Source organism: Bombina bombina, chromosome 3 (assembly GCF_027579735.1).
Source record: "Bombina bombina isolate aBomBom1 chromosome 3, aBomBom1.pri, whole genome shotgun sequence".
Lineage (NCBI taxonomy): Eukaryota > Metazoa > Chordata > Amphibia > Anura > Bombinatoridae > Bombina > Bombina bombina.
Genome location: NC_069501.1, coordinates 1,238,900,699 through 1,239,039,583, shown reverse-complemented (window position 1 = coordinate 1,239,039,583; position 138,885 = coordinate 1,238,900,699). Strand labels below are relative to the sequence as shown.

The 138,885-nt window shown below is 40.3% G+C and overlaps 2 protein-coding genes across 5 annotated transcripts in view; one reads left to right on the top strand and one right to left on the bottom strand.

Moving 5' to 3' along the window:
- Positions 1-6,842, top strand: part of LOC128654691 (sialidase-3) — a 50,285-nt gene extending 43,443 nt beyond the window's left edge. For all 3 annotated transcript variants that reach the window (XM_053708747.1, XM_053708746.1, XM_053708745.1), the window contains exons 2-3: positions 4,201-4,415; positions 5,101-6,842. In XM_053708747.1, the coding sequence (XP_053564722.1) occupies positions 4,218-4,415; positions 5,101-6,057 (1,155 nt within the window). In that variant the 5' untranslated portion in view covers positions 4,201-4,217 and the 3' untranslated portion in view covers positions 6,058-6,842. The remainder of the gene's footprint in view (positions 1-4,200; positions 4,416-5,100) is intronic.
- Positions 6,843-17,362: 10,520 nt separating this feature from the next.
- On the bottom strand, positions 17,363-131,485 carry WDR73 (WD repeat domain 73). 2 transcript variants are annotated; one of them, XM_053708743.1, is made up of 8 exons: positions 131,356-131,485; positions 97,208-97,275; positions 97,045-97,133; positions 93,281-93,369; positions 87,318-87,385; positions 86,038-86,199; positions 44,097-44,462; positions 17,363-17,709 (listed from the first exon to the last, which is right to left on the bottom strand). In XM_053708743.1, the coding sequence occupies exons 1-8, from the start codon at positions 131,400-131,402 to the stop codon at positions 17,459-17,461; spliced, it is 1,140 nt and encodes a 379-aa protein (XP_053564718.1). In that variant the 5' UTR covers positions 131,403-131,485; the 3' UTR covers positions 17,363-17,458. The 2 variants fall into 2 exon arrangements, with proteins under 2 accessions (XP_053564718.1, XP_053564719.1); XM_053708744.1 differs by having other exon boundaries at positions 131,333-131,442.
- Positions 131,486-138,885: the final 7,400 nt, after the last annotated feature.

The following is a 138,885-nucleotide window of genomic DNA, read 5'->3' as shown; positions in this document are numbered from 1 at the left end:
ACATATATATGTATTAATATGCTTATATACAGTACATATATATGTATTAATATGCTTATATACAGTACATATATATGTATGTGTTAATATGCTTATATACAGTACATATATATGTATTAATATGCTTATATACAGTACATATATATGTATTAATATGCTTATATACAGTACATATATATGTATTAATATGCTTATATACAGTACATATATATGTATGTGTTAATATGCTTATATACAGTACATATATATGTATGTGTTAATATGCTTATATACAGTACATATATATGTATTAATATGCTTATATACAGTACATATATATGTATGTGTTAATATGCTTATATACAGTACATATATATGTATGTGTTAAAATGCTTATATACAGTACATATATATGTATGTGTTAATATGCTTATATACAGTACATATATATGTATTAATATGCTTATATACAGTACATATATATGTATTAATATGCTTATATACAGTACATATATATGTATGTGTTAATATGCTTATATACAGTACATATATATGTATGTGTTAATATGCTTATATACAGTACATATATGTATTAATATGCTTATATACAGTACATATATATGTATGTGTTAATATGCTTATATACAGTACATATATATGTGTTAATATGCTTATATACAGTACATATATATATATGTATGTGTTAATATACCTATATACAGTACATATATATGTATGTGTTAATATGCTTATATACAGTACATATATATGTATGTATTAATATGCTTATATACAGTACATATATATGTATGTGTTAATATGCTTATATACAGTACATATATATGTATGTGTTAATATGCTTATATACAGTACATATATATATGTGTTAATATGCTTATATACAGTACATATATATGTATGTGTTAATATGCTTTTATACAGTACATATATATGTATGTGTTAATATGCTTATATACAGTACATATATAGGTATGTGTTAATATGCTTATATACAGTACATATATATATATATATATATATATATATATATATATATATGTGTGTGTGTGTTAATATGCTTATATACAGTACATATATATGTATGTGTTAATATGCTTATATACAGTACATATATATGTATTAATATGCTTATATACAGTACATATATATGTATTAATATGCTTATATACAGTACATATATATGTATTAATATGCTTATATACAGTACATATATATGTATGTGTTAATATGCTTATATACAGTACATATATATGTATTAATATGCTTATATACAGTACATATATATGTATTAATATGCTTATATACAGTACATATATATATTAATATGCTTATATACAGTACATATATATGTATGTGTTAATATGCTTATATACAGTACATATATATGTATGTGTTAATATGCTTATATACAGTACATATATATGTATTAATATGCTTATATACAGTACATATATATGTATGTGTTAATATGCTTATATACAGTACATATATATGTATGTGTTAAAATGCTTATATACAGTACATATATATGTATGTGTTAATATGCTTATATACAGTACATATATATGTATTAATATGCTTATATACAGTACATATATATGTATTAATATGCTTATATACAGTACATATATATGTATGTGTTAATATGCTTATATACAGTACATATATATGTATGTGTTAATATGCTTATATACAGTACATATATATGTATGTGTTAATATGCTTATATACAGTACATATATATGTGTTAATATGCTTATATACAGTACATATATATGTATTAATATGCTTATATACAGTACATATATATGTATGTGTTAATATGCTTATATACAGTACATATATATGTGTTAATATGCTTATATACAGTACATATATATATATATGTATGTGTTAATATACCTATATACAGTACATATATATGTATGTGTTAATATGCTTATATACAGTACATATATATGTATGTATTAATATGCTTATATACAGTACATATATATGTATTAATATGCTTATATACAGTACATATATATGTATTAATATGCTTATATACAGTACATATATATGTATGTGTTAATATGCTTATATACAGTACATATATATGTATGTGTTAATATGCTTTTATACAGTACATATATATGTATGTGTTAATATGCTTATATACAGTACATATATAGGTATGTGTTAATATGCTTATATACAGTACATATATATGTATGTGTTAATATGCTTATATACAGTACATATATATGTATTAATATGCTTATATACAGTACATATATATGTATTAATATGCTTATATACAGTACATATATATGTATGTGTTAATATGCTTATATACAGTACATATATATGTATGTGTTAATATGCTTATATACAGTACATATATATGTATTAATATGCTTATATACAGTACATATATATGTATGTGTTAATATGCTTATATACAGTACATATATATGTATGTGTTAAAATGCTTATATACAGTACATATATATGTATGTGTTAATATGCTTATATACAGTACATATATATGTATTAATATGCTTATATACAGTACATATATATGTATTAATATGCTTATATACAGTACATATATATGTATGTGTTAATATGCTTATATACAGTACATATATATGTATTAATATGCTTATATACAGTACATATATATGTATGTGTTAATATGCTTATATACAGTACATATATATGTATGTGTTAATATGCTTATATACAGTACATATATATGTGTTAATATGCTTATATACAGTACATATATATATGTATGTGTTAATATACCTATATACAGTACATATATATGTATGTGTTAATATGCTTATATACAGTACATATATATGTATGTATTAATATGCTTATATACAGTACATATATATGTATGTGTTAATATGCTTATATACAGTACATATATGTATGTGTTAATATGCTTATATACAGTACATATATATATGTGTTAATATGCTTATATACAGTACATATATATGTATGTGTTAATATGCTTTTATACAGTACATATATATGTATGTGTTAATATGCTTTTATACAGTACATATATATGTATGTGTTAATATGCTTTTATACAGTACATATATATGTATGTGTTAATATGCTTATATACAGTACATATATAGGTATGTGTTAATATGCTTATATACAGTACATATATATATATATATATATATATATATATGTGTGTGTTAATATGCTTATATACAGTACATATATATGTATGTGTTAATATGCTTATATACAGTACATATATATGTGTTAATATGCTTATATACAGTACATATGTGTTAATATACTTATATACAGTACATATATATATGTGTTAATATGCTTATATACAGTACATATGTATGTGTTAATATGCTTATATACGGCATGAGAACGAGGCTCGCTATTGAGCCTATGGAAGCGTGCTCTTGTGAGAACAATGCTTCCCTGCAATGCAAGCATGAGGACGTTCACATTGTGCTCAACTGGTAATACCAGCGCACATTTGTGTGCTCCACTAAGTTCCTAATCATATATTTCCCAATTCTACTGCTTTTAAATTTGACATTTACAGGCAGTGATTGTATTGCTCACGTACAGTCCATGTCCAAACCCCCAACTGCAGGCAGAATGTTGGCATTACCTAAATACAGGCAAGAGCAATCCAAACCCCTAACTGCAGGCAGAATGTTGGCATTACCTAAATACATGCAAGAGCAATCCAAACCCCTAACTGCAGGCAGAATGTTGGCATACCTAAATACACGCAAGAGCAATCCAAACCCCTAACTGCAGGCAGAATGTTGGCATTACCTAAATACACGCAAGAGCAATCCAAACCCCTAACTGCAGGCAGAATGTTGGCATTACCTAAATACACGCAAGAGCAATCCAAACCCCTAACTGCAGGCAGAATGTTGGCATTACCTAAATACACGCAAGAGCAACATTTAAACAAAAGCACTAACAGGAAGTTCCTATCAGCCATTGAGAATTAGACAAAGAATCTGTTTGCTAATGAGCATTTTACAACTGAAATGTAACCAACTTTTTATAAAGCAACAATAAATTTCATTTTGTTTAAATAAAACATAAGAAAACAACAAAATGATATGGACAATGTACTCCAAGTAATGTTTGTAGTCCACTTTCTGTTTGGTTTATTTCATTTGGATCTTGTTCACTTTATAGCGGCCACAGACTCAGCCATGAAGTCTACATTACCTGAGAGAACGACGCTATTCAAGAAGGAATCCAATGGAACCGTGTACAGGGCCCCCTCTCTAATCTATGTCAAAGACGAGAACACGTTCCTGGCCTTTACTGAGAAGCGGCGGAATGAGAATGAAGCAAACGCAGAATTACTTGTTATAAGGAGAGGTATCTACAAAACGGGATATGTTACGGTATGTTTATAATGCTAGAAAATGGTGGGGATTTTTGCGGCAGTATAGGGGCTTCTCTAATTAATTTACCCCTTTAAATGTGTTTTCATTTAAAGGGGCATGGAAGTCAATATTAAACTTTCATTATATAGACAAGTAAAAAAAAATTGCTTAGTATTTATTGTCGTTTTAATAAAATGTACCTCATTTCCATGTAATCATACTGAGGTAAGCTCAGGAATCTGCACGTATCAAGCTCATTATATGGCAGCAGTGTTTGCAACAATGCTTGTAACAATGTTACAAATATAGGGGCCCATTTATCAAGCTCCGGATGGAGCCTGAGGGCCCGTGTTTCTGGCGAGCCTGCAGTCTAAAGACCGCTGCTCCATAACCTGTCTGCCTGCTCTGACAGACATTGCAGCAATTCAACCCGATCGGGTTGATTGACACCCCCTGCTTGACACCCTACGCATTCAGTGAGGTCTGTCGGACCTGATCCGCACTGTCGGATCAGGTCCGACAGACCTTTGTTAAATAGGCCCCATAGTGCTCAAGTCCTATGCACACTATGCTCGTATGGAAAGATGCTAAGTTTAAAAAACGATACTATGAGAAAGCAGCATTGCATATAGTACTTTAATTAACTTCCTGTGCACAGAAGTATGATGTGTAATATAAACATTACTTTCTTTTTTATGCTTAGTGGGAAGGAATGCAGATTTTACCTGAAACCAGCATGAAATTCCATCACACAAAGAATCCTTGCTCCATGTATGACAAAAGTAGTAAAGTTGTTTTCTTGTTTTTTAACTGCATACCTGATGGGGTTACTGAGGAGTACATGCAAAAGTGGGGGAACTCTAGCAAACTCTGCTATATCACCAGCACTGACTGTGGAAAAACCTGGAGTTCAATCACAGATATTACAGACATCACTAACAGCATCAGTAATATGGTTTCCTTCTTTGTGGCTTCAGGACACGGTATCCAAACCCAATGTGGGAAGCTTGTGATTCCAGCCTATAATTACATTGCTAAATTCTGGTTTGTTCGCTGGTGGTGTGCTAAATCCCATTCATTATACCTCTACAGTAATGATCGTGGACGTAGGTGGCAGTTATCAGATAGTATTAGCAAACATGAGACTGGCGAGTGTGAGGTTGCAGAAATAATCTGTGAGGATGGCAAGAAAATGCTGTACTGCAACGCACAATCTATAGGTGGCAAACGAGTGGAAGCCCTGAGTTTGAACGTTGGTGGGGAATTCAAGTTTGTGGAAAAGAGCAAACTTCTGACTGATAGAAAAGGGGGATGTTCTGGGAGTATTGTGAGCTTCCTTGGTGAGGAACAACCAGGAAAGGAACGTAGTGATTGGCTCTTGTTCACACACCCATCCAAGAATGACCGAAGGGAACTTGGGGTGTATATAAATAAGTCTCCACTGATATCCAAATCCTGGTCCAAACCTTGGGTTATTTCAGAAGCACCCAGCGGTTACTCAGATCTTGCTGACTGCCATGATAATGATATGTTTGCAGTCTTGTTTGAAAGTGGACATGAAATCCAGTATGAAGAAATTAATTTCTGCCTGTTTACCGTACAAGATGTTCTTAAGAACATTAAGAAGAAAAAAGGTTTGCTAGCAAGGTTTAGGAAATAATTCACCAATCACAAGAGGAAATTCATCCTTTGCAAGGCTGGAAACTATGCTTTAAATTTAACAGTGATTTAATTTTGTATCTGAATTCTTAATGTTATGTTTTGTGGGCTCACTAACAAATATGATGTAATAAAAATAACCTTTAGGGCCAATGAGGAACTGCTTGACCATCCATCTTATACTTTAACATGGATGTGATCTTGACAAATGTTGCTTTTAGTGGCCCATCAAGACTGTGAATTGAAAAAGAAAAAAAGAAAATTCACGTTAGGGTGCACTAAAATGGTATTCGTTATTGGAGGTTGTTTCAAAAATCACCAACGCCACTAGAGCAGCATAGACATTACACAGAAGCTACAGCTTATGACTAAACAAAATGACTATGGAGCATGGATAGGGTTGTAAGTAATGTAATGGTTTCTACTTCCACCATTACAGAGCAGACCCTACACTTTCTAGGCAAAAAAAGTTTTAAAGAAAAAAAAAAAGTTTTTGCAGAATATATATATATATACATAATTTAGTCCATGCATCCTCAGGACAAGACCAAGCATTTGCCAGGTAATCTTTGTATTTGTTGTTCCTGTATCTTCAGTTAAATCTATTTTACATTATTATTACAATTTCAGTAAAGTAATACTCTTGCAAATTATTACCCCATCAGATAGTGTTCCAGGAATACATTTTGTTTCTGAAATGAATAAATATATTTGAACACCAAAAACAATTATAAAGCAGCGCAATTTCGGGCCGGACTGGCAATAAAAAGCAGCCCTGGAAAAATATGATGACCAGCCATTTTTTCTGTTGAGTCAGTAGAATGCACATGCCCAATTTTTCTCAAAGGGTATTACAGGGTTACTACTTCCCCAATATTTTTTCAAAATTAAATTATATTACTTTGTATTAAATAAAAATGTCAGATTGATGTTATATAGGCACCCTACAACCCTATTGCATCCATTAATACCCCCTTTAAATTGTAGCTTTCCAGCCCAAGCTGCTGCAGCCCACCGGGAAATCTCCTGGTATCCTGGTAGGCCAATCCGGCTGCGCAAATGGGAAGTGCAATGTTAAATATCTAATCAATATTTAAAGGGACACTGAACCCAAATTTTTTCTTTCGTGATTCAGATAGGGCATGAAATTTTAAGCAACTTTCTAATTTACTCCTATTATCAAATTTTATTCATTATCTTGGTATCTTTATTTGAAATGCACGAATGTAAGTTTAGATGCCGGCCCAATTTTAGTGAACAACCTGGGTTGTTCTTGTTGATTGGTGGATAAATTCATCCACCAATAAAAAGTGCTCTCCAGAGTTCTCAACAAAACAAAAAGCTTAGATGCCTTCTTTTTCAAATAAAGATAGCAAGAGAACGAAGAAAAAATGAGAATCGGAGTAAATTAGAAAGTTGCTTAAAATTGCATGCTCTATCTGAATCAGGAAAGAAAAAATTTGGGTTCAGTGTCCCTTTAAATCTTAATTGGATAGACTACTGCTTATCCACATCACAACATCAGTAACACAATTTACATTAAATTATAATTGATATCTTGAGTTTATAATACAGACCGGAACAGTCCCACTGAAATCGAGATCCTCCTGTTAGTCCGGTTAACAAAATCTTGCTGTGAATACTCACTTTTTCCAAACCACCACTGTGCCTCAAGGAGTATAAGTAATTCACTTCAGTACGAAGTCTTAGCTTCCTGAGCTGGATAGCACTCCCTTTACAGGACTCTTGGTGCAGCTTACACACTTTCTGAGTTCTAAGGAGTACTCGGGCAGAAAAAACACTGGAATGCAAGCACAGAGAAGCGCAACCATGATTCAAGGTAGAAATGTAACCAATTGATTGAATTTTAGTAAGTGCATATGATTGTGTGCTCAATAAATGGTTTAAAATTTCTACCTTGAATCGTGGTTGTGCTTCTCTGTGCTTGCATTCCAGTGTAATAAATATATTTGACTGTCATTTCCATTAAATGATGTGTATTTTAGGATTTTTATATTCAAATGAATTCTTTATTCTAGAACAAGACAGTATTTGACTTGAGGTCCATAATTATTGTCAATAAACCACATTGCAAGGATCACAGAGCATAGACTGTAACATGGACCCTTCGTGTGCTCCTCCAGTAACCTAGGCATCCTTTAAGGGGTCTACTTTATGACAGGTATCCTAGAATCATTGCTATACATAATCAGCTATCCTGGAGAACAGCCAGACACAATTCATATCAGGCTTTAGATAGATCAGTGCTTCTCAACTCTGGTCCTCAAGTAAATATCCCTAACAGGCCAGATTTCAAGGATATCTTAACTAGAGCACAGGTGACATATTCAGCTTATTAGTAACCATGGTTACTAACCTGCTGTAACCCATCAGCTGATTATTTCACCTGTGCTCTAGTTCAGCTATAATGAAAATCTGGCCTGTTAGGGGAACTTGAGGACTGGAATTAAGAATCACTGCTTTAGATTATTGCAGATTACAAGATAACATAATTTATTAAATCTAAGCAAGATGCATCTACTGATCAAACCATAGCTTGCACCTTTGTTACATACATAAAATCAGCTACTGGTAGATAATGCACGGTTTGCATTTTTTTACTCTCTGGTCAGATTCAGAAAAACATTTTAGAAATTAAATTTGTAACTATAATCTCATCATTCACCACGATAAATGTTTTGTAGAGTTTTAGTTAAAATTATCTGCAGGAAGCAAAACGGAAAGGGTGTCCTGTATTCATCTGCGGACTGTCTGTGCAACTGCTCTGTAAGCAGATATGTTACTGGCCACAGGAAGGAAACAGAGATAGGAACTTAGTTAGAGATAATTGTGTTCCAAGTTAATCTTTCTTAACATTCATTTTTATAAATGTCCAGCAATATATATAGTGTTTGGCTAAGCTGAAAGAGAAATAGTCAGTTTATTGTATATATCAGTAACTAAAATGATTTAATGCATGTGTTTTACCTATGGTTGCCAGGTGTGCAGTATTTAACCAGACAGTCTAGTATTCTAGCAGGATGTCCAGTAAAATATTCACAAAAATATCATAAAAGTCCAGTTTTTAAAGTTCCTGAGTGTTACCTAAATGTAAAAGGCTTCAATGCAGGGGTCAAGTCCTACAAAGAAAAGTGTGGGAACTCACCAAGACGTCCACCCCCTCACAATTAGTATTGTTTAATATACACATACTGTATTTATATGTATATAATCTATACACCTTGGTTAATGAAAGCAAATGAAAACCTATGAAGGGTTGAATGGTTGGCTCCTCGTCACAGAGTCTCACCCACTTAAGGTACAATAGTCCTATTTCTGCTGAGAGGCGCTAAATAACCCCGGAGCAAGCCACACAGAAATGTAAGCACCATGTGTTACACACAGTGCCGGGTGATCACACAGCAGGACCGCTGACAGGCTTGCATTTAGTGTATTGTAGGAAGTCTTACTGCTCATTGCTAGGGGATCTCACTAGCCCTCTAACCAGACTGTGCTCCAGCTCCTCCCACCAGCAGCAGCAGTGTTTACTGAAGCATTTCTGTTCAGGGGGAACTTTAGTTCCATCTGCAAATATAGTGCAGGAACTCTGTTCCCATGTGTTCCCTCTGGACTTGACCACTGTTTCAATGCATTACAAATATGGAGCAGAAAGAATTCAGAGGCAGTCAAGGGGGTCAAGTCACTACTGTTTATATGAAGGGGTAAAATGAGGTAAAAAAGATACAGCTTTTATAGGGGGGGGGGGCATTGAATGATGCCACTTACCATCATATCAAGTCACCTTCAGATTGTCCAGTATTTTTGTGGAAGATAGCTGGCAACCCTACCCCTGTAAATTCAGATCGTGAGAAGCAACTCAATATGGTCTGGAGCTGAAAAAAACAACTGAACCAATCAGAGGCAGCAAATGTGTGTACAAACAAGAAAATAGAGAGCCACACTCAACTGAGACAGAACAAAAGCTAGAAAAACTTCCGTGCTTGTCCACAAGGCCAGTGCCACTCAGGGTGCAGTCTCTTTTAGCACATTATGCCTTTTCCTGTAGCATATCAGTCTGACCCTGCCCAATGACAGTCCAGCGCCGAAATACCAGGCAATTCCTCTCTGTACAAGAGAAAACAACAAACGTTTCGGCCTCGTCAGTGAGGTGCAGTTGCATCTCTCTAGGGCATGTGTGCAAGGAGTCCACATCTGGTTTCCCCTTTTTACTCTTAGGGAGAGCCAAGAGTAATTTGCATACAAACAAGAAAATAGAGAGACGCACTCAACTGAGACAGAGCAAATGTGTGTAGCCACCAATTACTGGATATGTTCAACTCAGGGTCAAAAGTCAAAATTAAACTTGCATGATTCAGATATAACATGTCATTTTAAATTCACTTCTGTTTTCAAATGTAATTTTTTCTCTTGGTATCCGTTGTTGAAAAAGAATATGTATGTATTCTATACTAGTGGGAGCTAGCTGCTGATTGGTGCCTATGCCTCTTGTGATTGGCTGACTAGATGTGTTCAGCTAGCTCTCAGTATTGTATTGCTTCTTTTCTAGCAAAGGATATCAAGGGAATGAAGCAGATTTGATCATAGAAGTAAAATGGAAATAAAAAATTGTGTTTCATGTCCCTTTAATTATCGATCAGGAGATGACGTTAACCCCTTTGAGGGAGTTATAGGCAAGTAATGGTGCAATAATAAAATACTGCAATGCATTACAACATTTCTGATTGCATCCTTATGTCCCTTTAAGCACTGCATAGGAAGGGATCTGCATACGTAAGTATTTACAAAACATTTAAGCAAAATTAATAGTTACAATTTATTTTGTACAAAAAATATCTTTCCAATACACGTATTTATTCCGCTTGCAGTTCACTGTAACATACATTGTTTTGTATAAAAAATGAGCTTGTCTCACACTCCCTAGCGGGGGCAAATTATATTACTATTAGGTCTCCTAAATGCTGCTAATTAACTAAACCTCCCCTGTACAATTCCTGCATAGTTTGGCCCATGCTAAACCGTTACACTTATGTGTTGGCCCTCACTGATGTAGATTGTAAACATTATGAAGCAGAGTATGTTGCTGTAATTTGTTTTTTTCAGTCTGTTTTTCCTCAATACCATGAATCAATGTCATTGTGTCCCATCTCGTGCACCTCTACAGAGCTTGAGAGCACATTACAAATAAATAACCTTTATCATTGTCAGGTGAGTACAAGTCATCTCCCCTTCTCAGTGTATACAAAGAACCCAGACATTGCTTTATCTTGGCTCATCTCAGAAGCACTCACCAATGAAAGCAAACCAAGCAGTGGCTACTTTCAGTAATGCGAATGCAGCAGAACACAGGGCTACAACCCCCAAACTGCTTGACCCCCTTATTGTGCAGCAATCATTGCATTCCCTGAACAGAAGTTTATCATTTAAATAACTGCACTGAAAATATGCCTAGTTTATAAAACAAGCTGTCCCAAATATGTGAGGAAATGTTTGTCTGATAGGCAAGAACTGTGCAACAGCAGCATATGTAGGGTAAATGCCCCCTTATAAGAATAAACAAGGCAGGAAAAGGAAAGGTCTTATACCTACCCAAAAACTTCTGTTTTCAGGCTTAGGGACACATTTATCAAGCGCTGAATGGAGCTTGAGGCCCCTTGTTTCAAGACCACTGCTCCATAACTTGTCCGCCTGCTCTGAGGCAGACAGAAATCAACCCAATCGGGTTGATTGAAACCGACTGCTAGCGGCCACAAATCTGCAGGGGGCAGCATTGCATCACAAGAACTGATGGTGCAATGATAAATGACGACAGCGTATGCTGTTAGCATTTATCGATGTGCAGCAGACATGATACGCTACATCGTATCATGTCCACTCGCACTTACATAAATATACCCCATAGCCATATATATATATATAAGTGCATTGGAGCCTGTTGCAGTTATCATGTCCGCTCACACATTGATAAATATACCCCTTGGTGTTTCTATTCAGACCCCTTAAAAAGGAGCCGATTTTCACCGGCCAGTGCTACTGGGCTGAGCCATAATTGTAGCATAATCTTTAAAGGGACATTAAACACTTTGAGATAGTAATATAAAATGATAAATTGTATATAATAAAACAAACTTTGCAATATACTTTCATTATTTCTTTTGTCCCCTTTTCCTGTAATTCCATGCTGATATTGTGAGCTTTTCAGTTGCTGTTAGAAATGGAAGTGCAGAACACTTTATATTCCACATAGCCGTTGGCTGCACACTCTAGTGACCTATTTATAACTGTCCCTAATTGGCCACAGAAGAGAAATTAACCTAAGTTACAACATGTAATTCAACAAGATCTATAAAAATGGCTCTATAGGGGGCGCTTAATGATAGAATACATAAAACATACAAGGTGAAACAAAGTATATACAGATAATGATACACAACAATAACCCTAGTCACAGGATATACTGAACTCCCATATACTGTCAGTTCATCAGGGGTTACATTTCCTGTAGCAGTTTCAGGATCACAGTGGCTGCACTCCTCTTCACACAAATGTAGTGGAATAAAACAGCATCTAGCAAATAAAAGAGAGGCGCCTCATGTGTGTATCAGTTACCAAATAGACAAATCAGATAGAAAATGTCAAACACAGGGTACTGACATTTCCATAGAGCACCCTTATGTGCTAGTAGGCACAGGCTGGCAATATAAAGGTGTCAGCTCACCTCCTCCCGACAGCTGCACTTAGTCCAGAGACGGCTCAAACACACTCACAGTGATGAACCAAACAGTAGGCCCAATACATACAGTATGTGCACCTGGCAATTAGGGCTTGTAAACACTGTTGTAGTTTAAAAAACGATTTATTAAAACAATATTGAATTAAAACAATACAGTGTTAAAAGCTGGTGGGTATGGACAGTCTGTACCCCCAGATATGCAACGCGTTTCTCAGCAGTTACACTGTTTCCTCAGGCATAACAAACCCTATACTGATGCACTTATTTAAATGCTATCCTATCCAATCAGATTCTGAGAGCACAGGTGTAATGAACATGTCATCTAATCACTCACAGTCTTTAGCTGTTGTGTCAAACAGTTAGTTTCAAAACAGTGTTAGATCTAAAATATGTCTACATTATATAATACAATCAATCCCAGGTGATTAATCCTTGTATACAAAGCTATTTCACTGATAAAATCATATGTACATATATCCTATTGGAATAGCGATGAAAAACGCTTATGATGAAACAGAATAAAATAAATAACTGACATTACATATGATAGATCAAAAGTAGACGACCCATTCATGCTGACATTAAGCAAGTTAATTTATATAGTGTATAGAAAAAAAAATACAATGTAACAGCTTTGTTGAATAATACAATGTAAAAATTCAGTTGAAGCTGTCAGAAATAACCCACAACCTAAAAAATAACTAATAATAAAAATGAATAATGTACAAAAATGCCTATATGTGTGTGCACAAACTGTTAAATGTGTGCGCACAAACTGCTGTTCACAATTTAAAGTCTAATTCCATAAGTGTCTTTACCCAAATTCTCTATTAGAAACTCTATGAGGGTGGATCTTTAATCGTGTGTGAGCTTATTCCTCACTTTAAATTAATTACGTGCGTAAGTGCCTAAAGGTGTGTGCACAAACTACTATATGTGTGTGCACAAAATGCTATTCAAAATTCTTATTTTAATCTTAATTCCTTATGTGTACACAATTAGAGATTCACCCTCTTGGAGTTTTCATCTTCAATAGATAATTTGGGTATAGACACATAAGGAATTCAAATTCGAAATTTGAATAACATTTTGTGCACACACATGTAGTAGTTTGTGCACAAACTTATAGGCACTTACACACGTAATTCATTTAAAGCTCACACACGATTAAAGATCCACCCTCATGGAGTTTCTAATAGAGAATTTTAGTAAAGACACTTATGGAATTAGAATTTAAATTGTGAACATCAATTTGTGCACACACTTATAGGCACTTACTCATATCAAGTCAGCAATAAGCTCACACGAGTTTAGAGATCCACTGTCAATAGATATTTCAAGTAAGACAAATATGGTATTAATAGAATTGTGAATAGCAGTTTGTGCACACACATATAGCAGTTTGTGCACACACTTATAGGCATTTTCGTACATTATTCATTTGAAGTCCACACATTATTCATTTTTATGATTAGTTATACATTTTTAGGTTGTGGGTTATTTCTGACAGCTTCAACGGATTTTATACATTGTATTATTCAACAAAGCTGTTACATTGTATTATTTTGTCTATACACTGTAAAAATTAACTTTCTTAATGTCAGCATGAATGTGTCATCTACTTTGGATCTATCATATGTGATGTCAGTTATTTATTTTATTCTGTTTCATCGTAAGCGTTTTTCATCGCTATTCCAATAGGATATATGTACATATGATTTTATCAGTGAAATAGCTTTGTATACAAGGATTAATCACCTGGGATTGATTGTATTATATAATGTAGACATATTTTAGATCTAACACTGTTTTGAAACTAACTGTTTGACATAACAGCTAAAGACTGTGAGTGATTAGATGACATGTTCATTACACCTGTGCTCTCAGAATCTGATTGGATAGGTTAGCATTTAAATAAGTGCATCAGTATAGGGTTGGTTATGCATGAGGAAACAGTGTAACTGCTGAGAAACGCGTTGCATATATAGGGGTACAGACTGTGTGTACCTACCAGCTTTTAACACTGTATTGTTTGAATTTTATATGGTTTTAATAAATCAGTTTTTAAACAACAACAGTGTTTACAAGCCCTAATTGCCAGGCGCACATATGTGTTGGGCTTACTGTTTGGTTCATCACTGTGAGTGTGTTTGAGCTGTCCCTGGACTACATGCAGCTATCGGGAGGAGGTAAGCTGACACCTTTATACTGCCAGCCTGTGCCTACTAGCACATAAGGGTGCTCTATGGAAATGTCAGTACCCTGTGTTTGACATTTTCTATCTGATTTGTCTATTTGGTGACTGATACTCACACGAGGCGCCTCTCTTATATTTGCTAGATGCTGTTAAAGTTACAACATGGCAGCTCCCATTGTTTTATAGACACTAAAACTTTACCCTTATTTTGTCACTATTTAAACCGCTAATGAAACTTTAAAAAATACATCTACATGTTATTCTCAGACTAATCTTTTATTTAAATGCATCATTCTATCTGGCATTTAATTAGTGTTTAATGTCCCTTTAAACTGATAAAAAAACATAAATTATGCTTACCTGATAATTTAATTTCCTTATGTATGAGGAGAGGCCACGGCATCATTCCTTACTGTTGGGAAATACTGAACCTGGCCACTAGGAGGAGGCAAAGATACCCCAGCCAAAGGCTTAAATACTCCCCCTACTTCCCTCATATCCCAGTCATTCTGCCAAGGGAACAAGGCACAATAGGAGAAATATCAGGGCATAAATGGTGTCAGGAGAGAAAACAAATTTTGGTCCGCCCATCGGAGTATGCGGGGGCCGTGGAAGTAAATTAAATTATCAGGTAAGCATAATTTAGGTTTTCCTTCTTAATATGAGGAGAGTCCACGGCATCATTCCTTACTATTTGGAAAACTATACACAAGCTCTAGAGGACACTGAATGATAATGGGAGGGGTAAAAGAAAGGCGGACCCTAATCTGAGGGCACCACCGCCTGCAAAACCTTTATCCCAAAAGCTGCTTCAGTCGAAGCATAAACGCCAAATTTGTAGAATTTGGAAAAAGTATGTAAGGAGGACCAGGTAGCCGCCCTACAAATCTAATTCATAGAGGCCTCGTTCTTAAAGGCCCAAGAGGAAGCCACCACTCTAGTGGATTGAGCCATAATCCTTTGAGGAGATCTAAGTCCCGCTGACTCGTAAGCTAAGCGTATAACACTCCTCAACCAAAAAGATAAGGAAGTCGAAGAAGCCTTCAGACCCTTACGCTTTCCAGAGTAGATAACAAACAAGGAAGAAGTTTGTCTAAAATCCTTAGTAGCTAGCAGATAAAACGTCAAAGCTTGAACCACATCCAGATTATGAAGTAAACGTTCCTTCGAAAAAGAAGGATTAGGACATAAGGAAGGAACCACAATCTCCTGATTGCTGTTACGATCAGACACCACCTTAGGAAGAAAACCCTAAGGAGTACGTAGGCCAGCCTTATTAGTGTGGAACATCAGATAAGGAGGCTCACATTGCAAGGCAGCCATTTCAGAAACTCTGCATGCCGACGCAATAGCCAATAGAAAAAAAAAACCTTCCAGGACAATAATTTAATGTCAACTGAATGCATAGGCTCACACGGAGCCAGTTGCAAAAACTTAAGAACAAGATTCAAACTCCAAGGTGGAGCGATAGATCTAAACACAGGTCTGATCCTGATCAGAGCCTTAATGAAGGATTGCACGTCAGGGAGCTCAGTGAGCCTCTTGTGTAGTAAAACAGAAAAGGCTGAAATCTGTCCCCTCAAGGAACTGACAGAAAAGCCCTTCTCCAGACCCTCCTGAAGAAAGGAAAGAATCCTGGCAGGGAGATTTTTCTTAGAGAAATTAACTTCATGAGAATTGACCTAAGAGTAGCTTACTACTGAGTTTATGGTGTACAGAAAAGAAATGTATTAATTTATTCTATTTAACATACCTGTATTTCCTTTTACCATTATTGTGCACCCAGTGCTACTTAAATTTGGCAGTGGTTAAGAAATAAATGATAATAATATAAACATTTTGTTAAAGGGATGGAAAACTTTACATGTTTTAAAGTCAGGTTCGAAATCTAAGCGATATTTCACAGGGATGTTAATTGATCACTTCTAATTAGGTTCGCTGTAACTTACCTACTTTAATATTTTTTAAAACTCTTTTTTTTTTTGTTGAGCTAACGGTTTGAACTGTTCTCCAATCATCGCTCTAGCCGTACAGCACTTTTTTTGTAGCTAGAGCGCTGATTGGACAACAGTTCAAGCCATTAGCTCAACAAATAAAAAAAGGCGTTTTAAAAAATATTGCTTTAAAGTACTAAAACATGATCATGGGAATAATTTCCAGCAGAAGATGGTGTGAACAAAAAAGACAAATAGTTATATCTGACACTTTTACGATTAAAACTGTTACAATACGATTAAAATAATGTATACTAGATATTCAATATCTTAACAGATTTAAGATTTTCTACTTAAATATCAAATACCCCATCCATAATTTGTAACCTCTGGTGATAAGGAACTGATCCAAAATAACCAATAATTGTCTGTTTGTGCAATATAAAAACTATATTTTTTTGCAAATAATATTCCAAAATGACATAAAAAACATTAGATGAACAAACAAAAAGCAACAAGACTATGAATTGTGCTGTCTCTTTGTTTGAGAGTCTGTCCAGTCCCAGACATGAAAGGATCCATCAGTGGCCGCAGATAACACAATTCTTTCTTTCCATGGATGCCAGGCATGAGCTGTAATTCTTGGAAGGCTTCCAGCACCATTACAAGTACCCAGGACAGAATGACCTTTGTGAATGAACACCGCATCTTGTGCTTGCAGAGTTGCATCCCAGCTTTGAGTATCATAGATCTGGACAGTGCCATCCAGTCCTACGTTGAATTAAGAACATAAAATGAGTGCAATGGACAGGAAATAAACACTGAATGGTGCATAACAGAAGTTATATTAATAATCTCTTACTAGTATAATTTCACTAAGAGCTTAGACTTAAAAGAAAAGCAGGAAAAATACAACAACCCAAAGATTTGGCAGCCAAGAATATTAAATGAAAGATATTAAATTAAGACGCCACAAACCAAAAATGATATAGCGAAGAATGAGATAACAATAAACCAGAACAGCAACACAATTTGGGAGCTATAGAAAGATTTATGTAGAATAATTAAAAAGTTAGAAGCCAAATGTAAATTTTTAGAAAGCTCCATTGCCCTAGGACTTATGAAGCCTGGATTTTGAATGTCTAAGAAATGAAAAAATAAACGCCTAGATTACGAGTCTTGCGTTAGCCTTAAAAAGCAGCGTTGAGAGGTCCCAACGCTGCTTTTTAACGCCCGCTGGTATTACGAGTCAGGCAGGTACAGGTGCACCGCTCACTATTTTTCCGCGACTTGAGCTTACCACAAATCGCCTTACGTCAATTTCGTATCCTATCTTTTCTATGGGACTTGCATAACGCCGGTATAACGAGTCTTGGAAGAAGTGAGCAGTACACCCTCTCCTGTCAAGACTCCTACCGCATTTAAAAGTCAGTAGTTAAGAGTTTTATGGGCTAATGCCGTAACATAAACCTCTTAACTAAAGTGCTAAAAAGTACACTAACACCCATAAACTACCTATTAACCCCTAAACCGAGCCCCCACCCCCACCTCGGAACCACTTTAATAAAAAGTTTAACCTCTAATCTGCCGACCGGACAACGCCGCCACTTTAATAAATATATTAACCCCTAAACCGCCGCACTCCCGTCTCGCAAACACTAGTTACATTTTATTAACCCCTAATCTGCCGTCCCTAACATCGCCGACAACTACCTACATTTATTAACCCCTAATCTGCCATCCCCAACGTCGCCGCTACTATATTAAAGGTATTAACCCCTAAAACTAAGTCTAACCCTAACACCAATATAATTTAAATAAAATAACTACAATTAAATACATTATTCCTATTGAAAACTAAAAACCTATAAAATAAACCCTAAGATAGCTACACAATAACTAATAGTTACATTGTAGCTAGCTTAGGGTTTATTTTTATTTTACAGGCAAGTTAGTATTTATTTTAACTAGATAGTTAATAACTATTTAATAACTACCTAGCTAAAATAAAAACATAATTTATGCTTACCTGATAAATTTATTTCTCTTGTAGTGTATTCAGTCCACGGGTCATCCATTACTTATGGGATATATTCCCTTCCCAACAGGAAGTTGCAAGAGGATCACCCAAGCAGAGCTGCTATATAGCTCCTCCCCTCAAATGTCATATCCAGTCATTCGACCGAAACAAGACAAGAAAGGAGAAACCATAGGGTGCAGTGGTGACTGGAGTTTTAATTACAATTTAGATCTGCTTCAAAAAAGGACAGGGCGGGCCGTGGACTGAATACACTACAAGAGAAATAAATTTATCAGGTAAGCATAAATTATGTTTTCTCTTGTTAAGTGTATTCAGTCCACGGGTCATCCATTACTTATGGGATACCAATACCAAAGCTAAAGTACACGGATGATGGGAGGGACAAGGCAGGAACTTTAAACGGAAGGAACCACTGCCTGTAGAACCTTTCTCCCAAAAACAGCCTCCGAAGAAGCAAAAGTGTCAAATTTGTAAAATTTTGAAAAGGTATGAAGTGAAGACCAAGTCGCAGCCTTGCAAATCTGTTCAACAGAGGCCTCATTCTTAAAGGCCCAGGTGGAAGCCACAGCTCTAGTGGAATGAGCTGTAATTCTTTCAGGAGGCTGCTGTCCAGCAGTCTCATAGGCTAAACGTATTATGCTACGAAGCCAAAAAGAGAGAGAGGTAGCCGAAGCTTTTTGACCTCTCCTCTGACCAGAATAAACGACAAACAGGGAAGAAGTTTGACGAAAATCTTTAGTTTGCAAATAGAACTTCAGGGCACGGACTACGTCCAGATTATGCAAAAGTCGTTCCTTCTTTGAAGAAGGGTTAGGACATAATGATGTAACAACAATCTCTTGATTGATATTCCTGTTAGAAACTACCTTAGGTAAGAACCCAGGTTTAGTATGCAGAACTACCTTGTCTGAATGGAAAATCAGATAAGGAGAATCACAATGTAAGGCAGATAACTCAGAGACTCTTCGAGCCGAGGAAATAGCCATCAAAAACAGAACTTTCCAAGAAAACAGCTTAATATCAATGGAATGAAGGGGTTCAAATGGAACACCTTGAAGAACTTTAAGAACTAAGTTTTAACTCCACGGCGGAGCAACAGTCTTAAACACAGGCTTAATCCTAGCCAAAGCCTGACAAAAAGCCTGAACATCTGGAACTTCTGCCAGACGTTTGTGTAAAAGAATAGACAGAGCAGAAATCTGTCCCTTTAACGAACTAGCAGATAACAGAATTTATGCTTACCTGATAAATTACTTTCTGCAACGGTGTGTCCAGTCCACGGCGTCATCCTTACTTGTGGGATATTCTCTTCCCCAACAGGAAATGGCAAAGAGTCCCAGCAAAGCTGGTCACATGATCCCTCCTAGGCTCCGCCCACCCCAGTCATTCGACCGACGGACAGGAGGAAATATATATAGGAGAAACCATATGATACCGTGGTGACTGTAGTTAGAGAAAATAATTCATCAGACCTGATTAAATAACCAGGGCGGGCCGTGGACCGGACACACCGTTGGAGAAAGTAATTTATCAGGTAAGCATAAATTCTGTTTTCTCCAACATTGGTGTGTCCGGTCCACGGCGTCATCCTTACTTGTGGGAACCAATACCAAAGCTTTAGGACACGGATGAAGGGAGGGAGCAAATCAGGTCACCTAAATGGAAGGCACCACGGCTTGCAAAACCTTTCTCCCAAAAATAGCCTCCGAAGAAGCAAAAGTATCAAATTTGTAAAATTTGGCAAAAGTGTGCAGTGAAGACCAAGTCGCTGCCTTACATATCTGGTCAACAGAAGCCTCGTTCTTGAAGGCCCATGTGGAAGCCACAGCCCTAGTGGAGTGAGCTGTGATTCTTTCAGGAGGCTGCCGTCCGGCAGTCTCATAAGCCAATCGGATAATGCTTTTAAGCCAAAAGGAAAGAGAGGTAGAAGTCGCTTTTTGACCTCTCCTTTTACCAGAATAAACAACAAACAAGGAAGATGTTTGTCTGAAATCTTTAGTAGCCTCTAAATAGAATTTTAGAGCACGGACTACGTCCAAATTGTGTAACAAACGTTCCTTCTTTGAAACTGGATTCGGACACAAAGAAGGTACAACTATCTCCTGGTTAATATTTTTGTTGGAAACAACTTTCGGAAGAAAACCAGGCTTAGTACGCAAAACCACCTTATCTGCATGGAACATCAGATAGGGCGGAGAACACTGCAGAGCAGATAACTCTGAAACTCTTCTAGCAGAAGAAATTGCAACCAAAAACAAAACTTTCCAAGATAGTAACTTAATATCTACGGAATGTAAGGGTTCAAACGGAACCCCTTGAAGAACTGAAAGAACTAGATTTAGACTCCAGGGAGGAGTCAAAGGTCTGTAAACAGGCTTGATCCTAACCAGAGCCTGAACAAATGCTTGAACATCTGGCACGGCTGCCAGTCTTTTGTGAAGTAAAACAGATAAAGCAGATAATCCTTTCTCCAAACCTTCTTGTAGAAAGGATAGAATCTTAGGAATTCTTATCTTGTTCCATGGGAATCCTTTAGATTCACACCAACAGATATATTTTTTCCATATTTTATGGTAAATTTTTCTAGTTACAGGCTTTCTAGCCTGAATCAGAGTATCTATTACAGAATCTGAAAACCCACGCTTTGATAAAATCAAGCGTTCAATCTCCAAGCCGTCAGTTGGAGGGAAACCAGATTCGGATGTTCGAATGGACCCTGAACAAGAAGGTCCTGTCTCAAAGGTAGCTTCCATGGTGGAGCCGATGACATATTCACCAGGTCTGCATACCAAGTCCTGCGTGGCCACGCAGGAGCTATCAAGATCACCGAGGCCCTCTCCTGATTGATCCTGGCTACCAGCCTGGGGATGAGAGGAAACAGTGGGAATACATAAGCTAGGTTGAAGGTCCAAGGTGCTACTAGTGCATCTACTAGAGTCGCCTTGGGATCCCTGGATCTGGACCCGTAGCAAGGAACCTTGAAGTTCTGACGAGACGCCATCAGATCCATGTCTGGAATGCCCCATAATTGAGTTATTTGGGCAAAGATTTCCGGATGGAGTTCCCACTCCCCCGGATGGAATGTCTGACGACTCAGAAAATCCGCTTCCCAATTTTCCACTCCTGGGATGTGGATCGCAGACAAGTGGCAGGAGTGATCCTCCGCCCATTGAATTATCTTGGTGACTTCTTTCATCGCCAGGGAACTCCTTGTTCCCCCCTGATGATTGATATATGCAACGGTCTTCATGTTGTCTGACTGAAACCTTATGAATTTGGCCTTTGCTAGTTGAGGCCAAGCTCTGAGAGCATTGAATATCGCTCTCAGTTCCAGAATGTTTATCTGGAGAAGAGACTCTTCCCGAGACCATAGACCCTGAGCTTTCAGGGATTCCCAGACCGCACCCCAGCCCACTAGGCTGGCGTCGGTCATGACAATGACCCACTCTGGTCTGCGGAAGCTCATTCCCTGTGACAGATTGTCCAGGGTCAGCCACCAACGGAGTGAATCTCTGGTCTTTTGATCTACTTGAATCGTCGGAGACAAGTCTGTATAATCCCCATTCCACTGTCTGAGCATGCACAGTTGTAATGGTCTTAGATGAATTTGTGCAAAAGGAACTATGTCCATTGTTGCAACCATCAATCCTATTACTTCCATGCACTGCGCTATGGAAGGACGTGGAACAGAATGAAGTACTTGACAAGAGCTTAGAAGTTTTGATTTTCTGACCTCTGTCAGAAAAATCCTCATTTCTAAGGAATCTATTATTGTTCCCAAGAAGGGAACTCTTGTTGACGGGGACAGAGAACTTTTTTCTTTGTTCACCTTCCATCCGTGAGATCTGAGAAAGGCTAGGACGATGTCCGTATGAGCCTTTGCTTTTGACAGGGACGACGCTTGAATCAGGATGTCGTCCAAGTAAGGTACTACTGCAATGCCCCTTGGTCTTAGAACCGCTAGAAGGGACCCTAGTACCTTTGTGAAAATCCTTGGAGCAGTGGCTAATCCGAATGGAAGTGCCACAAACTGGTAATGCTTGTCCAGAAAAGCGAACCTTAGGAACTGATGATGTTCCTTGTGGATAGGAATATGTAGGTACGCATCCTTTAAATCCACGGTAGTCATAAATTGATTTTCCTGGATAGTAGGTAGGATCGTTCGAATAGTTTCCATTTTGAACGATGGTACCCTGAGAAATTTGTTTAGGATCTTTAGATCCAAAATTGGTCTGAATGTTCCCTCTTTTTTGGGAACTATGAACAGATTGGAATAAAATCCCATTCCTTGTTCTCTTATTGGAACTGGATGTATCACTCCCATCTTTAACAGGTCTTCTACACAATGTAAGAATGCCTGTCTCTTTATTTGGTTTGAAGATAATTGAGACCTGTGGAACCTTCCCCTTGGGGGTAGTTCCTTGAATTCCAGGAGATAACCTTGAGAAACTATTTCTAGCGCCCAAGGATCCTGAACATCTCTTGCCCAAGCCTGAGCAAAGAGAGAAAGTCTGCCCCCCACTAGATCCGGTCCCGGATCGGGGGCTATCCCTTCATGCTGTTTTGGTAGCAGTGGTAGGCTTCTTGGCCTGCTTACCCTTGTTCCAGCCTTGCATTGGTTTCCAGGCTGGTTTGGGTTGTGAAGTATTACCCTCTTGCTTAGAGGATACAGAATTAGAGGCTGGTCCGTTTCTGCGAAAGGGACGAAAATTAGGCTTATTTTTAGCCTTAAAAGACCTATCCTGTGGGAGGGCGTGGCCCTTTCCCCCAGTGATGTCTGAAATAATCTCTTTCAAATCAGGTCCAAATAATGTTTTACCTTTGAAAGGAATGTTAAGCAATTTTGTCTTGGAAGACACATCCGCTGACCAAGACTTTAGCCAAAGCGCTCTGCGCGCCACGATAGCAAACCCTGAATTTTTCGCCGCTAATCTAGCTAATTGCAAAGCGGCATCTAAAACAAAAGAGTTAGCCAATTTAAGTGCTTGAACTCTGTCCATAACCTCCTCATACGAAGATTCTTTACTGAGCGACTTTTCTAGTTCCTCGAACCAGAAACACGCTGCCGTAGTGACAGGAACAATGCATGAAATTGGTTGTAGAAGGTAACCTTGCTGTACAAAAATCTTTTTAAGCAAACCCTCTAATTTCTTATCCATAGGATCTTTGAAAGCACAACTATCTTCGATAGGAATAGTAGTGCGTTTGTTTAGAGTAGAAACCGCCCCCTCGACCTTGGGGACTGTCTGCCATAAGTCCTTTCTGGGGTCGACTATAGGAAATAATTTCTTAAATATAGGGGGGGGAACAAAAGGTATGCCGGGCCTTTCCCACTCTTTATTTACTATGTCCGCCACCCGCTTGGGTATAGGAAAAGCGTCGGGGGGCACCGGAACCTCTAGGAACTTGTCCATCTTACATAATTTCTCTGGAATGACCAAATTGTCACAATCATCCAGAGTAGATAACACCTCCTTAAGCAGTGCGCGGAGATGTTCTAATTTAAATTTAAATGTCACAACATCAGGTTCAGCTTGATGAGAAATTTTTCCTGAATCTGAGATTTCTCCATCAGACAAAACCTCCCTCATGGCCCCTTGAGATTGGTGTGAGGGTATGTCAGAACAGTTATCATCAGCGTCCTCTTGCTCTTCAGTGTTTAAAACAGAGCAATCGCGCTTTCTCTGATAAGTAGGCATTTTGGATAAAAGATTTGCTATGGAGTTATCCATTACAGCCGTTAATTGTTGCATGGTAATAAGTATTGGCGCACTAGATGTACTAGGGGCCTCCTGTGTGGGCATAACTGGTGTAGACACAGTAGGGGATGATGTAGTATCATGTTTACTCCCCTCATTTGAGGAATCATCTTGGGCAATATCATTATCTGTGGCATTACTATCCTTACTTTGTTTGGACACTATGGCACAATTATCACATAAATTTAAATGGGGAGACACATTGGCTTTCATACATATAGAACATAGCTTATCTGATGGTACAGACATGTTAAACAGGCTTAAACTTGTCAACAAAGCACAAAAAACGTTTTAAAATAAAACTGTTACTGTCACTTTAAATTTCAAACTGAAAACACTTTATTACTGAATATGTGAAAAAGTATGAAGGAATTGTTCAAAATTCACCAAAATTTCACCACAGTGTCTTAAAGCATTAAAAGTATTGCACACCAAATTTCAGAGCTTTAACCCTTAAATTAACGGAACCGGAGCCGTTTTCAAATTTAACCCCTATACAGTCCCAGCTATATGCTTTGCTGAAACCCAACCAAGCCCAGAGGGGAATACGATACCAAATGACGCCTTCTAGAAGCTTTTTTAGTGATTCTTAGATCCTCACACATGCATCTGCATGCCTTGCTCTCCAAAAACAACTGCGCAGTAATGGCGCGAAAATGAGGCTGAGTCTATAACTAGAAAGGCCCCCAGACTAAAAAAGGTGTCCAACACAGTGCCTGCCGTTTTTTTAAACGTTCCCCAAGATTATAATGCCAATTATTAGCTAGAATCTGCATAATATGCACCAATAAAGCAATCGTTTTAGCCCATAAAAATGTCTACCAGTTTTTAAGCCCTTTTTTAAGCCCTTTATTCTTTTATATTTGACTAAGAAAATGGCTTACCGGTCCCCATGAGGGCAAATGACAGCCTTCCAGCATTACATGGTCTTGTTAGAAATATGGCTAGTCATACCTTAAGCAGAAAGGTCTGCTAACTGTTTCCCCCAACTGAAGTTACTTCATCTCAACAGTCCTGTGTGGAAACAGCAATCGATTTTAGTTACTGTCTGCTAAAATCATCTTCCTCTTACAAACAGAAATCTTCATCCTTTTCTGTTTCAGAGTAAATAGTACATACCAGCACTATTTTAAAATAACAAACACTTGATAGAAGAATAAAAACTACATTTAAACACCAAAAAACTCTTAACCATCTCCGTGGAGATGTTGCCTGTGCAACGGCAAAGAGAATGACTGGGGTGGGCGGAGCCTAGGAGGGATCATGTGACCAGCTTTGCTGGGACTCTTTGCCATTTCCTGTTGGGGAAGAGAATATCCCACAAGTAAGGATGACGCCGTGGACCGGACACACCAATGTTGGAGAAAAGCCCTTTTCTAAACCCTCTTGTAGAAAAGACAATATCCTAGTAATCCTAACCTTACTCCATGAGTAACTCTTGGATTCGCACCAATATAAATATTTACACCATATTTTATGGTAAATTTTTCTGGTAACAGGTTTCCGAGCCTGTATTAAGGTATCAATAACCGACTCAGAGAAGCCACGCTTTGATAGGATCAAGCGTTCAATCTCCATGCAGTCAGCCTCAGAGAAATTAGATTTGGATGATTGAAAAGACCCTGAATTAGAAGGTCCTGTCTCAGAGGCAGAGACCATGGTGGACAGGACGACATGTCCACTAGGTCTGCATACCAGGCCCTGCGTGGCCACGCAGGTGCTATCAGAATCACTGATGCTCTCTCTTGTTTGATCTTGGCAATCAGTCGAGGTAGCAGCGGAAATGGTGGAAACACATAAGCCATGTTGAAAACCCAAGGGGCTGCTAGAGCATCTATCAGAGCCGCTCCCGGGTCCCTGGACCTGGATCCGTAACAAGGAAGCTTGGCGTTCTGGCGAGACGCCATGAGATCCAGTTCTGGTTTGCCCCAACGATGAATCAGTTGAGCGAAGACCTCCGGATGAAGTTCCCACTCCCCCGGATGAAAAGTCTGGCGACTTAGAAAATCCGCCTCCCAGTTCTCCACGCCTGGGATGTAGATCGCTGACAGGTGGCAAGAGTGAGACTCTGCCCAGCGAATTATCTTTGAGACTTCTAACATCGCTAGGGAACTCCTGGTTCCCCCTTGATGGTTGATGTAAGCCACAGTCGTGATGTTGTCCGACTGAAATCTGATGAACCTCAGTGTTGCTAACTGAGGCCAAGCTAGAAGAGAATTGAATATTGCTCTTAACTCCAGAATATTTATTGGGAGGAGTTTCTCCTCCTGAGTACACGATCCCTGAGCCTTCAGGGAGTTCCAGACTGCGCCCCAACCTAGAAGGCTGGCATCTGTTGTTACAATCGTCCAATCTGGCCTGCGAAAGGTCATCCCCTTGGACAGATGGACCCAAGAAAGCCACCAGAGAAGAGAATCTCTGGTCTCTTGATCCAGATTTAGTAGAGGGGACAAATCTGAGTAATCCCCATTCCACTAACTTAGCATGCATAATTGCAGCGGTCTTAGATGCAGTGGCGCAAATGGTACTATGTCCATTGCCGCTACCATTAAGCCGATTACTACCATGCACTGAGCTACTGACGGGTGTGGAATGGAATGAAGGACACGGCAAGCATTTAGAAGCTTTGATAACCTGGACTCCGTCAGGTAAATTTTCATCTCTACAGAATCTATAAGAGTCCCTAGGAAGGGAACCCTTGTGAGTGGTAATAGAGAACTCTTTTCCACGTTCACCTTCCACCCATGCGACCTCAGAAATGCCAGAACTATCTCTGTATGAGACTTGGCAATTTGAAAACTTGACGCTTGTATCAGAATGTCGTCTAGGTACGGAGCCACCGCTATGCCTTGCGGTCTTAACACCGCCAGAAGTGAGCCCAGAACCTTTGTAAAAATTATCGGGGCCGTAGCTAACCCGAAGGGAAGAGCTACAAACTGGTAATGCCTGTCTAGAAAGGCAAACCTTAGGTACCGATAATGATCTTTGTGAATCGGTATGTGAAGGTAGGCATCCTTTAAGTCCACTGTGGTCATATACTGACCCTCTTGGATCATGGGTAGGATGGTTCGAATAGTTTCCATTTTGAATGATGGAACTCTTAGGAATTTGTTTAAGATTTTTAGGTCCAAGATTGGTCTGAAGGTTCCCTCTTTCTTGGGAACCACAAACAGATTTGAGTAAAATCCTTGCCCTTGTTCCATCCGCGGAACTGGGTGGATCACCCCCATTACTATGAGGTCTTGTACACAGCGTAGAAATGCCTTTTTCTTTATTTGGTTTGCTGATAACCTTGAAAGATGAAATCTCCCTTGTGGAGGAGAAGCTTTGAAGTCCAGAAGATATCATCTCCAACGCCCAGGGATCCTGGACATCTCTTGCCCACGCCTGGGCGAAGAGAGAAAGTCTGCCCCCCACTAGATCCGTTTCCGGATAGGGGGCCCTCTCTTCATGCTGTCTTAGGGGCAGTAGTAGGTTTTCTGGCCTGCTTGCTCTTGTTCCAGGACTGGTTAGTTTTCCAGGCCTGTCTGTAACGAGCAACAGTTCCTTCCTGTTTTGGAGCAGAGGAAGTTGATGCTGCTCCTGCCTTGAAGTTTCGAAAGGCACGAAAATTAGACTGTTTGGCCTTTGATTTGGCCCTGTCCTGAGGAAGAGTATGACCCTTACCTCCAGTAATGTCAGCGATAATTTCTTTCAATCCGGGCCCGAATAAGGTCTGCCCTTTGAAAGGAATATTAAGCAATTTAGATTTAGAAGTCACGTCAGCTGACCAGGATTTAAGCCATAGCGCTCTGCACGCCTGGATGGCGAATCCGGAGTTCTTAGCCGTTAGTTTAGTTAAATGTACAATGGCATCAGAAACAAATGCATTAGCTAGCTTAAGTGCTTTAAGCTTGTCCATAATTTCATCCAATGGAGCTGTGCGAATGGCCTCTTCTAGAGACTCAAACCAGAATGCCGCAGCAGCAGTGACAGGCGCAATGCACGCAAGGGGCTGTAAGATAAAACCTTGTTGAACAAACATTTTCTTAAGGTAACCTTCTAATTTTTTATCCATTGGATCCGAAAAAGCACAACTATCCTCCACCGGGATAGTGGTGCGCTTAGCTAAAGTAGAAACTGCTCCCTCCACCTTAGGGACCGTCTGCCATAAGTCCCGTGTAGTGGCGTCTATTGGAAACATTTTCCTAAATATAGGAGGTGGGGAAAAGGGCACACCGGGTCTATCCCACTCCTTGCTAATAATTTCTGTAAGCCTTTTAGGTATAGGAAAAACGTCAGTACACACCGGCACCGCATAGTATCTATCCAGCCTACACATTTTCTCTGGAATTGCGACTGTGTTACAGTCATTCAGAGCCGCTAAAACCTCTCCAAGCAATACACGGAGGTTCTCAAGCTTAAATTTAAAATTAGAGATCTCTGAATCCGGCTTCCCCGGATCAGATCCGTCACCCACAGAATGAATCTCTCCGTCCTCATGTTCTGCAAACTGTGACGCAGTATCAGACATGGCTCTCATATCACCAGCGCGCTCTGTCCTTATCCCAGAGCTATCGCGCTTGCCTCTTAATTCTGGCAATTTAGATAACACTTCTGTCAGGGTATTATTCATAATAGTAGCCATGTCTTCTAACGTGATTTGTATGGGCGTCACTGATGTACTTGGCACCACAATCTCACGCGCCTCCTGAGCGGGAGGCGAAGGTAATGACACGTGAGGAGAGTTAGTGAGGAGAGTTAGTCGGCATAACTTCCCCCTCGTTGTCTGGTGATAATTCCTTTACAGATAAAAACTGACTTTTATTATTTAAAGTGACATCAATACATTTAGTACACATATTTCTATGGGGCTCCACATTGGCCTTTAAACATAGTGAACAAACAGATTCATCTGTGTCAGACATGTTTAAACAGACTAGCAATGAGACTAGCAAGCTTGGAAAATGCTTTAAAATAAATTTACAAGCAATATAAAAAACGCTACTGCGCCTTTAAGAAACACAAAAAAAAACTGTCACAGTTGAAATAACAATGAATCAAATCTGTTATAGCAACCAAATTTTCACAGTTAATATATTAGTTTTGCAGAGCATTGCACCCACTAGCAAATGGATGATTAACCCCTTAATACCCAAAAACAGATAATCAATATGCAAATAAACGTTTTTAACACAGTCAAACACACTGTCACAGGTCTGCTGTGACTGATTACCTCCCTCAAAATGACTTTTGAAAACCTCTGAGCTCTCTAGAGACGTCCTGGGTCATGCAGGAAGAAGCAGGAAGACTGTGACTGAATTTTTACTGCGCAAAAAAAGCGCTAAAATAGGCCCCTCCCACTCATTATTACAGCAGTGGGAAACCTCAGTTAACTGTTTCTATGCAGAAATATAAGTCAGCCATGTGGAAAAAATCATGCCCCTATATGTACCTCACAAAAACGATTAAACATGCCAGTAAACGTTTTCAAGATCCCTTATTAAAGAGTATGTATTATTATTTATAAGCCTGCTACCAGTCGCTTCTACTGCAGTTAAGGCTCATCACATTACTTTCAGTATTAGCAGCATTTTCTTAGTCAGATTCCATTCCTTAGAAAATTACATTACTGCACATACATTTAATCAGCCTGATACCAGTCGCTACTACTGCATTTAAGGCTGTACTTACATTACTTCGGTATCAGCAGTATTTTCTTAGTCAATTCCATTCCTTAGAAAAATATTTTACTGCACATACCTCATTTGCAGGAGACCCCGCACGCTATTCCCTTTCTGAAGTTACCTCACTCCTCAGAATGTGCGAGAACAGCCAGTGGATCTTAGTTACTGCTAAGATCATAGAAAACGCAGGCAGATTTCTTCTTCTAAATACTGCCTGAGAAAAAAACACCACACTCTGGTGCCATTTAAAAATAACAAACTTTTGATTGAAGAAATAATTAAGTATAAAACACCACACTCCTCTCACGACCTCCTTCTATGTTGAGGGTTGCAAGAGAATGACTGGATATGACATGTGAGGGGAGGAGCTATATAGCAGCTCTGCTTGGGTGATCCTCTTGCAACTTCCTGTTGGGAAGGGAATATATCCCATAAGTAATGGATGACCTGTGGACTGGATACACTTAACAAGAGAAAACAAATTTACCTGTAAAATAAATCCTAACCTAAGTTCCAATTACACCTAACACTACACGATCATTAAATAAATTACCTAAACTACATACAATTAATTTAAATAAATTAAAGTACGAAAAACAACAAACACTAAATTACAGAAAATAAAAAAATTACAATTTTTTTAAACTAATTACACCTACTCTAATCCCCCTAATAAAATAAAAAAGCCCCCCAAAATAATAAAAAACCCTACTCTATACTAAATTACAAATAGCCCTTAAAAGGGCATTTTGCAGGGCATTGCCCCAAAGTAATCAGCTCTTTTACCTGTAAAAAAAAATACAATACCCCCCAACATTAAAACCCACCACCCACACACCCAACCCTACTCTAAAACCCACCCAATACCCCCTTAATAAAACCTAACACTACCCCCTTGAAGAACACCCTACCTTGAGCCGTCTTCACCCAGCCGGGCACAAGTGGACCTCCAGACCGGCAGAAGTCTTCATACGATCCGGGCAGAAGAGGACCTTCAGACCGGCAGAAGTCTTCATCCAGGCGGCATCTTCTATCGTCATCCATCCGGAGCGGAGCAGGTCCATCTTCAATCCAGCCGACGTGGAGCATCCTCTTCAAACTAAGTCCAACTGAAGAATGAAGGTTCCTTTAAATGACGTCATCCAAGATGGCGTCCCTTGAATTCCAATTGGCTGATAGGATTCTATCAGCCAATCGGAATTAAGGTAGGAAAAATCCTATTGGCTGATGCGATCAGCCAATAGGATTGAAGTTCAATCCTATTGGCTGATCCAATCAGCCAATAGGATTGAGCTCGCATTCTATTGGCTGATTGCGACCTCAATCCTATTGGCTGATTGCATCAGCCAATAGGATTTTTCCTACCTTAATTCCGATTGGCTGATAGAATCCTATCAGCCAATCGGAATTCAAGGGACGCCATCTTGGATCACGTCATTTAAAGGAACCTTCATTCTTCGCTTGGACTTCGTTTGAAGAGGATGCTTCGCGTCGGCTGGATTGAAGATGGACCCGCTCCGCTCCGGATGGATGAAGATAGAAGATGCCGCCTGGATGAAGACTTCTGCCGGTCTGGAGGTCCTCTTCTGCCCGGATTGGATGAAGACTTCTGCCGGTCTGGAGGTCCACTTGTGCCCGGCTGGGTGAAGACGGCTCAAGGTAGGGTGATCTTCAAGGGGGTAGTGTTAGGTTTTATTAAGGGGGTATTGGGTGGGTTTTAGAGTAGAGTAGGGTTGGGTGTGTGGGTGGTGGTTTTTAATGTTGGGGGGGTATTGTATTTTTTTTTTTTTTTTACAGGTAAAAGAGCTAAATACTTTGGGGCAATGCCCCGCAAAAGGCCCTTTTAAGGGCTATTTGTAATTTAGTATAGGGTAGGGATTTTTATTGTTTTGGGGGGCTTTTTTATTTTATTAGGGGGATTAGAGTAGGTGTAATTCGTTTAAAAAAAATTTAATTATTTTTTTATTTTCTGTAATTTAGTGTTTGTTGTTTTTCGTACTTTAGTTTATTTAATTTAATTGTAATTAATTGTAGGTAGTTTAGGTAATTTATTTAATGATAGTGCAGTGTTAGGTGTAATTGTAACTTAGGTTAGGATTTATTTTACAGGTAAATTTGTTTTTATTTTAGCTAGGTAGTTATTAAATAGTTAATAGCTATTTAATAACTATTGTACCTAGTTAAAATATATACAAAGTTGCCTGTAAAATAAAAATAAATCCTAAAATAGCTACAATGTAACTATCTTATGGTTTATTTTATAGCTAAGTATTTAGTTTTCAATAGGAATAATTTATTTAATTGTATTTTTTTTTTTAAATTATATTTAAATTAGGGGGTGTTAGGGTTAGACTTAGGTTTAGGGGTTAATAACTTTATTATAGTGGCAGCGACGTTAGCGGCGGCAGATTAGGGGTTAATACATTTAATATAGTTGCGGCGACGTTGGGGGGGCAGATTATGGGCTAATAAATAAAATTTAGGTGTCGGCGATGTTGGGGGCATCAGATTAGTGGTTCATAAGTATAATGTAGGTGGCGGCCGTGTCTGGAGCGGCAGATTAGGGGTTAATAAGTGTAGGTAGGTGAAGGTGACATTGGGGGCGGCAGATTAGGGGTTCATTAGTATAATGTAGGTGGCAGCGGTGTCCGGAGCGGCAGATTAGGGGTTAATAATATAAAGCAGGTGTCGGCGATGTCGGGGCAGCAGATTAGGGGTTCATAAGTGTAAGATTAGGGGTGTTTAGACTCGGGGTTCATGTTAGGGTGTTAGGTGTAGACATAAATGTATTTTCCCCATAGGAATCAATGGGGCTGCGTTAGGAGCTGAACGCTGCTTTTTTGCAGGTGTTAGTTTTTTTTTTAGCCGATTCTGCCCCATTGATTCCTATGGGGAAATCGTGCATGAGCACGTTTAGCCACCTTACCGCTACCGTAAGCAACGCTGGTATTGAGGTGAGATGTGGAGCTAAATTTTGCTCTACGTTCACCTTTTTTTTTAAAAACCTGTAATACCAGCGTTGTCTTAAGGGACCGTTAAAAAAAACAAAATTTATGCTTACCTGATAAATTCCTTTCTCCTGTAGTGTGGTCAGTCCACGGGTCATCATTACTTCTGGGATATTAACTCCTCCCCAACAGGAAGTGCAAGAGGATTCACCCAGCAGAGCTGCTACATAGCTCCTCCCCTCTACGTCACCTCCAGTCATTCGACCAAGGACCAACGAGAAAGGAGAAGCCAAAGGGTGTAGTGGTGACTAGAGTATAATTCAATTTTTTTTTTACCTGCCATAAAAAACAGGGCGGGCCGTGGACTGACCACACTACAGGAGAAAGGAATTTATCAGGTAAGCATAAATTTTGTTTTCTCCTGTTAAGTGTGGTCAGTCCACGGGTCATCATTACTTCTGGGATACCAATACCAAAGCTAAAGTACACGGATGACGGGAGGGACAGGCAGGCTCTTTATACGGAAGGAACCACTGCCTGAAGAACCTTTCTCCCAAAAACAGCCTCCGAAGAAGCAAAAGTGTCAAATTTGTAAAATTTGGAAAAAGTATGAAGAGAAGACCAAGTTGCAGCCTTGCAAATCTGTTCAACAGAAGCCTCATTCTTAAAGGCCCAAGTGGAAGCCACAGCTCTAGTAGAATGTGCTGTAATTCTTTCAGGAGGCTGCTGTCCAGCAGTCTCATAGGCTAACCGTATTATGCTACGAAGCCAAAAAGAGAGAGAGGTAGCCGAAGCTTTTTGACCTCTCCTCTGACCAGAATAAACGACAAACAGGGAAGACGTTTGTCGAAAATCCTTAGTTGCCTGTAGATAAAATTTCAGGGCACGGACTACATCTAGATTGTGTAGCAGACGTTCCTTCTTCGAAGAAGGATTAGGACACAAAGATGGAACCACAATCTCTTGATTGATATTCCTGTTAGTGACCACCTTAGGTAGGAACCCAGGTTTAGTACGCAGAACTACCTTGTCTGAATGAAAAATCAGATAAGGAGAATCACAATGTAAGGCAGATAACTCAGAGACTCTTCGAGCCGAGGAAATCGCCATTAAAAACAGAACTTTCCAAGATAACAGCTTGATATCAATGGAATGAAGGGGTTCAAACGGAACACCCTGTAAAACATTAAGAACTAAGTTCAAACTCCATGGTGGAGCAACAGTTTTAAACACAGGCTTGATCCTAGCTAAAGCCTGACAAAAAGCTTGAACGTCCGGAACTTCTGACAGACGTTTGTGTAAAAGAATGGACAGAGCTGAAATCTGTCCCTTTAAGGAACTAGCGGATAAACCCTTTTCTAAACCTTCTTGTAGAAAAGACAATATTCTCGGAATCCTAACCTTACTCCATGAGTAACTCTTGGATTCGCACCAATATAAGTATTTGCGCCATATCTTATGGTAAATCTTTCTGGTAACAGGCTTCCTAGCCTGTATTAAGGTATCAATAACTGACTCAGAAAAACCACGTTTTGATAAAATCAAGCGTTCAATTTCCAAGCAGTCAGCTTCAGAGAAATTAGATTTTGATGTTTGAAGGGACCCTGGATCAGAAGGTCCTGTTTCAGAGGTAGAGACCAAGGTGGACAGGATGACATGTCCACTAGATCTGCATACCAAGTCCTGCGTGGCCATGCAGGCGCTATTAGAATCACTGATGCTCTCTCCTGTTTGATTCTGGCAATCAATCGAGGAAGCATCGGGAAGGGTGGAAACACATAAGCCATCCCGAAGGTCCAAGGTGCTGTCAAAGCATCAGAACCGCTCCCGGATCCCTGGATCTGGACCCGTAACGAGGAAGCTTGGCGTTCTGTCGAGACGCCATGAGATCTATCTCTGGTTTGCCCCAACGTCGAAGTATTTGGGCAAAGACCTCCGGATGAAGTTCCCACTCCCCCGGATGAAAAGTCTGACGACTTAAGAAATCCGCCTCCCAGTTCTCCACTCCCGGGATGTGGATTGCTGACAGGTGGCAAGAGTGAGACTCTGCCCAGCGAATTATCTTTGATACTTCCATCATTGCTAGGGAGCTTCTTGTCCCTCCCTGATGGTTGATGTAAGCTACAGTCGTGATGTTGTCCGACTGAAACCTGATGAACCCCCGAGTTGTTAACTGGGGCCAAGCCAGAAGGGCATTGAGAACTGCTCTCAATTCCAGAATGTTTATTGGTAGGAGACTCTCCTCCTGATTCCATTGTCCCTGAGCCTTCAGAGAATTCCAGACAGCGCCCCAACCTAGTAGGCTGGCGTCTGTTGTTACAATTGTCCAGTCCGGCCTGCTGAATGGCATCCCCCTGGACAGATGTGGCCGAGAAAGCCACCATAGAAGAGAATTTCTGGTCTCTTGATCCAGATTCAGAGTAGGGGACAAGTCTGAGTAATCCCCATTCCACTGACTTAGCATGCACAATTGCAGCGGTCTGAGATGTAGGCGTGCAAAGGGAACTATGTCCATTGCCGCTACCATTAAGCCGATCACTTCCATGCATTGAGCTACTGACGGGTGTTGAATGGAATGAAGGACACGGCATGCATTTTGAAGCTTTGTTAACCTGTCTTCTGTCAGGTAAATCTTAATTTCTACAGAATCTATAAGAGTCCCCAAGAAGGGAACTCTTGTGAGTGGAAAGAGAGAACTCTTCTTTTCGTTCACCTTCCATCCATGCGACCTTAGAAATGCCAGTACTAACTCTGTATGAGACTTGGCAGTTTGAAAGCTTGAAGCTTGTATCAGAATGTCGTCTAGGTACGGAGCTACCGAAATTCCTCGCGGTCTTAGTACCGCCAGAAGAGCACCGAATGGAAGAGCTACAAACTGGTAATGCCTGTCTAGAAAGGCAAACCTTAGATACCGGTAATGATCTTTGTGAATCGGTATGTGAAGGTAAGCATCCTTTAAATCCACTGTGGTCATGTACTGACCCTTTTGGATCATGGGTAAAATTGTCCGAATAGTTTCCATTTTGAACGATGGAACTCTTAGGAATTTGTTTAGGATCTTTAAATCCAAGATTGGCCTGAAAGTTCCCTCTTTTTTGGGAACCACAAACAGATTTGAGTAAAACCCTTGTCCTTGTTCCGACCGCGGAACCGGATGGATCACTCCCATTAATAAAAGATCTTGTACGCAGCGTAGAAACGCCTCTTTCTTTATTTGGTTTGTTGACAACCTTGACAGAAGAAATCTCCCTCTTGGGGGAGAGGATTTGAAGTCCAGAAGGTATCCCTGAGATATGATCTCTAACGCCCAGGGATCCTGGACATCTCTTGCCCAAGCCTGGGCGAAGAGAGAAAGTCTGCCCCCCACTAGATCCATTCCCGGATCGGGGGCCCTCAATTCATGCTGTCTTAGGGGCAGCAGCAGGTTTCCTGGCCTGCTTGCCCTTGTTCCAGGACTGGTTAGGTCTCCAGCCTTGTCTGTAGCGAGCAACAGCTCCTTCCTGTTTTGGTGCAGAGGAAGTTGATGCTGCTCCTGCTTTGAAATTACGAAAGGAACGAAAATTAGACTGTCTAGCCTTAGGTTTGGCTCTGTCTTGAAGCAGGGCATGGCCTTTACCTCCTGTAATGTCAGCGATAATTTCTTTCAACCAGGGCCCGAATAAGGTCTGCCCTTTGAAAGGTATATTAAGCAATTTAGATTTAGAAGTAACGTCAGCTGACCAGGATTTTAGCCACAGTGCTCTGCGCGCCTGAATGGCGAATCCGGAATTCTTAGCCGTAAGTTTAGTTAAATGTACTACGGCATCCGAAATAAATGAGTTAGCTAACTTAAGGGCTTTAAGCTTGTGTGTAATCTCATCTAATGGAGCTGATTCAAGTGTCTCTTCCAGAGACTCAAACCAAAATGCTGCTGCAGCCGTGACAGGCGCAATGCATGCAAGAGGTTGCAATATAAAACCTTGTTGAACAAACATTTTCTTAAGGTAACCCTCTAACTTTTTATCCATTGGATCTGAAAAGGCACAGCTATCCTCCACCGGGATAGTGGTACGCTTAGCTAAAGTAGAAACTGCTCCCTCCACCTTAGGGACCGTTTGCCATAAGTCCCGTGTGGTGGCGTCTATTGGAAACATCTTTCTAAATATCGGAGGGGGTGAGAACGGCACACAGGGTCTATCCCACTCCTTAGTAACAATTTCAGTAAGTCTCTTAGGTATAGGGAAAACGTCAGTACTCGACGGTACCGCAAAATATTTATCCAACCTACACATTTTCTCTGGTATTGCAACTGTGTTACAATCATTCAGAGCCGCTAACACCTCCCCTAGTAATACACAGAGGTTTTCCAGCTTAAATTTAAAATTTGAAATATCTGAATCCAGTTTGTTTGGATCAGAACCGTCACCCACAGAATGAAGCTCTCCGTCCTCATGTTCTGCAAATTGTGACGCAGTGTCTGACATGGCCCTAATATTATCAGCGCACTCTGTTCTCACCCCAGAGTGATCACGCTTACCTCTTAGTTCTGGTAATTTAGCCAAAACTTCAGTCATAACAGTAGCCATATCCTGTAATGTGATTTGTAATGGCCGCCCAGATGTACTCGGCGCTACAATATCACGCACCTCCCGAGCGGGAGATGCAGGTACTGACACGTGAGGCGAGTTAGTCGGCATAACTCTCCCCTCGTTGTTTGGTGAAATATGTTCAATTTGTACAGATTGACTTTTATTTAAAGTAGCATCAATGCAGTTAGTACATAAATTTCTATTGGGCTCCACTTTGGCTTTAGCACATATAGCACAGATATCTTCCTCTGAATCAGACATGTTTAACACACTAGCAAATAAACTAGCAACTTGGAAATACTTTTCAAGTAATTTACTATAATATGAAAACGTACTGTGCCTATAAGAAGCACAGAAAAAGTTATGACAGTTGAAAATTAATAAACTGAAAAGTTTTAGCATTAAATCTTTGTAAAAAACACAATTTTAGCAAAGGATTGCTCCCATTAGCAAAGGATAACTAACCCTGATAGCAGAAAAAAAATACAGAAATAAACGTTTTTTATCACAGTCAACTACAATCTCACAGCTCTGCTGTGAGTGATTACCTCCCTCAAAACAAGTTTTGAAGACCCCTGAGTTCTGTAGAGATAAACCGGATCATGCAGGGAAGACAATAAACTTCTGACTGAATTTTTTGATGCGTAGCAAAAGCGCCAAAAAAGGCCCCTCCCCCTCACACACAACAGTGAGAGAGATCAGTAAACTGTCATAAATTAAATAAAACGACTGCCAAGTGGAAAAAAATAGTGCCCAAAACATTTTTTCACCCAGTACCTCAGAAAATTAAACGATTTTACATGCCAGCAAAAAACGTTTAACATTAAATAAAGTGTTATTAAAAAGCCTGTTGCTAGTCCCTGCAAATTAGGCTAAAGTCTTATGCATACAGTATAATTCCAGTGAAGTGCCATTCCCCAGAATACTGAAGTGTAAAATATACATACATGACAGCCTGATACCAGTTGCTGCTACTGCATTTAAGGCTGAGTTTACATTATATCGGTATGGCAGAATTTTCTCATCAATTCCATTGTCAGAAAATAATAAGCTGCTACATACCTCTTTGCAGATTAATCTGCCCGCTGTCCCCTGATCTGAAGTTTACCTCTCCTCAGATGGCCGAGAAACAGCAATATGATCTTAACTACGCCGGCTAAAATCATAGAAAAAACTCAGGTAGATTCTTCTTCAAATTCTACCAGAGAAGGAATAACACACTCCGGTGCTATTATAAAATAACAAACTTTTGATTGAAGGTATGAAACTAAGTATAATCACCACAGTCCTCTCACACATCCTATCTATTCGTTGGGTGCAAGAGAATGACTGGGGGTGACGTAGAGGGGAGGAGCTATGTAGCAGCTCTGCTGGGTGAATCCTCTTGCACTTCCTGTTGGGGAGGAGTTAATATCCCAGAAGTAATGATGACCCGTGGACTGACCACACTTAACAGGAGAAAAAAAAGGCTCGTTATCAATGCAAGCCTTACCGACAAAAACTCGTAATCTACCCGAAAGTTATACGTTCCATATGTTTCATTTAGCTTAACCCCACTAGCTATCCTAAATATGTCTGACATTTAGTGATGTTGTGTCTCTAATACTAAAGCTTAGAGGGACGATAGTCATTTTCAATTGTTTGTTAAAAAAAAGTTATTTAACCCCTTCGCTACTGGGAATTTCAAAGAAGAATTTTTAGCATTTTTGCTATCGCTATCTTTAAACAGAAATAGAGCCTTGTTTTTGTTTTTTTATTTACATGTCAAAACTATACACACACACACATATATATATATATATATATATATATCCATCCAAGAAGAGAGAAAGCACTCACTAGTCTTTTTTCAATAAGTAGTAACTTTTATTCAGCATTTAAGATCCATAACGTTTCGGGCACCGTCTAGTCCCTTTGTTAAATGGCAGTCAAAAAACACCCAGTATACCTTAACACCAAACCCACATCCCTTATATACCCCACTACTCATTAAAACTAATGATACTTAGCCATAAACCCTGCTGCCCCTTGCTAAGGTTGCACCGCCGTGATGTCATCAAGATGCATCGCGCCCTGATTCGTCCGGTTACACAGACGTGGGGGGAGTTGAGTCCAACAGCTGGCTGTCAAAACAAAGCAACTACCGATCATGTTATTGTATATTGTTAAGATCGTACACATACTTATTACAAGGTGTTAAGATGAATAATATCTGGTATACTAACATCATTCTTACAAGTCATGGGGCATAGTTAAGGTCTAAGTTGTTTCAGTTAGTGGACGGTGATTAAAAGCAACACTAACACTGATCACAAAGAATTACTATTTACAGACTCTATATAATGCAATTCTTATTACAACATTGGGCATTATCTTGCTTCAAGTGTCAAAAGGAGTATGGTAGTTTTTTGATAGAGAGGGTCATGATGGTTGATGTTACTTCGCTATAGTATATAGCAACCGATCTTGTGCTTGGATTTGTACTAGGGGAATATCTCCTACTCTGTGTAAGGGCACATATCCTTTCTGACATATCAGTAGGTATTCCCTAGTTTCATATCTGGATATATATGGGTAGCAAATGATTTTATTCTTGCTCAGTCATTTTTTAGAGAGGCTAGTGATAAAAAGGGCTAAAATCCATCTGTGTATTCAGGCCTCTTGGTGTCATGGGATCAAGCATGAAGATCCACTTTGTTTCTCTTCTTAGTAGAGCCTTGGATCTATCACCTCCCCTGAGCATGGGTGGAATTTGATCAATAAGCATGGTCCTGATGCTGGATACACCATGTTTCTTCTGGCAGAAATGGCGTGCCACTGGCTGTTCAGAGTCGCCTTTTTCAATAGCCTTTCTGATCGCTGCTCTATGATTGGCCATGCGATCTCTGAATGATGTCACCGTCTTGCCCACATAGAGCAAGGAACATGGACATATAAGAATATATATCACATGATCACTTGTACAAGACAATCGATGATTGATTTTAAATCTCTTGTTAGAATAGGGATGCTGAGCATACTGTTGCATGTGACGCAATCGCCACTGTGAAAGCAACCTTTCTTGCCCGTTTTCAGCCATTTTGTTTTCTGGTAGCACTTCACCGGATCAGATTTAACCAGTATGTCATGAAGGTTACGTGCACGTCTATATTCCATCCTCGGGGGGTTTGAGTGCTGGAATGGTAAGAATTTATCCATTTTAATTCCCAGCTTTGCCTCATTGAGGTATCCAGTGCCCCATGTGATGTGTCAAATGTGGTTACAACATTTATCCTTTCCGATTGTGGTGTTGTTACCATTTTCTTGATCAGTTAATCTTGGGTCTTTCCCAAGACCAGCTCTTTGGTATTTTGCACCAATTTATCATCATAGTCTCTCAGTTGTAATTTGTCATCCATGATGTCCAGTTGTTCCCGCATCACAGACTCCTCTGTATTATTTCTTACGACTCTGGTGAGCTGAGAGGTGACTATCCCCCGTTTCTGATGTGTAGGATGGCAACTCTGTGCCTCTAACGAGGAATTCCTGTCTGTAGGCTTTGTATTCAGGTCTAAAAGGTGAATGCTATCATTTGAGAATTCTAGTTTGAATTTTATAGGAGACCATTAAGGTTTGAGACCCATGTTTCCAGACCATCCACATTACCCCGCCAAACTAAAAACACATTGTCGATGTAACGAATGTAAAAGATAACCTCCTTACATTCAGATAAAGACATGATAGTATTTTCGTACCATGCCATGTATATGTTCGCGTAGGTGGGCGCCATATTTGAGCCCATGTCAGTACCTGAGATCTGCAAATAGAAAGCTGATTCAAATTTAAAGTAATTCTTCTCCAAATAAAATTACATTAACTCTATTAAGAATTCGATGAGTGGACCTACATAATGTTCAGAGTTGGCAATCATAGACCGGACAGCTTGCATCATGAGGTATCGAGGTGTACAGGCTGTCCACGTCCATGGTGACCAATATATCACCCTCACTCAACCAGTCAGCTGACTTCAACGTGGCAATAAAACTTGGGGCATCCCTAAGATACAAAACCATACTCTTTACAACTGGTTGAAGAAAATAGTCTACGAATGTAGCTATATTTGAGAAGAGGGAGTCCCTAGCAGAGAAGATAGGTCTCCCTGGGGGATTAACCAATGTTTTATGTACTTTTGGTAGTAGGTACAACACTGGTATCTTTGGAAAATCAGTAGTCAAATATGTCAGCTTCGTATGCAGATCTCAAGTACTGATTGATACTTTTATTGAATGTCTGGGTTGGATTACCTCTTAGTTTAATATATGTTGAAGTATCTGATAATTGGTGCTGGGCTTCATCTCAATATTGCAAATCCATGACAACAATGCCACCGCCTTTGTCAGCAGGGCATATGATGATGTTGTCATTATTTAAGCTTAGAATGGCTTTCTGTTCTCCATCATTCGGTGACATCATTCAGAGATCGCATGGTCAATCATAGATCAGCAATCAGAAAGGCGATTGAAAAAAGCGACTCTGGACAGCCAGTGGCACGCCATTTCTGCCAGAAGAAACATGGTGTATCCAGCATCCGGACCATGCTTATTGATCACATTCCACCCATGTTCAGGGGAGGTGATAGAGCCAAGGCTCTACTAAGAAGAGAAACAAAGTGGATCTTCATGTGTAATACCATGACACCAAGAGGCCTGAATACACAGATGGATTTTAGCCCTTTTTATCACTAGTCTCTCTAATAAATGACTGAGCAAGAATAAAATCATTCGCTACCCATTTATATCCAGATATGAAACTAGGGGATACCTACTTATGTCAGAAAGGGTATGTGCCCTTACACATAGTAGGAGATCTTCCCCTAGTACAAATCCAAGCACACTTGACACTTGAAGCGATATAGTGTCCATTGTGTTGCAATATGAATTGCAGTATATAGAGCCTGTAAATAGTAAATCTTTGGGATCAGTGTTAGTGTTGATTTTAATCACATCTGTGTTACCTTACCGTCCTCTAACTGAAACAGCTTAGCCATTAACTATGCCCCATGACTTGTAAGGATGATGTTAGTATACCAGATATTATTCATCTTAACATTTTGTAATAAGTATGTGTATGATCTTAACAATATACAATAACATAATCAGTAGTTGCTTTGTTTTGACAGCCAGCTGTTGGACTCAACTCCTCCAACGTCTGTGTAACCGGACAAAACAGGGCGCGCTGCGTCTTGATGACTTCACAGTGGAACGACAGTAGCGAGGATGCGAGTGGCAGCAGGGTTTATGGCTAAGTATCATTAGTTTTAATGAGTAGTGGGGTATATAAGGGATGTGGGTTTGGTGTTAGGGTTTTTTGACTGCCATTTGACAAAGGGACCGGACCGGTGTCCGAAACGTTATGGATTTTAAATGCTGAATAAAAGTTACTTCTTATTGAAAAAAGACCAGTGAGTGCTTTCTCTCTTCTTGGATATGAATATTTCTCTGAAAGCACCTTGGCATAGATGATCTGAGGAGTGTATATATATATATATATTTTTTTTTTATTTTTATTTTTAAAGTAGACAACCCAAGTTATTGATCTAGGCCCATTTTGGTATATTTCATTCCACCATTTTGCTGCCAAATGCAATAATGTATAAAAAAAATATTTACATGCCGCTTGTGCAGTTATAAACATAAATGGATGTAAAAGCTTCACTGGGATCCCCTTTGTTCAAAATTAGCAGACATATATGGCTTTGCCATTGCTCTCTGGTAATTAGAAGGCCACTAATTGTAGCTGCGCACCACTATTTTGAAATTCATGGCAGTGAAGGAGTTAGTTAATATTTGCGTCTAGTGTAGAGATTACCCTTCCACCTGACACCTCCCACGCCCTGATCCATCCTAAACAGCTGTCCCCCATACTCCTCGCGACCCAAAAATATTAAGATACAGAGTGCATTACATAAAATACATGTATATCCAATATGTTGTATATTCCATGTATGAAATATTTTGATCCTTGATGAAGCATAATTATCAAAGCAAAAATGTTCACACATGCATTAATTATTATTTCTATGGAAAAATTTCCCATAGTCTGTGTGAAAAATCACAAACTTGTTATGCAATTGTCCTAAACTAGACAATTTGTAAAGTTAAGGTCAGCAATAAGAGTGTGGGATTATGGGTAGTTACCTGAGACAGAGATACAGTTATCCAATACAGGCGCCCATCTAACGCACAGAAAATGGTTTGTAGGGGCTGGATCAGAAAACTTGAGTTTAGCACATTTCAGTGGTTCACTGAGGTCCCGCGAGTCTGTGACGGTCACATGCCCTTCAGAGGAAAGGCTTGCAATATGGCAACTGGTCTCTGGCAACCCAGGCTTCACAGCCGCACACCACTGGACAGAAGATAGTGAAGCTGGCGCTACACAACCCTCCGCACAAACCTGGGGCTGGCGAACATCTGCAATGTACTGGCGTCCATTCACACAGCACAAGTGGAAGGTGTTACAATCCAAGAACGAAAGAGTGCCGATAGCATCACTACTTGTTACACCTAAGCAGGACAACATAATACAAATGCTTTAGCAAAACTTATTAACATTTTCAAAATAAATTGTATATTTTACATTATTAGTTAGTCAATGCCCTGATACAAAATAGCTAACATAAAATAAGCTCTATATATGCAACAAGGTCACATGGTCAGGCAAAGGCTTCCATATCCCTTATGGGAAAATTAGCAATGTGCATTCGGGTGCTTCGTTAGGATACAAATGCAGAAGGCGGGGTCTGCTCATGGCATTCAGAGACGGATTTCTTCTTCTGAAAGATCAACACATTAAGTCCGTGCAAATCCAGATCATAGAATGTTACACTTTCACATGAAGAAATCATGCTCTGAAAAGAGCCGAACGCCACGAGTCTTCTTGTGAATTCGGATCCTAACGAATGATCCAAGTGCATATCCCTAGTAAAAATCCAACATGTATCTATTGTTAAAGGGACGTTGTACACTAGACTGTTCTTTACATAAATGTTTTGTAGATGATCCATTTAAACAGCCCATATGGGAGTGCTTTTGTAACAATGTACAGTTTTGCTTAATTTTTTTTTTAGAACGTGCTGATTTTCAGACTCTTAACCAAGCCTCAGTGTCAGATGTATACTGATGTCTACAGATTCCTGCTGGCTCCTGTTTATGTTATCTGTTATTTCATATGCAGGGAAGAGGGGAGTGTCTGCTGTTCCTTTTTTCCCAGCCACTTTCACTGGGTGTCCCAGCCTAAACTCATCAACAGTGCTAAACTGAGATTCTAAGCAAGATTTTAAAAGGTTTTATACTGGAGGTTAGGGAAATAATTAATTTGGCCCCATCAATTTTTTTTCGGGTTCTAAGAAGTGTAGCAAGTTGATGTTCTATATAGGCACTCACAAGATAAATATAATCACAAGCATTGTCCAGTGTAGACTCCCATTATGCACTGCTTGGATAGATGTCACTTTTTATTCAGTTCCAGAATGATCCCTTCACTTGGCACTCACTAGACACAGCTGTGTATGTCTATTGTGGTCTACAGCTTCTACCAAGCACTACTTCTTAGGTAAATGTCACTTGCACTTTCTATTATATCCAGTTCCAGATCATTAACTCTCTTCAAGTGGCCCCCAGGGGAGAAGAACACTTAGTCAGTGGCCCCCGAATACAATGAGCTTGATACCCCTGATCTAAAGCAATATGCTATATAGCTTTTTTCTTAACGGGACTGTAAAGTCAATATTAACCTTTCATGGTTCAAGACAGAGCATACACTTTTTAACAACTATGCAATTTACTTTTATTATCAAATTTACTTCATTCTCTTAGTACCCTTTGTTGAAAAACATACCTAGGTAGGCTCCCAATGCACTATTGGGAGCTAGCTGTTGAATGTTGCACATATACATATCTCTGGTACTTGGCTCACCAGATGTATGCAGCTATCTCACAGTAGTGCATAACTTCTCCTGAGCCTATGATTTACCCTTCAACAAAGAATACCAAGAGTATTAAAGAGTCAGTACACTGTAAAATAGTTTTTATATTAATGTATTTTCAATGACTTGTTGCTTTTTCAGGTTTATTTGTGTATATGAAGTAGCTGGTTTTGTGCTTTTAAACCACAGCCTATTACAATAGGTTGAGCTTCAGGTAATATATCTCATTATATTATTACTTTGTGTACACACACTTGCTTTCTTATATTTGTCTGGAAAACTAAAGCTCAATACTTAGAGAGAACAATGGAAAATTATCATTTAATTACTTAATTATCATGCCCCCCACTGTGAGTGTAATCGCTTCTACTGGCTGTGTTTACTTAGGCTATTCAATAGAACATACTCCAGTATAGAAACTTTCAGTATAGGTTTGGATACCATAAGCTAAATCAGCTATTTCAAATGCCAAAATAGGGGTAAAGGAGCTACAATTTAAAACACTCCAGCAGATAAAATGAATCATTGGGAACAATTTAAAACGGGAGAAAAATTTTGGGTGAACTGTCCCTTTAAGCAAATTTGGACATTGACAAAGGTTTCCGAATGGTGCACAAACATCACAGTTGTTTAGAAAGGAATCAATATCCTACTTATAAAAGTTGTCCACTAGAATGTTTGTTTAGAGACCTTCAAGGTGACCCCCTATGAGAAAAAGATTTTTTTCAGCAACTAAGAGTTTTAAGGGTGGCATTTTCACATCTGTAGGACGTTAATCTTGAGTATCTCTTGCAACCTTGTAGAAGTCAAAGAAGCAACTGTACGCTGTGCAGGAATGATAGGGTCTTGTTGCCGAAGAGAATATGGAAGCTCAATGTGTTGTCTGGACAGAGATATTTTTAGCTCCAGGAATACAGCACATAATTAAATCTAGTAAAGAACTGGGGCCATCGAGATTGTAGTTGGTTTAATTTATAGGCTGATTCTATATAAAGCAGGTGATCTGTAAGGGTAAGAAATGGTTTACGGACTCCCTCCAGTAGGTGCTGCCATTTTCTAAAGCAAGCTTAATGGCAAGTAATTCTTTATCCCCTGCTGTGTATTATTATCATATAGGGGTATAGCATTTAAAGATTTGTGATAAGATACAAATATAGACAACAAAACTAATACAGGAGGAGATGGGTCTTGCTGCAAAGAGCTTGCAATCTACAGGTTGAGGGTACAGAGACATAAGGTTGGCAGCAGCTTGTCGCAAAGATTTTGTAGTTGCAGCAGCGAGTCAAAGTAGTTCAAGATTTGTTTTGGGTCGGATGAAAAGCAGAGGAGAGACAGTAAGCCTCTCTGAATATGTGCGGTTTCAAAGAGCGTCTGAAACTATACAAGGCCGTAGAGCGTCTGAAACTATACGAGCCTGGAGAGCGTCTGAAACTATACGAGCCTGGAGAGCGTCTGAAACTATACGAGGCTGGAGAGCGTCTGAAACTATACAAGGCCGTAGAGCGTCTGAAACTATACAAGGCTGTTCAAGAAGACAAGAGCAGTGCATGAGAAGTCTTGGAGGCGGGAGAGGGAGGTAGAGATAATAGGAGAGTAAATACATAGGTCAGAGGTTGATTGTAGAGGACGGTTTGGGGGATATGAGAGAGGAAATATAGTTAGGAGCGAGGCTGTTGAGTGCTTTATAGGTTAGGGTTAAAGGGAAACTAAACCCAAAAAATGATTTAATGATTCAGATAGAGCAGGCAGTTTAAGCAACTTTCTAATTTACTCCTATTATAATTTTGTATTCGTTCTCTTGGTATCTTTATTTGAGAAGCAGGAATGCAAGGATAGGAGCCGGCCCATTTTTGGTTCAGCACCTGGGTAACGCTTGCCGATTGGTTGCTAAATGTAACCACCAATCGCTACCCAAGTGCTGAACTAAAAATGGGCCGCCTCTTATGCTTACATTCCTTCTTTTCAAATAAAGATACCAAGAGAACAAAGAAAAATTGGTAACAGCAGTACATTAGAAAGATGTGGCTTAAGTAGAAGCCAAAGCTCTTTCAGTTTCTTTTTTTTTTTAATTTAAATTTTTATTGAGGTTAAAAAAATAAAGGTTACAATTATAATACGTCAACAGTGACATTGATAAAGATTATACAAAACATCTTATAGTACAGTAGTCACATATATTGTTTACAAAACCTCACATTTTCCAGGTATTATGTAGTTAAAATCCCATATAAACATAGCTATTTAGTAATCAAACAAAATCCCATATAAATTAATAGTGGTCTCTCCTGGACCAATTAACAAGGCATATGGAAATAGTGGGAAACTTTAGGGATAACTCAAAGAGAAAGAGACCGCTTTTGGATCTCTATTCATAGCCTGTTTTGAGAATAGCTGTAAAGAAGGTAGAGGTAAGTCACCGTGCTACAGTCAAGAAACCGTGACTGAACATCCTCATGATCTCCTCCACCTACGGGCACTACGAAAAAAATAATGGAGACTATCAGCATATTGGGACATGGGGAGCCAGGGGAAGAGCAAAGCCTGGTAGAGGGGAATCGGGTGACCTATTTTTAGCTTAAATCTAGTTATGGGGGTATACCTCAGGCAATGTACACTTCAAATAGGCTGTATTTGGAACTCTAGAGTGAGTTAGGAACTAAATATATGCTGCTGCGTATTAGAAAAGGACTTATCTAGCTAATATATCTAATATCACTATGCTGTTAGACCGATAAGACTGACTGCCTCAAGTTGAAAAGGGCCCCAGCAGTACTAAGGTAGTACACAGCAACGATGAGCCTAGTACCTGAAAACTTTAAAAACAGTACAAGCAACATATAATAACAGACAAACTTAGTGTTGAACATTAAAATGTTGTGCGTTAACCAGGGATGTCCATATAAGCATATAAAGTCCTGCTCTGTAGGAATTACATACGTCGTAGCATCTCAGCTGGTGAAAGAAGCAGTAAAAGAAAAACAAACAAAAACAATCAGTAGAGCTGTTAAACTGGCATGGAGCTTTGTCAAAAGGAAGTCCCCTCAATGTCCCTTAGGGTACTCTTATGAAAATCAGTATCCTTATAATGCTTTAACCTACCCCGCTTCTCTGAAGAGACCATGAATAGTCAGTATGTCCCCTGAAGTAAAGGTTCCAAAAAAATGTAGGGTTTCTGCTCTCTGGTGTCAAGCTCAGTGTCCTCAGAACCCCAGAGTCTCTTACGATCCATGTGGCTAGCCTGGCAATATGAATCAGAAATGACTTACGGGTCAAGGCCTCCGCCGGTTCCAAGTCCCCTAAATATGGTAATGCCAGTTTCCGTTTACCACTCGTGGGAGCCGGGCTCCGCCGGCCTGCTTGCAGGCTGTGCTTTACTTCTGTGGCCTTTAGATGGATATCGGGGGTCATCAGTGCCGAGGTTGCAATTAGGGAAGCGTTCAGGTAGGCGGGGGTACAAACCTCCTGCCCGGGGGTTATTGAAATTGTCGGCTGCGGCAAAGCTCCAGATGAAATCATCTCAGATAATCCTCCTCCAGAGTCAATCGTGCGTAGCGTCCCCGTTGCCTGCGGAGTCTGTGGGGAGATCAGTGGCCTAAGAATCTTGCACAGGTCCTGCTCTAGCTCTTCAAAATGCCTCTGGAGTAGAGACTTTATATCCCGTTCAAACTGTTCCACAGCGATCATGACCGACTCCATGAGACCCCAGGCAGGCAGATGTCAATAGTTGTTAAGTCTAGTGAGCATATATGTTGAAATTGAAATTTACAGATTATTACAGTCCCAGTAAAACCATGGGTGACTTCCCTCAGTTGTTATCCTGTCACAGGATATCGTAACCCCGGAGTTCGGGGGGGGAGGGGGGGAGTAATAATGCGGGAGCCCCAGACCTACGTTCCCTAGCTGTTTCAGGATCTTTTTCTGTTTCACAGGTTACTGCGTAGTTGCTAATATGGCTTCCAGTCCCGATTACAAGCCTGTCCCGTAGCTGACCCAAAGAGCATAGGCAGAATCACTATCAAAACATCAGCTCTTAAAGGATGTCTGTACACCTTGCAGAATATCTATTTCAGAGCCAAAAATAACATAATTTATGCTTACCTGATAAATTCCTTTCTTCTGTTGTGTGATCAGTCCACGGGTCATCATTACTTCTGGGATATAACTCCTCCCCAACAGGAAATGCAAGAGGATTCACCCAGCAGAGCTGCATATAGCTCCTCCCCTCTACGTCACTCCCAGTCATTCGACCAAGAATCAACGAGAAAGGAGAAACCAAGGGTGAAGTGGTGACTGGAGTATAATTTAAAAGATATTTACCTGCCTTAAAAAACAGGGCGGGCCGTGGACTGATCACACAACAGAAGAAAGGAATTTATCAGGTAAGCATAAATTATGTTTTCTTCTGTTATGTGTGATCAGTCCACGGGTCATCATTACTTCTGGGATACCAATACCAAAGCAAAAGTACACGGATGACGGGAGGGATAGGCAGGCTCATTATACAGAAGGAACCACTGCCTGAAGAACCTGTCTCCCAAAAATAGCCTCCGAAGAAGCAAAAGTGTCAAATTTGTAAAATTTGGAAAAAGTATGAAGCGAAGACCAAGTTGCAGCCTTGCAAATCTGTTCAACAGAGGCCTCATTCTTAAAGGCCCAAGTGGAAGCCACAGCTCTAGTAGAATGAGCTGTAATTCTTTCAGGAGGCTGCTGTCCAGCAGACTCATAGGCTAAACGAATTATGCTACAAAGCCAGAAGGAGAGAGAGGTAGCCGAAGCCTTATGACCTCTCCTCTGACCAGAGTACACGACAAACAGGGAAGACGTTTGTCGAAAATCCTTAGTTGCCTGCAAGTAGAACTTGAGGGCACGAACTACATCCAGATTGTGTAGAAGACGTTCCTTCTTTGAAGAAGGATTCGGACACAGGGAAGGAACCACGATCTCTTGATTGATGTTCCTGTTAGAGACTACCTTAGGTAAGAACCCAGGTTTAGTACGCAGAACTACCTTATCTGAATGAAAAATCAAATAAGGAGAATCACAATGTAAAGCTGATAACTCAGAGACTCTCCGAGCCGAAGAAATAGCCATTAAAAATAACACTTTCCAAGATAACAACTTTATATCAATGGAATGAAGGGGTTCAAACGGAACTCCTTGTAGAACGTTAAGAACAAGGTTTAAACTCCATGGCGGAGCAACAGTTTTAAACACAGGCTTGATTCTAGCTAAAGCCTGACAAAAGGCCTGCACGTCTGGATTTTCTGACAGACGCCTGTGCAACAAGATGGACAGAGCTGAGATCTGTCCCTTTAATGAACTAGCCGATAAACCCTTTTCTAAACCTTCTTGTAGAAAGGACAATATCCTAGGAATCCTAACCTTACTCCAGGAGTAATCTTTGGATTCGCACCAGAATAGGTATTTACGTCATATCTTATGGTAAATCCTTCTGGTAACAGGCTTCCTAGCCTGTATCAGGGTATCAATAACCGACTCAGAAAAACCACGTTTTGATAAAATCAAGCGTTCAATTTCCAAGCAGTCAGCTTCAGAGAAGTTAGATTTTGATGTTTGAATGGACCCTGTATCAGGAGGTCCTGTCTTAGAGGTAGAGACCAAGGCGGACAGGATGACATGTCCACTAGATCTGCATACCAAGTCCTGCGTGGCCATGCAGGCGCTATTAGAATCACTGATGCTCTCTCCTGTTTGATTTTGGCAATCAATCGAGGAAGCAGCGGGAAGGGTGGAAACACATAAGCCATCCCGAAGTTCCAAGGTGCTGTCAAAGCATCTATCAGAACCGCTCCCGGATCCCTGGATCTGGACCCGTAGCGAGGAAGTTTGGCGTTCTGGCGAGACGCCATGAGATCTATCTCTGGTTTGCCCCAACGTCGAAGTATTTGGGCAAAGACCTCCGGATGAAGTTCCCACTCCCCCGGATGAAAAGTCTGGCGACTCAAGAAATCCGCCTCCCAGTTCTCCACTCCCGGGATGTGGATTGCTGACAGGTGGCAAGAGTGAGACTCTGCCCAGCGAATTATCTTTGATACTTCCATCATTGCTAGGGAGCTTCTTGTCCCTCCTTGATGGTTGATGTAAGCTACAGTCGTAATGTTGTCCGACTGAAACCTGATGAACCCCCGAGTTTTTAACTGGGGCCAAGCCAGAAGGGCATTGAGAACTGCTCTCAATTCCAGAATGTTTATTGGTAGGAGACTTTCCTCCTGATTCCATTGTCCCTGAGTCTTCAGGGAATTCCAGACAGCGCCCCAACCTAGTAGGCTGGCGTCTGTTGTTACAATTGTCCAGTCCGGCCTGCTGAATGGCATCCCCCTGGACAGATGTGGCCGAGAAAGCCACCATAGAAGAGAGTTTCTGGTCTCTTGATCCAGATTCAGAGTAGGGGACAAGTCTGAGTAATCCCCATTCCACTGACTCAGCATGCACAATTGCAGCGGTCTGAGATGTAGACGTGCAAAGGGTACTATGTCCATTGCTGCTACCATTAAGCCGATCACCTCCATGCATTGAGCTACTGACGGGAGTTGAATGGAATGAAGGACACGGCATGCATTTAGAAGCTTTGTTAATCTGTCTTCTGTCAGATAAATCTTCATTTCTACAGAATCTATAAGAGTCCCCAAGAATGGAACTCTTGTGAGAGGAAAGAGAGAACTCTTCTTTTCGTTCACTTTCCATCCATGCGACCTTAGAAATGCCAGAACTAACTCTGTATGAGACTTGGCAGTTTGAAAGCTTGAAGCTTGTATCAGAATGTCGTCTAGGTACGGAGCTACCGAAATTCCTCGCGGTCTTAGTACCGCCAGAAGGGCACCCAGAACCTTTGTGAAGATTCTTGGAGCCGTAGCCAATCCGAATGGAAGAGCTACAAACTGGTAATGCCTGTCTAAGAAGGCAAACCTTAGATACCGGTAATGATCTTTGTGAATCGGTATGTGAAGGTAAGCATCCTTTAAATCCACTGTGGTCATGTACTGACCCTTTTGGATCATGGGTAAGATTGTCCGAATAGTTTCCATTTTGAACGATGGAACTCTTAGGAATTTGTTTAGGATCTTTAAATCCAAGATTGGCCTGAAAGTTCCCTCTTTTTTGGGAACCACAAACAGGTTTGAGTAAAACCCTTGTCCTTGTTCCGACCGCGGAACCGGATGGATCACTCCCATTAATAACAGATCTTGTACACAGCGTAGAAACGCTTCTTTCTTTGTCTGGTTTGTTGACAACCTTGACAGATGAAATCTCCCTCTTGGGGGAGAGAATTTGAAGTCTAGAAGGTATCCCTGAGATATGATCTCTAGCGCCCAGGGATCCTGAACATCTCTTGCCCAAGCCTGGGCGAAGAGAGAGAGTCTGCCCCCCACTAGATCCGGTCCCGGATCGGGGGCCCTCGATTCATGCTGTCTTAGGGGCAGCAGCAGGTTTCCTGGCCTGCTTGCCCTTGTTCCAGGACTGGTTAGGTTTCCAGCCTTGTCTGTAACGAGCAACAGCTCCTTCCTGTTTTGGTGCAGTGGAAGTTGGTGCTGCTCCTGCTTTGAAATTCCGAAAGGGACGAAAATTAGACTGTCTAGCCTTAGCTTTGGCTTTGTCTTGAGGCAGGGCGTGGCCCTTACCTCCTGTAATGTCAGCGATAATTTCTTTCAAACCGGGCCCAAATAAAGTTTGCCCCTTGAAAGGTATATTAAGTAATTTGGACTTAGAAGTTACATCAGCTGACCAGGATTTTAACCACAGCGCCCTACGTGCCTGAATGGCGAATCCTGAGTTCTTAGCCGTAAGTTTGGTTAAATGTACTACGGCCTCCGAAATGAATGAATTAGCTAGCTTAAGGACTCTAAGCCTGTCCGTAATGTCGTCTAGCGTAGCTGAACTAAGATTCTCTTCCAGAGACTCCATCCAAAATGCTGCCGCAGCCGTAATCGGCGCGATGCATGCAAGGGGTTGCAATATAAAACCTTGTTGAACAAACATTTTCTTAAGGTAACCCTCTAATTTTTTATCCATTGGATCTGAAAAAGCACAGCTATCCTCCACCGGGATAGTGGTACGCTTAGCTAAAGTAGAAACTGCTCCCTCCACCTTAGGGACCGTTTGCCATAAGTCCCGTGTGGTGGCGTCTATTGGAAACATCTTTCTAAATATTGGAGGGGGTGAGAACGGCACACCGGGTCTATCCCACTCCTTAGTAACAATTTCAGTTAGTCTCTTAGGTATAGGAAAAACGTCAGTACTCGCCGGTACCGCAAAGTATTTATCCAACCTACACAATTTCTCTGGTATTGCAACAGTGTTACAATCATTAAGAGCCGCTAAAACCTCCCCTAGTAATACACGGAGGTTCTCCAATTTAAATTTAAAATTTGAAATATCCGAATCCAATCTGTTTGGATCAGAACCGTCACCCACAGAATGAAGCTCTCCGTCCTCATGCTCTGCAAGCTGTGACGCAGTATCAGACATGGCTCTAGTATTATCAGCGCACTCTGTTCTCACCCCAGAGTGATCACGCTTGCCTCTTAGTTCTGGTAATTTAGCCAAAACTTCAGTCATAACAGTAGCCATATCTTGTAATGTTATCTGTAATGGCCGCCCAGATGTACTAGGCGCCACAATATCACGCACCTCCCGGGCGGGAGATGCAGGTACTGACACGTGAGGCGAGTTAGTCGGCATAACTCTCCCCTCGCTGTTTGGTGAAATTTGTTCAATTTGTACAGATTGGCTTTTATTTAAAGTAGCATCAATACAGTTAGTACATAAATTTATATTGGGCTCCCCCTTGGCATTGGAACAAATGACACAGGTATCTTCCTCTGAATCAGACATGTTTAACACACTAGCAAATAAACTTGCAACTTGGTTACAATCTTATTTAACAAAAACGTACTGTGCCTCAAAGAAGCACTAAACGATTAAATGACAGTTGAAATAATGAACTGAAAAAACTGTTATAGCATCAATCCTTGAAAACAACACAACTTTTAGCAAAGGTTTGTTCCCATTAGTAAAGTAACAATAATTAAATTTGAAACGTAAAAATTACAGAGCAACGTTTTTAATCACAGTCAATATATAAGTCTCACAGCTCTGCTGAGAGAATCTACCTCCCTTCAAAGTAGTTTGAAGACCCCTGAGTTCTGTTAGAGATGAACCGGATCATGCAGGAAATACAAGAGTAACTGACTGGAAATTTTTGATGCGTAGCAAAGAGCGCCAAAAAACGGCCCCTCCCCCTCACACACAGCAGTGAGAGAGAAACGAAACTGTCACAATTAAAACAAGCAACTGCCAAGTGGAAAAATAATGCCCAAACATTTATTCACTCAGTACCTCAGAAAATGCAAACGATTCTACATTCCAGCAAAAACGTTTAACATAATAAATACCTATTAAAAGGTTTAATGTACTTTTTGCAGAGTAATTCCAGTGAAGTACCATCCCCAGAATACTGAAGTGTAGAGTATACATACATGTCATTATAACGGTATGGCAGGATTTTCTCATCAATTCCATTCAGAAAATAAAAACTGCTACATACCTCAATGCAGATTCATCTGCCCGCTGTCCCCTGATCTGAAGCTTTTACCTCCCTCAGATGGCCGAGAAACAGCAATATGATCTTAACTACTCCGGTTAAAATCATAGTAAAAACTCTGGTAGATTCTTCTTCAAACTCTGCCAGAGAGGCAATAACACGCTCCGGTGCTATTGAAAAATAACAAACTTTTGATTGAAGTTATAAAAACTAAGTATAATCACCATAGTCCTCTCACACATCCTATCTAGTCGTTGGGTGCAAGAGAATGACTGGGAGTGACGTAGAGGGGAGGAGCTATATGCAGCTCTGCTGGGTGAATCCTCTTGCATTTCCTGTTGGGGAGGAGTTATATCCCAGAAGTAATGATGACCCGTGGACTGATCACACATAACAGAAGAAATTAAGTGTTTGCTAAATTAAACTTATAAATCTAGATTCTGGCTCTGAGAGCTTCACTAAGATGCAACCTGCCGCATTGAGTACAGGCTCCGCCCCCCCCCAAAGCTCTTTCAGTTTCATGGGGCCAGCAATGGGGATTGGCCCCCTTTCTAGTTAATGCTGCTAATTGAGACACTAATTATTATTATTATCAGTTATTTGTAGAGCGCCAACAGATTCGGCAGCGCTTAATAACTGCAAATTAAGCGCATGTTGAAATGATAAAAACCAGAAAACACTGGATGCCTTTTAAAGCTATGGGCCTTTTCCAGCACAGGATTGCTTTTAATTTCTCACTGCCCATCTGTAGCCCTTTTTCAGAGGGAATGTATTCTAGGAAGGTTACTGATTCACTCTTCTCTGCTTTAACAAACGGATCATTCTCGAGCAGACATTTGAGCACTTGTCTGACGTCAATGTTCCGCCAATAATTTAGAAAAACTGTTGCAGCACCTCTCAGAGAGCATCATTTACAAAGTCTAGTACCTGAAAACATTAAAAACAGTACAAGCAACATATAATAACAGACAAACTTAGTGTTAACCAGGGATGTCCATAAAAGCATATAAAGTCCTGCTCTGTAGGAATTACATACGTCGAATTATCTACTGATTTGACTTCATCATATGCTTTAGTAATGATAGATTCTGACGAACTCCTCAAAAACAGTCTGTTTTTAAGACTACAACTCATTTTCTGTAAAATTTCTTTTAAGTCTCATAAATTGACCATTATGAATACCATGAAACGCGTTAGGGGTGATTACTTATCATATGCAAAAGTTTGTTGCCCTCAATACATTTTCTATATATCGTACTTGTAACCCTGGAGTTATGGACATCTCTATTTAGGGTTACATCCATTCATTTGGTCTGAGTTAAAGGGACATGAAACCCAAAATTTTCCTTTCAGGATTCAGATAGAAACATAAAATTTAAAACATTTTAATTATATAATTTGCTTAATTCTCTTGGTAGCCATTGTTGAATAAGCAGTAATACACTACTGGGAGCTAGCTGAAAGCCAACGAGAAGAGGAAAATATGTGCAGACACCAATCAGCAGCTCCTGATGCTACCCAAGTATACTTTTCAACAAAGGATACAAAAGATAACAAAACAAATTAGATAATAGAAATAAATTGGAAAGTTAATAAAAATTGCATGCTCTATCTGAATATTGATGGGAAATTTTTTTTTAATTGGGTTTCATGTCCCTTTAACTTCATGAGTAAACAATAAGCTTACCCTATTTTAGCTTAGGTAAACAATTATTTCACCAATGGGTCAGAGATCAATAAATTGCTTATAAATAAAGATCCGACTACAAATGGGTTTCCCATCTCCAGAAACATAAGACAGCTCCCATCAACCCATAAACAGGTTAGCGTAGGAGGGGGCAAACTTTGTCCCCATAGCTGTCCCACGTCTCTGGAGAAAGAAATCCTCTAAGAACAGGACATAATTGTCTTCCAGGAGGAGGAATGTAATGAGCCTAATAACATACTCCTGATAATCACTATACTATTGCATGGAGTACTTAAAGGGACAGTCAGTCCAAATTATTATTTTTTTTTTTATTTAAAAAGAAAGATAATCCCTTTATTACCCATTCCCCAGTTTTGCACAGAAAACACAGTTATATTAATACACTTTTTACCTCTGTGATAACCTTGTTTCTAAGCATCTTCTGACTGCCCCTGATCACATGACTATTGACTTGCATTTTAGCCAATTAGTGCTTTGTTGTTAGAATCCACGGGCGTCAGCACAATGTTATCTATATGACTCACATGAACTAGCTTCCACTGATGTGAAAAGCAAATACAAAAGCATGTGATCATGGGGCTGTCTTTAGGGACTTAGAAACAGGCAGACATTTAGAGGTTTAAAGATTATAAAGTATGTTAATATAACCATGTTGGTTGTGCAAAGCTGGGTAATAGGTAGTAAAGGCATTAGATATCTGTCCCTTTAAAGGGATAAGAAAGTCAAAATTAAACTTGCATGATTCAGATAGAGCAGGCCGTTTTAAAATACTTTTAAATTCCCTTCTATTTTCAAAAGTGCTTTGTTCTCTTGGGATCCCTTGATGGAAAAGAATATGCATATATCCTACACTAGTGGGAGCTAGCTGCTGATTGGTGCCTGCACACATTTGTCTCTTGTAATTGGCTAACTAGATGTGTTTAGCTAGCTGCCAGTAGTGCAATGCTGTTCCTTCAGTAAAGAACAACAAGATAATGAAGCAAATTCAATAGTAGAAGTAAATTGGAAAGTTGTTTAAAATTGTATGTTCTATCCAACTGATGAAAGAAAATTGATGTTTCCTGTCCCTTTAATTGCTTTCAAGCTGAACTTATGGAGAACTGATGAACATAAAGATGTAACATTAACCACCATCACTGTAATTTCTGCCATTTAAAACCAGCAATAAGATGTAACACGTGAAGTATCTTTTATAAGCTGGGCAAGAGCAGTGCCAATAGCTGTAATAGGGAATCAACCTATTGGAACTAACTAACCAATCCCGGACACAACAGGGCGCCCTTAACACTTTAGCGCACTTTCAGCAAGTGGTGAAAGATTTGGACAATATACAAAATCTAATGGCTCTTTACTGAGAGGTCTCATTTGATCAGAAATCTATTAGTTTTCCTCATTCATTATGTGCCTCTGATGTAGTCCTCCTCATTCATTATGTGCCCTCTGATGTAGTCCTCCTCATTCATTATGTGCCCTCTGATGTAGTCCTCCTTATTCATTATGTGCCCTCTGATATAATCCTCCTTATTCATTATGTGCCCTCTAAAGTAATCCTCCTTATTCTTTATGTGCCTCTGATGTAATCCTCCTTATTAATCATGTGCCCTCTGATGTAGTCCTCATTATTCATTATGTGCCTCTGATGTAGTCCTCATTATTCATTATGTGCCTCTGATGTAGTCCTCATTATTCATTATGTGCCTCTGATGTAGTCCTCATTATTCATTATGTGCCTCTGATGTAGTCCTCATTATTCATTATGTGCCTCTGATGTAGTCCCCCTTATTCATTATGTGCCTCTGATGTAGTCCCCCTTATTCATTATGTGCCCTCTGATGTAGTCCTCCTTATTCATTATGTGCCCTCTGATGTAGTCCTCCTTATTCATTATGTGCCTCTGATGTAGTCCTCCTTATTCATTATGTGCCCTCTGATGTAGTCCTCATTATTCATTATGTGCCTCTGATGTAGTCCTCATTATTCATTATGTGCCTCTGATGTAGTCCTCATTATTCATTATGTGCCTCTGATGTAGTCCTCATTATTCATTATGTGCCTCTGATGTAGTCCTCATTATTCATTATGTGCCTCTGATGTAGTCCTCATTATTCATTATGTGCCTCTGATGTAGTCCCCCTTATTCATTATGTGCCTCTGATGTAGTCCCCCTTATTCATTATGTGCCTCTGATGTAGTCCTCATTCATTATGTGCCTCTGATGTAGTCCTCATTCATTATGTGCCCTCTGATGTAGTCCTCATTCATTATGTGCCTCTGATATAGTCCTCCTTATTCATTATGTGCCCTCTGATGTAGTCCTCATTATGTGCCTCTGATGTAGTCCTCATTCATTATGTGCCTCTGATGTAGTCCTCATTATTCATTATGTGCCCTCTGATGTAGTCCTCATTATGTGCCTCTGATGTAGTCCTCATTATTCATTATGTGCCTCTGATGTAGTCCTCCTCATTCATTATGTGCCTCTGATGTAGTCCTCCTCATTCATTATGTGCCTCTGATGTAGTCCTCCTCATTCATTATGTGCCTCTGATGTAGTCCTCCTCATTCATTATGTGCCTCTGATGTAGTCCTCCTCATTCATTATGTGCCTCTGATGTAGTCCTCATTATTCATTATGTGCCTTTGATGTAGTCCTCCTTATTCATTATGTGCCCTCTGATGTAGTCCTCATTATGTGCCTCTGATGTAGTCCTCATTATTCATTATGTGCCTCTGATGTAGTCCTCATTATTCATTATGTGCCTCTGATGTAGTCCTCATTATTCATTATGTGCCTCTGATGTAGTCCTCATTATTCATTATGTGCCTCTGATGTAGTCCTCATTATTCATTATGTGCCTCTGATGTAGTCCTCATTATTCATTATGTGCCTCTGATGTAGTCCTCATTATTCATTATGTGCCTCTGATGTAGTCCCCCTTATTCATTATGTGCCTCTGATGTAGTCCCCCTTATTCATTATGTGCCTCTGATGTAGTCCTCATTCATTATGTGCCCTCTGATGTAGTCCTCCTTATTCATTATGTGCCCTCTGATGTAGTCCTCCTTATTCATTATGTGCCTCTGATGTAGTCCTCCTTATTCATTATGTGCCCTCTGATGTAGTCCTCATTATTCATTATGTGCCTCTGATGTAGTCCTCATTATTCATTATGTGCCTCTGATGTAGTCCTCATTCATTATGTGCCTCTGATGTAATCCTCCTTATTAATCATGTGCCCTCTGATGTAGTCCTCATTATGTGCCTCTGATGTAGTCCTCATTATTCATTATGTGCCTCTGATGTAGTCCTCATTATTCATTATATGCCTCTGATGTAGTCCTCATTATTCATTATGTGCCTCTGATGTAGTCCTCATTATTCATTATGTGCCTCTGATGTAGTCCTCATTATTCATTATGTGCCTCTGATGTAGTCCCCCTTATTCATTATGTGCCTCTGATGTAGTCCCCCTTATTCATTATGTGCCCTCTGATGTAGTCCTCCTTATTCATTATGTGCCCTCTGATGTAGTCCTCCTTATTCATTATGTGCCCTCTGATGTAGTCCCCCTTATTCATTATGTGCCTCTGATGTAGTCCTTATTCATTATGTGCCCTCTGATGTAGTCCCCCTTATTCATTATGTGCCTCTGATGTAGTCCTCATTCATTATGTGCCCTCTGATGTAGTCCTCATTCATTATGTGCCTCTGATATAGTCCTCCTTATTCATTATGTGCCCTCTGATGTAGTCCTCATTATGTGCCTCTGATGTAGTCCTCATTATTCATTATGTGCCTCTGATGTAGTCCTCATTATTCATTATGTGCCCTCTGATGTAGTCCTCATTATGTGCCTCTGATGTAGTCCTCATTATTCATTATGTGCCTCTGATGTAGTCCTCCTCATTCATTATGTGCCTCTGATGTAGTCCTCCTCATTCATTATGTGCCTCTGATGTAGTCCTCCTCATTCATTATGTGCCTCTGATGTAGTCCTCCTTATTCATTATGTGCCTTTGATGTAGTCCTCCTTATTCATTATGTGCCCTCTGATGTAGTCCTCATTATGTGCCTCTGATGTAGTCCTCATTATTCATTATGTGCCTCTGATGTAGTCCTCCTCATTCATTATGTGCCTCTGATGTAGTCCTCCTCATTCATTATGTGCCTCTGATGTAGTCCTCCTCATTCATTATGTGCCTCTGATGTAGTCCTCCTCATTCATTATGTGCCTCTGATGTAGTCCTCCTCATTCATTATGTGCCTCTGATGTAGTCCTCATTATTCATTATGTGCCTTTGATGTAGTCCTCCTTATTCATTATGTGCCCTCTGATGTAGTCCTCATTATGTGCCTCTGATGTAGTCCTCATTATTCATTATGTGCCTCTGATGTAGTCCTCATTATTCATTATGTGCCTCTGATGTAGTCCTCATTATTCATTATGTGCCTCTGATGTAGTCCTCATTATTCATTATGTGCCTCTGATGTAGTCCTCATTATTCATTATGTGCCTCTGATGTAGTCCTCATTATTCATTATGTGCCTCTGATGTAGTCCTCATTATTCATTATGTGCCTCTGATGTAGTCCCCCTTATTCATTATGTGCCTCTGATGTAGTCCCCCTTATTCATTATGTGCCTCTGATGTAGTCCTCATTCATTATGTGCCCTCTGATGTAGTCCTCCTTATTCATTATGTGCCCTCTGATGTAGTCCTCCTTATTCATTATGTGCCTCTGATGTAGTCCCCCTTATTCATTATGTGCCTCTGATGTAGTCCTCATTCATTATGTGCCTCTGATGTAGTCCTCATTCATTATGTGCCCTCTGATGTAGTCCTCATTCATTATGTGCCTCTGATATAGTCCTCCTTATTCATTATGTGCCCTCTGATGTAGTCCTCATTATGTGCCTCTGATGTAGTCCTCATTCATTATGTGCCTCTGATGTAGTCCTCATTATTCATTATGTGCCCTCTGATGTAGTCCTCATTATGTGCCTCTGATGTAGTCCTCATTATTCATTATGTGCCTCTGATGTAGTCCTCCTCATTCATTATGTGCCTCTGATGTAGTCCTCCTCATTCATTATGTGCCTCTGATGTAGTCCTCCTCATTCATTATGTGCCTCTGATGTAGTCCTCCTCATTCATTATGTGCCTCTGATGTAGTCCTCCTCATTCATTATGTGCCTCTGATGTAGTCCTCATTATTCATTATGTCCCTTTGATGTAGTCCTCCTTATTCATTATGTGCCCTCTGATGTAGTCCTCATTATGTGCCTCTGATGTAGTCCTCATTATTCATTATGTGCCTCTGATGTAGTCCTCATTCATTATGTGCCTCTGATGTAGTCCTCATTATTCATTATGTGCCTCTGATGTAGTCCTCATTATTCATTATGTGCCTCTGATGTAGTCCTCATTATTCATTATGTGCCTCTGATGTAGTCCTCATTATTCATTATGTGCCTCTGATGTAGTCCTCATTATTCATTATGTGCCTCTGATGTAGTCCCCCTTATTCATTATGTGCCTCTGATGTAGTCCCCCTTATTCATTATGTGCCTCTGATGTAGTCCTCATTCATTATGTGCCCTCTGATGTAGTCCTCCTTATTCATTATGTGCCCTCTGATGTAGTCCTCCTTATTCATTATGTGCCTCTGATGTAGTCCTCCTTATTCATTATGTGCCCTCTGATGTAGTCCTCATTATTCATTATGTGCCTCTGATGTAGTCCTCATTATTCATTATGTGCCTCTGATGTAGTCCTCATTCATTATGTGCCTCTGATGTAATCCTCCTTATTAATCATGTGCCCTCTGATGTAGTCCTCATTATGTGCCTCTGATGTAGTCCTCATTATTCATTATGTGCCTCTGATGTAGTCCTCATTATTCATTATATGCCTCTGATGTAGTCCTCATTATTCATTATGTGCCTCTGATGTAGTCCTCATTATTCATTATGTGCCTCTGATGTAGTCCCCATTATTCATTATGTGCCTCTGATGTAGTCCCCCTTATTCATTATGTGCCTCTGATGTAGTCCCCCTTATTCATTATGTGCCCTCTGATGTAGTCCTCCTTATTCATTATGTGCCCTCTGATGTAGTCCTCCTTATTCATTATGTGCCCTCTGATGTAGTCCCCCTTATTCATTATGTGCCTCTGATGTAGTCCTTATTCATTATGTGCCCTCTGATGTAGTCCCCCTTATTCATTATGTGCCTCTGATGTAGTCCTCATTCATTATGTGCCCTCTGATGTAGTCCTCATTCATTATGTGCCTCTGATATAGTCCTCCTTATTCATTATGTGCCCTCTGATGTAGTCCTCATTATGTGCCTCTGATGTAGTCCTCATTATTCATTATGTGCCTCTGATGTAGTCCTCATTATTCATTATGTGCCCTCTGATGTAGTCCTCATTATGTGCCTCTGATGTAGTCCTCATTATTCATTATGTGCCTCTGATGTAGTCCTCCTCATTCATTATGTGCCTCTGATGTAGTCCTCCTCATTCATTATGTGCCTCTGATGTAGTCCTCCTCATTCATTATGTGCCTCTGATGTAGTCCTCCTTATTCATTATGTGCCTTTGATGTAGTCCTCCTTATTCATTATGTGCCCTCTGATGTAGTCCTCATTATGTGCCTCTGATGTAGTCCTCATTATTCATTATGTGCCCTCTGATGTAGTCCTCATTATGTGCCTCTGATGTAGTCCTCATTATTCATTATGTGCCTCTGATGTAATCCTCCTTATTAATCATGTGCCCTCTGATGTAGTCCTCATTATGTGCCTCTGATGTAGTCCTCATTATTCATTATGTGCCTCTGATGTAGTCCTCATTATTCATTATGTGCCTCTGATGTAGTCCTCATTATTCATTATGTGCCTCTGATGTAGTCCTCATTATTCATTATGTGCCTCTGATGTAGTCCTCATTATTCATTATGTGCCTCTGATGTAGTCCCCCTTATTCATTATGTGCCTCTGATGTAGTCCCCCTTATTCATTATGTGCCTCTGATGTAGTCCTCATTCATTATGTGCCCTCTGATGTAGTCCTCCTTATTCATTATGTGCCCTCTGATGTAGTCCTCCTTATTCATTATGTGCCTCTGATGTAGTCCTCCTTATTCATTATGTGCCCTCTGATGTAGTCCTCATTATTCATTATGTGCCTCTGATGTAGTCCTCATTATTCATTATGTGCCTCTGATGTAGTCCTCATTATTCATTATGTGCCTCTGATGTAGTCCCCCTTATTCATTATGTGCCTCTGATGTAGTCCCCCTTATTCATTATGTGCCTCTGATGTAGTCCTCATTCATTATGTGCCCTCTGATGTAGTCCTCATTCATTATGTGCCTCTGATATAGTCCTCCTTATTCATTATGTGCCCTCTGATGTAGTCCTCATTATGTGCCTCTGATGTAGTCCTCATTATTCATTATGTGCCTCTGATGTAGTCCTCATTATTCATTATGTGCCTTTGATGTAGTCCTCATTATGTGCCTCTGATGTAGTCCTCATTATTCATTATGTGCCTCTGATGTAGTCCTCCTCATTCATTATGTGCCTCTGATGTAGTCCTCATTATGTGCCTCTGATGTAGTCCTCATTATTCATTATGTGCCTCTGATGTAGTCCTCCTCATTCATTATGTGCCTCTGATGTAGTCCTCCTCATTCATTATGTGCCTCTGATGTAGTCCTCATTCATTATGTGCCTCTGATTTAGTCCTCCTTATTCATTATGTGCCTCTGCTGTAGTCCTCCTCATTCATTATGTGCATCTGATGTAGTCCTCCTTATTCATTCCAATGCAACTGTTCCGTTTATCTGCTTGGTGTATAACAATGTTACTGTTACTCTTTAAGTTGCCAAAGGCTTGTCACTCAGGACACCCCCATGTAACTGTTTTACTACCAGAAAATCAATACAGTTATTCCCTGCTTCTTCATGTAATGAAGCACAGGTACAGACTCTGGTGGCCCAGGTGCAGGCTCAGATAGCACAAATGCAGGCTTAGGTAGCGCAAGTGCAGGTTTAAGTAGTACAGGTGCAGGCTCAGATAGCGCAAGTGCAGGTTTAAGTAGTACAGGTGCAGGCTCAGATAGCACAAGTGCAGGCTTAGGTAGTACAGGTGCAGGTTCAGGTGGCACAGGTGCAGGTTCAGGTGGCACAGGTGCAGGTTCAGGTGGCACAGGTGCAGACTCTGGTGGCACAGGTGCAGACTCTGGTGGCACAGGTGCAGACTCTGGTGGCACAGGTGCAGACTCTGGTGGCACAGGTGCAGACTCTGGTGGCACAGGTGCAGACTCTGGTGGCACAGGTGCAGACTCTGGTGGCACAGGTGCAGACTCTGGTGGCACAGGTGCAGACTCAGGTAGCACAGGTGCAGACTCAGGTAGCACAGGTGCAGACTCAGGTAGCACAGGTGCAGGCAGCACAGGTTGCCAGCATGCTACTCGCTGCTAAGGGATGTATATTTTAGGTAAGAGCCGGTGGCATTTGTACCCAGTGATGTGTGGTCAGGTTCAGGTACTGTGCCTTTAAGACCGTTCCTGTTCTTGCACAGCGCTAAACTAAAGAGGCAGAAGGCATTGGCGGATAACGACAATTCTCAGAACTCTGAGGATCATCAGGCAAAGGTAAGTCACTTACGACTTGTGACCACATCTAAACTGTATGCAAGTTATTCTGTCCACAAGTAAATATGTGCAGTGATTCTACAAACAGCCATAGCCCAGTTTGTTTGTAATGCGCTTGGTTTCCCACACTGTTGCTTGCCTGGAAAATCCCCATTGTGTTAAACTGTCTGTGGGTCAGCTGTCAACTGGCTGTGCTAAAAGATACAAGGGAGAATTTTCAGCTTTACAGGACTCATTTTTTATGCAATTAATAATTGTCTGAAGTGTTTAAAGGGACATACAATTGCAATAATGAAATGCTCTAATGCATATTTTGTTAATACTTCCCTTTAACTTTGTGTTAAACCCATAAACATGGGTTAAACACATAGTTAAATATGCTTAGTAGCACTGCAAGGTTGATGAACCAATCAAAAGTGGCATATATGTGTGTAGTTGCAAATATTTACAGGCAAGCATGAGAAATCAAGGCGCTGTGATCTGTAACACATTTATTTTTGGGTGTTGTAAGTCACACAGTGAGTAGATACATAACTAAAAATCTTCCTCTGTGCAGCATATAATAAATCTAGTGAGAGGGGACGTTATCAGGCGTTCATATAGGACTAGAGATACCAGCTCACTCCAGCTGTGCCACATAATTATATAGAAAAACCAGCAAAGAATCCAACGCGCTTTGAATATAAACTCCTGGACAAAGTCTAAATAAAACCCACTCCTTCTAATCTATAGTTAATAGCATACAATAGGAACAGGCCGAGGAAAGCGTTTGGGGTAGAATCCGGTGGCCACATAAATGTACTAAGCCAGCGCTGTCAGCAGGACTTTAAGTAAGAAACCGTACACAGCTTATAAAATGTGACTTCAAGGGACAATACACATCTTGTGATTTTTATATAAGATGTTTAGTTATGAGTAATGAAACAAAGCAATATATTTTTATTAATGGGAATGCGAGCAAATAAAAAAAAAATGTTAATTTTCACTAGGTAGTTCTCTGAAATGATTTACAAACAGCTTGTGCAATTATGACACAAATGGTTGTAAATGCTTCTCTGGGATCCCTTTAGTTCAGAAATAGCAGACATATATGACATTGGCATTGCTTTTTGGTAATTAGGCCGCTAAATGCTGCTGCGCACCACACTTGTATTATGCCCATCAGTGAAGGGGTTAATTAGGTAGCTTGTAAGGTTAATTTTAGCTTTAGTGAAGAGATCAGTCTCCCATCTGACACATCTCACCCCCTGATCCCTCCCTGACCCCTCTCAAACAGCTTTCTTCCCTCCCCACACTCCAAGGGTCACCCCCATCTTAAGTACTGGCAGAAAGTCTGCCAATCTGAAAATATTTTTTTAAATTTTTTTTAATTTATATATTTTCTGCAGTGTAAGATTCCCACTTATCACTCAACCTCCCTGAGCCCCCCCATACAGCTCTCTAACCCTCCCCCCCTCTACCTATTTGCCGCCATCTTAGGTACTGGCAGCTGTCTGACAGTACCCAGTTTGCTCTAAATTAGCGTAATTTTGTTTAAAAAATTAAAAAAAACACACTATTTTCCGTAGTGTAGCTGCCCCTCCTCATTAGCATAACCACCTCCCCCCCAGATCCCTTTCCATACACCGATTACAGATAGGATCCCCCTCTCCTCCTTCCCCCCTCCTCCCTCCTTACCACTACCTGTTATACTGTAGCGTGGTGTAGCGGTCCCACCCGCTCTCGCCCCCCTTCACGCCCGCTTCCCGCCTCCTTCTCCCACCTCCTCCAGCGATGGGCCGCCCACCCACCTCCTTCCAAGCCCTCCCACGCCACCAACGCCACCAACGATCGGCACCATCACTGGCAGATGCAGAGAGGGCCACAGAGTGGCCCTCTCTGCTTGGGTTACTGCCTAAAGGGTATTGCACGATGCCTCCATATCGCTTCCAGCGCTCAGTTTAACTAAGGATAAGCTATGCACATCCTTGGTCCTTAACTGTTTTTTTTTAGGACGTACATAGCACGTCATTGGTCGTTAAGTGGTTAATTAAGCTCTGAAAATTAAACAATTTCCTATTCTTAGAACTTGAAATGCACCCAGCTGACTTCTCATGGCTAACTACTACATATAAGTCCCTAATTGGCTTTATCAGATAACAACTGCAAAACAATGCTCTGCTTGTCTGCAGACTACAGCCCTGTTGCAAGCAGCTGGGTAACAGAAAGATAGTGCTGGTTCTTCCTAATCACGTTTAGGGGATCAGTGTATGATTGGTCCTGTGGACACACCTCTATGCTCACCAGTAATTTAGCTCTAGAAGAGTTTTGTTGTTTTGCAAGCTATAAAGTAGCCCCTGATGCTTTATACTTACCATATGGCATCTTTTTTTTTTTTTTTTTTAGTTAAACTCAGCATTTAAAAAGGGACAGTCAACACCAGAATGTTTGTTGTTTTAAAAGACAGATAATCCCTTTATTACCCACTCCCCAGTTTTGCATAACCAACACAGTTATAATAATATACTTTTTACCTCTGTGATTATCTTGTATCTAAGCCTCTGCTGACAGCCCCCTGATCACATGACTTTTTATTTATTATCTATTGACTTTCATTTTAGCCAATAAGTGCAGTGTCTGCCACAATCCACAGGCGTGATCACAATGTTATCTATATGGTTTACATGAACTAGCTCTCCCCTGTTGTGAAAAGCAAATAAAAAAGTACGTGAGAAGCGGCGGCCTTCAAAGGCTAAGAAATTGTTATATGAGCCTTCCTAGGTTTAGCTTTCAACTAAGAATACCAAGAGAACAAAGCAAAATTGGTGCTAAAAGTAAATGGGAAAAATGTTTAAAATTACATGCCCTATTTGAAATATGAAAGATTTTTTTGGACTTGACTGTCCCTTTAATGTCCCCTAAAATGTGCAATTAATGGGGAAAAATACCACGGCAAGTGTTATCATCCAACTTCTATTTTTTTGTTGCAGGATATGCACAGTAAAGATGCCTCTCTCTCACGCACCAGAAAAAATCCCTTATTTTAAAATACAAGAAAGAAAAATTTGGGTTTAGTATCCCTTTAAGTTTATACAGATCTGTTCTAAAAATATCCTGATGTTGCCAGATATGACATAAGCCAATACATAAAACTGTATGAAGTGAATATAATGACATTCTAACAAGTCCCTTCTTTCTTTAGTATTAAGTGCACTTGACAATTAAAGACTATTTGCACTTAAAGAGTGAACTAGGCAAATAAAGTAAATACTGCCAGCATTTTATGGCTCCCATAGTTAACCCCTTAATGACAACTGACGTACCAGGTACGTCATGCATTAACAAGCAGTTAATGACAATGGACGTACCTGGTACGTCAGTTGTCTAACAGAGTGCTGGAAATGATCACAAGCACTTCCAGCAGCTCTGAGGGTATTGCAGTGATGCCTCGATATGGAGGCATCCTGCAATACCCCTTTACAAGACTCCGATGCAGAGAGAGCCACTCTGTGGCCCTCTCTGCACCGGTAGTGATGGTGCTGATGGTGCCGATGGTGCCTCTGACCGGTGGGAGGAGGGAGCGTGTGCGCGCGCGTGCACGATGCGCGCGTGCACATGGGCGCGCGTGCACGTGCACATGCGCACATTAGCCACACTGACACCAATGAAAAAGTAAGGGGAAAAAAAGTTATTTTATTTTTTTTATATTTAAAAGGATCTGTGAGGGGGAGGGGGTGGGGGTATTGTGGGGGGGCTGCTACACTACAGAAATAATTAAACACAAATAACAGTTATAAATTCAATTAAAATAAGTTTGGTTTGTGGGGCCAAACTGGGTACTGGCAGACAGCTGCCAGTACCCAAGATGGCGGTAATTAGGTAGGAGAGAGGGTTAGAGAGCTGGAGGGGGGATCAGGGAGGTTGGGGCTAAGGCAGGGGTCCATCACAACTAAAATATTTTATAATTTTTATTTAAAAAAAAAAAAAAACCTCTCATTTAGTACTGGCAGACTTTCTGCCAGTACTTAAGATGGCGGTAACAATTGTGGGGTGGGGAAGGGAAGAGAGCTGTTTGGGAGGGATCAGGGGGTGGGATGTGTCAGGTGGGAGGCTGATCTCTAAAATTAACCCTGCAAGCTCCCTACAAGCTACCTAATTTAACCCCTTCACTGCTGGGCATAATTCACGTGTGGTGCGCAGCATCATTTATCGGCCTTCTAATTACCAAAAAGCAACGCCAAAGCCATATAAATCTGCTATTTCTGAACAAAGGGGATCCCAGAGAAGCTTTTACAACAATTTCTGCCATAATTGCACAAGCTGTTTGTAAATAATTTCAGTGAGAAACCTAAAATTGTGAAAAATGTAAAGTTTTTTTTTTTTATTTGCTCGCATTTGGCGGTGAAATGGTGGCATAAAATATACCAAAATGGGCCTAGATCAATACTTGGGGTTGTCTACTACACTACACTAAAGCTAAAATTAACCCTACAAGCTCCCTAATTAACCCCTTCACTCCTGGGCATAAAACACGTGGGGTGCGCAGTGGCATTTAGCGGCCTTCTAATTACCAAAAAGCAACCACAAAGCCATATAAGTCTGTTATTTCTGAAAAAGGGGATCCCAGAGAAGCATTTACAACCATTTGTGCGATAATTGCAGAAGCTGTTTGTAAATAATTTCAGTGGGAAACCTAAAGTTTGTGACAAAATTTGTGAAAAAGTGAACTTTTTTTTTTTTTTTTTTTATCGCATTTGGCGGTGAAATGGTGGCATGAAATATACCAAAATGGGCCTAGATCAATACTTTGGGATGTCTTCTAAAACAAAATATATACATGTCAAGGGATATTCAGATATTCCTGACAGATATCAGTGTCCCAATGTAACTAGCGCTAATTTTGAAAAAAAGTGGTTTGGAAATAGCAAAGTGCTACTTGTGTTTATTGCCCTATAATATGCAAAAAAAGCTAAGAACATGTAAACATTGGGTATTTCTAAACTCAGGACAAAATTTAGAAACTATTTAGCATGGGTGTTTTTTGGTGATTGTAGATGTGTAACAGATTTTGGGGGTCAAAGTTAGAAAAAGTGTGTTTTTTTCCATTTTTTCCTCATATTTTATCATTTTTTTTTTTAGTAAATTATAAGATATAATGAAAATAATGGTATCTTTAGAAAGTCCATTTAATGACGAGAAAAAACATGATTTATGTAAGAACTTACCTGATAAATTCATTTCTTTCATATTAGCAAGAGTCCATGAGCTAGTGACGTATGGGATATACATTCCTACCAGGAGGGGCAAAGTTTCCCAAACCTTAAAATGCCTATAAATACACCCCTCACCACACCCACAATTCAGTTTAACGAATAGCCAAGAAGTGGGGTGATAAGAAAAAAGTGCGAAAGCATATAAAATAAGGAATTGGAATAATTGTGCTTTATACAAAATCATAACCACCACAAAAAAAGGGCGGGCCTCATGGACTCTTGCTAATATGAAAGAAATGAATTTATCAGGTAAGTTCTTACATAAATCATGTTTTCTTTCATGTAATTAGCAAGAGTCCATGAGCTAGTGACGTATGGGATAATGACTACCCAAGAAGTGGATCTTTCCACACAAGAGTCACTAGAGAGGGAGGGATAAAATAAAGACGGCCAATTCCTGCTGAAAATAATCCACACCCAAAAAAAAAGTTTAATGAAAAACATAAGCAGAAGATTCAAACTGAAACCGCTGCCTGAAGTACTTTTCTACCAAAAACTGCTTCAGAAGAAGAAAATACATCAAAAAGGTAGAATTTAGTAAAAGTATGCAAAGAGGACCAAGTCGCTGCTTTGCAGATCTGGTCAACCGAAGCTTCATTCCTAAACGCCCAGGAAGTAGAAACTGACCTAGTAGAATGAGCTGTAATTCTCTGAGGCGGAGTTTTACCCGACTCAACATAGGCAAGATGAATTAAAGATTTCAACCAAGATGCCAAAGAAATGGCAGAAGCTTTCTGGCCTTTTCTAGAACCGGAAAAGATAACAAATAGACTAGAAGTCTTACGAAAAGATTTCGTAGCTTCAACATAATATTTCAAAGCTCTAACAACATCCAAAGAATGCAACGATTTCTCCTTAGAATTCTTAGGATTAGGACATAATGAAGGAACCACAAGTTCTCTACTAATGTTGTTGGAATTCACAACTTTAGGTAAAAATTCAAAAGAAGTTCGCAACACCGCCTTATCCTGATGAAAAATCAGAAAAGGAGACTCAAAAGAAAGAGCAGATAATTCAGAAACTCTTCTGGCAGAAGAGATGGCCAAAAGGAACAAAAAAAACTTTCCAAGAAAGTAATTTAATATCCAATGAATGCATAGGTTCAAATGGGAGGAGCTTGAAGAGCCCCCAGAACCAAATTCAAACTCCAAGGAGGAGAAATTGACTTAATGACAGGCTTTATACGAACCAAAGCTTGTACAAAACAATGAATATCAGGAAGAATAGCAATCTTTCTGTGAAAAAGAACAGAAAGAGCAGAGATTTGACCTTTCAAGGAACTTGCGGACAAACCCTTATCTAAACCATCCTGAAGAATACTGTAATATTCTCGGTATTCTAAAAGAATGCCAAGAAAAATGATGAGAAAGACACCAAGAAATATAAGTCTTCCAGACTCTATAATATATCTCTCTGGATACAGATGTACGAGCCTGTAACATAGTATTAATCACAGAGTCAGAGAAACCTCTTTGACCAAGAATCAAGCGTTCAATCGCCATACCTTTAAATTTAAGGATTTCAGATCCTGATGGAAAAAAAGGACCTTGAGACAAAAGGTCTGGTCTTAACGGAAGAGTCCACGGTTGGCAAGAGGCCATCCGGACAAGATCCGCATACCAAAACCTGTGAGGCCATGCCGGAGCTACCAGCAGAACAAACGAGCATTCCTTCAGAATCTTGGAGGTTACTCTTGGAAGAAGAACTAGAGGCGGAAAGATATAGGGAGGATGATACTTCCAAGGAAGTGATAATGCATCCACTGCCTCCGCCTGAGGATCCCGGGATCTGGACAGATACCTGGGAAGTTTCTTGTTTAGATGAGAAGCCATCAGATCTATTTCTGGAAGTTCCTACATTTGAACAATCTGAAGAAATACCTCTGGGTGAAGAGACCATTCGCCCGGATGCAACGTTTGGCGACTGAGATAATCCGCTTTCCAATTGTCCATACCTGGGATATGAACCGCAGAGATTAGACAGGAGCTGGATTCCGCCCAAACCAAAAATTCAAGATACTTCTTTCATAGCCAGAGGACTGTGAGTCCCTCCTTGATGATTGATGTATGCCACAGTTGTGACATTGTCTATCTGAAAACAAATGAACAACTCTCTCTTCAGAAGAGGCCAAGACTGAAGAGCTCTGAAAATTGCACGGAGTTCCAAAATATTGATCGGAAAACTCACCTCCTGAGATTCCCAAACCCCTTGTGCCGTCAGATACCCCCACACAGCTCCCCAACCTGTAAGACTTGCATCTGTAGAGATTATAGTCCAGGTCGGAAGAACAAAGAAGCCCCCTGAACTAAACGATGGTGATCTGTCCACCATGTCAGAGAGTGTTGTAAAATCGGTTTAAAGATATTAATTGAGATATCTTTGAGTAATCCCTGCACCATTGGTTCAGCATACAGAGCTGAAGAGGTTGCATGTGAAAACGAGCAAAGGAGATCGCATCTGATGCGGCAGTCCTAAGACCCAACATTTCCATGCATAAGGCTACCAAAGGGAATGATTGTGACTGAAGGTTTTGACAAGCTGATATCAATGTTAAACTTCTCTTGTCTGACAAGGACAGAGTCATAGACACTGAATTTATCTAGAAACCTAAAAAGGTTACCCTTGTCTGAGGAATCAATGAACTGATTGGTAAATTGATCCTCCAACCATGAACTTGAAGAAACAACACAAGTCGATTCGTATGAGATTCTTCGAAAATGAGAAGACTGAGCAAATACCAAGATATCGTCCAAATAAGGAAATACCAAAACCCTATTCTCTGATTACAGAAAGAAGGGCACCGAGAACCTTTGAAAAAAATTCTTGGAACTGAGGCTAAGCCAAACGGTAGAGCCACAAAACTGGTAATGCTTGTCTAAAAAGAGAATCTCAGACACTAAAAGTGATCTGGATGAATCGGAATATGCAGATACACATCCTGTAAATCTATTGTAGACATATAATGCCCTTGCTAAACAAAAGGCAGGATAGTCCTACAGTAACCATCTTGAATGTTGGTATCCTAACATAATGATTCAACAATGATAGATCCGGAACTGGTCTGAAGGAATTGACCTTCTTTGGTACAATGAAGAGATAAAATAAAACCCCAGCCCCTGTTCCAAAACTGGAACTGGCATAAATACTCCAGCCAACTCTAGATCTGAAACACATTTCAGAAATGCTGAGCCTTTGCTGTGTTAACTGGGACACGGGAAAGAAAAGAATCTCTTAGCAGGAGGCCTTAACTTGAAGCCAATTCTGTACCTTTCTGAGACAATGTTTCTGAAACCAGAGATTAAGAATGGAATTGATCCAAATTTCTTTGAAGAAAACGTAATCTGCCCCATACCAGCTGAGCTGGAATAAGGGCCGCACCTTCATAGGTACTTAGGAGCTGGCTATAGGTTTCTATAAGGCTTGGATATATTCCAAACTGGAAATAGTTTCCAAACTGATACCGCTCCTGAGGATGAAGGATCAGGCTTTTGTTCCTTGTGAGGAAAGGAACGAAAATGAATATTTACCCTGGAAAGAAAGGGAAAGCAAAGTTGACTTAGAAGACATGTCAGCATTCCAAGTTTAATCCATAAAGCTATTCTAGCTAAAATAGCTAGAGACATATACCTGACATCAACTCTAATGATATCAAAAGATGGTATCACCAATAAAATTATTAGCATGTTATAGAATAAAAATAATGCTATAAAATTATGATCTGTTACTTGTTGCGCTAAAGCTTCTAACCAAAAAGTTGAAGCTGCAGCAACATCCGCTAAAAATATAGCAGGTCTAAGAAGATTACCTGAACATAAGTAAGCTTTTCTTAGAAAGGAATCAATTTTCCTATCTAAAGGATCCTTAAATGAAGTACTATCTGCCGTAGGAATAGTAGTACATTAGCAGGAGTAGAGACAGCCCCATAACCTTAGGGATTTTTGTCCCAAAAAACTCTAATCTGTCAGATGGCACAGGATATAATTTGCTTAAACGTCTAGAAGGAGTAAATAAATTACCCAAATTATTCCATTCCCTGGAAATTACTTCAGAAATAGCATCAGGGAGATAAAACACTTCTGGAATAACTACAGGAGATTTAAAAACCTTATTTAAACGTTTACATTTAGTATCAAGAGGACCAGAATCCTCTATTTCTAATGCAAATAACACTTCTTTAAGTAAAGAACGAATAAATTCCATCTTGAACAAATACAAAGATTTATCAGCATCAACCTCTGAGACAGAAACCTCAGAACCAGAAGAACCATTATCAGTATCAGAATGATGATTGTTCATTTAAAAATTCATCTGAAAAAAGAGAAGTTTTAAAAGACTTTTATGTATACTAGAAGGAGAAATAACAGACATAGCCTTCTTAAATGGATTTAAAAAATAAAATCTCTTATGTTATCAGGAACACTCTGAAAATTAGATGTTGACGGAACAGCAACAGGTAATGTAACAGTACTAAAGGAAATTTTATCTGCATTAATAAGTTTGACATGACATGCAATACAAATAACAGCTGGAGAAACAGATACCAAAAGTTTATAGCAGATACACTTAGCTTGGTAGCTCCAGCATTGTGCAGTGATTTTCCTGAAGTATCTTCTGACTCAGTTGCAACGTGGAACATCTTGCAATATGTAAAAGAAAAAAAAAACAACATATAAAGCAAAATTGATCAAATTCCTTAAATGACAGTTTCAGGAATGGGAAAAAATGCCAAAGAACAAGCTTCTAGCAACCAGAAGCAATAAAAAATGAGACTTAAATAATGTGGAGACAAAAGTGACGCCCATATTTTTTCGCGCCAAATAAGACGCCCACATTATTTGGCGCCTAAATGCTTTTTGGCGCCAAAAATGACGCCACATCCGGAACGCCGACATTTTTGGCGCAAAATAACGTCAAAGAATGACGCAACTTCCGGCGACACGTATGACGCCGGAAACGGAAATAGAATTTTTGCGCCAAAAAAGTCAGCGCCAAGAATGACGCAATAAAATGAAGCATTTTCAGCCCCCGCGAGCCTAACAGCCCACAGGGAAAAAGTCAAATTTTAAGGTAAAAAATGTTAAATTAAAATGCATTATCCCAAATATGAAACTGACTGTCTGAAAAATAAGGAAAGTTGAACATTCTGAGTCAAGGCAAATAAATGTTTGAATACATATATTTAGAACTTTATAAACAAAGTGCCCAACCATAGCTAGGAGTGTCACAGAAAATAAGACTTACTTACCCCAGGACACTCATCTACATGTTTGTAGAAAGCCAAACCAGTACTGAAACGAGAATCAGCAGAGGTAATGGTATATATAAGAGTATATCGTCGATCTGAAAAGGGAGGTAAGAGATGAATCTCTACGACCGATAACAGAGAACCTATGAAATAGACCCCTTAGAAGGAGATCACTGCATTCAAATAGGCAATACTCTCCTCACATCCCTCTGACATTCACTGCACGCTGAGAGGAAAACCGGGCTCTAACTTGCTGCGGAGCGCATATCAACGTAGAATCTAGCACAAACTTACTTCACCACCTCCATCGGAGGCAAAGTTTGTAAAACTGAATTGTGGGTGTGGTGAGGGGTGTATTTATAGGCATTTTAAGGTTTGGGAAACTTTGCCCCTCCTGGTAGGAATGTATATCCCATACGTCACTAGCTCATGGACTCTTGCTAATTACATGAAAGAAACGGTATATAATATGTGTGGGTACAGTAAACGAGTAAGAGGAAAATTACAGCTAAACGCAAACAGTGCAGAAATGTAAAAATAGCCATTGTCATTAAGGGTAAGAAAATTGAAAAATGGTCCGGTCATTAAGGGGTTAAAGGGACTTTCTGGTCAAAATTTAAATGCACACAGATAAATTACTTCTTTGAATAGAAACATATTCACAATATAAATGTATTGGCAAAAATGCTTCTAGTAAAAGTTATCACTGTTTTAGTGTTAACATTTTTCTCTGCACGTGCATGCGAAGCATAGTTAGATATTTTCAGTACACCAGCAATTTGAATACTGCAGCTGCTCAGAGCACCAGTGGGGCTTGTATCACATCAGCAATTAACAAATTGACAGCCAGATTTGGGTTTTGAGCGCTATAGGGAAATTAACGACCGCAACATTTTCCGCGTTATTTCACTCCCCTATAGCGCTGCTATTACAGGTTTAAGAGAGAGAGAGAGAGAGCTAATTACACCTACTCTAAGCCCTCTAATAAAATAACAAAGCCCCCCAAAATAAAAAAATTCCCTACCCTAATCTAAATTAAAATAGTTAACAGCTCTATTACATTACCAGCTCTTAAAAGGGCTTTTTGCGGGGCATGCCCCAAAGAAATCAGCTCTTTTGCCTGTACAAAAAACACAATACCACCCCCCAACATTACAACCCACCACCCACATACCCCTGATGTTGTAGGTTTAGGGGTTAATAACTTTAGTATGGTGGCGGCTTTCTTTTTGCCGCCTCTCCCTATTGAGGTCTATGGGGAAATCGTGCACGAGCATGTCAAAGCAGCGCTTGTATTTGGGTGAAGCATGCGCAACACCACCATATCGCCCGCGCAAGCCTGCTTTTTTAAACCTGTAATAGCAGCGCTATAGGGGAGTGAAATAACATCACTAACACTAAATAAATATATTAACCCCTAAACCTAACCCTAACGTAACACTAACACTAAGCATAACCCTAACGTAACACTAACACTAAGCATAACCCTAACACCCCCTAACTTAAATAAAACTAAAATAAATCTAAATAAACCTTACAATTATTACCTGAATACCTTAAAACTAAATATATTACGTACTTACCTGTGAAATAAAACCTAAGTTAGCTACAATATAACTAATAGTTATATTGTATTTAGCTTAGGTTTTATTTGTATTTCACAGGTAAGTTTGTATTTATTTTAACTAGGTAGACTAGTTAGTAAATAGTTATTAACTATTTACTAACTACCTAATTAAAATAAATACAAACTTACCTGTAAAATAAACTCTAACCTGCCTTACACTAAAACCTAACATTTTATTAATTTTATTTTATTGTAATTAATCAAATAGAATTATCTAAATTACAAAAAATAAAATAAACACCAAATTACACAAAATAAAAAAAGAAATTATCAAAAATAAAAACAAATTACTCCTAATCTAGTAGCCCTATCAAAATAAAAAAGCCCCCCCAAAAATAAAAAAAAACCCCTAGCCTACATTACACTGCCAATGGCCCTATAAAGGGCCTTTGCGGGGCATTGCCTCAAAGAAATAAGCTCTTTTACCTGTAAAAAAAATAAAAAATAAACAACCCCCCAACAGTAAAACCTACCACCCAACCAACCAAACCCCCCAAATAAAAACCTATCAAAATAAACCTAAGCTAACCATTGCAGTGAAAAGGGCATTTGGATGGGTAATGCCCTTAAAAGGGCATTTAGTTCTTTTACATTGCCCAAACCCTAAGATAAAAATAAAACCCACCCAATAAACCCTTAAAAAAAAAAACCTAACACTAACCCCCGACGATCCACTTACAGTTTTCGAAGACCGGACATCCATCCTCATCCAAGTGGGCAGAAGTCTTCATCTAAGCGGGCAGAAGTCTTCATCCAGACGGCATTTTCATCCATCCGGCGCGGAGCGGGTCCATCTTCAAGACATCCGGCGCGGAGCATCCTCTTCTTCCAATCGTCGCTGGAAAATGAAGTTTCCCTTTAAGTGATGTCATCCAAGATGGTGTCCCTTACATTCCGATTGGCTGATAGAATTCTATCAGCCAATAGGAATTAAAGGTGAAAAATCCTATTGGCTGTTGCAATCAGCCAAAAGGATTGAGTTTTCATCCTATTGGCTGATCCAATCAGCCAATATGATTGAGCTCGCATTCTATTGGCTGATTGGATCAGCCAATAGGATGAAAGCTCAATCCTATTGGCTGATTGCAACAGCCAACAGGATTTTTTCCCCTTTAATTCCTATTGGCTGGATGACGTCACTTAAAGGGAAACTTCATTCTATAGCAGCGATCGGAAGAAGGGATGCTCCGCGCCGGATGTCTTGAAGATGGACCCGTTCCGCGCCGGATGGATGAAGATAGAAGATGCCGTCTGGATGAAGACTTCTGCCCGCTTGGATGAACACTTCTGCCCGCTTGGATGAACACTTCTGCCCGCTCTTCGAAAACTGTAAGTGGATCATCGGGGGTTAGTGTTAGTTTTTTTTTTAAAGAGTTTATTGGGTGGGTTTTATTTTTAGCTTAGGGTTTGGGCAATGTAAAAAAGAGCTAAATGCTCATCCAAATGCCCTTTTCAGGGCAATGGTTAGCTTAGGTTTATTTAGATAGGTTTTTATTTGGGGGGGTTTGGTTGTGTGGGTGGTGGGTTGTTTGTATTTTTTTTTTTTTTTTTTTACAGGTAAAGGAGCTGATTTCTTTGGGGCAATGCCCCGCAGTTTAGTGTTGGCTAGGTATTTTTTTTGGGGGGAGGGGCTTTTTTATTTTGATAGGGCTATTAGATTAGGAGTAATTCATTTTTATTTTTGATAATTTCCTTATTTATTTTGTGTAATTTAGTGTTTTTTTTTTTAAAATTTAGATAATTCTATTTTATTGTAATGTTAGGTTTTAGTGTAAGGCAGGTTAGAGTTTATTTTACAGGTAAGTTTGTATTTATTTTAATTAGGTAGTTAGTAAATAGTTAATAACTATTTACTAACTAGTCTACCTAGTTAAAATAAATACAAACTTACCTGTGAAATAAAAATAAAACCTAAGATAGCTACAATGTAACTATTAGTTATACTGTAGCTAGCTTAGGTTTTTTTACAGGTAAGTTTGTATTTAGTTTTAAATAGGAATTATTTAGGTAATAATTGTAATTTTTATTTATATTTATTTTAATTATATTTAAGTTAGGGGGTGTTAGGGTTAGACTTAGGCTTACGTTAGGGTTAGTTTTAGGGGTTAATATGTTTATGTAGTTATGTGGGAGGCCAGAGGTTTAGCGGTTAATAGTTTAATTTAGTATATTTCGTTGTGGGGAGCTTGAGGTTTAGTAGTTAATAGGTTTATTATAGCGGTAGTGTGGGCGGACAGCAGATTAGGGATTAATAATATTGAAATAGTGTTTGCAATGTGGGAGGGAGGCGGTTTAGGGGTTAATAATTTATTATAGTGGCGACGATGTCAGGGAGCGGCGGAATAGGGGTTAATACATTTTTTAAGTGGCGTCGATGTACGGAGCGGCAGATTAGGGGTTAATCATTTTATTTTAGTGTTTGCGATGAGGGAAGGCCTCAGTTTAGGGGTTAATAAGTAGTTTATGGGTGTTTAGTTATGAGTTTTATGCTACAGCTTTGTAGCATAAAAAGCATAGCTACTGACTTTATATGGCAGTACGGATCTTGTCATTTTAGGCTGTACCGCTCACTTTTTGGCCTCACCGCAAAACTCGTAATACCGGCGCTATGGGAGTCCCATTGAAAAAGGACTTTTCTTAAAGTGCGGTACTGACGTTGCGTGACATCCAAAAAGGTGTGCAGTACACCTATTCTAATAAGACTTGTAATAGCGGCGTTAGGTAAAAAGCAGCGTTATGAAGCCTAACGATGCTTTTTCACTCATAACGCAAAACTCGTAATCTAGCTGCGAGTTATTACCAGATGATACAAGCACCTTAGGCTGTCTGAGCAAGTGCTGTGTATAAAATGCTGGCGCACGGTGCATACTTAAATACACTTTTGAAACCGTTATAGCTTTTATTAAAAGCATTTCTGCTAATACCTGTATATATATATATATATATATATAACAAAAAATGCTTCTATTCAAAACTAAAATGCATTCATGTGGATTTCAATTTTGTTTGGAATGTCCCTTTAATGCCAATTTATGCACATATTTTTAAGTCTTATTTTTAGGCAATTTATTAAACCTTCTTGTGGTTTTTAAAGATTTTAAAAGAAAAGTAACAACATTAAATCAAATTATAATATAATTCCACAAATTTTATAATCTCCATGCATCATAGAATACTTGAAAATTGAACACACTTTTATTATTATTGGTTATTTGTAGAGCGCCAACAGATTCCGGGGTGCTATAAACGTAGGCACTATACAAGGTAGCAATTATAGGGATCAAATGGGTAGAGGGCCCTGCCAAGAGTTGCACTGTTGTAGTCAGCTCTTATGAAGGTGATCTGCAAGCAGTTGGGCTCTTAGGCTTACATGCTAAGGGGGTTCAAGGGGACAGCAATGGAGGAGATGAACTGGTATAAAGAAAGGTTAGTGTAGGTTGTATGCATCCCTGAACAGTAGAGTCTTTAGGGAGCGCTTGAAGCTTTCAAAACTAGGGGAGAGTCTTGTGGAGCGATGTAGAGAGTTCCACAAGATGGGAGCCAGTCTGGAGAAGTCCTGTTAACGGGAGTGTGAGGAGGTCACGAGAGGAGGAGAGTAGGAGGTCATGAGCAGAGCAAAGGGGACGGGAGGGAGAGTATCTGGAGACAAGGTCTGAGATATAGGGGGGAGCAGTGCAGTTGAGGGCTTTGTATGTCAGAGTCAGAATTTTCTGTTTAATCCTGGAGGCAAGAGGAAGCCAGTGAAGAGATTGGCAGAGAGGTGCAGCAGATGAAGTGCGATGTGTAAGGAAGATGAGCCTGGCAGAGGCATTCATTATGGATTCTAAAGGAGCTAGGGAGACCAGAGAGGACGGAGTTGCAGTAGTCGAGGGGGGAAAGGATGAGAGAGTGGATTAAAATCTTAGTCGTGTCTTGTGTAAGGAAATGTCTAATTTAAGAGATGTTTTTAAGGTGGAAGTGGCAGGATTTAGCTAAGGACTGAATGGGAGGAGTGAAAGAAAGATCTGAGTCAAATGTGACCCCAAGACATCGGGCATGCGGGGTAGGGTAATGATGGAGTTGTCGAGAGTTATAGAGAGTTGGGGGAGGAGATTTTAGAAGGAGGTAATATAAGGAGCTCAGTTTTGGAGAGATTTAACTTAAGGTAGTGAGAGGATATCCAGGAAGAGATGTGAGAAAGACAGTGACACGGGTTAGCAAGGAAGGAGATAGGTCTGGTGCAGAGAGGTAGATTTGGGTGTCGTCAACATACAAATTATATTGAAACCTGTGGGACTTTATTAGGGAAGCTAATGATGATGTGTAGATTGAGAAGAGGACCGAGGACAGAGCCTTGCAGTACCCTAACAAAAAGTGGTGATGGGGCAGAGGAAGCCCCAGAGAAGGCTACACTAAAGATACGGTTAGACAGGTAGGAAGAGAACCACAAGAGGGTTGTGTCACAAATGCCAAAGAATTGGAGGGTTTGGAGCAAAAGAGGGTGTGCCCCAGAACTCTGCAGCACCATCAACTGCTCCCTCGAGACCGGCACCTTCCTGGAAGAATGGAAGCACGCAGAGCTGAAGCCCCTGCTGAAGAAACACACAGCAGATCTGAAAAACTACTGCCCCATCTCTCTGCTCCCTTTTCCGGCCAAAGTAATCGAAAAATACATCAACACGCAACTCATTGAACACATAGAGGCCAACCACACACTGGACCCCTCCCAATCTGGCTTCAGGAGCAACCACAGCCCTGAAACCGCCCTTCTCACTGCCACAGATGACATCCGCACCCTGCTCGACCGGGGAGAAACCGCCGCCCTCATCCTCCTAGACCTCTCAGCAGCTTTTGACACTGTCTCCCACCGCACCCTCTGCACCATACTACACAACGTCGGCATTCGCGACAAGGCCCTCAAATGGATCACCTCCTTCCTCACCGGCAGAACCCAGAAAGTCATACTCCCACCCTTCACCTCCAAGCCCATAGAAATCAGCTGCGGTGGACCCCAAGGCTCCTCACTGAGCCCTACACTCTTCAACATCTATATGGCCCACCGACCATGCACGAAACCTAGGCTTCATCCTAGACTCATCACTCTCCATGAACCGACAAGTCAACGCCGTCTCCTCTGCAAGCTTCCACATGCTCCATCTACTACGAAAGATCTTCAGATGGATCCCTCCCGACACCAGAAAAACAGTGACCCACGCATTCGTCAGCAGCAGACTAGACTATGGCAACGCGCTCTATGCCGGATCCACCATCAAGCTCCAAAAGAGCGCCTCTGCCAGACTTATCCTCAACATCCCACGCAAATGCCCCATCACAAAACACCTGCGAGACCTACACTGGCTCCCCATTAACAAAAGAATCACTTTTAAGCTCCTCACCCACGCGTTCAAGTCCCTCCACAACATCGGCCCCGAATACCTAAACCACCGTGTCACCTTCTACACCCACCAACTGCGACTGGCCGACCAAGCCTTCGCTCTCATCCCCCGCCCCAGAGGCAGAACATAAGAAAAAACACTTCTGGAGGCAGGTCCTTCTCATACCAGGCAGCCAAAACTTGGAACACCCTCCCTTTACACCTCAGACAAGCTACCAACCTAACGAAGTTCAGAAAGGACCTCAAACCCTGGCTCTTCGGCTGAACTCCATAGCTATTCACACCTAATCGATACCCATCAGCGCCTTGAGACCCTTACGGGTGAATAGCCGCGCTTTATAAATACCCAATAGAATAGAACAGTATCAAAGGCTGCAGACAGATAAAGGAGGATAAGTGGCCTTGGGATTTTGCTGTAAGTAGGTCATTGGGTAACCCTAATGATTGCTGTCTCTGGAGTAATGGGGCAAAATCCAGATTGCAGAGGGTCAAGTAGGGAGTTTAATGTAAGGAATTGGGATAGGCGTGCATAAACCAGCTTTTCAAGAAGCTTTGAGGCAAGAGGAAGTAGGGAAATAGGACGGTAGTTGGATGGGGAGGTTGGATCGAGAGAAGGTTTTTTGAGGATAGGTGTGACCAGTGCATATTTTAGAGGTAAGGGAAATATACCGGTGCTGAGGGAGAGGTTGAAAATGTGTGTGAGTATATGGGTAAGTGTAGAAGAGAGGGAGGGGAGTAGTTGTGAGGGGATGGGGTCGAGGGGACAGGTAGTGAGGTGAGAGCACAGTATAAGTGCAGAAACTTCTTCCTCAGTAACAGGGGCTAAATATATGGGTATGTGGGTTTTGGTTGATTGTGAGCTTTTGAGGGGGTGAGAGACTGGAAGTATGTTGGGAGCGGATTTAGTTTCTGATGGAATCTATTTTGTTGTTGAAGTGGCTGGCAAAATCTTGAGCTGAGAGAGAAGTTGTATTAGGGGGTGGGCGGAGAGTAGAGAAGTAATGTTGCTGATGAAGATTAAGGGCAGAGTAGTAGGAGTTCAAAGATGAACTTGTAGTGAAGAAAGTCAGCTGAACTCTGAGATTTTCTCCAGTGCCGCTCAGCAGTACAAGAATATCTGCGTAGGTACCGTGTCAGAGGAATGTGCCAGGGCTGAGGGTGAGTGTGATTTTCGAGCTATGGTAGGAGGGGCCAGATTGTCAAGGACGGATGTAAGGGTGGAATTATAGTGGCAGATAGATTGGTTAGGGCAGGAAAAGGAGGAGATGGATGAGAGGAGAGGTTCGAGGGAATTAGCAAGTTGTTGCTGATCTAATAACATAATGCTTCTATGAAGTTTGGTGTGAGGGGTAGAAGGAGGTAGAGTTGTAGGAAGGGATGATATGTTGCAAGTGAGGAGATGGTGGTCAGAAAGAGGAAAAGGGGAGTTTGTGAAGTTTGAGATAGTGCATCAATAGCTAAAGATCAGGTCAATGGAGTGACCGTCTTTGTGAGTGGGAGAATCAGTCCATTGTGACAAACCGAAAGAGGAAGTGAGTTGCAGAAGTTGTTTTGCAGAGGAGGCAGTGTGATTGTCAAGAGGGATGTTGAAGTCGCCAAGAATGAGGGGAGGGGTGTCTAAGGAAATTAAATAAGGTAGCCAGGAAGCAAAGTGCTCTAGAAAGTTGAGGAGCCAGGGTGGCGGTATATGACTGCAACACGTATAGAGAGGGGAGAGAATAAGCGAATTATGTGGGTTTCGACAGAGGAAAATGTGAGGGAAGAGATGGGTTGTATTTGTTGAAAGGTGCAACGAGAGGAAAGTAAAATAAATACCTACACCACCTCCTTGTCTATTACCAGACCTAGGAGTGTGGCTGAAGTGGAGACCCCCATGTGACAGCACAGCAGTGGATGCGGTGTCTAAAGGAGAGAGCCAAGTTTCTGTGAGAGCCAGAAGGTTGAGGGAGTGGAAGATAAAAAGGTCATGGATAGAAGTGAGCTTGTTGCAAACAGAGCGAGTGTTCCATAGTGCATAAGTGAAGGGGGCTTTAGATACAAGAGGAATGTGAGTAAGGTTACCAGAGTTTTGTTTTCGGAGTCTATGGAAAGGTACACATGGGTGTGGAAGGCTAGGAAATTGTTGGGGACCAGGATTAGCGGATATGTCACCAGCAGCTAGTATGAGCAAGAGGGAGAGTGACATGATATATTTTATATAGTTTTAAAGCTATGAGACATTTTGACCTCAAATTTTACACCCTGAGTTGGAGGTCTCATATTTTTACAGTGAAGTGTTTCTGTAGATTCTTGAAAACCGTTGTGTGTGGGAAAGAGAATACTACCATGATTGTATATCCTTGTTCTCACATAACACTTGAGGTAACAGGTTTATTTTTGTTGAATGTGTGATTTTATGTGTCTCAATGTGTGATTATGTGCGTTTGAATCTGTGCGTTTATGAATATGTGATTGTGTGTTTGAATCTCCTTGTATTCCTGTGAATGTATTACCTTATTTTTGGGTCGCGACTTAATGACCAAGGACATATGTGGGTCCTGAGGTTACACAGGTTGGACTAGGATTATATGGGACACTGAGGTTCTAACTAGTAAAATACATAGTTCCATATTCTAAGGATCTTCTGCCACTGGCTACTAACTCACAACACACACAGTCTGACAAGCACAATAATAATTTGTATCTAATATACAGAAATAAAATGTCTGTCATGCACATCATACCTAAAGTGTATATCGGTTTGCTGGACTCAATCTCTGTAAGTTGGACACCGTTTGCCTGAGACCCATGGAGAACACGGGGGGAGGTTGATGCTGTGGTTGCAAGTTTTGTCCACATTTCTGATCCTGCTTCTGATGTAACGGTGCTGACTGGCTTAATGACATCTGTAGGATGAGATAATATAAGGCCCTACACCAGCTCAGTATGCAATGCACATACTATGGATGACTGAGAGCGCAAAAAACACATGTAATAAATAAACAGGATATGCAGTGCAGAAAAGACAGAGGATCAAACTGGTGACAGGGGGAGGGCCTAACCGTGACAGGGGAAGCAGAGAAACTGAGCGGGAGGACAGAATGGGACACGGATAGTAGAAAGACAAAATGAGGAGCAGAGAGAGAGTAAGGGGACAGGAGAAAACAGGGGATGCAGGGGGAAAGAGGAGACACTGAGGGGAGACAGTGAAGCTGGGGGGAGCAGCAGGGACACTGAGTGCAGGAAGGAGTAGTGAGACTAAATACAGGGGTGGGGGGGGGGGGAGTAGTGAGACTGAATGCAGGGGTGGGGAAGGAAAGTAGTGAGACTGATGCAGAGGCAGGGTGGAAGTAGTGAAACTAAGTGTAGGACCATGGGGAGGGAGTAGTGAGACCGAGTGCAGGTGTTTGGGGGGAGAGAGTAGTGAGACTGATTGCAGGGGCGGGGGGAGAGAGTAGTGAGACCGAGAGTGCAGGGGCGGGGGGGGGGGGGGGAGAGAGCAGTGAGACTGATGCAGGGGTTTGGGGGGGGAGAGAGTAGTGAGACTGATGCAGGGGTTTGGGGGGGAGAGAGTAGTGAGACTGATGCAGGGGTTTGGGGGGGGAGAGAGTAGTGAGACTGATGCAGGGGTTTGGGGGGGAGAGAGTAGTGAGACTGATGGCAGGGGTTTGGGGGGAGAAGAGTTGTGAGATGGGAAGGGGGGGGAGAGAGTAGTGAGACCAAGAGTGCAGGGGCGGGGGGGGGGGGAGGGAGTAGTGAGAGTAACAACAAGATTATAATTTGTTTGCAGTTACCCACTAAACTTCAGGTTTATTTGTGAGGATAAAACCACAAACTGACTGAATCTTAATGTAAACATTTTCATGTCTATCAAAGCTTCAACGTATTGTTTCATAGGCGATCTACCATCAGGTTTATTTCTGCTATATCAGGGTGATTAAAAGGGTAAGTAACATTTACAACAAATTTTCAGTGCTGCATTTTATGAGCAATTGAAAAATAAAAAGATGGGTATAATTCTTACCATTATCCTCTGCCCCTATTTGCCAGACCTGCACCTTATCTGTGCCAGGACCACTAGTCAGCAACAGGCTGAGGACAGAAAGATTTTACTCATTAAAATATTTGCTCTGGAAATTGATACATTCTAAGGCAAAAATAAAATGGTTAAAACAAGTTTACGTTAAATGGGCAGGAAAATCAAAATGTAATTTTAATGATTCAGATTGAGCAAGGGGTTAAACATATTGTTATATGCCAGCAGTAGTGTAACAATACAATTCTATAACATAGTGCACTAGCAGATCTCGGTCATTAAGACACAGCCCCTTGACAAACACTTCTGTTTACAACTGGCATTGTTTATAGACAGAACGTATAAAGTTTAACGAAACAACCGTGTTTGTTGTTGCTAAGAAACAGTGTGCAGGATATTTTTTATTTCACTTTTTTTTTATAGCACTTTTCCAAAACCAAAATCCCCCTCAGGAACGGCTATACATAACAGCTCATGATTGGCAGCTACATGTATTTATCACTCCTAATTGGCTTACCCCCTGGTGTCCTGGTAAAGAGCCTCACATTTTATTAGAGCTTGTGTGTGGTGTGCGTGTGGTGTGCTTGTGTGGTGTGTGCGTGTGTGGTGTGGTGTGCTTGTGTGGTGTGGTGTGGTGTGTGCGTGTGTGGTGTGGTGTGCGTGTGTGGTGTGCTTGTGTGGGGTGTGCGGTGTGGTGTGGTGTGCTTGTGTGGTGTGGTGTGGGTGTGTGGTGTGGTGTGCTTGTGTGGTGTGTGCGTGTGTGGTGTGGTGTGCTTGTGTGGTGTGTGCGGTGTGGTGTGCTTGTGCGGTGTGCTTGTGTGGTGTGTGTGTGTGTGGTGTGGTGTGGTGTGTGGCGTGCGAGTGTGGAGTGCGAGTGTGGCGTGCGAGTGTGGAGTGTGGCGTGCGAGTGTGGAGTGCGAGTGTGGCGTGCGAGTGTGGCGTGCGAGTGTGGCGTGCGAGTGTGGCGTGCGAGTGTGGCGTGCGAGTGTGGAGTGCGGCGTGCGAGTGTGTGTTATTACCTTTTACAACACTTTCAAGTTTGACCACAATCAGGAATAAAGCACACACACACACATTTTAGTCACTTTGCCAATAACTGCATCGTTCTTGTTGTATATCACTTCAGAAATGATCAGACAAGCATAAAAATAGAGCGGCAAAAGGTATGCGTTAGCGACACTGGGTCTTGGGAAAACAAAAGAACCCTGAGATAGAGCATACAATTTACCTCTGTTATAAAATGTGCTTCTTTCTCTGGGTATCATTTGTTGAAGGGGCAGCATTGCACTACTAGGAGGCGGAGCTAGCTGAAAACACAGGGTGAATCTATGAAATGTGGCATATTTGTGCAGCCACCAATCAACAGCTAGCTCCCAGTATTCATTGCAGCTCCTGAGATTACCTAGGTATGATTTTTCAACAAAGAATACCAAGAGCACAAAACAAATTAGAAAACAGAAGTAAACTAGAAAGTGGTTTAAAATGGCTACTTTATCTGAAGCATTAAAGTTTAATTTTGTCTTTACTTTCCCCTTTAATAACGTACTCTAAGGAATTAGATTTTTTTTAAAAACAGAATTGCCCTTTAATGAAGAAAACAGACATTTATTAACATAAAGGACACCAATTTATCTACAGCCTCGGAGCACTGCTCCTAAAGTATCACTGAGAAAAACATCTTATCAAACGCCAGAATCTCATTAACATTGTTTTCTACAGCAATAATAATACAAAGCAGGTTAGATCCTTTCTTCCAAATCCAAAGAACGCTGAAAAAGGAACAGGGTGCGGCAATAACAGGAAAAGCTGAGATTAAGGGACTCGCTTACCAATTCCTGTTCAGATTTCTAGATACCGCACACAATACTTCACAGCAAGCCAGAGGAACGCAGGGACATAGCCATGAGTGTATGACAGTCTAATAGTAAACTTAAAGGGACATAGCCATGAGTGTATGACAGTCTAATAGTAAACTTAAAGGGACATAGCCATGAGTGTATGACAGCCCAATGGGACATAGCCATGAGTGTATGACAGTCTAATAGTAAACTTAAAGGGACATAGCCATGAGTGTATGACAGTCTAATAGTAAACTTAAAGGGACATAGCCATGAGTGTATGACAGCCCAATGGGACATAGCCATGAGTGTATGACAGTCTAATAGTAAACTTAAAGGGACATAGCCATGAGTGTATGACAGTCTAATAGTAAACTTAATGGGACATAGCCATGAGTGTATGACAGCCCAATGGGACATAGCCATGAGTGTATGACAGTCTAATAGTAAAATTAAAGGGACATAGCCATGAGTGTATGACAGCCAAATGGGACATAGCCATGAGTGTATGACAGTCTAATAGTAAACTTAAAGGGACATAGCCATGAGTGTATGACAGCCTAATAGTAAACTTAAAGGGACATAGCCATGAGTGTATGACAGCCCAATGGGACATAGCCATGAGTGTATGACAGTCTAATAGTAAACTTAAAGGGACATAGCCATGAGTGTATGACAGCCTAATAGTAAACTTAAAGGGACATAGCCATGAGTGTATGACAGTCTAATAGTAAACTTAAAGGGACATAGCCATGAGTGTATGACAGCCTAATAGTAAACTTAAAGGGACATAGCCATGAGTGTATGACAGCCTAATAGTAAACTTAAAGGGACATAGCCATGAGTGTATGACAGCCCAATGGGACATAGCCATGAGTGTATGACAGTCTAATAGTAAACTTAAAGGGACATAGCCATGAGTGTATGACAGTCTAATAGTAAACTTAAAGGGACATAGCCATGAGTGTATGACAGTCTAATAGTAAACTTAATGGGACATAGCCATGAGTGTATGACAGCCTAATAGTAAACTTAAAGGGACATAGCCATGAGTGTATGACAGTCTAATAGTAAACTTAAAGGGACATAGCCATGAGTGTATGACAGTCTAATAGTAAACTTAATGGGACATAGCCATGAGTGTATGACAGTCTAATAGTAAACTTAAAGGGACATAGCCATGAGTGTATGACAGTCTAATAGTAAACTTAAAGGGACATAGCCATGAGTGTATGACAGCCTAATAGTAAACTTAAAGGGACATAGCCATGAGTGTATGACAGCCTAATAGTAAACTTAAAGGGACATAGCCATGAGTGTATGACAGCCCAATGGGACATAGCCATGAGTGTATGACAGTCTAATAGTAAACTTAAAGGGACATAGCCATGAGTGTATGACAGTCTAATAGTAAACTTAATGGGACATAGCCATGAGTGTATGACAGTCTAATAGTAAACTTAATGGGACATAGCCATGAGTGTATGACAGTCTAATAGTAAACTTAATGGGACATAGCCATGAGTGTATGACAGTCTAATAGTAAACTTAAAGGGACATAGCCATGAGTGTATGACAGCCTAATAGTAAACTTAAAGGGACATAGCCATGAGTGTATGACAGTCTAATAGTAAACTTAAAGGGACATAGCCATGAGTGTATGACAGCCTAATAGTAAACTTAAAGGGACATAGCCATGAGTGTATGACAGTCTAATAGTAAACTTAAAGGGACATAGCCATGAGTGTATGACAGCCTAATAGTAAACTTAAAGGGACATAGCCATGAGTATATGACAGCCTAATAGTAAACTTAAAGGGACATAGCCATGAGTGTATGACAGTCTAATAGTAAACTTAAAGGGACATAGCCATGAGTGTATGACAGCCTAATAGTAAACTTAAAGGGACAGTAAAGTCAAAATTAAACTTTCATTATTCAGACAAAGCCTGCAATTTTATACAACTTTGCAGTTTACTTCTAGAATTGAATTTGCTGTGATGTCTTGGTATCCTTTGTTGACAATAATACCTAGGTAGGCTTAAAAGTGCAATGCACCTCTGGGAGCTAGCGGTGATTGGGGGCTGCACATGTATGCCTTTAGTCATTGGCTCACCAGATGTGTTCCACTAGATCCCAGTAGTGCATTGTGATGAAAAAAGTAAATTGTAAAATTGTATGCTCTTTACGAATCTTGAAAGTTGAATAATAACTTTAATGTGCCTTTAAGAAGAAAACATGCAGCATTTATAGCGACACATATTTCATGCAGAGGCCCTGCAAGATGCTACATTGTGATAGTTTGATCAGTGCAGATCTCATTTACATACTGGGATATGATAAATATGGGTCTGTCCCTAGGTAGAAAACAATGAAAATGTTGCTAACAAAATGAAAGTTAGAAATGCTTTATATTTAGTATGCAGCTCTTTACAATACAGTGCTTCACTGCTGATATATTATGTGCAAACAGTCTTATCTTACAGCAAACCTAAACATTCTGTACAGTGTAACCCTCCAAAAAGAATCCTAAATAAATGCTGATGTGCTTTATTTTTGTTTTAAAAATTCATCTCATATGAAATAAGATCTCATTGCCTGCAAAAAGGGCAATAAACACCAAATCATTCATATAATGTTTATCTAATTTGCCATGGTTAAAAAATGATATAATTTACTTTTATTATTCATTTTCCTGCCTTTCAAGCAATTATAACCTGTGTGAATTATGTAGTGGGGATTGTATAAAAAGCACAGTGATAAAGCCTCAGAGTGGCCAAAACAAAGGAGATCCGTTTAACATACTCAAAGAAAATTTTCAAAGGGATGTGTGCCTCAACTGCCCTGCAAAATAATAGCTTAACACTGTTTTAAGTAAACCTTTTTCACTACAGCACTTAAAGGGTCACTAAACCCATTTTTTCTTTCTTTCATGATTCAGATAGAGCAGGCAATTTTAAGCAACTTTCTAATTTACTCCTATTATAAAATTTTCTTCGTTCTCTTGCTATCTTTATTTGAAAAAGAAGGCATTGAAGCTAAGGAGCCAGAAAATTTTTGGCATAGTACCCTGGACAGCACTTGTTTATTGGTGCTGTCCAATCAGCAAGGACAACCCAGGTTGTTCACCAAAAATGGGCCGGCATCTAAACTTACATTCTTGCTTTTCAAATAAAGATACCAACAGAATGAAGAAAAATTGATAATAGGAGTAAATTAGAAAGTTGCTTAAAATTGCATGTTCTATCTGAATCACGAAAGACAAAATTTGGGGTTTCGTGTCCCTTTATTTGCTGCTCTACATAATGTAAATAAAAAAATAATAAAAAAAAAAAAAAAACAGAATACGTCAATGTCCCTTTAACAGGGCATTTAAAATACTTATTTGGCCGGCAATATAGCGGGAACAAGGGACGCAGAACCTTACTGAGGTACATATGCAAAGGTGTTTTATGTTATATATCGTACATAATTATATTTTGATTTTTTTCTTAAAAAAAACTAAAAAATATTAATTTGGTTTGTTATCTGGCATTTGTAAGTTTGCAGGAAAATCTGATTAAAATGAAAACTATAACTCTGTAGACAGGTTTTCATATCTATCACTACCAATCATGTAATGTGCACTCGGTTGGTTGAGTGACACCTCGAGGCTTCCCACGTGAGCTAAATGCGGCATAAAAGAGGCGATGCTTGCAGCATCATGTAATCAATATCGCTATGGGATATTGGAGGCGATAGGAAGCAATATTATAATATACTGACACTGCGACCACTACCCCCATAGATGTTAGCGCTGCGGAATCTGTTGGCGCTCTACAAATAACCGGTAATAATAATAATGTAGAAAATGAGAGGTACCTGACAATCACTTTTATTACATTACTGTTTTGAAGGCAAAGGGTGGTCACACCAAATATTGATTTGATTTACAATTTTCGTCTGTTAACTCACTTTGCATTTTGTTAATAGATAAAAAAATTATTAATTCTATTTTTAAAAGGATTCTTACTTTATATAATGTTTTCACGCCTGCCTACAGCTAAATAACTTTATTCAAGTTTATTTTGCTTAATATGCTGCGATCACAGAGAAATAAAAATTGGAACTTACTTGCTATCAGGAATACGTATCAGGCTGTATACAGGGTAATCTGAAAACCCACCGTGTTCCACCTTTAAATCCCTTTCTGGACAAAGGCCCTGATGGAATAAAATATGCAAGTGAATTCCTGAATTCTGTTTACATGGAAAGCAAAAAAAAAAAAAAAAAACGTAACAATAGCCAAAATGTAACTGAGCAACAAGAGAGAGAGGGAAGTTCACACCGATCAGAGCACAGTGACAACTCTGGGTGCGATAATCAGCACCAATAGGTATAACCTGTACCATGCTCACCTAATACAGAGAACATTCCATAGCCTGGCCTACGGATAGGAAACCAGGTTTTAAGAAAAAGGACCGTAAATACATGGAACAGCCCTTTAGCAGATATGGCATTTTTATATGTATATAGGGACGGATTATAATGACAGTGCAGGACGCCATAAGCAATATCGCTGGACTGCGCTAACATTAGCGCACAACTTGATATTTCAAGTCTATGGTAGATTCCAATTACCGGAGAAGGGTTAGCATGGCCGACATCGCTCTAGTGCAACCTACATTTTCAGTGAATATTGTGACCGTGCTAAATAGCGCCAATATTACAAGTTGAAAGTTATAGGTTGTGCATAAGTGAAAGCCGAAACTGCTCTAGAATATTTAAATGCGGCTTAAGACCTGAAGTGAAAAGGTTAAAAAATAAAAGTATTAGAATCATATATACACTTTTCTTAAATTGCAGCTTGGCACCCCTAGATTTCACAGTGTGTACAGTTATAACTATTCTATAAAAAATCCAAAAGATAATTTTTCTCTCTTTCTTAGGAAACTGTAATCAGACAGCTGATTTAGCTGTACAAATAAAAATATATAGGGTTATTTAACACTCCTGCTTGAGCATTAACTGCACTAGAAGTAAGCTTTTTGCACGAATCGGGTTGCGCTCATATTATGTTTGCTTATTGGCTTGCTAAAAGTAGCCACCAATAAGCAAGCGCTATCCAGGGAGCTGAACCTAAAATGGACTGGCTATTTTAGGTTCAGCTCCCTGGATAGTGCTTGCTTATTGTTGGCTACTTTTAGCAAGCCAATAAGCAAGCATAACCCAAGTCCTAAACCAAAAATGGGCCAGCTCCTAAGCTTTAAATTACTGCATTTTAAAAAAGTTAGCAAGAGAACAAAGAAAATTTGATAATCGGAGTAAATTAGAAAGTTGCTTAAAATTGCATGCTCTATCCAAGTCATTAAAGAAAAATATTTGGGTTTAGTTTCCGTTTAAAGGGACATGAAACCCACATTTTGTTCTTTCATGACTCGGATAGAAAATACAATTTTAAAATTTTTTTAAAAAATTTACTTCTACTATCTAATTTCCTTTGTTCTTTTGGTATCTTTTGTTGAAAAGCATACCTAGGTAGGCTCAGGAACAGCAATATACTACTGTGAGCAAGCTGCTAATTGGAGGCTGCAAATAGTAGTAGTGCTGGAGAAAATACTGTGTGACATGGTGCCTACGTCAAATTTATTCAATATAATCTTCATTCCTCAAAGAACCAGTATCCTCCCTTCAAAAAAAAGCTGCCCAGAGCAGTGAAACGTCCGTCAGATAATTATGCACAGGGGGACGTCTCATGGATACGGTCACGCTGCAGGCACAGTAGGAACTTGTGAGAACCTTTCTTTATTTGTATATTGTGAATACAATTAGAGCTTCTTTGTACATGAGACTTTGAAGATTATATTGACTGAATTGGACTGCGAAATAGTACTCTTTGATGACTGTATTTTTACTTATTATTTGGTGCGCTGTGTTTGTACACTTTTTATTTTCTGATTTTTGAGTTTTTAATTGTCACTCACACAGGGTGTGATTTACACTATGGACTAAATTAGGAGTGGATTACTAATGTTTAAAAGCGAGCGATAAGGTGTTTATCGCAGGTGTTTGCGCGCGTCGGGTTTATCGCTAGTGTTACAAATTGAAAATAAACGCAATCGCATGATCGCTATTAAAGTTAACACTCATCAGGTTAGCGCATACTCAGAGCTCTGGTTAACTGTTTTGCGAAACAAAAAAGTGTCAAAAAGCACATCAAAAATACATTACAAATTACATTTACACTCATAATAACACCATCTAATAAAAAAATTTTAAAACAGTATTGCACAAAAACGTTATAAGGGTTCAAATTTATGAGAACTCAGGTGTTAGAAAAAAAAAAGGGCAGGCAAAAGGCTTTAACATTGAGATACATACAGGCGTACCTCAGAGATATTGCGGGTTCGGTTACAGTCACTTTTTGGATTGTGACATCTGGGGGCCCGGGGCTCTCCAATGGTACCCTGGAACAGCTGCCACTCTCTCGGGATCACCCCGAAACTACGACTTAGCTATTATGGGGATCTCTGTACTCCTATGGCCCTATGGAGTCGCCAGCCTGTCTAGAGGGGCGGTGATCTCTTGATCAGATAAGGCTCTTATCAGATGGCAATTGTGTATATAAGCTGTGTGTTTGTCCCAATAAAGCCTGTTTGTGTTTCACCCCAATACTGGTCTCGTCTGGTTATTAGGATGGGCTACTTGCTATAATCACTTTCCCACTATACAGCTACAGGTTCCAGTGGCCCTTTTGGCGGAGATACCCAGTCGGGGTATCCGGGGTCCGTCACATATAGAAATATGTATTTATGAATACATAGAACATATTCTGCTATGTGAAGAACATTGGAATCTGAAATATTTTCATGTAGGGTTTGCGCACTTGAGAATATGTGATCGGGATTGCGCAAGAGAATGTGGTTTTAGTTTTTTCAACTCATAATATTTTCTATCCGAGTCATGAAAGAACAAAATGTGGGTTTCATGTCCCTTTAAACGGAAACTAAACCCAAATATTTTTCTTTCATGACTTGGATAGAGCATGCAATTTTAAGCAACTTTCTAATTTACTCCGATTATCAAATTTTCTTTGTTCTCTTGCTAACTTTTTTTAAAAAGCAGTAATGTAAAGCTTAGGAGCTGGCCCATTTTTGGTTTAGAACTTGGGTTATGCTTGCTTATTGGCTTGCTAAAAGTAGCCATCAATAAGCAAGCGCTATCCAGGGAGCTGAACCTAAAATGGACTGGCTCACATGCTTTAAATTCCGGCTTTTTAAATAAAGATAGCAAGAGAACGAAGAAAAATTGATAATCGGAGTACATTTTTTTTTTAAATGTATAGTTTTGCTTATTTTTAAATAACATTGCTCTGATTTTCAGACTCCTAACCAAGCCCCAAAGTTTTAGGAGAATACCAACGTATACCTACTCCAGCTTGCTCCTGTTTGTGTAAAGGAAGGGGGAGGGTCCTATATTTCCCACTTGCAGTGGGTGTTCCAGTAACCTTTTAAACAGAGGGGGATTCTAAGTACGTTTTTAAAAGGTTTTATACTGGATTTTTATATCAGTATCTGTGCATATTATTCTTTATAGTAGGGTCTATTACATGCTGTTATATGAAAATCGGTGTATACTGTCCCTTTAAAGAAAACAATTGGGTTTAGTATCCCTTTAAGATATAGAAGCAAACAGTCATTAAATTACAACACTTTTATCATTGATAATTATCATTTTTAAAAGAAATACAAAGTCAGTTAGTTACAGGTTTTATTCTTTTTTTAAAAGGAACTTCTAGCTAAGCTATAAACACATGATATAAGGACCAAATTAAACAGATATATTCCCTGGTTTTAATAAAAGTATAAAACATGAAATTGCTACAATCTATAGTTTACCTGGTTCTGTTTTGCGTTTAATCTTTGTGGGACAAGGAGTTGGAGAATCTCATTTCTTTTGCAGCTATCGTATCCTGCAACACAGATACCTGTAGGCAAAGAGATAGGATAAATACAGACGCCGAAGCTCATTACAGTGAAAAATAATCTACAGTTCACTCACTTTTATCCCCGATCCATTCAATAACTCGGGTGGGATCCTGTAGTTCAAAATCATGTAGATCTTTATACCTGAAACCAAATGAAAAAGGTCTGTGTTACCAAGCCGCAAATTAGCAAACGTTTGCTTTGTCACAGCTACACATTTGAGGACAGCAAATGTAATTTAAAGGGCTATGAAACCCAAAATGTTTTCTTTCATGGTTCAGATAGAGTATACGATTTTAAACAACTTTCTAATGTACTTATATTAATTTGTCTTTGTTCTCCTGGTATCTTTTGTTGAAAAGCAGGGTCGGACCATTTCTGGAGCACTATATAGCAGCAGTTTTTTTTTTCTATGCCGCTGTTGCAGATTTTCTACATTTTACAGTTTGTTTGTTTTTTCCATATTTGAATTAGACATTTTTTTAGTCCATAAAAAACATAAAGAAAAAGAAATTCAGTATAAAATGAAATATGCAAATAGAATATAAATATTAGTGGTTTATTAAAACCTAAACAGAGTGCAGAAATCAAAGCTATAGGTGATGTCAACAGTTGGTGCAGCCGGTCAAAACCCTTACTGCCCACGCCATTGCCTCAAGCAGGCGCATGCTCACATAGACTACTGGGCATGAGCAATCCTCTGGCTTTACAGGATTGTGCAGCATCGGCTGCAGACTAGCGCTATGATATTAAAGAGCTTTACCTAAGACATAGCGGAAGCTTCACTGAATATGGAGATCAAGAAAAAAATAAACTCTATAATAATACAGTGATTCTGCAAAAAGGGACACAGATGAAACAAGGAAACAGGAGAATGTCTCTAGGTACAGCCTGCTAGCTAATGAATAAAGTGACTGCATGCATTAACTCCTAATATACCACATTATGTAATGGTCACAGGAATTAAAGGGCCACTATTTATCATTTTAACCTCCTTACAGAATATTTGTATGCCTTCAAAAACAGGAGCGGGCTGACACTTTCTCATGAACCAGCATTCAGCTTCAAACCCTGCCCTTCTGCTCCTTAAACCTTGCATTCTCTTAAAGGGACATGAAACCATATTCATTTTAAATACATGACCCTTTAAAAGCACTTTCTATGTAAAACAAATATCCAGTCATTAAAAACCCCCAATAAACTTAAAGGGATATTACACCCAATTTTTTCTTCTTTCATAATTCAGACAGAGCAACAATTTTAAGCAACTTTCTAAATTACTCCTATTATATGTTTTTCTCCGTTCTCTTGCTATCCTTATTTAAAAAGCAGGAATGTAATTAGGTTCAGCACCCTGGATAGTGATTGCTTAATGGTGGCTACATTTAGCTACCAATAAGCAAGCATAAGCCAGGTTCTGAACTAGACAGACAGCAGTATGTTATATACACCGTACACAGCAGTACTGTAATCACATACTGCTGTCTGTCTAGTGCACACTACTCAGTATGTTATATACACTGTACACAGCAGGGCACTCAGTACTGTAAGCACATACTGCTGTCTGTCTAATGCACACTACTCAGTATGTTATATACACTGTACACAGCAGGCACTCAGTACTGTAAGCACATACTGCTGTCTGTCTAGTGCACACTACTCAGTATGTTATATACACTGTACACAGCAGGGCACTCACTACTGTAAGCACATACTGCTGTCTGTCTAGTGCACACTACTCAGTATGTTATATACACTGTACACAGCAGGGCACTCAATACTGTAAGCACATACTGCTGTCTGTCTAGTGCACACTACTCAGTATGTTATATACACTGTACACAGCAGGGCACTCAGTACTGTAAGCACATACTGCTGTGTGTCTAGTGCACACTACTCAGTATGTTATATACACTGTACACAGCAGGCACTCAATACTGTAAGCACATACTGCTGTCTGTCTAGTGCACACTACTCAGTATGTTATATACACTGTACACAGCAGGGCACTCAGTACTGTAAGCACATACTGCTGTCTGTCTAATGCGCACTACTCAGTATGTTACATACACCGTACACAGCAGGGCACTCAATACTGTAAGCACATACTGCTGTCTGTCTAGTGCACACTACTCAGTATGTTATATACACTGTACACAGCAGGGCACTCAGTACTGTAAGCACATACTGCTGTCTGTCTAATGCGCACTACTCAGTATGTTACATACACCGTACACAGCAGGGCACTCAATACTGTAAGCACATACTGCTGTCTGTCTAGTGCACACTACTCAGTATGTTATATACACCGTACACAGCAGGGCACTCAATACTGTAAGCACATACTGCTGTCTGTCTAGTGCACACTACTCAGTATGTTACATACACTGTACACAGCAGGCACTCAATACTGTAAGCACATACTGCTGTCTGTCTAGTGCACACTACTCAGTATGTTACATACACTGTACACAGCAGGCACTCAATACTGTAAGCACATACTGCTGTCTGTCTAGTGCACACTACTCAGTATGTTACATACACTGTACACAGCAGGCACTCAATACTGTAAGCACATACTGCTGTCTGTCTAGTGCACACTACTCAGTATGTTATATACACTGTACACAGCAGGGCACTCAGTACTGTAAGCACATACTGCTGTCTGTCTAATGCGCACTACTCAGTATGTTACATACACCGTACACAGCAGGGCACTCAATACTGTAAGCACATACTGCTGTCTGTCTAGTGCACACTACTCAGTATGTTATATACACTGTACACAGCAGGGCACTCAGTACTGTAAGCACATACTGCTGTTTGTCTAGTGCACACTACTCAGTATGTTATATACACTGTACACAGCAGGGCACTCCGTACTGTAAGCACATACTGCTGTCTAGTGCACACTACTCAGTATGTTATATACACTGTACACAGCAGGGCACTCAGTACTGTAAGCACATATTGCTGTCTGTCTAGTGCACACTACTCAGTATGTTATATACACTGTACACAGCAGGCACTCAGTACTGTAAGCACATACTGCTGTCTGTCTAGTGCACACTACTCAGTATGTTATATACACTGTACACAGCAGAGCACTCAGTACTGTAAGCACATACTGCTGTCTGTCTAGTGCACACTACTCAGTATGTTACATACACTGTACACAGCAGGCACTCAGTACTGTAAGCACATACTGCTGTCTGTCTAGTGCACACTACTCAGTATGTTATATATACTGTACACAGCAGGGCACTCAGTACTGTAAGCACATACTGCTGTCTGTCTAGTGCACACTACTCAGTATGTTATATACACTGTACACAGCAGGGCACTCAGTACTGTAAGCACATACTACTGTCTAGTGCACACTACTCAGTATGTTATATACACTGTACACAGCAGGGCACTCAGTACTGTAAGCACATACTGCTGTCTGTCTAGTGCACACTACTCAGTATGTTATATACACTGTACACAGCAGGCACTCAGTACTGTAAGCACATACTGCTGTCTGTCTAGTGCACACTACTCAGTATGTTATATACACTGTACACAGCAGGGCACTCAGTACTGTAAGCACATACTGCTGTCTGTCTAGTGCACACTACTCAGTATGTTATATACACTGCACACAGCAGGGCACTCAGTACTGTAAGCACATACTGCTGTCTGTCTAGTGCACATACTTAGTATGTTATATACACTGTACACAGCAGAGCACTCAATACTGTAAGCACATACTGCTGTCTGTCTAGTGCACATACTTAGTATGTTATATACACTGTACACAGCAGAGCACTCAATACTGTAAGCACATACTGCTGTCTGTCTAGTGCACATACTTAGTATGTTATATACACTGTACACAGCAGAGCACTCAGTACTGTAAGCACATACTGCTGTCTGTCTAGTGCACACTACTCAGTATGTTATATACACTGTACACAGCAGGGCACTCAGTACTGTAAGCACATACTGCTGTCTGTCTAGTGCACACTACTCAGTATGTTATATACACTGTACACAGCAGGGCACTCAGTACTGTAAGCACATACTGCTGTCTGTCTAGTGCACACTATTCAGTATGTTATATACACTGTACACAGCAGGGCACTCAATACTGTAAGCACATACTGCTGTCTGTCTAGTGCACACTACTCAGTATGTTATATACACTGTACACAGCAGGGCACTCAGTACTGTAAGCACATACTGCTGTCTGTCTAGTACACACTACTCAGTATGTTATATACACTGCACACAGCAGGCACTCAGTACTGTAAGCACATACTGCTGTCTGTCTAGTGCACACTACTCAGTATGTTATATACACTGTACACAGCAGGCACTCAGTACTGTAAGCACATACTGCTGTCTGTCTAGTGCACACTACTCAGTATGTTATATACACTGTACACAGCAGGCACTCAGTACTGTAAGCACATACTGCTGTCTGTCTAGTGCACACTACTCAGTATGTTATATACACTGTACACAGCAGGGCACTCAGTACTGTAAGCACATACTGCTGTCTGTCTAGTGCACACTACTCAGTATGTTATATACACTGTACACAGCAGGCACTCAGTACTGTAAGCACATACTGCTGTCTGTCTAGTGCACACTACTCAGTATGTTATATACACTGTACACAGCAGGGCACTCAGTACTGTAAGCACATACTGCTGCCTGTCTAGTGCACACTACTCAGTATGTTATATACACTGTACACAGCAGGGCACTCAGTACTGTAAGCACATACTGCTGCCTGTCTAGTGCACACTACTCAGTATGTTATATACACTGTACACAGCAGGGCACTCAGTACTGTAAGCACATACTGCTGTCTGTCTAATGCACACTACTCAGTATGTTACATACACTGTACACAGCAGGCACTCAATACTGTAAGCACATACTGCTGTCTGTCTAGTGCACACTACTCAGTATGTTACATACACTGTACACAGCAGGCACTCAATACTGTAAGCACATACTGCTGTCTGTCTAGTGCACACCACTCAGTATGTTACATACACTGTACACATCAGGCACTCAGTACTGTAAGCACATACTGCTGTCTGTCTAGTGCACATACTCAGTATGTTATATACACTGTACACATCAGGCACTCAGTACTGTAAGCACATACTGCTGTCTGTCTAGTGCACATACTCAGTATGTTATATACACTGTACACAGCAGGGCACTCAGTACTGTAAGCACATACTGCTGTCTAGTGCACACTACTCAGTATGTTATATACACTGTACACAGCAGGGCACTCAGTACTGTAAGCACATACTGCTGTCTAGTGCACACTACTCAGTATGTTATATACACTGTACACAGCAGGGCACTCAGTACTGTAAGCACATACTGCTGTCTGTCTAGTGCACACTACTCAGTATGTTATATACACTGTACACAGCAGGGCACTCAGTACTGTAAGCACATACTGCTGTCTAGTGCACACTACTCAGTATGTTATATACACTGTACACAGCAGGGCACTCAGTACTGTAAGCACATACTGCTGTCTGTCTAGTGCACACTACTCAGTATGTTATATATACTGTACACAGCAGGGCACTCAGTACTGTAAGCACATACTGCTGTCTGTCTAGTGCACACTACTCAGTATGTTATATACACTGTACACAGCAGGGCACTCAGTACTGTAAGCACATACTGCTGTCTGTCTAATGCACACTACTCAGTATGTTATATACACTGTACACAGCAGGGCACTCACTACTGTAAGCACATACTGCTGTCTGTCTAATGCACACTACTCAGTATGTTATATACACTGTACACAGCAGGCACTCAGTACTGTAAGCACATACTGCTGTCTGTCTAGTGCACACTACTCAGTATGTTATATACACTGTACACAGCAGGGCACTCAGTACTGTAAGCACATACTGCTGTCTGTCTAGTGCACACTACTCAGTATGTTATATACACTGTACACAGCAGGGCACTCAGTACTGTAAGCACATACTGCTGTCTGTCTAATGCACACTACTCAGTATGTTATATACACTGTACACAGCAGAGCACTCAGTACTGTAAGCACATACTGCTGTCTGTCTAGTGCACACTACTCAGTATGTTATATACACTGTACACAGCAGGGCACTCAGTACTGTAAGCACATACTGCTGTCTGTCTAGTGCACACTACTCAGTATGTTATATACACTGTACACAGCAGGGCACTCAGTACTGTAAGCACATACTGCTGTCTGTCTAGTGCACACTACTCAGTATGTTATATACACTGTACACAGCAGGGCACTCACTACTGTAAGCACATACTGCTGTCTGTCTAGTGCACACTACTCAGTATGTTATATACACTGTACACAGCAGGGCACTCAATACTGTAAGCACATACTGCTGTCTGTCTAGTGCACACTACTCAGTATGTTACATACACTATACACAGCAGGGCACTCAATACTGTAAGCACATACTGCTGTCTGTCTAGTGCACACTACTCAGTATGTTACATACACTGTACACAGCAGGCACTCAATACTGTAAGCACATACTGCTGTCTGTCTAGTGCACACTACTCAGTATGTTACATACACTGTACACAGCAGGCACTCAATACTGTAAGCACATACTGCTGTCTGTCTAGTGCACACTACTCAGTATGTTACATACACTGTACACAGCAGGCACTCAATACTGTAAGCACATACTGCTGTCTGTCTAGTGCACACTACTCAGTATGTTATATACACTGTACACAGCAGGGCACTCAGTACTGTAAGCACATACTGCTGTCTAGTGCACACTACTCAGTATGTTATATACACTGTACACAGCAGGGCACTCAGTACTGTAAGCACATATTGCTGTCTGTCTAGTGCACACTACTCAGTATGTTATATACACTGTACACAGCAGGGCACTCAGTACTGTAAGCACATATTGCTGTCTGTCTAGTGCACACTACTCAGTATGTTATATACACTGTACACAGCAGGGCACTCAATACTGTAAGCACATACTGCTGTGTGCAAGAAGAGTGTTTTACAATGGCACTATAAAGGCTAGCCCCACTATTAATATCAAATACCTAGTATTGTTTGGGTTAGTATTGTGGGTTGGTGCTTGTGCGAATTTTATTCTAAACTAACAAAAAGAGAAACAAGACGTTTCACTCCAAAGTACGCACTTGTAGCACTCTATAGCCCAGACTAGGGGTTGGACTTCTCAGTTTAATTTAAAATATAACTTTTATTGAAATAACAATTAAAATAGAATGGTACTTACAAAACAACACTCAAATGGTTAAAAGCCCAATGCTAGATAGAATTCTATAAATAATTCTGTACTGTGATGTCTAATTTACAGACATCTATTACATTACCAGTGTAATTATTATAATGGATATAGCCAAATAATATGATTGATTGATAGAGCGGGTGCCAAAAGGGTACCTTATTTCCAATTATTTACTATATTGGTAAGTCCCCTGTAGCTAATATACAGGCTGGTGGGAGGCAGAACATGTCTTTACAGATGAAAATACAGAATATACTAATAACATCCCGTTATGGCTGCGCTACATTGATGACATCCTCTTCATCTGGGAGGGTGACCATGATAAACTGGAACAATTTCTGAACCGATTAAATAACAACAACCTGAATATCAGACTCACGCATGAAGCAAACCAGATGAAAATAAACTTTTTGGATGTCACAATTTACAAAGATAGTCAAGGCAATATCAAAACTGACCTCTACAGAAAGGAGACAGCAACAAATAGTCTGTTACATAAGACGAGTGGACACGCACCGGGAACCATCAAAAGCCTACCTGTTGGAGAATTCCTCAGGATTAGAAGGAATTGCTCAGACGAACAAACATTTAAACTGAGAGCAGAGGAACTCACGGACAGATTGATCCAACGAGGGTATAGTAAAAGAAAAATCAAAGAAGCCAGATACAGAGCATTACACACCAACCGGAGAGAACTGCTATACAAGAAAAAGAAAACAGAACCACAAACTCCGAGATTAATCCTCACTTACTGTGACCAAACTCCAGAAATAATGAGAATCATAAACAAACACTGGAAGATACTAATGACTGATCCAGTATTAAAATCTCAATTAGGAGAACGACCAGCTATAAGCTTCAGACGATCAAAGAATATAAAAGATATAGTTAGTCACAGCCACTTTCAAACTAAGAAAACCCGATCAGCTTTCAGACCAGGGTCACATAGATGTGAAAATTGCAGTACATGCAAACATATGTTACCTATGACTGAAACAACTGATAGATTTGGAAAAAGACACACCATTAAAAGATATATCAGTTGTAATACTGAAGGAGTCATTTATGCTTTGCGCTGTAGCTGTGATTTAATTTACATTGGTATGACGACACGAAAATTAAGAACAAGATTAATGGAACATCTCAGAAATATCAAGAATGCGTCCAAAGACCTGGAAAATGGCAAGACATTGACAAGTGTGGCTATGCATTTCTTACAATACCATCAGTCAAATCAGGAAGAATTAAAATGTTGGGGTATAGAAAAAATCAGTTTAGGAATAAGAGGAGGCGATCTAGAATCAGCACTGCTCAAGGCTGAAAGTAGATGGATCTATCTACTTGACACAGTTTCCCCCAAAGGTCTAAATGAGCAGAACAACTTTTATATCTTCCTATAAAACAGAAAAAAGTATGTACATCATTTAATCAACTTATGAGTAAAGATAGCAGAAGTAGAACATGAATTACAAACTACCTATGTACATCCTGAAACAACTTCAACCTAAGATCACATCTCAATTAATAAACAAATATATCTAGTATATATCACAAATATATATACATAACCTAGAAATTTATTAATATTATTCACATCACATAATCACAGATTCTCACCAATAGCACACCAACTAACACTCATCACAGCCAAGGCCACTTTATTATTTTTTTAAAAAATAACATTGAAAGATATAGCACCATAACAGGAAAATAAGTAAGCACCAACCACCGAATAGATATTCAATAACATGAATATTGCAGAAACACACTATCACAATATTTTAACTTGATATTCACTCACTTTTATAGATTGGCTATTTTAGAATAAGACCACTTTGAAGTATTATTTTCCAACTAATCTCAACCATATTATTTAATTTGTAATTGTATTTTAATTTTATTATTTTTTATTCTTCACTCTCATTTTGTAACACATCATATTATCTCACCTACCACTAATGACAATCATCACATGTTTGAATTATACACTCAGGGTGACAACTATCCACGTTAAACTAGAATAATACAGTGTAGATCTTAGGACAATATAGAAGAAAATACACATCAAACTCAGATACAATGTATATTACTAATAGATCAATCCATTATTTAATCCAGTTGATCCATGAGAGAAGAATAAATGATCTCCCATTAAGATCCAAAATATTTTGGAGAATTAGATGACAGACATAGGATCATCTTATTAATAGAAATCATCCATCATCCAGGAATTCCAAGATAAAATATAAACTATACCAGTCCACCACCTGTTATCCTTTAATATTATGAATGATTATCAAGACAAAAATACAATAACAGGCAGGACGATATAATTGAGATAGGACTAGTTAGACCATTGATATAATGACATCAGATTTAGTGTTGTTCTTTCACTATTAAATAACATTAAAACTGAATAAATAAATAATAACATAATATCCATAATTGAGACATAAGGAGACAAACAGAAGATAACAAAATTATATTTATAAGGCAATGAGACTATCGTCAAAATAAATAGATCAGTAGCATATATAATAATAAATTGATCTGTATGTCTTCTCTATATACACACTATAGGAACGAATATAAGGTATATACCACCTTTTGTTCCGAATACTAGAAATGAGTGACAGCGATTCAATCCAATCCGGAATATGAGGAGGCGGGACTTCCGGTTGACCGACACGTAAATATGCAAACATTGGGCCGCTCGCTGCCTTTGAGAAAGCCCGGAACGGGCGAAACATGTCAGAGTAGTGAACAGGAAAGCTTATTTTAATTTCAATGTCTAGATAGTTTCTAGGATTAGCCAACGAATTTATAGTTAATGGTATAATTGTGGTGGCCATTTGTCAGTCTTTACTGGTACCGGTCTATAGGATAATAGAGCAGATTACACTGCAAGCACCGATAAGGTTATAATTAGAAGGTATCAGTCGAACTGACTAAAATGGAAAACCAGTAAAATTTGAACAGGATATAATAGCGGGAATCTTTTTCAACCTAAATTGTCCTTTGTTACATACAAAAATGACCTAATTTGAATTGCGGTCACTAAAGTTTGGGGAATCACAACAACTGGTTAAGATTTATAACAGATAATTTCCACAGACTAAGAGGAGATTATATCATACCGATATGCGCATGATTAGATACACAGCGAATGCAAGAAATTATTGTTTCCAATAACTTTAGCTAACTCGTAGGAGACTTAAAATTGATACTCTTATGTTATGCTGTCATGAGACAGAATAATAATCAATATTGTGTTATATTGATTAGATTATTTTTATTAAATAAAACACTGTGATATGTACTAATCCGGACATTACTATACTACAAAATATTGTGAATAACAGAGAACAAATATTTATATACTCTGTGCCTTATGAGGCTCCAATGTTCCTGAAAATTAAGAGAGAAGTGGATACACATTAACTCATGATATTGTAACATTATAGACAAGTATATTAAAAACACCAACATAAGAAACAAGCTAGCTAATCAGAAATGAAGAACAATGTGCATAAAAACCTATATACCAATGCTTAGTTACCCTTTTATTAATATTACTATAAGGGTGGATAATACTAAAGTGACAAGCATTCAAACTGAACATAAATATACAAATTATAACTGTCAGACATATTAACACTGTATTAAGAGAATTTACTATAAGACAGACTCAGCATTAGCTAACAAACCTGAACCACTTTATATAAACAACACAGCTAATGTGGAAAATAACTAACCCAGGATTAGTAGGGAACGAATGCATTCACTAGTATCCCAGTGGCATAGTGTCACTAAACATATGATATTACTTAGTGGGTAAAAATAGATTCAGATATACAACTTGAATATAATAAGTGGTGCTCCCACATTCAATTTACCCCCATTATATTTGAGGGAATCTCACAGCAAAATGGATATATATATATATACTAGTAGCGCTAGTCTTTCTATGATACCTATGTCATTTTGGACAATTTAGTTACTCTACATTTAGTACCCTCTATTTGACTGTAGAACGATAATCAAATACTTTGGCAACCAGATGACATAAGATCTGAGAATCACAGGTTTAACATAACACTTATTATAAATATTAAAGTCAATGACACTGACTACTTATACTATTACTAACAACTGTTAACATTAATTGTCACTGAACACATGACAGTTCATCTGGTACATACTTCCTGTATATTAGCTACAGGGGACTTACCAATATAGTAAATAATTGGAAATAAGGTACCCTTTTGGCACCCGCTCTATCAATCAATCATATTATTTGGCTATATCCATTATAATAATTACACTGGTAATGTAATAGATGTCTGTAAATTAGACATCACAGTACAGAATTATTTATAGAAGTCTATCTAGCATTGGGCTTTTAACCATTTGAGTGTTGTTTTGTAAGTACCATTCTATTTTAATTGTTATTTCAATAAAAGTTATATTTTAAATTAAACTGAGAAGTCCAACCCCTAGTCTGGGCTATAGAGTGCTACAAGTGCGTACTTTGGAGTGAAACATACTGCTGTGTGTCTAGTGCATACTACTCAGTATGTTATATACACTGTACACAGCAGAGCACTCAGTACTGTAAGCACATACTGCTGTCTGTCTAGTGCACACTACTCAGTATGTTACATACACTGTACACAGCAGGCACTCAGTACTGTAAGCACATACTGCTGTCTGTCTAGTGCACACTACTCAGTATGTTATATATACTGTACACAGCAGGGCACTCAGTACTGTAAGCACATACTGCTGTCTGTCTAGTGCACACTACTCAGTATGTTATATACACTGTACACAGCAGGGCACTCAGTACTGTAAGCACATACTACTGTCTAGTGCACACTACTCAGTATGTTATATACACTGTACACAGCAGGGCACTCAGTACTGTAAGCACATACTGCTGTCTGTCTAGTGCACACTACTCAGTATGTTATATACACTGTACACAGCAGGCACTCAGTACTGTAAGCACATACTGCTGTCTGTCTAGTGCACACTACTCAGTATGTTATATACACTGTACACAGCAGGGCACTCAGTACTGTAAGCACATACTGCTGTCTGTCTAGTGCACACTACTCAGTATGTTATATACACTGCACACAGCAGGGCACTCAGTACTGTAAGCACATACTGCTGTCTGTCTAGTGCACACTACTCAGTATGTTATATACACTGTACACAGCAGGCACTCAGTACTGTAAGCACATACTGCTGTCTGTCTAGTGCACACTACTCAGTATGTTATATACACTGTACACAGCAGGGCACTCAGTACTGTAAGCACATACTGCTGTCTGTCTAGTGCACATACTTAGTATGTTATATACACTGTACACAGCAGAGCACTCAGTACTGTAAGCACATACTGCTGTCTGTCTAGTGCACACTACTTAGTATGTTATATACACTGTACACAGCAGGGCACTCAGTACTGTAAGCACATACTGCTGTCTGTCTAGTGCACACTACTCAGTATGTTATATACACTGTACACAGCAGGGCACTCAGTACTGTAAGCACATACTGCTGTCTGTCTAGTGCACACTACTCAGTATGTTATATACACTGTACACAGCAGAGCACTCAATACTGTAAGCACATACTGCTGTCTGTCTAGTGCACATACTTAGTATGTTATATACACTGTACACAGCAGAGCACTCAATACTGTAAGCACATACTGCTGTCTGTCTAGTGCACATACTTAGTATGTTATATACACTGTACACAGCAGAGCACTCAATACTGTAAGCACATACTGCTGTCTGTCTAGTGCACACTACTCAGTATGTTATATACACTGTACACAGCAGGGCACTCAATACTGTAAGCACATACTGCTGTCTGTCTAGTGCACACTACTCAGTATGTTATATACACTGTACACAGCAGGGCACTCAGTACTGTAAGCACATACTGCTGTCTGTCTAGTACACACTACTCAGTATGTTATATACACTGTACACAGCAGGCACTCAGTACTGTAAGCACATACTGCTGTCTGTCTAGTGCACACTACTCAGTATGTTATATACACTGTACACAGCAGGCACTCAGTACTGTAAGCACATACTGCTGTCTGTCTAGTGCACACTACTCAGTATGTTATATACACTGTACACAGCAGGCACTCAGTACTGTAAGCACATACTGCTGTCTGTCTAGTGCACACTACTCAGTATGTTATATACACTGTACACAGCAGGGCACTCAGTACTGTAAGCACATACTGCTGTCTGTCTAGTGCACACTACTCAGTATGTTATATACACTGTACACAGCAGGGCACTCAGTACTGTAAGCACATATTGCTGTCTGTCTAGTGCACACTACTCAGTATGTTATATACACTGTACACAGCAGGGCACTCAGTACTGTAAGCACATACTGCTGTCTAGTGCACACTACTCAGTATGTTATATACACTGTACACAGCAGGCACTCAGTACTGTAAGCACATACTGCTGTCTGTCTAGTGCACACTACTCAGTATGTTATATACACTGTACACAGCAGGGCACTCAGTAAGGTAAGCACATACTGCTGTCTGTCTAGTGCACACTACTCAGTATGTTATATACACTGTACACAGCAGGGCACTCAGTACTGTAAGCACATATTGCTGTCTGTCTAGTGCACACTACTCAGTATGTTATATACACTGTACACAGCAGGGCACTCAGTACTGTAAGCACATATTGCTGTCTGTCTAGTGCACACCACTCAGTATGTTATATACACTGTACACAGCAGGGCACTCAATACTGTAAGCACATACTGCTGTCTAGTGCACACTACTCAGTATGTTATATACACTGTACACAGCAGGGCACTCAGTACTGTAAGCACATACTGCTGTCTGTCTAGTGCACACTACTCAGTATGTTATATACACTGTACACAGCAGGGCACTCAGTACTGTAAGCACATACTGCTGTCTAGTGCACACTACTCAGTATGTTATATACACTGTACACAGCAGGGCACTCAGTACTGTAAGCACATACTGCTGTCTAGTGCACACTACTCAGTATGTTATATACACTGTACACAGCAGGGCACTCAGTACTGTAAGCACATACTGCTGTCTGTCTAGTGCACACTACTCAGTATGTTATATACACTGTACACAGCAGGCACTCAGTACTGTAAGCACATACTGCTGTCTGTCTAGTGCACACTAATCAGTATGTTATATACACTGTACACAGCAGGGCACTCAGTACTGTAAGCACATACTGCTGTCTGTCTAGTGCACACTACTCAGTATGTTATATACACTGTACACAGCAGGGCACTCAGTACTGTAAGCACATACTGCTGTCTGTCTAGTGCACACTACTCAGTATGTTATATACACTGTACACAGCAGAGCACTCAGTACTGTAAGCACATACTGCTGTCTGTCTAGTGCAACACTACTCAGTATGTTATATACACTGTACACAGCAGGGCACTCAGTACTGTAAGCACATACTGCTGTCTGTCTAGTGCACACTACTCAGTATGTTTATATACACTGTACACAGCAGGGCACTCAGTACTGTAAGCACATACTGCTGTCTGTCTAGTGCACACTACTCAGTATGTTATATACACTGTACACAGCAGGGCACTCACTACTGTAAGCACATACTGCTGTCTGTCTAGTGCACACTACTCAGTATGTTATATACACTGTACACAGCAGGGCACTCACTACTGTAAGCACATACTGCTGTCTGTTTAGTGCACACTACTCAGTATGTTATATACACTGTACACAGCAGGGCACTCAATACTGTAAGCACATACTGCTGTCTGTCTAGTGCACACTACTCAGTATGTTATATACACTGTACACAGCAGGCACTCAGTACTGTAAGCACATACTGCTGTCTGTCTAGTGCACACTACTCAGTATGTTATATACACTGTACACAGCAGGGCACTCAGTACTGTAAGCACATACTGCTGTCTGTCTAGTGCACACTACTCAGTATGTTATATACACTGTACACAGCAGGGCACTCAGTACTGTAAGCACATACTGCTGTCTGTCTAGTGCACACTACTCAGTATGTTATATACACTGTACACAGCAGGCACTCAGTACTGTAAGCACATACTGCTGTCTGTCTAGTGCACACTACTCAGTATGTTATATACACTGTACACAGCAGGGCACTCAGTACTGTAAGCACATACTGCTGTCTGTCTAGTGCACACTACTCAGTATGTTATATACACTGTACACAGCAGGGCACTCAGTACTGTAAGCACATACTGCTGTCTGTCTAGTGCACACTACTCAGTATGTTATATACACTGTACACAGCAGGCACTCAGTACTGTAAGCACATACTGCTGTCTGTCTAGTGCACACTACTCAGTATGTTATATACACTGTACACAGCAGGGCACTCAGTACTGTAAGCACATATTGCTGTCTGTCTAGTGCACACTACTCAGTATGTTATATACACTGTACACAGCAGGGCACTCAGTACTGTAAGCACATACTGCTGTCTGTCTAGTGCACACTACTCAGTATGTTATATACACTGTACACAGCAGGCACTCAGTACTGTAAGCACATACTGCTGTCTGTCTAGTGCACACCACTCAGTATGTTATATACACTGTACACAGCAGGGCACTCAATACTGTAAGCACATACTGCTGTCTAGTGCACACTACTCAGTATGTTATATACACTGTACACAGCAGGGCACTCAGTACTGTAAGCACATACTGCTGTCTGTCTAGTGCACACTACTCAGTATGTTATATACACTGTACACAGCAGGGCACTCAGTACTGTAAGCACATACTGCTGTCTAGTGCACACTACTCAGTATGTTATATACACTGTACACAGCAGGGCACTCAGTACTGTAAGCACATACTGCTGTCTGTCTAGTGCACACTACTCAGTATGTTACATACACCGTACACAGCAGGGCACTCAGTACTGTAAGCACATACTGCTGTCTGTCTAGTGCACACTACTAAGTATGTTATATACACTGTACACAGCAGGGCACTTAATACTGTAAGCACATACTGCTGTCTGTCTAGTGCACACTACTCAGTATGTTATATATACTGTACACAGCAGGGCACTCAGTACTGTAAGCACATACTGCTGTCTGTCTAGTGCACACTACTCAGTATGTTATATACACTGTACAACAGCAGGGCACTCAGTACTGTAAGCACATACTGCTGTCTGTCTAATGCACACTACTCAGTATGTTATATACACTGTACAACGCATGGCACTCAGTACTGTAAGCACATACTGCTGTCTGTCTAGTGCACACTACTCAGTATGTTATATACACTGTACACAGCAGGCACTCAGTACTGTAAGCACATACTGCTGTCTGTCTAATGCACTACCTCAGTATGTTATATACAGTGTACACAGCAGCGGCACTCAGTACTGTTAAGCACATACTGCTGTCTGTCTAGTGCACACTACTCAGTATGTTATATACACTGTACACAGCAGGGCACTCAGTACTGTAAGCACATACTGCTGTCTGTCTAGTGCACACTACTCAGTATGTTATATACACTGTACACAGCAGGCACTCAGTACTGTACGCACATACTGCTGTCTGTCTAGTGCACACTACTCAGTATTTTATACACACTGTACGCAGCAGGGCACTCACTACTGTAAGCACATACTGCTGTCTGTCTAGTGCACACTACTCAGTATGTTATATATACTGTACACAGAAGGCACTCAGTACTGTAAGCACATACTGCTGTCTGTCTAGTGCACACTACTCAGTATATTATATACACTGTACACAGCAGGGCACTCAGTACTGTAAGCACATACTGCTGTCTGTCTAGTACACACTACTCAGTATGTTATATACACTGTACACAGCAGGGCACTCAGTACTGTAAGCACATACTGCTGTCTGTCTAGTGCACACTACTCAGTATGTTATATACACTGTACACAGCAGGGCACTCAGTACTGTAAGCACAAACTGCTGTCTAGTGCACACTACTCAGTATGTTATATACACTGCACACAGCAGGGCACTCACTACTGTAAGCACATACTGCTGTCTGTCTAGTGCACACTACTCAGTATGTTATATACACTGTACACAGCAGGGCACTCACTACTGTAAGCACATACTGCTGTCTGTCTAGTGCACACTAGTCAGTATGTTATATACACTGTACACAGCAGGGCACTCAGTACTGTAAGCACATACTGCTGTCTGTCTAGTGCACACTACTCAGTATGTTATATATACTGTACACAGAAGGCACTCAGTACTGTAAGCACATACTGCTGTCTGTCTAGTGCACACTACTCAGTATATTATATACACTGTACACAGCAGGGCACTCAGTACTGTAAGCACATACTGCTGTCTGTCTAGTACACACTACTCAGTATGTTATATACACTGTACACAGCAGGGCACTCAGTACTGTAAGCACATACTGCTGTCTGTCTAGTGCACACTACTCAGTATGTTATATACACTGTACACAGCAGGGCACTCAGTACTGTAAGCACAAACTGCTGTCTAGTGCACACTACTCAGTATGTTATATACACTGTACACAGCAGGGCACTCAGTACTGTAAGCACATACTGCTGTCTGTCTAGTGCACACTACTCAGTATGTTATATACACTGTACACAGCAGGGCACTCACTACTGTAAGCACATACTGCTGTCTGTCTAGTGCACACTAGTCAGTATGTTATATACACTGTACACAGCAGGGCACTCAGTACTGTAAGCACATACTGCTGTCTGTCTAGTGCACACTACTCAGTATGGTATATACACTGTACACAGCAGGGCACTCAGTACTGTAAGCACATACTGCTGTCTGTCTAGTGCACACTACTTAGTATGTTACATACACTGTACACAGCAGGCACTCAGTACTGTAAGCACATACTGCTGTCTGTCTAGTGCACACTACTTAGTATGTTATATACACTGTACACAGCAGGGCACTCAGTACTGTAAGCACATACTGCTGTCTGTCTAATGCACACTACTCAGTATGTTATATACACTGTACACAGCAGGGCACTCAGTACTGTAAGCACATACTGCTGTCTGTCTAGTGCACACTACTCAGTATGTTATATACACTGTACACAGCAGGGCACTCAGTACTGTAAGCACAAACTGCTGTCTAGTGCACACTACTCAGTATGTTATATACACTGCACACAGCAGGGCACTCACTACTGTAAGCACATACTGCTGTCTGTCTAGTGCACACTACTCAGTATGTTATATACACTGTACACAGCAGGGCACTCAGTACTGTAAGCACATACTGCTGTCTGTCTAGTGCACACTACTCAGTATGTTATATACACTGTACACAGCAGGGCACTCAGTACTGTAAGCACATACTGCTGTCTGTCTAGTGCACATACTCAGTATGTTATATACACTGTACACAGCAGGGTACTCAGTACTGTAAGCACATACTGCTGTCTGTCTAATGCACACTACTCAGTTTGTTATATACACTGTACACAGCAGGGCACTCAGTACTGTAAGCACATACTGCTGTCTGTCTAGTGCACACTACTCAGTATGTTATATACACTGTACACAGCAGGGCACTCAGTACTGTAAGCACATACTGCTGTCTAGTGCACACTACTCAGTATGTTATATACACTGTACACAGCAGGCACTCAGTACTGTAAGCACATACTGCTGTCTGTCTAATGCACACTACTCAGTATGTTATATACACTGTACACAGCAGGGCACTCAGTACTGTAAGCACATACTGCTGTCTGTCTAGTGCACACTACTCAGTATGTTATATACACTGTACACAGCAGGGCATCCAGTACTGTAAGCACATACTGCTGTCTGTCTAGTGCACACTACTCAGTATGTTATATACACTGTACACAGCAGGCACTCAGTACTGTAAGCACATACTGCTGTCTGTCTAGTGCACACTACTCAGTATGTTATATACACTGTACACAGCAGGGCACTCAGTACTGTAAGCACATACTGCTGTCTGTCTAGTGCACACTACTCAGTATGTTATATACACTGTACACAGCAGGGCACTCACTACTGTAAGCACATACTGCTGTCTGTCTAGTGCACACTACTCAGTATGTTATACACACTGTACGCAGCAGGGCACTCAGTACTGTAAGCACATACTGCTGTCTGTCTAGTGCACACTACTCAGTATGTTATATACACTGTACACAGCAGGCACTCAGTACTGTAAGCACATACTGCTGTCTGTCTAGTGCAACACTACTCTAGTATGTTATATACACTGTACACAGCAGGGCACTCAGTACTGTAAGCACATACTGCTGTCTGTCTAGTGCACACTACTCAGTATGTTATATACACTGTACACAGCAGGCACTCAGTACTGTAAGCACATACTGCTGTCTGTCTTTTGCACACTACTCAGTATGTTATATACACTGTACACAGCAGGGCACTCAGTACTGTAAGCACATACTGCTGTCTGTCTAGTGCACACTACTCAGTATGTTATATACACTGTACACAGCAGGGCACTCAGTACTGTAAGCACATACTGCTGTCTGTCTAATGCACACTACTCAGTATGTTATATACACTGTACACAGCAGAGCCACTCAGTACTGTAAGCACATACTGCTGTCTGTCTAGTGCACACTACTCAGTATGTTATATACACTGTACACAGCAGGGCACTCAGTACTGTAAGCACATACTGCTGTCTGTCTAGTGCACACTACTCAGTATGTTATATACACTGTACACAGCAGGGCACTCAAGTACTGTAAAGCACATACTGCTGTCTGTCTAGTGCACACTAACTCAGTATGTTATATACACTGTACACAGCAGGGCACTCACTACTGTAAGCACATACTGCTGTCTGTCTAGTGCACACTACTCAGTATGTTATATACACTGTACACAGCAGGGCACTCACTACTGTAAGCACATACTGCTGTCTGTCTAGTGCACACTACTCAGTATGTTATATACACTGTACACAGCAGGGCACTCAATACTGTAAGCACATACTGCTGTCTGTCTAGTGCACACTACTCAGTATGTTATATACACTGTACACAGCAGGGCACTCAGTACTGTAAGCAAATACTGCTGTCTGTCTAGTACACACTACTCAGTATGTTATATACACTGTACACAGCAGGCACTCAGTACTGTAAGCACATACTGCTGTCTGTCTAGTGCACACTACTCAGTATGTTATATACACTGTACACAGCAGGGCACTCAGTACTGTAAGCACATACTGCTGTCTGTCTAGTGCACACTACTCAGTATGTTATATACACTGCACACAGCAGGGCACTCAGTTACCTGTTAAGCACATACTGCTGTCTGTCTAGTGCACACTACTCAGTATGTTATATACACTGTACACAGCAGGGCACTCAGTACTGTAAGCACATACTGCTGTCTGTCTAGTGCACATACTTAGTATGTTATATACACTGTACACAGCAGGGCACTCACTACTGTAAGCACATACTGCTGTCTGTCTAGTGCACACTACTCAGTATGTTATATACACTGTACACAGCAGGGCACTCACTACTGTAAGCACATACTGTTGTCTGTCTAGTGCACACTACTCAGTATGTTATATACACTGTACACAGCAGAGCACTCAGTACTGTAAGCACATACTGCTGTCTGTCTAGTGCACACTACTCAGTATGTTATATACACTGTACACAGCAGGGCACTCAGTACTGTAAGCACATATTTCTGTTTAGTGCACACTACTCAGTATGTTATATACACTGTACACAGCAGGGCACTCAATACTGTAAGCACAAACTGCTGTCTAGTGCACACTACTCAGTATGTTATATACACTGTATACAGCAGGGCACTCAGTGCTGTAAGCACATACTGCTGTCTGTCTAATGCACACTACTCAGTATGTTATATACACTGTACACAGCAGGGCACTCAGTACTGTAAGCACATACTGCTGTCTGTCTAGTGCACATACTCAGTATGTTACATACACTGTACACATCAGGGCACTCACTACTGTAAGCACATACTGCTGTCTGTCTAATGCACACTACTCAGTATGTTATATACACTGTACACAGCAGGGCACTCAGTACTGTAAGCACATACTGCTGTCTGTCTAGTGCACACTACTCAGTATGTTATATACACTGTATACAGCAGGGCACTCAGTGCTGTAAGCACATACTGCTGTCTGTCTAATGCACACTACTCAGTATGTTATATACACAGTACACAGCAGGGCACTCAGTACTGTAAGCACATACTGCTGTCTGTCTAATGCACACTACTCAGTATGTTATATACACTGTACACAGCAGGGCACTCACTACTGTAAGCACATACTGCTGTCTGTCTAATGCACACTACTCAGTATGTTATATACACTGTACACAGCAGGGCACTCACTACTGTAAGCACATACTGCCGTCTGTCTAGTGCACACTACTCAGTATGTTATATACACTGTACACAGCAGGGCACTCAGTATTGTAAGCACATACTGCTGTCTGTCTAGTGCACACTACTCAGTATGTTATATACACTGTACACAGCAGGGCACTCAGTACTGTAAGCAAATACTGCTGTCTGTCTAGTGCACACTACTCAGTATGTTATATACACTGTACACAGCAGGGCACTCAGTACTATAAGCACATACTGCTGTCTGTCTAGTGCACACTACTCAGTATGTTATATACACTGTACACAGCAGGCAGTACTGTAAGCCACATACTGCTGTCTGTCTAGTGCACACTACACAGTATGTTATATACACTGATACACAGCAGGGCACTCAGTACTGTAAGCACATACTGCTGTCTGTCTAGTGCACACTACTCAGTATGTTATATACACTGTACACAGCAGGGCACTCACTACTGTAAGCACATACTGCTGTCTGTCTAGTGCACACTACTCAGTATGTTATATATACTGTACACAGCAGGCACTCAGTACTGTAAGCACATACTGCTGTCTGTCTAGTGCACACTACTCAGTATGTTATATACACTGTACACATCAGGGCACTCAATACTGTAAGCACATACTGCTGTCTGTCTAATGCACACCACTCAGTATGTTATATACACTGTACACATCAGGGCACTCAGTACTGTAAGCACATACTGCTGTCTGTCTAGTGCACACTACTCAGTATGTTATATACACTGTACACAGCAGGGCACTCCGTACTGTAAGCACATACTGCTGTCTGTCTAGTGCACACTACTCAGTATGTTATATACACTGTACACAGCAGGGCACTCAGTACTGTAATCACATACTGCTGTCTAGTGCACACTACTCAGTATGTTATATACACTGTACACAGCAGGGCACTCAGTACTGTAAGCACATACTGCTGTCTGTCTAGTGCACACTACTCAGTATGTTATATACACTGTACACAGCAGGACACTCAGTACTGTAAGCACATACTGCTGTCTGTCTAGTGCACACTACTCAGTATGTTATATACACTGTACACAGCAGGGCACTCAGTACTGTAAGCACATACTGCTGTCTGTCTAGTGCACACTACTCAGTATGTTATATACACTGTACACAGCAGGGCACTCAGTACTGTAAGCACATACTGCTGTCTGTCTAGTGCACACTACTCAGTATGTTATATACACTGTACACAGCAGGGCACTCAGTACTGTAAGCACATATTGCTGTCTGTCTAGTGCACACTACTCAGTATGTTATATACACTGTACACAGCAGGCACTCAGTACTGCAAGCACATACTGCTGTCTGTCTAGTGCACACTACTCAGTATGTTATATACACTGTACACAGCAGGCACTCAGTACTGTAAGCACATACTGCTGTCTGTCTAGTGCACACTACTCAGTATGTTATATACACTGTACACAGCAGGGCACTCACTACTGTAAGCACATACTGCTGTCTTTCTAGTGCACACTACTCAGTATGTTATATACACTGTACACTGCTGGCACTCAGTACTGTAAGCACATACTGCTGTCTGTCTAGTGCACACTACTCAGTATGTTATATACACTGTACACAGCAGGGCACTCAATACTGTAAGCACATAATGCTGTCTGTCTAAGTGCACACTACTCAGTATGTTATTATACACTGTACACAGCAGGGCACTCAGTACTGTAAGCACATACTGCTGTCTGTCTAGTGCACACTACTCAGTATGTTATATACACTGTACACAGCAGGGCACTCAGTACTGTAAGCACATACTGCTGTCTGTCTAGTGCACACTACTCAGTATGTTATATTACACTGTACACAGCAGGGCACTCAGTACTGTAAGCACATACTGCTGTCCTGTCTAGTGCACACTATCAGTATGTTATATACACTGTAACAGCAGGGCACTCAGTACCTGTAAGCACATATGCTGTCTGTCTAGTAGCACACTACTCAGTATGTTATATACAATGTAACAGCAGGGCACTCAGTACTGTAAGCACAATACTGCTGTCTGTCTAGTGCCACACTACTCAGTATGTTATATACACTGTACACAGCCGGGCACTCAGTACTGTAAGCACATACTGCTGTCTGTCCTAGTGCCACACTACTCAGTATGTTATCTACACTGTACCACAGCAGGGCACTCAGTCTGTAAGCACATACTGCTGTCTGTCTAGTGCACACTACTCAGTATGTTATATTAAATGTACACAGCAGGCACTCAGTTACTGTAAGCACATACTGCTGTCTGTCTAGTACACACTAATCAGTATGTCTATATACACTGTACACAGCAGGCACTCAGTACTGTAAGCACATACTGCTGTCTGTCTAGTACACACTACTCAGTATGTTATATACACTGTACACAGCAGGGCACTCAGTACTGTAAGCACATACTGCTGTCTGTCTAGTGCACACTACTCAGTATGTTATATACACTGTACACAGCAGGGCACTTAATACTGTAAGCACATACTGCTGTCTGTCTAGTGCACACTACTCAGTATGTTATATACACTGTACACAGCAGGCACTCAGTACTGTAATCACATACTGCTGTCTGTCTAATGCACACTACTCAGTATGTTATATACACTGTACAGAGCAGGGCACTCAGTACTGTAAGCACATACTGCTGTCTGTCTAGTGTACACTACTCAGTATGTTATATACACTGTACACAGCAGGCACTCAGTACTGTAAGCACATACTGCTGTCTGTCTAGTGCACACTACTCAGTATTTTATACACACTGTACGCAGCAGGGCACTCAGTACTGTAAGCACATACTGCTGTCTGTCTAGTGCACACTACTCAGTATGTTATATACACTGTACGCAGCAGGGCACTCAGTACTGTAAGCACATACTGCTGTCTGTCTAGTGCACAACTACTACAGTATGTTATATACACTGTACAACAGCAGGCACTCAGTACTGTACAGCACATACTGCTGTCCTGTCTTAGTGCAACACTACTCAGTATGTTATATACACTGTACACAGTGCAGGCACTCAGTACTGTAAGCACATACTGCTGTCTTCTAGGCACACTACTCTAGTAAGTTATATACACTGTACACTAGCAGGGCACTCAGTACTGTAATCACTACTGCTGCTGTCTAATGCACACTACTCAGTACTGTTATATACAACTGGTGTACAGCAGCAGGGCACTCAGTACTGTAAGCACATTACTGCTGTCTGTCTAGTGCACACTACTACAGTATGTTATATACACTGTACACAGGCAGGGCACATCATTACTGTAAGCACATACTGCTGTCTGTCTAGTGCACACTACATCAGTCATGTTATACACTGTACGCAGCAGGGGCACTCCAGTACTGTAAGGCACATACTGCTGTTCTGTCAAGTGCACACTACTCAGTATGTTTATATACACTGTACACAGCAGGGCTAACTCAGTACTGTAAGCACATACTGCTGTCTGTCTAGTGCACACTACTCAGTATGTTATATACACTGTACACAGCAGGCACTCAGTACTGTAAGCACATACTGCTGTCTACTGCACACTACTCAGTATGTTATATACACTGTACACAGCAGGGCACTCAGTACTGTACGCACATACTGCTGTCTGTCTAGTGCACACTACTCAGTATGTTATATACACTGTACACAGCAGGGCACTCAGTACTGTAAGCACATACTGCTGTCTGTCTAGTGCACACTACTCAGTATGTTATATACACTGTACACAGCAGGGCACTCAGTACTGTACGCACATACTGCTGTCTGTCTAGTGCACACTACTCAGTATGTTATATACACTGTACACAGCAGGGCACTCAGCACTGTAAGCACATACTGCTGTCTAGTGCACACTACTCAGTATGTTATATACACTGTACACAGCAGGGCACTCAGTACTGTAAGCACATACTGCTGTCTGTCTAGTGCACACTACTCAGTATGTTATATACACTGTACACAGCAGGGCACTCAGTACTGTAAGCACATACTGCTGTCTGTCTAGTGCACACTACTCAGTATGTTATATACACTGTACACAGCAGGGCACTCAGTACTGTAAGCACATACTGCTGTCTGTCTAGTGCACACTACTCAGTATGTTATATACACTGTACACAGCAGGGCACTCAGTACTGTAAGCACATACTGCTGTCTGTCTAGTGCACACTACTTAGTATGTTATATACACTGTACAAAGCAGGGCACTCAGTACTGTAAGCACATACTGCTGTCTGTCTAGTGCACACTACTCAGTATGTTATATACACTGTACACAGCAGAGCACTCAGTACTGTAAGCACATACTGCTTTCTGTCTAGTGCACACTACTCAGTATGTTATATACACTGTACACAGCAGGGCACTCACTACTGTACGCACATACTGCTGTCTGTCTAGTGCACACTACTCAGTATGTTATATACACTGTACACAGCAGGGCACTCAGTACTGTAAGCACATACTGCTGTCTGTCTAGTGCACACTACTCAGTATGTTATATACACTGTACACAGCAGGGCACTCAGTACTGTAAGCACATACTGCTGTCTGTCTAATGCACACTACTCAGTATGTTATATACACTGTACACAGCAGGACACTCAGTACTGTAAGCACATACTGCTGTCTGTCTAGTGCACACTACTCAGTATGTTATATACACTGTACACAGCAGGCACTCAGTACTGTAAGCACATACTGCTGTCTGTCTAATGCACACTACTCAGTATGTTATATACACTGTACACTAGCAGGGCACTCAGTACTGTAAGCACATACTGCTGTCTGTCTAGTGCACACTACTCAGTATGTTATATACACTGTACACAGCAGGCACTCAGTACTGTAAGCACATACTGCTGTCTGTCTAATGCACACTACTCAGTATGTTATATACACTGTACACAGCAGGGCACTCAGTACTGTAAGCACATACTGCTGTCTGTCTAGTGCACACTACTCAGTATGTTATATACACTGTACACAGCAGGGCACTCAGTACTGTAAGCACATACTGCTGTCTGTCTAGTGCACACTACTCAGTATGTTATATACACTGTACACAGCAGGCACTCAGTACTGTAAGCACATACTGCTGTCTGTCTAATGCACACTACTCAGTATGTTATATACACTGTACACAGCAGGGCACTCAGTACTGTAAGCACATACTGCTGTCTGTCTAGTGCACACTACTCAGTATTTTATATACACTGTACACAGCAGGGCACTCAGTACTGTAAGCACATACTGCTGTCTAGTGCACACTACTCAGTATGTTATATACACTGTACACAGCAGGCACTCAGTACTGTAAGCACATACTGCTGTTTGTCTAGTGCACACTACTCAGTATGTTATATACACTGTACACAGCAGGGCACTCAGTACTGTAAGCACATACTGCTGTCTGTCTAGTGCACACTACTCAGTATGTTATATACACTGTACACAGCAGGGCACTCAGTACTGTAAGCACATACTGCTGTCTAGTGCACACTACTCAGTATGTTATATACACTGTACACAGCAGGGCACTCAGTACTGTAAGCACATACTGCTGTCTGTCTAGTGCACACTACTCAGTATGTTATATACACTGTACACAGCAGGGCACTCACTACTGTAAGCACATACTGCTGTCTGTCTAGTGCACACTACTCAGCATGTTATATACACTGTACACAGCAGAGCACTCAGTACTGTAAGCACATACTGCTGTCTGTCTAGTGCACACTACTCAGTATGTTATATACACTGTACACAGCAGGGCACTCAGTACTGTAAGCACATATTTCTGTTTAGTGCACACTACTCAGTATGTTATATACACTGTACACAGCAGGGCACTCAATACTGTAAGCACAAACTGCTGTCTAGTGCACACTACTCAGTATGTTATATACACTGTACACAGCAGGGCACTCAGTACTGTAAGCACATACTGCTGTCTGTCTAGTGCACACTACTCAGTATGTTATATACACTGTACACAGCAGGGCACTCAGTACTGTAAGCACATACTGCTGTCTGTCTAGGGCACACTACTCAGTATGTTATATACACTGTACACAGCAGGGCACTCAGTACTGTAAGCACATACTGCTGTCTGTCTAATGCACACTACTCAGTATGTTATATACACTGTACACAGCAGGGCACTCAGTACTGTAAGCACATACTGCTGTCTGTCTAGTGCACATACTCAGTATGTTACATACACTGTACACATCAGGGCACTCACTACTGTAAGCACATACTGCTGTCTGTCTAATGCACACTACTCAGTATGTTATATACACTGTACACAGACGGGCACTCACTACTGTAAGCACATACTGCCGTCTGTCTAGTGCACACTACTCAGTATGTTATATACACTGTACACAGCAGGGCACTCAGTACTGTAAGCACATACTGCTGTCTGTCTAGTGCACACTACTCAGTATTGTATATACACTGTACACAGCAGGGCACTCAGTACTGTAAGCAAATACTGCTGTCTGTCTAGTGCACACTACTCAGTATGTTATATACACTGTACACAGCAGGGCACTCAGTACTGTAAGCACATACTGCTGTCTGTCTAGTGCACACTACTCAGTATGTTATATACACTGTACACAGCAGGCACTCAGTACTGTAAGCACATACTGCTGTCTGTCTAGTGCACACTACTCAGTATGTTATATACACTGTACACAGCAGGCACTCAGTACTGTAAGCACATACTGCTGTCTGTCTAGTGCACACTACTCAGTATGTTATATACACTGTACACAGCAGGGCACTCAGTACTGTAAGCACATACTGCTGTCTGTCTAATGCACACCACTCAGTATGTTATATACACTGTACACATCAGGGCACTCAGTACTGTAAGCACATACTGCTGTCTGTCTAGTGCACACTACTCAGTATGTTATATACACTGTACACAGCAGGGCACTCAGTACTGTAAGCACATACTGCTGTCTGTCTAATGCACACTACTCAGTATGTTATATATACTGTACACAGCAGGGCACTCAGTACTGTAAGCACATACTGCTGTCTGTCTAGTGCACACTACTCAGTATGTTATATACACTGTACACAGCAGGGCACTCAGTACTGTAATCACATACTGCTGTCTAGTGCACACTACTCAGTATGTTATATACACTGTACACAGCAGGGCACTCAGTACTGTAAGCACATACTGCTGTCTGTCTAGTGCACACTACTCAGTATGTTATATACACTGTACACAGCAGGGCACTCAGTACTGTAAGCACATACTGCTGTCTGTCTAGTGCACACTACTCAGTATGTTATATACACTGTACACAGCAGGGCACTCAGTACTGTAAGCACATATTGCTGTCTGTCTAGTGCACACTACTCAGTATGTTATATACACTGTACACAGCAGGCACTCAGTACTGCAAGCACATACTGCTGTCTGTCTAGTGCACACTACTCAGTATGTTATATACACTGTACACAGCAGGCACTCAGTACTGTAAGCACATACTGCTGTCTGTCTAGTGCACACTACTCAGTATGTTATATACACTGTACACAGCAGGGCACTCAATACTGTAAGCACATACTGCTGTCTGTCTAATGCACACTACTCAGTATGTTATATACACTGTACACAGCAGGGCACTCAGTACTGTAAGCACATACTGCTGTCTGTCTAGTGCACACTACTCAGTATGTTATATACACTGTACACAGCAGGCACTCAGTACTGTAAGCACATACTGCCGTCTGTCTAGTGCACACTACTCAGTATGTTATATACACTGTACACAGCAGGGCACTCACTACTGTAAGCACATACTGCCGTCTGTCTAGTGCACACTACTCAGTATGTTATATACACTGTACACAGCAGGGCACTCAGTACTGTAAGCACATACTGCTGTCTGTCTAGTGCACACTACTCAGTATGTTATATACACTGTACACAGCAGGGCACTCAGTACTGTAAGCACATACTGCTGTCTGTCTAGTGCACACTACTCAGTATGTTATATACACTGTACACAGCAGGGCACTCAGTACTGTAAGCACATACTGCTGTCTAGTGCACACTACTCAGTATGTTATATACACTGTAAACAGCAGGGCACTCAGTACTGTAAGCACATACTGCTGTTTGTCTAGTGCACACTACTCAGTATGTTATATACACTGTACACAGCAGGGCACTCAGTACTGTAAGCACATACTGCTGTCTGTCTAGTGCACACTACTCAGTATGTTATATACACTGTAAACAGCAGGGCACTCAGTACTGTAAGCACATACTGCTGTTTGTCTAGTGCACACTACTCAGTATGTTATATACACTGTACACAGCAGGGCACTCAGTACTGTAAGCACATACTGCTGTCTGTCTAGTGCACACTACTCAGTATGTTATATACATTGTACACAGCAGGGCACTCAGTACTGTAAGCACATACTGCTGTCTAGTGCACACTACTCAGTATGTTATATACACTGTACACAGCAGGGCACTCAGTACTGTAAGCACATACTGCTGTCTGTCTAGTGCACACTACTCAGTATGTTATATACACTGTACACAGCAGGGCACTCAGTACTGTAAGCACATACTGCTGTCTAGTGCACACTACTCAGTATGTTATATACACTGTAAACAGCAGGGCACTCAGTACTGTAAGCACATACTGCTGTTTGTCTAGTGCACACTACTCAGTATGTTATATACACTGTACACAGCAGGGCACTCAATACTGTAAGCACATACTGCTGTCTGTCTAGTGCACACTACTCAGTATGTTATATACACTGTACACAGCAGGGCACTCAGTACTGTAAGCACATACTGCTGTCTGTCTAGTGCACACTACTCAGTATGTTATATACACTGTACACAGCAGGGCACTCAGTACTGTAAGCACATACTGCTGTCTGTCTAGTGCACACTACTCAGTATGTTATATACACTGTACACAGCAGGCACTCAGTACTGTAAGCACATACTGCTGTCAGTCTAATGCACACTACTCAGTATGTTATATACACTGTACACAGCAGGGCACTCAGTACTGTAAGCACATACTGCTGTCTGTCTAGTGCACACTACTCAGTATGTTATATACACTGTACACAGTAGGGCACTCACTACTGTAAGCACATACTGCTGTCTGTCTAATGCACACTACTCAGTATGTTATATATACTGTACACAGCAGGGCACTCAGTACTGTAAGCACATACTGCTGTCTGTCTAGTGCACACTACTCAGTATGTTATATACACTGTACACCGCAGGGCACTCAGTACTGTAAGCACATACTGCTGTCTGTCTAGTGCACACTACTTAGTATGTTATATACACTGTACACAGCAGGGCACTCAGTACTGTAAGCACATACTGCTGTCTGTCTAGTGCACACTACTCAGTATGTTATATACACTGTACACAGCAGGACACTCAGTACTGTAAGCACATACTGCTGTCTAGTGCACACTACTCAGTATGTTATATACACTGTACACAGCAGGGCACTCAGTACTATAAGAACATACTGCTGTCTAGTGCACACTACTCAGTATGTTATATACACTGTACACAGCAGGGCACTCAGTACTGTAAGCACATACTGCTGTCTGTCTAGTGCACATACTTAGTATGTTATATACACTGTACACAGCAGGGTACTCAGTACTGTAAGCACATACTGCTGTCTGTCTAGTGCACACTACTCAGTATGTTATATACACTGTATACAGCAGGGCACTCAGTGCTGTAAGCACATACTGCTGTCTGTCTAATGCACACTACTCAGTATGTTACATACACTGTACACAGCAGGGCACTCAGTACTGTAAGCACATACTGCTGTCTGTCTAGTGCACACTACTCAGTATGTTATATACACTGTACACAGCAGGGCACTCAGTACTGTAAGCACATACTGCTGTCTGTCTAGTACACACTACTCAGTATGTTATATACACTGTACACAGCAGGGCACTCAGTACTGTAAGCACATACTGCTGTCTGTCTAGTACACGCTACTCAGTATGTTATATACACTGTACACAGCAGGCACTCAGTACGTTATATACACTGTACACAGCAGGCACTCAGTACTGTAAGCACATACTGCTGTCTGTCTAGTGCACACTACTCAGTATGTTATATACACTGTACACAGCAGGCACTCAGTACTGTAAGCACATACTGCTGTCTGTCTAGTGCACACTACTCAGTATGTTATATACACTGTACACAGCAGGGCACTCAGTACTGTAAGCACATACTGCTGTCTGTCTAGTGCACACTACTCAGTATGTTATATACACTGTACACAGCAGGCACTCAGTACTGTAAGCACATACTGCTGTCTGTCTAGTACACACTACTCAGTATGTTATATACACTGTACACAGCAGGGCACTCAGTACTGTAAGCACATACTGCTGTGTGTCTAGTGCACACTACTCAGTATGTTATATACACTGTACACAGCAGGGCACTCAGTACTGTAAGCACATACTGCTGTCTGTCTAGTGCACACTACTCAGTATGTTATATACACTGTACACAGCAGGGCACTCAGTACTGTAAGCACATACTGCTGTCTGTCTAGTGCACACTACTCAGTATGTTATATACACTGTACACAGCAGGCACTCAGTACTGTAAGCACATACTGCTGTTTGTCTAGTGCACACTACTCAGTATGTTATATACACTGTACACAGCAGGCACTCAGTACTGTAAGCACATACTGCTGTCTGTCTAGTGCACACTACTCAGTATGTTATATACACTGTACACAGCAGGGCACTCAGTACTGTAAGCACATACTGCTGTCTGTCTAGTGCACACTACTCAGTATGTTATATACACTGTACACAGCAGGCACTCAGTACTGTAAGCACATACTGCTGTCTCTGTCTAGTGCACACTACTCAGTATGTTATATACACTGTACACAGCAGGCACTCAGTACTGTAAGCACATACTGCTGTCTGTCTAGTACACACTACTCAGTATGTTATATACACTGTACACAGCAGGGCACTCAGTACTGTAAGCACATACTGCTGTCTGTCTAGTACACACTACTCAGTATGTTATATACACTGTACACAGCAGGGCACTCAGTACTGTAAGCACATACTGCTGTCTGTCTAGTGCACACTACTCAGTATGTTATATACACTGTACACAGCAGGCACTCAGTACTGTAAGCACATACTGCTGTCTGTCTAGTGCACGCTACTCAGTATGTTATATACACTGTACACAGCAGGCACTCAGTACTGTAAGCACATACTGCTGTCTGTCTAGTGCACACTACTCAGTATGTTATATACACTGTACACAGCAGGCACTCAGTACTGTAAGCACATACTGCTGTCTGTCTAGTGCACACTACTCAGTATGTTATATACACTGTACACAGCAGGGCACTCAGTACTGTAAGCACATACTGCTGTCTGTCTAGTACACACTACTCAGTATGTTATATACACTGTACACAGCAGGCACTCAGTACTGTAAGCACATACTGCTGTCTGTCTAGTACACACTACTCAGTATGTTATATACACTGTACACAGCAGGGCACTCAGTACTGTAAGCACATACTGCTGTCTGTCTAGTACACACTACTCAGTATGTTATATACACTGTACACAGCAGGCACTCAGTACTGTAAGCACATACTGCTGTCTGTCTAGTGCACACTACTCAGTATGTTATATATACTGTACACAGCAGGCACTCAGTACTGTAAGCACATACTGCTGTCTGTCTAGTGCACACTACTCAGTATGTTATATACACTGTACACAGCAGGGCACTCAGTACTGTAAGCACATACTGCTGTCTGTCTAGTGCACACTACTCAGTATGTTATATACACTGTACACAGCAGGGCACTCAGTACTGTAAGCACATACTGCTGTCTGTCTAGTGCACATTACTCAGTATGTTATATACACTGTACACAGCAGGCACTCAGTACTGTAAGCACATACTGCTGTCTGTCTAGTGCACACTACTCAGTATGTTATATACACTGTACACAGCAGGGCACTCAGTACTGTAAGCACATACTGCTGTCTCTGTCTAGTGCACACTACTCAGTATGTTATATACACTGTACACAGCAGGGCACTCAGTACTGTAAGCACATACTGCTGTCTAGTACACACTACTCAGTATGTTATATACACTGTACACAGCAGGGCACTCAGTACTGTAAGCACATACTGCTGTCTCTGTCTAGTGCACACTACTCAGTATGTTATATACACTGTACAAAACAGGACACTGAGCACCAAACCTCAGCAGCACCGTGGGACTCACAGACTGATTGACTCCAACATCCATTCATCATATTCCTCAGTGTCCATGGGTAGAGGCTAGATCCTTTCCGGGTAGAGGACCCACTGACGTCACATCAGTCACATGACAGTAGTGATCACATGATATAGATAGTTTAGGTTGCAGACTATAGCAATCACCTGTAGAACGAATAAACCGGACCCTGATAAGAGGCTTATTTATAGCAGACGCCCATAGATGTGCAGTTTGTCATTTTACAGAAGTACATAATGGGAAACTTATTAGTCCACGAGTTTTACTATAAACAGACCTGGGTGTGGGACAAGATTGTAGGTGGAGCCAAACAAGTGTTTGTTATCTTTTCATTTATTTTTGATAGATTTTTCAAAGATAAAAGCGGAAAAGAGCAAAATAAAGGAATAAAAGTTTGAATAATCCAATGATAAAACAAGTACGTTGGTTTCTTATTCAAGCTGTTTTTTATTCGTGAAATTCTGTTTCTTATTCATGGAAGTTGGTTTCTTATTTAAATTTGTTAGAACTAAAGGAGTTCAGCACCAGTGTTAGAAATGTTCTTGCTGCAGGGTTCACAATAAACCCTGTTGTCAGACTGCTTTAAATTGACTTTAAAATAAAAATATAGGTTTTATTTAAATAATAATACGATTCATATAATGTAGTTCCACAGAGGTGAATTCCCTTTATACAACAATTGGATATACAAACTGGAAAAACGGGTACCAATACAAATATTACTATTTTGAATAAGTAACTGATATTTTCAAAGGGTTAATAACCATTGGGCCACTGATTTCACTATGAATATATACAGGGTAGATCTCCCTCCATGACATGCAATTGTTTTTAGCATGGCCCAATGGTGTTTTGGGCACAGAAATAGATGCAGACACTGGCATTGGTGCTGTAATTACCATTTTTGTGGGAAAAAGCTCATACATTGTCTATGGGGCCGATTTAACAAAGTCTGGCGGACATGATACGCTGTAACGTATCATGTCCGCCAGAAATCGCTGAATGCGGACAGCATACGCTGTTGGCAATTCAGCATTGCACAAACAGTTCTAGTGAACTGCTTGTGCAATGCCGCCCCCTCGAGATTCGCGGCCAATCGGCCGCTAGCAGGTGTTGTCAATCAACCCGATCGTATGAGATCGGGTTGATTGCTGTACACCGCTCAGAGGCAGCATACTAGTTAAGGAGCAGCGGTCTTAAGACCTGCTTCTTAACTACTGATTCCTGCAAGCCTGAAGGTTTGTGCGGAAACAGCTACATTGGGGCCAATTAAACGTTTGGTTAATCAGTCCCCATATCTGAGCAGCCACATCTCTTAAAAAGGACCCCTTACTGGAAAAAAGAGGGTCTATTATTTCATATGAGGGCTTTTATGTCCCACTAGGATGAAGGTTATTAATATAAAAATGTTTATCAACGGAATCAACAGCTAAAACAGACAAGGCATCAGTTGTCCTCCTATGATATGGATAATCACCATGAGAAATAATAAACACTTCCCCGAATGACTACCATTGAGTTTGCAATGAAACTCTAGGAAGGCTACTATATAGCACAGAGCTCTAGAGTAAAACACCATTGGGCCAGGCTAAAAACAACTGCATGTCATGGAGGGGGATCTACCCTGTGTATATTCATAGTGAAATCAGTGGCACAATGGTAATTAACCCTTTGAAAATATCAGTTACCTATTTAAAAATGAGAATTACAGTACCTATGGTAGGGTTGGCATCAATTTTTGTGCCCAAAACGCCATTGGGCCAGGCTAAAAACAATTGCATGTCATGGAGGGGGATCTACCCTGTATATATTCTTAGTGAAATCAGTGGCCCAATGGTCATTAACCCTTTGAAAATATCAGTTACCTATTTAAAATAGTAATATTGGTATTGGTGCCAACGTATGCCCTTTTTTCCAGTTTTTATATCCAATTGTTGTATAAAGGGAATTCACCTCTGTGTAACTACATTATATGAATCGTATTATTATTTAAATAGAACCTATATTTTTATTTTAAAGTCAATTTAAAGCAGTCTGACAAAAAAAATTTGAATAAGAAACCAACTTCCATGAATAAGAAACAGAATTTCAAGAATAAGAAACAGCTTGAATAAGAAACCAACTTCCTTGTCGTAATGAAAAAGTACAAAGCAAGTACAATTATACACAACCCCCGAATAATAAAAAGACAAATCAATAGAGCTCCTGATGTGGGAAATATGACAGCTTGATCCTAATGTTAAAGGGACATGAATCCCACATTTTTCTTTTATGCTTTACAACATGCAATTTTAAACAACTTTCCAACTTTTATTTCTATTATGTATTTTGCTTCACTTCCTTAATATCCTTTTGTTGAAAATCATATCTAAATAGGCTCAGTTGCTGCTGATTGGTGGCTGCACATAGGTAGGTGCCTCCTGTAATTGCCTCCCCCATGCACATTGCTATTTGTTAAACAAAGGATAGCTAAAGAATGAAGTCATGATATAATAAAAGTAAATTGGAATGTTGTTTAAAACTGTATTCTCTATCTGAAACATGAAACACCTATATGAGGAGATCTAGATCATGAGACCTGTGTTATACAGTGCCAGTGGTGTTTGCACTAGAGTCCCATACAAGCATGTTAGATATATAGTTTCTGGGCTTTATAATAAAGTCTTTCTAGGTGTTATAAAATATTTGTTATTAGCCTCTTGCTACTGATTTATGACATGAAATGTAGCAAAGAAAATAGTTTAGCTAGTAAAATTAAAGGGACATGAAACCCACATTTTTTCTTTCATCATTTAGATACAGCAGCAGTTTCCAACCTTTTTTCTCTCCCTCCCCCCTTGATTAAGCTTTTAACCCTTTGAGTGCTAAGCATTTTCCCACCTGGGTGCTAAGATTTTTTAATGTTTTTTTTTTTTTTTTTTAACAATTTTTTTTTTAACTTTTTTTTTTTTTTTTTTTTCAGACCCCCAAGACGTACACTGTTGGAAAGGTTAGGCGATTACCTTTCCAATGGTGGGTCTTGGGGGTCTGTAGCTGCTTAGATGCCTGAGATACAGGCTTCTAACATCATGCCCCCTGCTCCTAGGGTTGCCACCTGTCCCTTAAAATACAGAACACTTATAAGTTACACATGTTGCAGGGTGTGCAGGGAGGAATATGAATAGTGCTGTCCAGATAATTTGCATACAAAGAGAGAAGCGCTCTACCAGGAACGAACAACAGCTCAGTGGCTTGTTCTATGGCGATTTACCACCCGGAAGCAGCCTCTTTTAGACCAGTGTGCTTTTCACAGAAGAAAACTTTCCTGAAGTATATCAGTCTGATCCTGCCAAGTATGGTCAGTCCAGCCCCGAAATACCAGGCTATTCTCCTCTGAACAAGGAACATGACAACCCCAGACGATAGTGCTGTCCAGAAACACAAAACATATTCCTTCCTGCACACCCTGCAACATGTGTAACTCATAAGTGTCCAGGAAAACATGGCTGAGGTGGCAACCCTACCTGCTCCTATACTTAACATTGTTAAGTATAAATAAAGTTGCGCGGTGACGTCATCACATTATTGCGCGTGATGTCACCACGCAAAACAGGAAGCCCCGGAGATGCCTGTCACTCTACAGGCACGATCGCCGGGGTAGGAGCGGGTGGGAGACCCCAGATCTCCCTCAAGGTGGGAGAGTGCTAGAGTGGGAAACTCTGTGATGGCTCAGAGCCGTCATTAGCACTCAAAGGGTTAATTTATGAGTACCCCCTCTCTTCATTACCTCTACCCATCCCTCAAAAAAGTTTTTTTAAAAAAATAAACCTAATGACTGCTTTTAAATATTTGCAGCTGCCGAATCAGCAGGTTGAATTTCAATGCTAACTGCAGCTCTCTTAAGAGTTCAACCACTTATCCATTTTGGGGCACACAAAGTCACTTAAATCAATAATTAATAGCTACTTAAAATTAAGCACTCATAAAAAAAAAAGAACGATCTAGGTGGGCTAGGCCTAATAATTATCACATTCATAAGTAGTCAGTCCCAAAGCATGTGTACCAAGCTCAAAGCTGAATAGGATCACTGTCTTTGTATCTGCAAGAGGAACTGAAGTGTATTCAAAACTTGCTCGTGGGTGAACTTTTCAACGAGGAGATCGCTCAGTAGGCTATGTCACAGTTATGCAGGGGACAGTGTCAGAGGCTACGTACAGGTGTTGAGTGCATTGTAAAGGTTAACCCTTACCAGAGCTGTGAGTAAGTAGTTGGTCCCAGGACTGTCTCCGTCAGTAAACTCCGCTTCCTCTCTTCCTTACCATCTGACTCCAAAAGCCCCAATGAGTCAACCCAGTCCAAACCACTTGTGCCAGACCGGCTCCTACATCACTTCTAGCCCAAAACACACCAGTAGCCGATCCGTTGATAGAATCCCAGGCAGATCAAAGATAAAGTCACTTGTTATGAATTTGAAGGTGATGCAGATATAAGTCCATTGTGTGTGGTTCCGCCATTACCAACAATATTTCCGCGTACCCCCAACCGGTCCGCCACGTACCCCCAGTGGTACACGTACCACAGGCTTGGAACCGCTGAGATAGAGCATGTGATTTTAAATAACTTTTAAATGTGTTCCTATTATCTAATATGTTTTGTTTCTTTTCTATCCTTTGTTGAAAAGTATACCTAGGTAAGCTCAGAAGCTGCCAATTGGTGGATGCACATATATGCATCTTGTCATTGGCTTTCAGATAACTCCCAGTAATGCATTGTTGCTCCTTTAACAAAGGATAACACAAGAGACTGATGTACATTAGATAATATAAGTACACTGGAAAGACGTTTAAAATTGTATGCTCTATCTTAAGAAAGAAAAATGTTGGGTTTCCTATCCCTTTTACCTGCCTTTGTTCTTGCTATCGGTTTTTGTGCTCCCTATTAGACATGTATGTTTCGTTTCGTTCCGAATTTAAATTTGGACGAATTTGTCAAATTCAGAGATTTGGATCAATTTGAATTGCCGAATTACCATAGCACTGAATCTAACGAATAAATCCAAATTAGTTCAGATTTATTCGTAACATTCGGATGGCCATGGACTAATCACAATTACACTAGTATTGTACTGTATATTAGGTTATATCACTCTGCTATGGGTTACACCTAATATTACAGTACATAATACTAGTCTAACACACAGCACATCCCACCTAACACATACCGAATTTACGAATCGAATTCGAACCAAATACATCTGAATTTATTCGAATCCGAACGAATCCGAAACGAATACATTCGAATGTATCTGGATTCGAATCGATCCGAGAACGAAATTCGAAAACATCAGAATCGATCCGAAACAAATTTTTTTGTCGCACACAAGTCTACTCCCTATCTGGTGATGCAGTGTGGTGTGATTACATAGTTGCCAACAGTCCCTAATTTCCAGGGACAGTCCCTGGATTTTGTTGTATGTCCCTGGATTTTTTTTTGTCCCTGGAAATGTCCCTGAAAATCTCCTTTGCACAACATTTCTTGTTTGCATATATATATACACACATACACATAGATAGATAGATGATAAATAGATATAGTGTATTATTTAAATATAATTCATTCCTAATGGAATATTGTTATTATTATTGAATGTGTTCACATATTATTTGTCTTTCTAATTTTGATGCTGTGTTGTAAAAATAACCATATGCCCAGAATGTGTTCCAGAGACTGGGTAGGTGTAAGAGTTTGGTGCTGTAATCTGTATAATAAACTATGGATAAGTCTAAATTATACTATTACTTTCAAATGGGTGTGTTTTGATTGCAGAACTGAGTGGGCGGAGCAGTTGAGCAGTAGGTCGTCAATACTCCAGTAACCCACGTGCTTGCTCTGCTGCAAAGTGTCCCTGGAATTTTTTTTGAAATGTTGGCAACTATGTGATTAACAATAACTAATTACATACACTGTATTTCTCTTAGCAAGAAATAATTCTAGGTATGTGCGTTTTTTCACCTAGCAAGAGCTCACTTCTCTCTCTCTCTCTTGTCTGGTCTGGTATTCAAAACTTCTCCCTGGCCCGGAGAGGAATCACACAAAATCTTTGGGATTTTTTTTAGACCTTGTATTGTAATGTAGGAGTCTCTGATTTACTTAAAGAACACTACATAGCAACATAAACATTTCTCAAGATAACATTTCTGTTTGTAATTTTTTTTTAAGGCCCGACGAGACTTCTTAGAATTAGGCGGTATAAGAGAAGTCCTGCTAGCAGCTAATAAATGATCCGCCCCTAAAGGGGTTTCCTGTTGTCTGAAATATTTTGGTCTGGTCTGCATTATTTTTATCCACTTGGTAAGAACCTATTTTGGGCTAAATTTCCACGTCATAGGGCTATATGTGTATTGAATTGTTAAATCCAGGATTGAAGCGTGGGCACTTCAGCTTTATTTTATTTTTTATTTATTTTTATAAGAAAATGCTGCTATTAGAGATTGCAGATAAATACTGGAATGGGAAATAGATAAGTGTTGTTATCTATTTATACACAAAAATTGAATCTTTCATATGTATGTGAAAGTGGAAATTACAAATCAGTCGTAACCCAAGTTAGTGACTTTGGGAAATTCTTGTAAAGCAGGTAGGAAGGTTTAGGAGTGTGCATGTGACTGAAGCAATAAATGGCAGAAGTTATATAACTGTGTTATACAGTTACAAAAACAGTAAGTTACAAGTGTTTTCTGTCATATACTGCTTCAGAAATATGCACGCTATTTATCTAGATATCTCTTCAGCAAAAAATACCATGAGAACAAAGTAAATTTGATAATAGACGTATATTAAAAAATGTATTTTTAAAATTGTCTTCTCTGTCTAAATCATGAAAGAAACATTTTCATGTCAGTGGAGGGCCTGTTTACCAGTGTTCAAGCTCAGAGAGTTAGTGGTGGTGTTATGTATTGTACTTGTAAAGACTTTCTTGTTATATAAGCCACTGCTGATTCTCTAAGAATGTGTAGTGCTGGTGCACTGGCCCTCCCAGCATATGTGGGTAGGCTGCTGAAATACAGTAAGAACTTACTAAAGACATTTTTGTCCCGGGCAAATTTATATTTTGACCTTTCTATCTCTTAAAATATACTTACAATAGTGTGCTCATTTAAGCAGTTACAAAAAGCTCAATATTGTCTTAGCACAGGGGTGTGAAATGACTTAGAATAGCAGAAAAGGGGTTAATGCCCCTTAAAAACATCACTTTTTACTCCACTAACTATAATACAAGGTGCCTATTTGAATGTATTTATTGTTTTAATAGAAAATTATTTCTGCAGACTCTTACTGAGTCTTGCTTCCAAACATTTAAAGGGACATGAAACCCACAATTTCTTTCAACTGTAGTTGTACCCTAAATGTCCCTTTAAAATTATGCAACATCTCCACCATTTAATTAATCTTTAAAGGGACATGAAACCTAAAATTGTTCTTTCATGATTCAGATAGAGAATACAATTTTAAACAACATTCCAATTTACTTCTATTATC

Bases quoted from the DNA above. Each gene is read 5' to 3' on its own strand.
- WDR73 (XM_053708743.1), bottom strand. From the start codon at position 131,402: ATGGACACTGAGGAATATGATGAATGGATGTTGGAGTCAATCAGTCT. The intron at 97,276-131,355 runs GTGAGTCCCACG...ATTTGGTTTCAG, and splicing joins ATGTTGGAGTCAATCAGTCT to GTATAAAGATCTACATGATT. The intron at 44,463-86,037 runs GTATGATGTGCA...TGTCCTGCTTAG, and splicing joins CAAACCGATATACACTTTAG to GTGTAACAAGTAGTGATGCT.